At 47.9% G+C, this 142,070-nt stretch overlaps 5 protein-coding genes across 5 annotated transcripts; all 5 read left to right on the top strand.

Annotated features, from left to right (window-relative positions):
* Window positions 1–11,106: 11,106 nt before the first annotated feature.
* KRT78 (keratin 78) lies at window positions 11,107–18,660 on the top strand (the record flags this gene model as incomplete). Its single annotated transcript, XM_081309120.1, has 9 exons — window positions 11,107–11,472; window positions 11,840–12,054; window positions 13,127–13,187; window positions 13,610–13,705; window positions 14,504–14,668; window positions 15,009–15,134; window positions 17,538–17,758; window positions 18,257–18,291; window positions 18,374–18,660. 9 exons carry the CDS (start codon window positions 11,107–11,109, stop codon window positions 18,658–18,660), a joined length of 1,572 nt encoding a protein of 523 aa, XP_081165246.1.
* Window positions 18,661–23,810: 5,150 nt separating this feature from the next.
* On the top strand, window positions 23,811–45,826 carry LOC308658231 (uncharacterized protein; the record flags this gene model as incomplete). Its single annotated transcript, XM_081310828.1, is given in 20 exon segments — window positions 23,811–24,287; window positions 26,726–26,946; window positions 28,513–28,573; window positions 28,698–28,793; window positions 31,016–31,180; window positions 31,358–31,483; window positions 32,124–32,344; window positions 32,938–32,972; window positions 33,241–33,439; window positions 39,619–39,677; window positions 39,680–39,847; window positions 39,850–40,322; window positions 41,831–42,045; window positions 42,895–42,955; window positions 43,341–43,436; window positions 43,984–44,148; window positions 44,390–44,515; window positions 44,919–45,139; window positions 45,505–45,539; window positions 45,639–45,826. Coding segments are annotated over 20 exon segments (3,408 nt in total).
* Window positions 45,827–57,471: 11,645 nt separating this feature from the next.
* LOC308657410 (keratin, type II cytoskeletal 3-like) lies at window positions 57,472–63,220 on the top strand (the record flags this gene model as incomplete). Its single annotated transcript, XM_081309098.1, has 9 exons — window positions 57,472–58,125; window positions 59,233–59,453; window positions 59,919–59,979; window positions 60,309–60,404; window positions 60,701–60,865; window positions 61,261–61,386; window positions 61,678–61,898; window positions 62,274–62,308; window positions 62,777–63,220. The coding sequence occupies 9 exons, from the start codon at window positions 57,472–57,474 to the stop codon at window positions 63,133–63,135; spliced, it is 1,938 nt and encodes a 645-aa protein (XP_081165224.1). The 3' UTR covers window positions 63,136–63,220.
* Window positions 63,221–111,661: 48,441 nt separating this feature from the next.
* On the top strand, window positions 111,662–124,073 carry KRT77 (keratin 77; the record flags this gene model as incomplete). Its single annotated transcript, XM_081309096.1, has 9 exons — window positions 111,662–112,285; window positions 116,445–116,659; window positions 117,857–117,917; window positions 118,421–118,516; window positions 119,466–119,630; window positions 121,014–121,139; window positions 121,253–121,473; window positions 121,901–121,935; window positions 122,449–124,073. The coding sequence occupies 9 exons, from the start codon at window positions 111,662–111,664 to the stop codon at window positions 122,844–122,846; spliced, it is 1,941 nt and encodes a 646-aa protein (XP_081165222.1). The 3' UTR covers window positions 122,847–124,073.
* Window positions 124,074–132,535: 8,462 nt separating this feature from the next.
* On the top strand, window positions 132,536–138,203 carry LOC308657409 (keratin, type II cytoskeletal 1-like). Its single transcript, XM_081309097.1, has 9 exons — window positions 132,536–133,272; window positions 134,215–134,429; window positions 134,745–134,805; window positions 135,217–135,312; window positions 135,485–135,649; window positions 135,781–135,906; window positions 136,424–136,644; window positions 137,234–137,268; window positions 137,360–138,203. Exons 1-9 carry the CDS (start codon window positions 132,685–132,687, stop codon window positions 137,743–137,745), a joined length of 1,893 nt encoding a protein of 630 aa, XP_081165223.1. The 5' UTR covers window positions 132,536–132,684; the 3' UTR covers window positions 137,746–138,203.
* Window positions 138,204–142,070: the final 3,867 nt, after the last annotated feature.

Here is a 142,070-nt window from a genome sequence, read left to right as displayed (position 1 = left end):
ACCCCTAGTTTCCATCCCCAGGACTACAAAATACATACATACATAAATAAATAAATAAATAAATAAATAAAATTTATATGAGGAGTTTGTATTACTTATAAAAAGAAAAGGGAGTGCCATAAGTCTTAGGATCTTTTTGCTCCTCTACATATTCAGAGTGACAGGCCTAGGCTTTAAGAAGTCAGGCAGTGGGAGGGATCTGCTTGTTCTTTCCCCTCTGCTCCCCCACCAACATCTTTCTGCCCCAATTCCCTGTCCCCTCCCCAGCCACAAACCTCAGTTGGCTCAGCTCCCTAGGGTGGCTTTCATGCCACCCTAGCAGGCAAAGCCATTGGAACAATGGAGCGGGCTGACTCAGGAGCCGGGGGTGCTGGCAGCATAGTACCCTCCCCACCTGCCGGGTCTGGCCAGCAAGCAGATGCTCCAAGTTCACGAGCAACTGGGTTGATGTTGCACCAGGAAGGATTAAGGTTAGGTCCAAGAGCTTCCTGACAGCTCAGGAGGCTGTGGCAGGCCAGCATGTCACCGAGCCAGCTTCCTTCCTGAGGAGGCATGTACCTCTCATTCTTCCCTAGAGGGGATTGTTCACTGATCTGAAGCACCCAGCATGGTGCCTGGCAGTAGGAAGTGCCCAGTCAGTAGGAATGTGTGGATGATGGCTTTATGAGCCTTATGACCACAACAGGGGTATTGTGGTCCCCTCCTGTGTATCTCTAGTCTCAGGTTTGTCCTAGGATGCAATGAGTCCTGGCTTAGCAAGTGCAAGTCCCAGTCTTTCTTTTTCTTTTATTTATTGATTTAGTATCAGGGATTGGGCCCAGGGGTCCTTAACCTCTGAGCCACATCCCCAGCCTTTTTTTGTATTTTATTTAAAGATAGGGTCTCTCTGAGTTGTTTAGGGCCTCACTAAGTTGCTGAGGCTGGCTTTGATCTCATGATCCTCCTGCCTCAGCCTCCCAAGCCTCTGGGATTACAGGCGTGCACCACTGCACCTGGCTCAGTCCCATTCTTTCTGTGTGACCTGGGCAGATTGCTTTTCCCTCTCTGGGCCTCAGTTTCTTCTGCAGTGAAACAAGGGTGTTGGACGAGCTGATGTGTTGGGTCTCATTGCTCCTTTTAAACATTTTTTTTTTCCCTTGCCATGCACAGGGTCAAAACGGTGGCCTTGCGTGCCATAGGCAAGTGCTGCACCGCTGAGCCACACTCCCAGCCCCTGGTCTCTCTGCTCTGTCATTCTGCAGCTGGCGAGTGTCATGGCCATGTGGGATGTTTTGCTGTCGGCTGGCTCTCTGGCCATGTGTGGGTCTTTGGTTATGAGTCATTTTGCTCTTCTGACCTAGAGTCTACATTCCTAAAGGCAGGAGTGGAATCTGAGCTGGTTCTGTGTCACCACAACATACACAGGCCTGGCCACAGCAGGCCCTGGGTCAGACCTGCCCACCTGGCCTGAGCACAGCATGCTGCTGTCTGCTGTCCCCAGCCCAGCAGGCCTTACCCTCCTGGGACTCAGGAGGAAGACTGCCTGGGGGAGGAGCAGGGGTCTCCTTCTGGGGCGGAGGTGCGCTGCGGGGTGGAGCACACATCGTGGGATGTGTTAGATTCTGTAAAGGCGAGTTTCCTAATTTTCAGAATAGATTGGAAGAGATTCCCGAGTCTCCCCTTTGCCCTTTCCAACCTTCTTCTCATTACCTTTCTGCTGGAGGAGCTCCCTGGACAAATCTCTAGTCTCTCCTGCAGGCCTGACAGCTGATGCTGCTCCTCTGTCTGCTCTTATTCTCTTGGACAAATTTGTGTGTGTTGGGGTGTGGGGACTACGGCCCCTGTCAGAGCCTCTTAAAGCTTTTTTTGGACTCATGGTCCCTAGTAATAAACTCATTTTCTGCCACAGTTCTACATGACTTACACACACTCCCAAATCTCCTAGTGCAACGTGACTCTTCCAGCCTGCAAGACAGTCTCATGTGCCAGTCCAGATCCATTCAATGGATTTCTCAATCCATTAGTGGGTTGGAACTTGTAGTTTTGAAAATATTGTTCTTTTTTCAGACTGAAGTTCCTTGGGGACAGGGCAGGATCTCTCCCCAACCCCTATGCTCAGGGCAGGGCTCTCCAGGTGGCTAGTGGGGAAAAGCTGGTGAGGTGGTAGCAGGGCCTGGAGCCAATATGTCCACCCCTCTCCCCATCTCCAGTCCAGGAGTCCCTATGGGAGCCTCAGCCATCCATTCCCAGACTGTAAGAATGCTAGGAACTTTCCCCTACAAGTTGCCTTTCCACCTGGGGACTGTTGGGAGGCCATCCTTAGTAACGTGTCTCATAATATTTGTCGTATCAGGGCTGGTTGCTAGCAGCAGGGCACCCGACTGGCTGAACCTGATTGGGTCACAGTGGCCGTGGCTGCGTGCTAAGCCCTGGATAGGCAAGTCAGGACTCTCAGCTCAAGTTGTCTGGTCTGAATACTTCCCTCTTCCCTCTCAGGGGTCCCCAAGCTCTGTCCAGGAACATGTCTGATGGTCCCTGACTCCCATTCAAAAATGGCCTCCACCTTCTTCAACCCCAGCCCCTGGTGTGCTGGAGCCAGCTCTGTCGAGAACTAAGAAGAGGAGCTAATTTAAATTCTATTTAAAGAAAAATCTCTAGTCCATTATAGTGCCTGTATGTGGAATGACAAGATGACATTATTCCTACCCATCTCTTCCCAACTCAAGACATCACCTGGTAGCTTGAACCATCGTGGTGGGACCATTGAAAATGGCAAAAACTGGCTCTGTCCCCTTCCCCACAGAGAGCCAGCTGTGTTAGGACAGTACACCACTGCCCCAGCCCTAGCAGAGAGGAGCAGGGTCTTCTCTCCCAACCTCCAGCACTGGGGTGCTTTTTGTTACATAAGGAAACACATACACATCCATGCTGCATCAAAGCATTTCAGAGGATGTGATGGGGTTCCCTAGAGGACACCGGATGGTATGTATTTAGAGAGCCTGGGTTCACAGCCTCACTTGGCCTTTTTGCCTCTTTGAGATATTGGACAATTGTTTTTGTTTCTTCGTCTGTAGAGTGTATAAAAATCACTCCTGCTTCTCAGATTGTGGTGAGGAGGAAAGGGGATAAAGGATCCGCAAAGGCCCAGCTCACTGTGTGGCATTCAGGGAGGGTCTCTGGAAGAAATTTTTAAAAGTGTTTTGTAAACCGGGTGTGATGACACATGCCTGTAATCCCAGCGACTCTGGAGGCCAAGGCAGAAGAATCACAGGTCAGTCTCAGCAACTTAGCAAAGCCCTACCAACTTAGGGAGACCCTGTCTCAAAATAAATGGTCAGGGTAGTGTAGCTCAGTGGTAAAAGCCCTGGGTTTAATCCTCAGCATCAACAAACAAATATAAAAGAAAAGTGATTTTTTTTTTTGGTATCAAGGAACCCAGGGGTGCTTAGCCACTGAGCCATATTTCTACTCCCTTTTAATGTTTTATTTAGAGACAGGGTCTCACTGAGTTGCTTAGGACCTCACTGAGTTGCTTAAGGCCTCGCTAAGTTGCTGAGGCTGGTTTTGAACTCATGATCCTCCTGCCTCAGCCTCCTGAGCTGTTGGGATTACAGGTGTGCGCCACTGTGCCCAGCTCCTTGTGGGTTTTGGGGCATTTTTACCTGGGCAGGGAGAGGCTATGTAGGCAGCATTGGGGCTCACCTGTAGGGTCCCCCTTTCCTGTTACTCCCCAGGTGACTGCCACCTCCCTTCAGTGCCAGTTCAGTGAGGAGAGCAGGGGCTGCCCAATAGGCAGAAGGGGACCTGGGTCAGAGAATGTCAGCGTGTATGCTCCCTGGTTTAGGGCAGACTCTGGAATCCGCTTCCTCCTTGCTTTCGCCTGGTGGGTCCGAGATGTATAAGAAGTGGAGAAATAGCACATCCTCCTTGTCTTTGCTGGCTGTGGGGAAAGCCTTCTAGGGCACGTGTAGCAGAGCTGTCCACCTTGGTCTGTGTCCCAGAGGGGCCGCTTGAGCCGTGGGAGGAGAGCAGGGTGCACTTAGGTGGCAGGAACATAACACATTTTGTATTTTAATGGTTCTATTTTATTTGAATGTGAATTAGAAAATTAGAATTACTACACAGAGCCCACGATTTCTAGGACGTTATTGCTTAGAGTCAGGATAGAAGAAGAACTGATTTAAATTCTATGTAAAGAAAAATCTCTAGTCATTACAGTGCCTGTGGAGTGACGGGATGGCACGGAGGGAGGCGTGTGCTGATGCTTGGGATAATCAGAATATTCTGTGCTGGACTTTGCCATGTATTTCTCAGCTGAAAACAACAAGAACAACAACACAGTGTCTGGGTTGGGGGAGTCCCTGGGCCGTCCATGTGGGGAGGCCAGGCTGTCCAAGCCGAGGGTAGAGTATTGGAGCCTCTTCTGTTCAGTCCTCCTCCATCACCATGACTGACACCGACCCCTTCGTTGCCCTGGGAAAGCCAGGGGACCAGAATGAGTGTGGGTGGCCCAGCCTCTCCTTGGCCTGGGCTGGGCTCCAGGTCCACTTCCCAGCCTCTTCCCTGCTCTCTTTATGCCCGGAAAGCCTCTAGGCCCCCAGGAGATGACTTTCATCGTTTTTGAACATGCCAAGAATAAGAGCACCTGCTGCTGGTGCTTCAGGAAGACCCCCGGGCTCCCCCGTGTCTACTATGGGCCTCCAACACTTTCTTCCATTTACCTGCACCGGTTTTCATGTGGGTTCCCCACACCCTCTCACCAGACTGCAAGTTTTTGCATGGCAGAAATTTTTATTAATCTGAATTTACCTGGGCTAGCTTGGTACCTGGTACTTGGTAGGTGCTTAATAAACATTGAGTGAATGCATGAATGTTTAGGGATGAGTTTCAGTTTTGAATCTGCTGTGTGACTTTACATAAGTTGTTCCACTAGTCTGGGCTTTAGTTGGCTAAGTTGTCCCTACCCCCCCTTTTAAAAAATTTGTTCTTTTTAGATATACATGACAGTAGAATGTATTTTAACATACTGTACATACATGGAGTAGAGCTTCCCATTCTTGTGGTTGGGCATGTTGTGGAATTACACTGGTCATGTATTCATAACGAATGTAAGAATGTTATGTCTTATTTATTCCACAGTCTTTCCTATTCCCATATCCTCTCCCTTCCCATCATTCCCCTTTGTCTAATCCAATGAACTTCTATTTTTCCCTCCCCAATCCCTTATTGTGAGTTATCCTCTGCATATCAGAGAGAACTTTTGTCCTTTGGTTTTGGGGGACTGACTTATTTCACTTAGCATGATAGTCTCCAGTTCCATCCATTTACCTGCAAATGCCATAATTTCATTCTTCTTTAAGGCTGAGTAATATTCCATTGTATATCTGTTGAAGGGCATGTAGGTTGGTTCCATAGCTTGGAACACATGTGAATTGAGCTGCTATAAACATTGATGTGGCCGTGTCACTACAGTATGCTGATTTTAAGTCCTTCTAGTTCTCCTCTTTAACACTCACATTCCTGGGTCTCTGAGAAGAGCACAGTGTGGTGTTTAAGGGCAAAGACTGTGGAACCTAACAACTTGTGTCCAAATCCTGGCTCTGCTGTTTAATTGCTGGTTGGCTTTGGGCAATTATTTGCTGTTTCTGTGAGCCTCCCCTTCTGTTAGATGATGATGATAATAGTACCGTCTTCATAGAGTTGTTAAGGTTAAATGCCTAATATTTGTAAAGTTGGCATGTGAATTTAGCCTTAAAGAAGAATGATGTTATAGTATTTGCTGGTAAATGGATGGAGCTGGAGAATATCATGCTAAGTGAAATAAGCCAATCCCAGAGAACCAAAGCCCATGCAGGTGCTAATTCACAATGGTTGGGGGTGGGACGCTAGGCAAGAGTAGAGTTACTTTAGATTAGGTAAAGGGAAAGGAAGGGAGAGTGGAATGAAAGACATTATTGCCTTATGTACATGTATGACGGCATGACCAATTGATTCTACAACATATACAATCAGAAAAATGAGAAGATATGCCCCATTTATGTATGGTATATCAAAGTGCATAAATGCATTCTACTGTCATGCATAACTATTTAAAAAAATTAAAAAATTGCTCACTGACATTATTATTATCTTGATAGTTACTATAGGCCTGACAAAGGCTCTCTAGGATTCGATGAGGCATCAACCTATTACAGGCAAGACGAGAAAATGAGATCTGAATTAATGCACAACTGGGTGGATTCCCAACTAGAAGGAGGGTTTCTCAGGGTGCGCCACAGGGCTCTTCCCTCACTTTTCCCCAAGATTACACTATGGGCTCAAAGTGAAGAGAGGAATCTTCCACCATCATGCCCACAGGCCTTGGCTAGGGCAGCTCCTCTTGGGAGCTGTGTGTTCCTTCCATGGGCCTGGATATTCTTTCGGTTGGGATCCATCATGTATCTCCTGTACCCCTCAGCTCAGTGTGCAGCCAATAATAGATGCTCAGTAATACACATGTGTACACACGTATACACTCATAACCATATTTCTCAAACGTATAAACACTTCCCAGCTTAGGTGGACAGGTGGGGTTAGAGGAGGGATGACTGATGCTTCAGAGATGAGAACTGAGATTTACAAAGATCTGCAGGGGCTGGAAGATGGCAAGGAATCAGCAAAGTGAGACCCAATAGAGATTTGTTCATTCAACAAGTTTTTATTGAGCACCTACTGGACACAAGGCAATTAGAGAATACAGAAGTGAGCCAAAGAGACAAAGTCCTTGCTCTCAAGGAGTTCACAGTCTAGAGCAGGGAGACTGATCAACAAAATGAATCCTAAAATTCAGGGCATCTTAGGAAGGGAGAGGTGTTAAGTAGAAAGAAATAAAGCCAGGAAGGGCCTAAGAAGTGGCAGAGGAGAGATGGCCTTAGTTGAGGGCAGTCAGAGATGAGGGAGGCGAGGGAGCAGCCTGGGTGGGTAGCTGGGAGGAGCTATCATAGCAAGAACAAAGGCCCTGAGGCAGAGTGTTCCTGGAATATTCAAGAATAAATGAGGGAGTGAACTAGGTTAGGCCTTCTTCATGCTCTGCACTTTTCTCTCCTTATCATAATTACAATTGAAGACTTGCCTAATTACCTATTTCATATGTTTCCTCATCAGGCTCCCAGGTTTCTTGGTGCAGGGGCTGAGCCTGGGTCTCCGCTAAATTCCTAATTTTCCACGCAGCACCCTTCACATAGTAGGTGCCAAACTATATTTGATTGACTCAGATATACAAATGGTATTTGGGCAAAAAAGAAAAAAATCCCATGTACAAACAAGAACAGGTTGAGAACAATTAGGCAGAAAGAGGTCAGGGAGTTGTAGCTGTGGCCAGGGCCTGTCCTGGAGCAGGGAGCAGCTGGGGGTGGGGGGGCTGTAGAGCAGGGGTGTGGTGGGGGATGGTGAACTGAGAGAAGGGAAGACAGCAAAGGGAGAACCTCAGCTCTGTTGGTTTTACCATGATTTTGCAGCTTGAGCCATTTGTCATTTCACTGCCGCACGGTTTGGGTTGTCCTGCTCCTTTGTGTGCTAGAAGGAATCACCCAGCCAGCGAGGGGTGCAGTTCAATCTCCAGACTGTTGGGTCTTTCTCTCCTTCACTGCAGGATCTTTTTAAAAAATTTGTTCTTTTTAGACATACATGACAGTAGAGTGTGTTTTGACATATCATACATACACAAGTATAACTCATTCTAATTAGGATCCCATTCTTGTGGTTGTATGTGATGTGGAGTTTCACTGTTTGTGTATTCATCTATGTACATAGGAGAGTTATGTCTAATTCATTCTACTGCCTTTCCAATTCCCATCCTCCTCCCTTCTCTTCATTCCCTTTTGTTTAATACAGTAAATCTCTATCCTTCTCTTTCCCACCCTCTCTTATTATGGGTTAGCATCCATAGATCAGAGAGAACATTTGGACTTTTTTTTTTGGCTGGGGGGATTGGCTTATTTCACTTAGCATGATAGTCTCACATTTACCAACAAATGCCATAATTCCATTCTTCTTTATGGCCTGAGTAATATTCCATTATGTATATGTACCTCATTTTCTTTTTCTATTCTTCTACTGGAGGACACCAGTTTGGTTCCATAGTTTGGCTGTTGTGAATTGAGCTGCTATAAACATTGATGTGGCTGTGTCCCTGTAGTATGATGATTTTAAGTCCTTTGGTTATATACCAAAGAGTGGGATAACTGGGTCAAATGGTGGTTCCATTCCAAGTTTCCTGAGGGGTCTCTATAGTGGTTGCAACTACATGATCTTTTAAACTAATTTTTACACAGGGGAGGTGTCTGGTATGATAGCATTTGCAAATCTGGGGATTCAAGAGGGTCTCTTGGTATGATTGTCAATGGTTCAGAATTCATCTCTTGAAACAAATCTTACTGACGCCTAGTGTGTTTCAGACCCTGAGTGGGACAGAGTGGTAGACTGGACTCTGTAGTTATGATCTAGTGTCCTGTGGTGTTCTCACAAAAGTTTGAAGGGTAGGTATGAGGAAGAGGGAGGAGGTTCACTGTGGGCTGCTCTGTGGGCCTGTGGTCTGAGCTGGGTGGGGGTGGTGGCCCCAGCCTGAGTCTCTGTGTAGTGGCCTTGAGCAAATGCCTTAGATCCCAGAGTGAGGGCTCAAGCAGATTTAGAGGTCATTTGTGCAATCTTGAAGTCTACCCAAGGACGCACAGTCTCCATACCTCGTTCCACACCTTCTGGGGCCTCAGAGTCCTTAAGTGTAAAAACATTGGCTCAGATGACAATGAAGCTCCCTTCCGGTTCGAATATCCAGTAATATTACAAATATGGGGAAGTTCCGTGGAGGTGGGTTTGGTCCCATGCCAAGTATGACTTCTGTCTTTCTCTCTGAACTCGGAGAAGACAGGGTGGTAGAGTTTAGTTCATGCAGTCCTTTTCCAAGCACATTGCAGACCCAGAGGGCAGGTCCCCAACTTGCCTCTGGAAAGCAGTCCCCAGGGGTAGGGTTCCGAGCTGGGTCCTCAGTAGAGTCCCAAGCCATTACTAGCTCTCCCTTTTTGACTCTGGGGCAGCTTCATGCAGTTTTCTCCCTGGGGGCGCTCACCACCCCCTGGATCCTTCCTGTCTCTGTTCTTCTTTACCTGATCCCTCATTCCTTGGATTGCTTTGCTCTCACCATCAAAGGCCCCGCCCCTTCTTCCCCTTCAGTGTCATCCAGGGGAGCTGGGGAAGGAGGAAGGGGCTTCAGACATATCCACAGTCCTTGGGCCTCAGGGTGGAGCATCTGCAGGATTGACTTCCTCATAGCATTTCTCTTGATTGTCCAGTGTGCTGAGTCTCTGTCTGTCCTGACTTTGAGTTGCATTATCAAAGGCCCTGGTATCCTAGCTTTAGAATGCACCAGGTTCTAGAACAGGGAGGAATAGCCCTCTTGCCATGTAAGGAAATTGTAGACATTCCTAAGAATCAGGGCCATCCAGTTATTTTGGCTGGCAGGGAGAAGCCTTAGTGCAGCGGCGGATTCCCTCCCCTGGGAATCCTGCCTGGGGTGGGAGGTGAAACCTGTGTGCTCCTCCACTGGCCAAACTCTCTGCTCTGAGACAGAGTCTGAGAAACTGATGTGACTCCATTTTTGAGAAACCAGCTTCTACCTCAAGGCCTGTCCTAAGGAAGGGGGCATGACCCTTGTCCTGGGAAAAACCCACAGAGCACTCCTGGGCACATTCCCACCCTGCTGAGTTGTTTGTCTACAAATAACAGGAGAGATCTGCGGCACCAGGTGTCCCTGACTCAGTTAGGCTAGGTGAGGACCCATAGCAACCCCCTAGCAACCACCAATCAGCATGAGACAGGGAAAATACCTGGAATGCCAGATGACCCCCAGTAGTTTATGGTGGTCAATAACATGTTGGAAAACCATGTAGTTTAGCACATACACCCCTCGTGGCTTAAACCAGTCAGTTCAAAGGAATCCGCCTCTTGTACTAACCAATCACCCCTACCCAACTTTTTCCAGCCAGCAAATGTGCTAATCAATATGAAGAGTTATTGTTTGATTTTTCTGTGGTATAAAATGATTTGCTGTGTGATGTTGTGATGCATAGATTATCCCCCCAAAACCTATAAAATCTCACTCCCTTGGGAAAGGTTGTAAGTCCAGACTCGAGCTTGTAATAAAGACTCTTGTGTGATTGCATTGGATTTGGCTCCTGGAGGTCTTTTGGGGTTCCATGAATCTGGCATTACAAGTTCATCCTGTGAGGAACCCACATCTGCTGTTTCTGCTCCTGGTCCTCCAAGAATAGCCTTCTAAATGCTCATTTTATTTTAGAGACGGGGTGCCTCTGATGTGTACCCTGGATGTGCAGAGCCAGCTTCAGGTGGATGGGCCTGGCACCATGCTTGTGGGAGGGACAGGGACACAGGCTGGGCTCAGAAGCACGGATCCAGGCCATCCTGGCTGGAGCTACCTGCTTAAGCAGGTGGTGCCTCATGGATGATTACTGGGTTGGGAAAGAGGAGGGACTGGGACACCCTGCTTTTCTGTCATTTCCAAATCCTGAAGTGTCTTTGAGCTCATGATGGCATCTCTACCTCTGTTCACCTCCTGGCTCCACCGTGCCTTCCTCCTAGGCCTCCTTAAGCTATAGCTTCCTTTTAGAAGCTGCATTCTCCTGTGGTGGCCTCCGCAGGGCACTCTCATGCCTCATCTGACCCCCTCTTCCTTCCTCTCCTTCCCCTTCTCTTCCAGGAAACCTTCCTTGAATGGCCTCTGTGCCTTTGCTTGGGGATGTCCCTCCCCATCCTCAGCACTGTGTTCCAGGTCCACAGCTGCTTCCTTGACTTTAGGGAAGGCCAGTCTGCCCATCTGCCCAGGGGCTCCCAGGGTAGGGCCTGGGTCTCCTTCTTCCTTGAGTTCTGCACGTGCGAAACATCTATTCTCCAGGTGTGTCAGAGTAGGTCAGCTGGAGCCAAGTGACAGACACAGTCAGGCAGAGAGCATCTTGCTCTCCAAGGCCCAGCCCAGGTACGGGAGGGGATAAAAGTCTCGTGCCAGGGCCCTGGGGCAGAAACACACACACCTTGACCATCTGTCTGTCTGTCTGCCTCTGTGCGACCGTCTCTGCCATGTCTCTTTCCCCGTGCAGGACCAAGAGGGGCTTCAGCGCTCACTCGGCCTGTTCTGCTCTCTCAGGGGGTCGCAGCAAGGGCAGCTTCAGCAGCAGGAGCCTCAGTTCCTTCGGCGGCTGCCGAGGGGCCTCTCGTGGGAGGGCCTGGGGGTCGAGGGGAAGGCAGGGGATGTGGTTTGGACAGGGGAGTGGGGGGCCTGGGCTTTCCCTGTGCCCTCCTGGGGGCATCCAAGAAGTGACCATCGACAAGAATCTGCTGACCCCACTGAGGATTGAGATCGACCCCCAGTTCCAGGTGGTGAGGACGCAGGAGACCCAAGAGATCAGGACCCTCAACAACCAGTTTGCTTCCTTCATTGACAAGGTGAGGGTCAACTTGAACTGTCTTCCCCCCTCCCTCAGAGGAGCTGCTCTTGATGGACTGAGAATGGGGAAATCTGTCCTTCTTCTACCACTTTTCTAGTCAATTCCACAGCAAGGAAGTCCCCCTGTGGCCTGGTTCTGCTGAGGCCCTGTTTTCCATGGCTGGGGTTCAGGGACAGGAAATAGCCGGCCTGCTGGGAAGACCCTTCCCTGTCCAATCATTTTGATGTGTCCAGGCTCTGATGAAAGGCCACCAGGCTTGGAAGGCAGACCCAGGGTGCTGACAGGAGGGCCTCTGAAGCTTTACTTTCCAGAGGTTGCCTGAGGAGTCCCACGGGAGCCTCAGGGACCCCATGCTTGGGTTGCAGGTGCGGTTCCTGGAGCAGCAGAACAAGGTCCTAGAGACCAAGTGGCACTTGCTGCAGCAGTTGGAGGTGAGTGACAGCCCTCGGGGCCTGGAGCCCGTCTTTGAGGACTACCTGGCACATCTCAGGAGGCAGCTGGAGCAGCTGCAGAGAGAACGAGGGGCTCTGGATGCCGAGCTGAAGGCCTGCCAGGACCAGGAGGAGGAGCATAAGGCCAAGTAGGTACTGACGTCGCCCCCTGGGGTCTGCGAGGAGAGGACCCGAGGGGTCTGTAGCCTGTGCCTAGAGGACATGACTGTCCTCCCTCTTCTGCTCTGCGTTCCCTTTTCCCTAACTCACAAGGGCCCCACCTGCCACAGGGAGTGGAGCCCCCACAGCCCCCGCCTCCACCCAGGTTTGGAGAGACTCAGAGGAAGGTCAGGGTGATCTGTTTCCAGTGGGTCCAGGCCCATTTCCTCCAGGTCCCAGCTGTGAGGGCCCATGGTTCTGGGATGGGAAGAGCTATTTAAACAATGCCTCAGTAGGTTTTTTTTTTTTTTTTTTAAGAAATTCCTGTTTAGCAGGCTGTGGGCTAAAGTGACTCAGATGTTCTCTGTCTCAGGGGTGGAAGGAAATCAATTTATTGGGATTATCCCCAGGCCCAGGGCATGATTCACAGTCGGGCTGTGGTTCTGGGCTCCCAGATAGGTCACCTGGTGGTGAGGAGCACCACCATTGACTGGCAGGAGGCATGGGTGGAGAGACTGTGACAAGGACTAGCTGTGTGGCCTAGGCAAGCCATATACCTCTCTCAGCCTCATTTTTCATATCCATGCACTGGAAAAAGGTTATTCACCTTTTTTACCTCCCAGAGCTATTGGGAGTGGGCTCTAAGGAGGAGGAAGAAGGGCCCTGGAAGGAGCCCAGGACTGGGCAAGGGGACCTGGATTCTAGATCTGCTATGGCAGGCTCATCATCAGTGGGACCCTGGCTAAGTCTTTTCTCCCTGATAAATCCAAACGGCCTACTGCAGATGATGGTGTGAATAGTAACTGAGAACAGGCACTTGAATGTGCCCCAGAAACTGTGAAGTAATGTGGCCTGTTGTCACAGGGACATGAGCTGGAAGAGTGGCACAGGGACATAGCTAGGATGTGACAGAGCCTCCTGGCAGGAAAGCAGAGAAGGGGTCTGGTCACTGGTTCTGCTTTGGACCATCTAAAGCAGGGGAGCCCTCCTCAGGGAGTGCATGCTGGGAGGCAGGGCCCTGGGCTCTGGCCTGGCACCTGACTGTCCTTCTCTACCTGGCAGGTATGAGGAGGAGGCCCGCAAGCATGCCACGGTGGAGAATGACTTCATGGTCCTCAAGAAGGTGAGGGGGGTGTCAAGAGCTCCACTCAGATCCTGAGCCCTACTGTGCATGGAGCCTGCTCCTACACTGGGAGGCAGAGGGTGGAAGTCCTGAGTGAGGACACCACCCACCCTACCTGCAGAACCCCCACTCCCTGGGAAAAGGGACTCCAAGACAAGATCCAATTGAAGCCCTAAGTGATGAGCTCTGGGTGTCAATGAAGGAGTGGGTGGGGAAGGAGTGGAGTCAATCAAGGAAGCTTCCAGAAGGCAGCATGGGCCAGAGTAGGGCAAAGAAGAGAGTGGGCCAGGATGGGGCTGGAGGAGGAAGCAAGAAGCATCTGGAAAGTGGGCTTTGGGCAGTGGGTGCCCAGAACTCTAAGCCAGTGTAAAGTTCACAAAGAGGAAGTAAGAGACGCGTGATTTCTCTCTTCCCATCTCCAGGATGTGGATGGGGTTTTCCTGAGCAAGATGGAGTTGGAAGGCCAGCTGGAAGTTCTGAGAGAATATGTCTGCTTCTTGAAGCGTCTGTATGAAGAGGTGAGGATCCGCCAAGGTCAGGAGGGAGCAATAAAGGGGACAGGGTGGGCAGGCTCTCTGTGGCCATGTGGGGAGTGACCAGGAGGAGAAGCCATTTAGGGTGGCTTAGATTTGTGGTTATTCAGTCATTTTACAATCAGTTATTGAAAACTTTTACTATGTGGATTGCTAGGTACCAGGGGTACATCAATCAATAACCAGACAAAACTCACAAAGCTTGTTTTCTTTTGGAAGACAGACGTAAGCACTGGGCTTGTAAATAATTGTGCAGTATGACAGAAGGTGACAAACACAATGGAGAATAGAGAAAGGAGGGTTGGGAATGTGGGGCAGGTGGTGATTTCAAATAGCTCTCATTAGGAGGTAAAGTTAGAGTGAAGGTTTGAAGGAGGTGAAGAAGTTCATGCAGGAGGGCTTCTGGGATTGTGGGCAAAGGTTTCAGCCCACAGCCTGGCGCGCTGGTGTCACGTGGCCCCTGCAAGGGGGGCATGTGCTGGAGACAAGTAGGAGCATGTGGGCAGGACAGTGATAAAGGGCAGAGGAGTTGACTTTGGGTCTTGAAGACCATTTCCTTTAATGGTCAAGCTTCAAGGGTTACTAGAGACCATCCATCCTATGGCCTTATTTTCAAGAGGGAAGAAAGACTGAGGCCCACAGAGGGCAGGACATATGCAAGGCCACTAAGATTGAGTGAGGATGGCCAGTTGACAAAATGTGGGAAGAAATTCAGGGGTCCTCCCCCACATGGGGTTCCAGGGGAGAGGGAACTGGTGGCCACTGAGTCAGTCCTCCCTGTAGGAGCTGGGCCAGCTGCAGATCCAGGCAAGTGACACATCTGTGGTGCTGTCCATGGACAACAATCGCTGCCTGGACTTCAATGACATCATTGCCGAGGTCCGCGCCCGCTACGAGGAGATCACCCAGAACAGCAAGGCTGAGGTTGAGACCCTGTATCAGACCAAGGTGCTGGGGCCAGGGGGATGGCATGATGCTGGAAATGGCTGGGTCTCCATGTCTGCTCCCTAGGGTGGTCACCCATCTTGGTTCCATTGGGGCAGTTCTGATAACCTCCTTGAAGGTCCAGGGTTGGGTGGGCAGGAGCATACCCTCTGCAGGGCAACTGTGGGAGACAAGCTTGGGTTTCCGTTGGTACAACTGCTATGTCCTGGTCTCAAGCAGTGAACCCACATCTGGAAGATGAGGATGTGAAGAGAATCTCCAAAGGCTGGGAGGTGGGGTTTCCTCAGTGTTGGGGTTAGGGGGCGGTCTGCTCAACCACTGGTGTCTCCCCTCTTCCCCTCAGTACCAGGAGCTTCAGGCATCGGCCCAGCTTCATGGGGACAGCATGAAGGAAACCAAGGTCCAGATGTCCCAGCTGCAGCAAGCAATCAAGAGGCTGCAGAGTCAGATCGCCAGTCTCAAGGAGCAGGTCAGGCTCCCAGGGCCTTGGCTCACTGCTTTGTGCCTCGGCTCTCCCCAGGTCCCAGGCTTTTCCTGGCTAGGCTCGTGTGGGTTGTGGGAAGGCTTGGTACCCGGATGGGGCTTTGGGTAATTGGGGTGGAGAGATCCCCACCTATCCTCTAGGATGAATTCCGCCTCCTCTGTGACTTCCAGGCTGTTTGTTGACTTTTTCAGGAAAGGGCCCCTGCATTCAAAAACCCCAGGGGGACTGTTACCACATCCAGGTGGATGTCTTGCTTTTGGCTTCTGAATCTCTTTTCCCATCTCTTCTTTTGACTTTTACTCCTCAAACCAAGCAGGGTCTTATGGTCAACCACTGAATTTCCTGGTCCCCTTTTGAGGAGAGTGAGAGCCCAGAGAAAGGCAAGATGGGTGATGGTCAGGTGGGGGCTGAGCCCTCCTTAGGCAGGTGCCTCACAAGCTTCTGAGGGGAGGAGGGCTGGGTACAGGGAAGGCTGCAGTGCCCTGCTCCTTGCAGAGAGCTCACTCTTAGTTGGGAAGGATTATGATTTAAAAAGTACTCAAGTCTTTGCACTTATATTCCCCAAACCCAAAGAATACATTTTGGGACCCACAGAGGGTGGTGAGCAGAAGCCAGAGGCAGGTGGATTCTCTAAGCAGGGCAGTTTGATGATCAAGTCACACTCCCAAGCAGGTTCCCCTGGGGCCGGTTCTAGGAGCATTGGCAGGCCACTTACTTCATCCCAAACATCCTCACAGCTGTGTTCTGGAATGAGATGAGGTTGAGAGGCAGAGGACAGGTCCTAGTGCTCAATATGTTGCTTCTGTGTTTTCCCAAAGGACTTGGACTTTTCCCAAAGCACTTGCTGTGGAATCCCCTGGGGTATCTTTATGACACAGATTCCTAGGCCCCCAGGCAGACCTGGGGAATCAGAATCTCCAAGCATGAGGTCCAGACACCTGCTTCTTAATCAAGTCCACCACTGATTCTGAAGCCTGAGGTCTTTCCAGGGCCAGCCCTGAGGAGTGTCTAGCAGGGGCCCAGGCCTGGAAATCATGGCTCCTTATGCAAAGGCATGAGCATTTCTTGAGAGTTCCCTCTTGGGGATCAAGTGCCCTTTTCCTTTTTCTATGCAAGCCTAATGGCCTGGGTGCTCTTGTGCCAGGTCCCAGGTGCTGGATGCCAGTTGCCCTAGGTTGGCACTGGGTCCCCACTTTGCTACCCTTCACCTTCCTGAGTCTCAGCTTCTTCAGGGATAGAGTGGAGATGACGTTCCCACGGTAGTCTCTGTTGGGGGTGGAATAGAGCCTTTAGGGAACCCCTTCCTTCTTAGTTGGATGGGAGGCTGGTGACTCAGGGAGCCTGTCCTTCCTTGGGTCCCCTACTAATTGGAAAACACATGCAGAGGCTGCGTCTCAGATGGAAACTCAGGGCAAAGGGTTTGACAGAACACTGTAACAGGGCTGTCCCCAGCCACTTATGAACCCTGGCTGCCCTCAAGATGAGATCTGAGGATAAGGGCCCATACAGGAAGGAAGCCCTTTAAATGGTTGGGGGGAAATAAATGGGAAGGATCTCTTGAGCTCAAGGGAGTAGTATTAGTTTCCTAGGCAGCTACACAAATTGTCACAAACTTGGCAGCTTAAAACAACATAAATTTATTTTTTTTGCAGTTCTGGGGCCTCTAAGTTTGAAATCATGGTGATTTATTAAGGTTCTTCTGGGGATGGAGAGGTACTTTCTAGCTTTTTGTGGCTCCAGGGATTCTTTAACTTTCCTTTTTTTTTAAACCAGGGATTGAACCCAGGGGTGCTTAACCATTGAGCCACATCTCTAGTCCCCACCCTTTTTTTTTCTTAATTTGAGACAGGGTCTCACTAACTGGCCTCTCTAGGTTGCTGAGGCTGGCCTTGTACTTGTGATTCTCCTGCCTCAGCCTCCCAAGTCACTGGGATTACAGGTGTGCACCACGGCGCCTGGCTACTTTCCATGTTTTATTGCTGCATAATTCTGATCTCTGTGTCTGTCTTAACATAGCCTCTCCTTTGTGTCTGTATTTATGTCCTCTCCTCTTCTGATAAGGACACCAGCCACTGTTTTAGTTATTACCCTAGATACAGTATGATATCATCATGAGATCCTAACTCATTATATCAGGAAAGACTATATTTCCAAATAGTCATATCCTGAGGTTCTGGGCGGGCAGGAAAAATTGGGGGACTCTATTGAACTCCCTGCAGGAACTAAGAAAGCATTGGAGGCTATACTGTTCCTTATGGGGAGGGGGGCAGTCATGGATAATTTTGAGCTCATGAGGCTGATGTCCCTCCAGCTCTATCCATAGTGGGTTCTTTGGGATGCTGTGTTGGACTTACAGCTACTATCTCTCTCATTTCTACTGCCTTCTAGAATGCCAACCTGCAATCAGCCATTGCTGACGCTGAGCACCGTGGGGAGCTGGCCTTGAAGGATGCTCAGGCCAAGCTGGACGAGCTGGAGGGTGCTCTGAGAACAGCCAAGCAGGACATGGCCCGGCTGCTGCGGGAGTACCAGGAACTCATGAGCACAAAACTGGCTCTGGACGTGGAGATCGCCACCTACCACAGGCTGCTGGAGGGCGAGGAGTACTGGTGGGGCAGCTTGAAGGGACCTGGGAATATGTGATAGGGTGGTGGAGGAGGATGGAATGCCAACAAAATGCTCTCCTTGCTAAAGGGAATTCTGAGGCCGGGTACAGTGTAGCATGCTTGTCATCCCAGCAACTTGGGAGGCTGAGGCAGGAGGATTGCAAGTTTGAGGCCAGCCTTGGCAATTTAGCAAGGTCCTAAACAACTTAGTGAGATCCTGTCTCAAAATAAAAAATAAAAAAGCCTGGGGATGTGGCTCAATGGTAAAGTGTCTGGGGGTTTAATCTCCAATATTAAAAAAAGGGGGATGGATTATGAAAGATTTCTTGACACTGTGAGTTGCTAAGAGCAACTGACTCTGCTGGGAGGGATTTTAAATTGGGGACTGGATTTTGTATGCTGGGAGGATAGGTGAGCTGCTCCTAGAGGCTTAACACCTGGGGATGCATTCTTTGCAGATTTTCTTAGCATTTCTTCCTTTTGTTTCCCCCCCACGCCCAGGATGTCAGGGGAATGCAGCAACCAGGTCACTATCTGTGAGTATCTGGGGACTTTGAGAGTGGTATTCCCATGGGGCACTGATGACCCTGCTTTTGACCCTGGTGCATTTCTTGGCAGCGACTGTGGGAAGCAGTGCCGTGGTGTCTGGAGGAGTTGGTGATGGCCAGGTGGGCACTTGTGGACTCAGAGGACCCGGAGGCGGGAGAGGCAGCTTTGGGTCTGGCTGTTCCAGCATTGTGACAGGAGGCTTCAGTACCAACTGGGGCTCTGGACAGGGACCTGCTTTGGGTTCCTGCTCTGTGTCCGGCTCTGGCTTTGGTTCTGGCTCTGGCTCCTGCTCTAGCCGCGGTACCATCCTGAAGAAAACGGTGGAGTCAAGTGTGAAGACGTCCATCACATACTGAGTGACACAGCTCCTCCCTCCTGAACCCATCAGTTCCCATCTCATCCCCCAGCTCTGCATGGTCAACTCCATGTTCACTGCCTGCAGCTCAAACCAGCCTACGCGGGTTTGAAGACAGTCAATAAAGTCCCACCCACCTGCTGTTCTGAGTGCTCAGCCTGGCTGGCCTTGCTCTGCATACTTATTTACATCTCATTTGCCTGCTGCCCATCCCAAGTCTCAGTGCCCTGTGCCTGGTCCTCCAGCCAGCTGACCATATTCTCTCCTTTCTCCATGGCCTTCAGGATGAGCGGGAAAATCTCCCAGCTGGGCTTGACTAGGCTACATCTCCATTCCAAAGCTTGTCTTTTAGCAGGAGAGGGGAGACCTGAGACCCACTCACCAGACACTGGAGGTTGGAACCAAGAGTGCTCTCTCTTGTCCTCTTTACCTACCTACTGAAGACCCCCTCTAGGCCTCTGTGAAATGGCACAGAATCCAGTTCTCCCTGGTGCATCTTCTTTTATCTCTCCCCTGATTTCTCATCTCCCTCTCTCCTTCCCCCCAATTTGACACAGGGCAAACAATATTTAAGGTGCTGCCATGGGACTGGGGCTACTCTGGCAAGCACTGGGTACTGTGTTTTTCCCTACTTCTGGATCTCCAGCATAATCCCTCCCACCTCCAACAGCCAGATCTTCATTCTCAGAGCCCTTGGCTTCAGGGTCAGAGGGCAGGCCTCCTGTGACTAATTCAGATCTCCTGTGCTGGGAAATGAGGACGTGTGGAAAGTCCTTCTGTGTCCCGTCTTTTTTTCCAGTCCCCTCCCAGTGATGCCCCCCACCCCCCCCAGGTCTAAGCAGGGTGGCAAGCCTGATTCTCTCATCTCTGATCTTAATTTGGCCTTTGCCCTCCCGGACAGGAATGCCCAGGCAGGTCAATAATTGAACACAGATGCTAAGTAATAGCTTCACATATGGGTTCAAGGGCATTTGGGGGAAGCTAGAGGGCAGAGATGAAGTTTCCCTGTGGCAATGTGCAGCTCCTCTGCTACTCTTTCCAGCCATTCATCCCTGCCCCGAACTTGCACACTTCACTCAAGATGACATTTCTTTGTCATTCTGGAAGTGAGGATGGGAGAGCTAAGTTGACTTGAATGATAGGATTGCTTATGGAGGTGTGGGTGGGGCTGCCAAGGGATGCCATGGGTCTTTTCATCAAAATGACCCAATATTTCTCCTCCAGGAAATCTTCCTGAATTCCCCTGCGGAACTCTTCCTGTCCCCAACACATTCAGGCTGCACCTGCTGCTATCCTGAGCTCTGTGTCTGTCTGGTTAGTTGGGGACTCAGCTTCTCTGTTGGCCTGGGACCTCTGGGAAGCTTCTTCTGCCCCTAGGAAGGGGATTTCAGCTTAGCTCCCGCCTGGGGCTCTGTTGGGGACCAGGGGCTGAAACTATGCCCCTGCCCTCTCTCTAGGCTCCCATCCCATCCTCAAGCCTGTCTGAACATGAAGCTGAAAACCTCCCCTGCTTTCCTCTTTTTCAGGAAGCTCTGCTGGAAGCTGGGAGTGTGGGAGGCAGGGCTGAGGCTAGGAGGGGCTGGGAGGACATTTCTCCACCTCCCCTGGCAGTCAGGTGGCTTCTGCCATTGCTCCTGCCCCTTGTTCCCTTTCAGACCAAGGTGGGAACCTGGCTCATCTGTCAACTTCATACCTGTGCCGTGGGGCATCACACCACTCCTCGCCCTGCATTAGGGGGAGGGAAGCCCTTTCTTTAGCTCCGTGGATCTCTCCATTAAAATGACCCAAGAAGAAGCTTTTCAGCTTCGTGTGAGGGAGGCATGAAGGGGTGAGACCATGACTCTGTAGCTGGATCTGGAGAACCAGGGGGTCGGAGGCAAGCACCATCTGGAAGCTGGGAAGCCTCTACCACCCCTAAATCAGGGTGCTCAACCACCCAGATTGTCTAGTACAGAGGGGACGTGCAGTACTGAACCTGGGACGGTCCTGGGAAAATCAAAAGGAGGTGGTTGCCCTGTGTGGAGCTGAAGGGACAAGAGAAGACAGATACAGAGTTGCAGGAACTGAGAGGGGATCTCTGGAAGCTGTAATCCCAGAGGGGAAGTAAGGAGGAAGAGGGGATAGTACCTGCTCTCTCTCTCTCACTCCTTCCGGTTTCCTCTCCCTTTGGTCAACTCCACTGGAGGGCAAAGAGCAGGGGAGCATCCCACAGCAGGAGAGGAGGGTAGAGAATAGCTCTGGGGTGGGAAGGAAGCGAATGGAGCATAACTAGTATAGAGAATAACCATGCTATCCCACAGGAAATGCTTAGGCCACTCTGGGTCATGTAGCAAGTGCTCAATAAATGCGGACTACAATGATTATTACTAGATTAGTAGAAAGTTCTACTTCTCCCTGGGGACTCGTCACCCCTGTGTCTTCCCTATTGCTCAGCACCCCCTGGCCCACACTAAGGGCTCAGTTGCTGTTAGCGGCTGTTTTGCTGCATTCCTTTGGCAGCAGCAATAGTAGCATGGAATCTGTTTTTGCCTCCTGATGGCTGGGAAGGACTTTGGGCAGTGATTGCCTTGGTCTCCGGACCTAGAGCACCTTGGAGGGGAGGAAGCTGCTCTTCCTTGGGCTTGTTAAATAATATTTGTGGGAGGCCATTGATTTGAAAGAGACCAGCCCAATATGGAGTTTAACTACCATATCTGACCTCTAGTTAATTGTGGGGTGGCGCTCTAACTGATGAACCATTTAAGCCGTAGCCAGTTAAGCTGTCTTTACAGTGCCCTTCCGTTTCCTGTAAGTGCTGTTGGCTCACGTCAGTGGTCGGAGTTCTCTGAAGCTGGTTTGGTTCTGAGGTCTGTCCAATTCACTGGTTGGGTTTTTTTGTTTGTTTGGTTTTACTTTGTTCTGTTTATGACTGCTCAAATAAATTCTACTAATCTTAAAAGTCTTGAGTTTTTCCTTTTAAGAGGGAGCAGAAGGAAGGTGTGGGTGAGGATGTCTGAAAGTAGAGTACGGGGAAGGCAGAGGGGCTGCCCACACCCCTGTCTGGTCTGGCCCATGCATGGCTCTGCTTGGGTGTGCGGGAGGCTGTCTCCTGAGCAGCTGTGTGCTCCGTGAGAGTGGGCCAGGGTGGCCTGTGCACCTGTCACTAGCTTCCAGCTCAAGACCTGGCACAGACGGCGTGCGTGGTACGGCTGTGAATGAGTTGCGTGAGTGAGTGTTTCTCTGGGTGGGGTGTATTTGGAGTGAATGTCAGTCGGTGTTTACGACTCCCACTCCCACCACCCCAGCCACATGGTGACTCAGAGGACTGACATCACTCCCTCTCCAGGGGGCTGGCAGCTGCATCCTGGAGGCTAGGCCTCCAGGATTCCCTCCCATGCTGTGCTGCGCAGGGAGAGATAAGGGAGGCTGAGAAAGTGATCCCAGCCTGGGGAAAGGAGTCAAAGGCCGGTGGGAAGAGATGGCTCAGTCTAGGGCTCACAGGCCATCATTTTCCCAAAGGATTCCTGTGGGCCGAGCTTATAAGCCAAAGAGATGAGGTCCAGAGAGGTTGAGAGTTGCCTGAGGACACAGAGCTAGTGGGCATTTGTCTTTAAGCTCTGCACCTGCAAATGTCTGACACCCTCACTCCAAGCAGGGAAGACGGTCTCTCAGGCATTAGGGACTAGTCTTGTGGGTGCCTTACCTCACTCCTCGTGGGAGCTGCACTGGACTTCTTCAAGCAATAGGGAGCTCGTACAGTCCTCCAGGGAGCTCCTTGGGGCCTGGAGGGCACTTTCTCTCCACCTACCTTCCCTTGGGGAATGGAGAATGCCTCTTCCATTGGGGTCCCATGCCTCTCTTTTGGGGTCTCGGGGAGCCAAGCTGGCTGAGCCTCCCAGCTGTAGCCCAGTGGAGTGTGAGGAGTGCCGCGGGGGTCTCCTCTTCTTCCTTTTTCATTGCTGAAAGCTGAAGGGGGCGAGGAGGGCCACCAAATCACCTCCTCAATCAGCCCACAGTCCTAACATTTGGAGTCTCCCTGGCTTTGCTTGGAGCTGGATTTGGTTTGAGTTGCCTGAGGTGGGTAGGGAGTAAGGGATTATGTGATTTTTAATCTTTTGCGGTGCTATGCAGATGTTTCTACCACTGAGCTACATCCTCAGCTGAAGGATGCCCTTGGCCCCTTCTGAGTCAAGAATTTGGGCTCTTGACGGGCAGGGAAAGGGGGGACTCATGGGGGTGCTGCATGGGCTTTTGGGGGCTTCTGTTGTTCTGGGATCTGTATTTCCACCCATGAAGGGAGGTGTCCCTCACCCACTTTCAGCTCCTTCCAAAGTGGCCGCACCCTTCTAGGGAGATTCCACCTGCAGAAGGTCAGGGGTCTCAGGTGATGGCAGAAGCTCCTTACCCACATCCAGCCCTCAGGAGAGTGTGCTGTGACCCCAGGCCCCAGGGAGATTCCTGAAGACCCCAGGGCTTTCTACCCCTCATCATGTGCCCATAGCCCATGGGTGGGCAGGGGCCTCTTTATGTCCTTGAATTCACTTTGCTCCACACAGTATCTCTACCCAACAGACATCTGCCAGTCGAAAGAGCAGACTGCCACCCTGTCACCTGTGCCCCCAACCCAGGACCTGCTAGGAGGCAACATGGAGGCTGCCCGTGGGCCAGGAGGTGGGACTGGAGCAGGCCTGGGCACTCTTCAGCAGCCAGTTGCCCAACGTTCCTTTCCTTCCACCTGCACAGCAGAGGGCCCTGGGGCCTTGGCTTACAACTGGGCCTTGGGAGGAAGCCCATAGAACACAGAGTCCCATTGACTGAGGCCACCAGGGCTGGGTGGGAGGAGAACCAGTCAGCCACTGGGTGTTGGGGGTGGCCGTGGGAGCCCTTATCATCCTGTTCAAAGTGAGGACTGCCTGAGGGGGAGAGTCTTGCTCAGCCCCAGCTCTGGAGCACAGGTGAGGGCTGGGAGGGGCCAGCCCCTCCTGCCTGCTGGGGGAGAGGGGACTCCCTCCAGGCCCATGGCCCCTCCCTCTCCTCCTGGGACAAGGGGGCAGGGGTTCGTGTGGAGCCCAGGAACCAGCCCAGCTGGGAGAAGATAAAAACGCCATTGGTGGCTCAGCAGCTCCGGCGCTGCCTCCTGCTCTCAGCCTGCTCTCCGCCGCTCTGCCAGCCATGAGATCCTCCCTGTCTCGGCAAACCTACTCAACCAAAGGAGGCTTCAGCTCCAACTCAGCCAGCGGAGGGGGCGGGTGTCGAACCCGCACCAGCTTCAGCTCGGTGACCATGTCCCGGAGCAGTGGTGGTGGTGGGGGGGCTCGCTGTGGCCCCAGCACCAGTGGCTTTGGCAGCCGGAGCCTCTATAACTTGGGAGGCAGCAAGAGCATCTCTGTCAGTGTGGCCGGAGGGGCCTCCTCGGGCCGGGCTCTGGGGGGCTTCGGCTTTGGCAGTGGGGCCTACATGGGCCTGGGGGCTGGCAGGCAGACCTTCGGGCCTGCTTGTCCTCCAGGGGGAATCCAGGAGGTTACTGTCAACCAGAGCCTGCTGACCCCCCTCAATGTGGAGATAGACCCAGAGATCCAGCGGGTGCGCACCCAGGAGCGTGAGCAGATCAAGACCCTCAACAACAAGTTCGCCTCCTTCATTGACAAGGTGGGGGGCATGGAGTGGACGCAGGGCCTCTAAGGGAGGGAGCAGGGGCAGACACTGGGGTGGGGCTGGGTGGGAGGATTTGGTTTCCTTGCGCCCGAGTCTGGTGCTGAGATGTGGATGGGGATGGTCCTCCGCCTCTTTCGGTAGAATCTTCATTCTACGCACAAGGCCTCCTGGCCAAGCCCAGTGATGGCGGGGGGGGGGGGGGGGGGAAGGAGCCTTTTTTATGGTCATCCTTTTTTTTAATATTTATTTTTTAGTTGTAGTTGGACCTTCATTGAATACCTTCATTTTATTTATTTATTTTTATGTGGTGCTGAGGATCAAACCCAGGGCCTCACATGTTCGAGGTGAGCGCTCTACCGCTGAGCCACAGTACCAGCCCTATGGTCATCCCTAATATAACCACATGGCAGTCTTGTCTCAGAATCAAAACTTGGATAGTCCTTGCTGCTCCTCTTAGTGTGGTGGCCCTTACTGTATTTTTGTCATTCTACAGCTGGGGAAACTGTGACTTGGGAGTTCAACAAGTTATCCAAAGCTGAGGTTGGCCCCCGTCTGTCCCTGCTCTCTCAGGCTTGGAGGAGGCCTAAGGGCAAGATGTGTTCAGAACACAGTTGGGGGGTCTCAGGGGAAGTCCTCCATTGCTTCTCCTTTTTCTGCTCCCTGCTGAAGTCAAGAAGCTCAGTTTGGGATGGACAATGAGGTGGGTGGTCACCAGGTTACCAAGACCTGAGGCTGTGGAGTTTGGACTGTTGCACACTGGGAGTGTCTGCATCCTTCTCTGGCCTCCAGGCTGACTAGGGTGACTCTTGTACTGTTTTCTGGCACTTCTTGTTACATCCTTCTGGCCTTGTCTTTCTTGGCCCTGAGCCTTGGAAGTGGGGTCACGTTGGGAAAGATGATTTGTATTTGGTCCAGTGATTTGTGCTTTCTCAAAGAACACTCACATCCCCATTTTCATGCAATACCCTCAGTTGTTCCCTGACTCTGGTACCATTTTTTTGATACTGGGGAATAAACCCAGAAGTACTTAGCCCCTGAGCTATATCCCCAGCCCTATTTTATATTTTATTTAGAGACAGGGTCTCATTGAGTTGCTTAGGGCCTTGCTAAGTTGCTGAGGCTGGCTTTGAACTTGCAATCCTCCTGCCTCAGCCTCCCGAGCTGCTGGGATTAAGAGGGCTGTGCCATTGTGTTGGGCTGGTACCATTTTTGAGATTAGAAAATTGAGATTTACAAAGGTTGAGGGATTTTCCCAGACTCATACAGGTACATGAAGGCAGAGGCAGAACTGGAGCCCATCGTCCTTGGCACCAAGAGGTTCACCTGCTACCTGGAGCTCTCTTGTGGTGTGACGGTGGCTCAGGCCCTGTGGAGGTGGAGAGACAGGACGGCAGATTCGGATGAAGCAAGACCTCCCGCCTACCTCCTTGTTCTCTCCCCTAGTGACTTTTGGTTCTTTTGTGGGACTGTCCCAGGGGTCAAATAGGCAAAACCTTTTCTTGGGCTTCCAGAATCATTGCCTGGTCACTGGAGGGTGAGAGATGTGTGTCTGGTGTTTCAGAGTCTGGCTGGGCAGAGCCGTCCCCTCTTCCTGGGGAGTGCTGTTAACCCACCCTCTGAGCCTCCTTCTAGGCCTGTAGAATTGGTCCCAGGCATAGATATTTAAAAAGCAAAAACAAAACAGCAAAAACCCCAAAACCAACCGATCAACCAAACAAATAAAAAACATAAAAATTGAGGAATTTGCAGAGAAGTTGCAAGAATAGCCCAACATGCCTCTACATAGGCTTTCAGATTTAGTAGTTTTCAACATTTGGCCATAATTTTTCTCTCTTGCTTGTGTGTATATTATTAGCATTTATTTATTTATATTTGTACTGGAGATTAAACCCAGGGGCACTTAATCACTGAGCCACATCCCCAGCCCTTTTTTATATTTTATGTAGAGACAGGGTCTCACCGAGTTGCTTAGGGCCTTGCTAAGTTACTGAGACTGGCTTTGAACTTGCAATCCTCCTTCTTCCCAAGCTGCTGGGATTACAGGAGTGCACCACTGTACCTAGCCTTATCAGCATTTTTGACAGTTGATTTTGGTGCAGAATTAGGATTCAGAATTCAGAATTGACCTGGTCTTTTTTACTCAGGACAAGCAAGAAAGGGAGAAGTGGTGTGACCAAGGCCAACCTATAAATGTCTGAGCCAGGGCTCTTGTGTTTGTTAATTCTTAAGAGTCCTTCTCATCAGGTGGGGCTGTCATGCCAGCAGAGATGCTCCCCTCAGCACTTGTCCCCTCAGGACTCTCTCCCCTCAGCAGGGTGCAGGTGCTTCTGCTCTGCCACTGTGATGCTGACTTGGGATGCAAGGGGGTGGTGGTCCCTGTCCTCAGTCCCTCCTGTGGCCAGAGGATGATACCCTTCTTTTCTGTGGCTTAGGTACGTTTCCTGGAGCAGCAGAATAAAGTGCTGGAGACCAAGTGGGCTTTGCTGCAGGAGCAAAGCCAGAACATGGGTGTCACCAGAAACAACCTGGAGCCCATCTTTGAGGCCTTCCTGAGCAGCCTGCGGAGGCAGCTGGATAGCAAGCAGGACGAGCGGGGGAGATTGGACTTGGAGCTGAGGAACGTGCAAGATCTCCTGGAGGACTTCAAGAACAAGTGAGGAGAACTGGGCAGGCTGGCCTAGGGCAAGGGGCAGTGTGGGAATCTCCTGGAGGGAGCCTCCCACTCCCAGGGTTCTAGAATCTACCTGTTTCCCTCGGATGCTCAGTTCTGGGACCTGCTGCTGCCTGGAGAATTGGTGACTTAGTTTGTGTATTGTTTGTAGTTAAAAATAATTTTTTTAAAGCATGGTGGCACATACCTGTAATTGCAGCAATTTGGGAGCCTGAGGCAGGAGGATTGCAAGTTCAAAGCCAGTCTCAGCACTTAGTGAGGCCCTATTCAACTTAGTGAGACCCTATCTCTCATTAAAACATAGAAAGGGCTGGGGATGGGGATCAGTGGTAAAGCGCCCCTGGGATCAATCCCCAGTACAAAAAAAAAAATCATTTCTATAAGGTAGGGAGAATAGTACATTGAACCTTCATGTTCCATTCAACTTTAATAATTATTGACTCATAGCCAATCTCAGTTCATCTCTCCCTCTACCCACTCCTCCTTCCTTATTGTCTTGAAGAAATTGCAGTCATCAAATCATTTTATTCACAAATGTTTTACTAGATCTATTTATATAGTTTGCCTGCCTAATGTAATAAAACATGAACATAATATTATAATCACAAAATAGTCATTCCTCAATATCATCAAACATCCAGTTTTGAATTTTTAATTGTTCCATGAATGTCATAAATTTAACAATACAGTTCATTGGAACTGAGCTCCAAATAAGGTTCACTTATTGAGGATGGTGGATATGTATATTTATAATTTGAAGTCACAAGTTTTTTTAAAATTATTTTTTAGTTGGACACAATACCTTTATTTAATTAATTTTTATGTGGTGCTGAGGATTGAACCCAGGGCCTTGCTTGTGCTAGGCGAGTGATCTACCACTGAGCCACAACCCCAGACCCTGAAGTCACAAGTTTTTCCATAACTTGACACTAGCAATTTCTCAACCTTAAAAGTCTCAACAGAAATGGATATGGAAGCATTGGTTGTTTGAAGTGACATCCAGTTGTTGAAAGTGAATGCAAAGGTAACCATTTTGGCACATCTTTGGTTGCTCCTATAAAGCCTCTGCAGGGGCTCTCTTCCAAAGACATGGCTGCTGTTGATTGTCATATTTATTGCATAAAGTTGTGTCCCTTTCCTCAGGAAAGGATTGGGAGAGAGAATGCTTAAACAAAGACAGTACCCCAAGTTTTTTCAATGATTAGTCACATTAAAGAATTGCTCCCAAGCTGGGCATGGTGATGCATGACAGGGTGAGATCCTGTCTCAAAATGTAATACAAAGGGCTGTGAGGTAGCTCAGTGGCAGAGCACTCTTGGGTTCAGGCTAAGGTGACAGGGTTGAACTTAACATGAAGTGACCAGAGAATTGTAGGCTCCTCAGATCAGCAGGGACCACAAGGCCTCTCCAGTATTGCAAAACAAAAACAACAAAAATTGCTCCCCAAAAGCATTCTTGGACAATGGGGGACCCATCAGGGCTTCCTTAAAGCCAGGAGGGTCCAATGCCTAAAAGGCAGAACTGGGCTGAGCCTTCCTTGTATAACAGGTACGAGGATGAAATCAACAAGCGCACCGCTTTGGAGAATGAGTTTGTGGTGCTCAAGAAGGTGAGCAGGGAGTGGGGAGCTGGGGAGGTGGTCCTTTGGCTGCCAGGGTGCTGGGTTGTCCCAGAGAGATGAGACCCCTGTCAATGGAGCATCTCCTTTGCTCTCTCCTATCCCCTCCCCCCAGGATGTGGATGCTGCGTATATGGGCCGAATGGATCTGCATGGCAAAGTGGACTCCTTGACCCAGGAGATTGACTTCCTCCAGGCTCTCTACGAAATGGTGAGGTGGCCAAAGGACAGGGAGGATTCCCTTACAGTGCTGGGGACTCCCCACGGAGATCAGAACTGAATTTACCAGCGCAACTTGTTAAAAGATGGGATGTTAATCCTTTAATTAGCACTCTTAGAGAATCCTCTTAGAGAATCCTCTCCACAACTTCCTAAAGTAGGTACTATTGTTGTCTCTGCTTCATAGTCAAGGACACAAAGAGTAACTTGTCCACTGTCACAGAGCTAGGATGAGGCAGCGTGAGGATTCAAACTTGACTTTGAACTCCAGAATCTGGCTCTCATCACACTGTTCAGTTGCCCTCTTCCTATCCAGTTTGTATTGGAGCAAAGGATGGAGGAGCAGAGATGGGCAGAGAGGAGGGAAAGGGTTCCAGGTTGTGGCAGGAGATGAGGTGGGGGCAGTGGGTAGATCAAAGGATCCAAGTGGGGTCCCAGGAGACAGGGGGCCTTGGAGACTAAGGTGATAGGGTTGAATTTAACACAAAGTGGCCAGAGAATCGTAGGCTCCTCAGATCATCAGGGACCACAAGGCTAATCCTGGGTCCAGTGTAAGAACCTTCCTATGACTTCCCTGACAGGGCTCAGGTAGCTTCCCCTAGAACTCCTAGTGCAGGGAGCTCACTGTTTTTGAGGGTAGGCATTGCCATTTGAGTGCTCTCTTAGAAACCTGACTTGAATCTTGTTCCCATTTCGTCTCTTGACTGGTCCTGACTCTGCCCTCTGGGCTACATGTATCCAGTTGTCCTCCATGTGACACTTGTCTTTCCCACAACAGTCTTTTAGTGGCCAGGATGATGAAGGAACAAAAAATCTGTGAGAAACTTCAGGAAACAGTTTTTTTTTTTTTTTTTTTGGGTGGATCGAACCCAGGGGCTCTCTACCATGCAGCTATGCACCCCCATCCCTAAAAAGAGAATAATAATAAAATAATAAAATAAAAGGATAATAAAATAGAAAACTATTTTGAGACAGCGTCTCCCTAAGTTGCCCAAGTTGGCTTTGAACTTGCAAACTTCCTGCTTCAGCCTCCTAAGCGGTGAGGATTACGGGTATCTGCTATGGTGCTTTCCAGGAAACAGGATTCTAAGTGATATAGTCAGAAAACAGAGGGTCGGGAGGGAGAACTGATGTCCATCCATGCAGCTTAATGCTGCCCCAGTCTGTGTATTCTTTATAGGAGCCATCTTATCCCTGGACAACCCTTGGATTTTTTCACATGAATGTTTTCAAGGGAGACTAGCATCTATTCTTCTCCAACTTTCTGTATTTAGGGAGTTGAATTTTTGGAACAGAATGCAGGAGTTAATCATTTTTTTTCTTTCCTGTGGTTTCATCCCATCATTTGAAGCCATGCGGGCATGGAGAATCTTGATTCCGCTCTCCACTGTACTAGTAATGCCCTGCTCGGGGTCCTCTGTAGACTGGGTAAACTTTTAGTTTAGTTATTTGATCTAGATTTTTTTTTCATGTGTGTGTTTCTGGGGATGGAATTCAGGCCCCCCATGATGCGAAACAAGCGCTCCACCACAGCTACCTGCTAACCCAATTTAGTTATTTGAAAACTCCAGTGTAGCCAGGCACAGTGTAACTCCAGGGACTTGGGAGGCTGAGGCAAGAGGATCACAAGTTCAAAGCCAGCCTCAGCAGTTTAATGAGGCCCTAAGCAACTTAAGGAGACCCTTAAGGAGACCCAACTTAAGGGAAGGGTAATGGGGTTTAGGGCAATTTGGTGGCAGCCCAGGAGGGACCAGGGGAGAGAGAGGCAGAGCCCCTGGGAGCCAATGTAGTCATGATCCAGTGACCAGGACACAGAGACCCTCAGCTCCCTATCATCTTCCCTCTCTGTCACCTTCCCTGCTTGCTTGTAAATGCGACGGACTCTAGAAATACAGGAAGGGCCCAAGAGTATCAGGAAAGTCTGGAGTGATCAGAGGAAGCCATCTGGGCCTCATCACCAGCGTTAGAGCTGAAAGTGCGTGTTCCCTTTCTCCTCTCTGATCTCTTGGTGGCCTGCAAATGTACAAAAATAAATGAAGGCTATAAAAATGGGAGCCCAGGTGACAAGCGGGGAGACCGAAGTCTCTTCCTGCAGTCATGGGTTCTTTGTAGGGGGGTTCCTGGGGAAGCCTAGGATGGCCCTCCTGATACCATGACTGTCCTTGTTCCCTGTTCCCCACCCCACCCTGGTAGTAGCTGTTTGTGTTCCTTCAGGAGCTGAGCCAAGTGCAGACCCACGTGTCTGACACCAATGTCGTCCTGTCCATGGACAACAACCGCAGCCTGGATCTGGACAGCATCATTGCCGAGGTCAAGGCCCAGTATGAGCTGATCGCCCAGAGGAGCCGGGCGGAGGCCGAGGCCTGGTACCAGACCAAGGTGAGAAGAACAGCTGGTCAGGGATTGGGCACAGACCTCCGATGGCCTGGGCCACTGGGACGTGGGAGCCCTAGGGACCAGATATACTCAGCCTCCACAGGCCTCCACTGGCAGGTGGCTCTGGGTTGGTCCTGGTGCTCACTCTCTGATGCTCACTGCTGCTTCTTTGGGCTCCAGTACGAGGAGCTGCAGGTGACGGCTGGGAAGCATGGGGACACCCTGCGGGACACCAAGAACGAGATTGCGGAGCTTACCCGCACTATCCAGAGGCTGCAGAGTGAGGTGGATGCAGCCAAGAAGCAGGTAGGCCTCTCTCTGGGCCTCGGGGTCAGGCCAGGTGTTGGCAGGGCTGGAGGGCCTTCTTCCATGGTCACCCTGAGGGGCAAGGGCGGCTCTTCTTCTGATAGATGGGACGACTCAGCTGCTGGATCATCAAGGTCAATGTGTTCCACTTACAGGATAGGAAACTGGGGCCCAGAGACTTGGGGAAGGGGCTTGTCCAAGGTCACACAGCATAGAGCAGGTTGGCTACTTCCTCTAAGGAGATTGACCCATCCCATCTCTTGGAGGAGGCAGAAGGTTCCAGAATCCAGGTCACAGAGGCTAACCCCATCTAGGGTATGGCTGAAAAGCACAAATTCTTCTCCAGATCAGAACAAAGACTTTGGCTAATAGTGAGATTGCATCATTTATTCTATCTCTTCTGAAGCACTGGTCTGAGCTGCAGCTGGAGGGATTGAAGTTAGACTTCAGTCAAGGCTTCCCAGTGCTGCCACATGATCCTGCTTTCTAATAATCCTTCTTTCAGAGGCATATTTCTCTTTCTGTTCTTTCCCCCTTGATTGGGGCAGGGACTTGGGGAAGGTGACTCCTGACTTGAGGGCAGAGAGATGAATGGGATGACCCTAGAGGGTGTTCCCAACACCTCTCACCCCTGGGGCAGTGTCAGCAGCTGCAGGCGGCCATCGCCGAAGCGGAGCAGCGTGGGGAGATGGCGCTCAAGGATGCGAAGAAGAAGCTCGGGGATCTGGACACGGCCCTGCACCAGGCTAAGGAGGACCTGGCCCGGCTGCTGCGTGACTACCAGGCCCTCATGAACGTCAAGCTGGCCCTGGACGTGGAGATTGCCACCTACCGCAAGCTGTTGGAGAGCGAGGAGAGCAGGTGGTGGCCCCTCTGCCCCACTGAGGGCTTCCTGTCCCTGTCCCCTGGGAGGAGGAAGCACCGGGAGGGGGTCCTGACTCACCTCGGGGACACTTCCCTCCCCTCATGGACTCCTTGCCTCTGCTGCTTATTTCCAGGGTGGCGCAAACTTGATCCTTAATCTTGGGGGTGGCTGCAGCCAGGGAGAAAGGAAGCCAGTATAAACTTTGAAAAAAACCAAAACCCCCGCAAAACCACATCTCCCTCAGCATGATGTGGAGAGGAAGTGGGCAGGACTGGGGCAGCTCTGTGAGGCCAGGGACTCTGTCTCCCCCGGAGCTGGGATGGAAACCATGGTCCTGGGTGGGGGAGGCAGGTGTGTGTGGGGGCGTGGCCAGAGGATTGGTTTAGGGCATGATGGTCCCAGAGGACTGGTTTAGGGCATGATGGGAGGACCACGGGTCCCAGTCCAGCTGCATGCACACACTTATGTCTCCTGGTCTTGTTACTGTCACCTGGTCTTGGCCCTGATACAGTCTAATGTAATCTAATGCGGGTTTTCTCCCTGGTTCCTGGGGTCACTGACCCCTCTCTTGGCCTTTCTGCTTCCCTAGGATGTCTGGAGAATGTCCCAGCGCTGTCAGCATTTGTGAGTATCTGCTGCTCCCTTCCTGCCCCACCCCTGGCCTGGCCCCAGAACACTCTGTCCATTCAACCTGAACCTGCCCTAAAGTGTGCTCTCCTTCAGAGCCTCCCGGAGAGCGAGCTCCCTGTGCTGGGCTCCCCTCCCCAGTTCCCATGGGAAATTTCCAAAGTTCCAGTCCTTCGATGATCTTCTGCGCCGCACCCCCCGCCCCTGCCCTGCCAGCCCTTTCCTGGCACTGCCTCTGGCCTAATCCAGACCCTTTGCCTTGCAGCTGTGACTGGCAACTCCACCACCATGGTTGGAGGCAGTGCGGCTGGCTTTGGGGGTGGCGTCTCCCTAGGTGGGAGTGGGGGTGGCTTCAAGGCTGGATTCAGCACGAACGTGGGCTACGGCAATGTCAAAGGCGGGGCTGGCTCCGGGGGCACCTCCATCCTGCGGAAGACCACCACGGTCAAGACGTCCAGCCGGAGGTACTAGCCTCTGAGATGTGCATGCCGGGGGCCCTGCAGTCCTCTTGCTGCCCCATCCCCATCCCTGCTACCCTCTCCAACCTTCTCAGGAACAGCCCTGGGGACCACAGACCTGTGTTTTTTCACACCACACTATTTGGGTACGATTTGTCTTGGGGGAAAGGCTCAAATCTACCCAGTTTTTCTCCTGGGAGGTGCCGTGGGTTGGGAGGTTAAGGTCCTCATCTTGAGCAGCATGGTCGAGTGATCTGATGGTGACCACTGAGAGGAGACTGGGTGTCCCAGGCCACCTCTGTCTCGCTCACCACCTCTGTCTTTCTGCTGGGAGTCCAGGGCTGGCGGGGGAGGAAGGGGGAAGTGAAGAGTGGTTCCCCAAGATCCTCCAACCTCCCCAGTCACCCACCCCCTCCTCCACCGCGTCCCCGGTCTGTGCCTGTGATATGTCTCAATAAACTTCAACTCCAGTCAGCGGTTGTGGCTGCAGTCTGTCCTGCCTGGGAAGTGAGTCATGTCAATCAATGAGCACCGGATGGTTGACCACCACACACTCACTATGTCCCCGTCACCTTGAGGGCCAAAGTATATTTGCTCTAGGCTGCTGCTCCCCCAGGGCCTGTGTGTAGCTGTGGGAGGACCCTGAGGCTCTGAGGGAGGATGGACGTTGCTGAAGGCCTGACCCACCTGCTGGGGGGCTGCCTGTCACTCAGCATGCCCCCTGGTGCTCATTCAGCCCTTCATTTCTCTGAGGGGCAGGCAGCGTGATTTGTTCAGTGCAGAGATCCTGGGCTTCAGAACTAGGCAGACTCAGGTTAAATTCCAGTTCTGCCACTTACTAGCTATGCAACATTGGGCAAGTCGATTAACCACTCTGAGCCTTAGTTGCCTCCTTTGTAAAATCAGGATTGTGAGGAAAGCATGAGTTAAGCATACTTCCCTTCCCCTTGACTTCTGGATTCCCACCTTCTTGGAGTGAGATGGTTTCTCTCTCAGCCCCCGTATTCAGTCGTCCATGCCAATGCACGTTCAATTGGATTTTATGGTTTACAAATACGTTATTTCACCCCAGAATTCAATGGGGGGTATGTGATCCCCTATTTTACAGGTGAGGCAACTGAGGCTCCCAGAATGAGCCCTCAAGCCCACTGCCACATCCTGGTCTTCTCACCGGGTCTGGGCACTGAGCTGGTCTAATGTGAAGGCAGCTGTTGGGGGTGGGTCCGAGGCACTGGGGCTGCCATTTCCAGCCTTCAGTCCTTCCTCCCCTGAACCCCCTCCGTTCTGCCCCTGCCTCTGCCTCTCACCAGATCTTATGACCCTCCCTCCTTTGGGACTCAGATCTGCGCCCCTCTTCAGCTCCAGAGCTCTCTGCCCCAGCGGGACCCCCTCCTCCATCTATGCTCCTGCAGTTCCTGCAGGCTGCCTGCTCAGCCCAGGCTTGGTGGGGGGGGGGCGCCCAGTCCTGCCACCAGCTCCTTCCTGTCCCGTGTGCAAGCTGCGCTGGGCCCTCCCTCCTGGAGAGCTCCCGGCTGTCGCTGGAGCTTAGACATGGGGTCCTCCTCAGAGGAGTCTGGGGAGCTGGTCAAGTTTCTGCAGGGCAAGGGGTGCCAGCAGAGGGGTTCTGGCCGGAACCCTCAGCATGGCTTAGAACACAAGGGCGAGCATGAAGATTCTGCTCCCCTCACCCGGGTGCTCCTGAGTTTGGGAGTTAGCCACAGTCGCAGGATGACCCATCTCTTCTCAGGGGTGCAGACCGCTCCCGATGTGCACGCTTTAGTGATAATAGCTAAAGTTTTCTGAGTGCCTACTGGGTGCTACTAAGCCTCAAACAGACTCAATCTTCCCAATAACCTCTGATAGATGCACTGTTATCATCCCCATTGGCAGATGAGAAAGAAAAGGCACAGAGTGGTTAAGTAATTTGTTGAGGATCACACAGCTAGTAAGTAGCAGAGCTGGCTATGGAATCCAAGCGATCTGGTTGCATAGTCCAAGCTCTTAACCACTGGTTGATGCCAGTTGTTCAGAAAAGGAAACGGAGAAGCAGCGGGTACTGGAGCTAGAGAAGGTGCTAAATATACTCTTGTCCAAACGTGTCATCTTGTAGGTGAGAAGATGGGCTGAGAGAGGGAAGAACTTGTCTAAAAGCCACCATAAACCAATAACAGAGTGAAAAAAAACTTTATTGAATTTAAAATTAGGGCTTAGAAATAGAACAATGGTCAGTTTTAATGAAACATGAAGTTAAATAAAATTCAGCGGTTACATTGCCACCCAGGAGCTCCGATCCACATCATATTACTCAGAAATCCTTGCTAAGATTTTCATACAGAGTTCCTGGGACCTGGGGACCCCAGGGGTGCTCTAGGGGGCCTGGAGGACAGCAGGCTGCAGGGAGCTTGGGTCCTTCCTCTGCTTTCCCTGTGTTACTTTGTTGCAAGAGTAATTTCGCTGCCAGAAGTTGGGGAGCCCTTGCTGGCACATGCCCAGGGAAGAGACCAAGAGGGCAGCTCTGCAGCCCTGGGGAAGAGGGCCCTGGGCCAGACCCCTCCCCTGATCTAAGTCCCTGCCCTCTTCTTGCCCTCGCGGCCTCCTCCTGAAATGCTGACGGCCCTTCTCTGCAGAATCTCTGATCCCCTTGTTGGCTGCTGCTCCCTGAGAGTGACTCAGAACGTCAAGGCTGGGTGGCGGAGCGGGGCACGGCACGGACCTGGCCAGGGAGGGCGGGAGCATTTTCTCACACCATGCACCGGGTTTGGGGCAACAGTGACAGAGGGCCTCAGGATCTGTAATCCCAGGGCTCACCCCGAAAGCCCTAGGCGGGCACACCCTCCCGCCCTGCTCCCGCCCCATGTCAAGATCAGGAACAGCTGCCAGAGGAAGGAGGGTCACCGAGGGCACCAGTAAAAGCTGTGTGGGGGACTGGGGTGTGGGGAGGGGGCCCAGCTCTCAGCTGTCACTGCCAGGGAGAACCTCACTCCATTGGCCACCTCTGGCTAGGTGGGAAGGAGACAGCAGTCCCGGAAGGAGAAACTCTTCTCTCTTCTTCTCTCACCATAGGGGGAAAATGCTCTTTTGGTTGAAAAGTTCTTCTTTACGTCTACCTTTAGTTTCTTAGGATATAGTTCAAGGATTTTGTGAACTTCTGGCAATTCTGATTTAATAAAAGGCCACAGGATATGATGCTAGACTAGGACTTTCTGATTGATTTGGGTTTATGATAAATTTAGATTTAATTAATTGGAGGACACAGGGTTAGCCCCTCAGGACAGTGTTGTCAAGTACCTGTAAGAACCGGGCCACATAAAACAAGCAACAAATCATGTGACAAGAGTAAGGACAGAAAGGAGCTGAGCCATGTCCGTGGAACACATAACCTATTGGCAAGATCCTATTGCTGTAATGGTGGACCTGTAGGGCAGAGTCACCATGTAATTCACTGCAGTCTAGAAGTGAAGATCACAAGCTCTGAAGTCAGACAAATGAATGGGACTGTTTCCCATCTCCATTACTTCCTAGCTGTGTGATCTCGACAAGTTACATAGCCTCTCTGAGCTTCAGTGGCTGGAGCTCTAAACTGGGCATAGCAACACCACTTTAGTAGGGTTGTTGTGAGGAATGAGCACTTAGTGTTCATATATAATGGCAGTTCTAAGGAAGTCCCTTCTACTTGAAAAGCACCATTTTTTTTTAAATTTTTTTATTGGTTGTTCACAACATTACAAAGCTCTTGACATATCATATTTCATACATTAGATTGAAGTGGGTTATGAACCCCCAATTTTACCCCAAATGCAGATTGCAGAATCACGTTGGTTACACACCATTTTTAAGATAAAAAAATCATCTTACTTTTTGTCCTAGGGATGGCATATGCTTCCAGTTACCTCCAGAAAGTCCTCAGTGGAGTTTGCAGTTTGGGGCCCCACAGGCACAAATAACATCCATCACTTTACGTCTGGTTCCCCTGGAAGTGTCCTCCAGTCTTGTTTGGTTTTTGTTTGGGCCCCTAGATGCAGCCCTAGGCTCGCTGTGCCTGCGTCTTCTCTCCCTAGTGCTGGGGTGCTACAAGACCCAGGGGACACGAGCCACTGGGCGCTTCATGTCTGGTGATGCAAACATCCACCAAGTTCATGAAAGTCTCCATCAAACCCTTGGGGGCAGCAGAGGGTAGAGTGGTTGGTGGAGGTGCAGAGATGGAGACGAGGTGGTGGGCACGGGGCTCCAGGCCCACACGTGGGGGACAGCCCACCTCCCCTTGGGGGCAGGGACCAGTTAATTAGACTCAGTTCCCTGATGGGGGACTCCCAGGGAGCAGAACTCCCTGCTCCCAGGGGAGACGGGTGGACATCCCCAGGGGATCCTCACTGGGAGGCCAGTGCCCTCCAGGCCCTTTGCTCCTGAGTAGCAGGCTCAGTCAGGTTTGCTCGGGTGCTCGCTTCTGGACTGGCTGGTTCACAAAATGCACAAAATGGACATACTCACTTCATACCAGGCAGGAAAGGATGGGTGAGAGGCCTGGAGCACAGAGCCTTTGAGACCAGTCTGATGTGGGTACAAGTCATGGCTCTACCACATGCTGTGCAAATCTGGGAGCTCTTTGGCCTCTCTGAGTGTCCAAGTCATCGAGTGTAACAGAGTCAGCGAGGCCAGCTGCAGAGAGCCTCCAAGGAGACCACTTGTCTAGTGTATGTGAAGCATCCCGCATCACACCTGGCACTAACTCGGTACTCAATAAATACTGGTTGAAAGAAAGAGCGAATGTCTAGTCTCTTCCCTTGAAGGAGACAGGCCTGTCTAGAAGGTACCCTGCTGCCAGTGGACTGGCCACTGTTCCAGCCTTCCCTTGTGGATGGTTTCGCGGGGCCTGGGCCTCCAGGACTCACAGCCCCAGCCCCTCTGCCAGTTCCATTTGCTTAGAGGCCTCCTGGACGGTGGCTGGGCAAGGGGAGAGGGACTGGGGTAGGGAGGAGGGAGAGAAGAGACGGCTGAACCCCGGGCAGCCTGGCCTTCCCTGCAGCCCTGGGGGTTCCTGACCACCTTCTCCCACCTCACGGCTCTGCCCTCCCTGTGTCGATGAGGGAGTCTTCACTTCTGCTGCCATTAGGCCAGGGCCAGCTCCAGCCTGTGGACTCACCTAGACATAGGTCACTGCTGCTCCTCAGATTTGGGGTCATTTCCCCCACGAGGGGCTGAGGGGCAGAGGGGGAACACAGGTGCATCTAACTTTTTTTCGTGAGCGTTAATGACAAAGCCTGGTCGGGAAGAGAATGAGTGTCTGCTAACCTAGGGGCCGGCACTGTGGGCAAATTGTCTCATTACCTGTGAGGCAGGTGTCCCGTTGGATAGATGAGAAGATGAGTTGGATGTGTTTAGGGGTTAAGTGACCTGCCTGAGGCTGCAGAACTAATTAGTGGCAACAGGGGGGGGGGCATCTGAACACAGATCTGTTGTACAATATAAGGGTTTGAAACTAGAATTTTACACATGAACAGGCGGGTTTCTGCAGAATGGTGTTCTGCAGAAGGTTCCTAGCACCAAAAATGTTATGAATTCCTGTCCTGAACACTGGGATCATTCCAGAATGTGCCCTGTTCTGGTGGAGCCCAGCAAAGCTCAGAGTGGCCAGCAAAGGGAGCAGCAGGTGCACACCATCCAGGGCACTGGAGCGCCACCCTGCTCCCACCACAGAAGCACAGGGGTCCCCAGGGCTGGAGGGGGAGGGCCCCAGGTCTACCTTTCCCTCTCTCCACTCGGTACCTGGCTCTGCTTGGATCTGAAGGGTGTCAGGGAAGGCTTTTCCTTTTGAATGTGACATGGGGCCAGACACATGTGGAAGAATAAAAATGACAATGGTGACAAGTGTCTGAACAGCTCCTCACAGCTTCCAAAGCACTTGGTTCATTTGCATTATTTCCAACTTTTAGGCTAAGCACCTGAGCCTCAGAGGGTGGCTTGCTCAAGGAGTGCTGAACTGGTGGGCGGCAGGCTGTGCTCCTGAGCCCAGGCTCCTGGGGTGGGACAGGATGCTTGGCCTGGAGCACTAAGCCTCCATGGTGCTGGGAGATGGAAGGCCGGTCGGTTGGGGGAGGCTGCAGGGCTGGGCCTGGGCAAGGCCTTGATCCAGGAGGCCTTAGGGCCCAGTTCAGGTTCTCCTAGAGGGGAATGGGATGGGATCCAAGGACCTGCGCCCTCCGAATGACTTTTGTAGGTGTGTTTAGTGACATGCTGAGCAGGTGTGAGAGGATGGGCCTGAGCCAAAGGCCACGCCCAGAGATGTTTTGGATTTTTCCCTTTATGCCCCTGCAACCAAGCCCTGCTGCTCCAGCCCATATAAGAGACGGAGGCTGAGGGCTGCAGCACACACGTCCTGGCCCCTCTCTCCTCTGTCTCATAGCTCCAAGCTTGTCCTGCTTCCTCAGCCATGATCGCCAAACAGCAGTGTGTCCGGGGCGGGTCCCGGGGCTTCAGCTGTGGCTCAGCCATTGTTGGTGGGGGCAAGAGGGTTGCCTTCAGCTCTGGCTCCGTGTCTGGAGGTGCAGGCCGCTGCTCCTCTGGGGGCTTCGGCAGCAGGAGCCTCTACAACCTTGGTGGCCACAAGAGCATCTCTCTCAGTGTGGCCGGGTCTCGCCAAGGTGCTGGGGGCTTTGGTGCTGGGGGCTTTGGTGCTGGGGGCTTTGGTGCTGGTGGCTTTGGAAGTGGATTTGGTTGGGGTGGTTCTGGCCTTGCTGCCTGCCCTGCTGGGGGGATTCAGGAGGTCACCATCAACCAGAGCTTGCTGACCCCACTCCACGTGGAGATAGACCCCGAGATCCAGAAAGTGCGCACTGAGGAGCGCGAGCAGATCAAGACCCTCAACAACAAGTTCGCTTCCTTCATCGACAAGGTGCGTGACTGATGTCCTGGACAGAGAGAGGCAGTGAGTGGAAGGAACCCTGAACTGGAGCTCCTTGTAGGCAAAGGGACAGCAACTGAGTTTTTCTGGGCCTCAGTTTTCAGCGATGAAGGAGAGACAGATGGTACTTTGAGTCTGTGGTAAGAGAGGGCAGACGAGCTGTGTGCTACCAGGCAAAACACTTGGCTTTTCTGATTCTAGTCACAAATGGGCTCATTATTTCCTAGCTTTTCTCTTAGGTTTTGGTTTTGGAAAAAAAAAAAAAACAGTTAATGTCAGTAGTTTAACGACTGGCACTCCTGTTCTGGGAGCTGAAGAAAACCAAGCTGGTTCTGCACATAACAACTTGCTGACTTCCATGGAAGATTCTAGGCCACAGCAGGATCTTGGGAGGTTATCTCGTTTCTTCTCACTGTAGGCTCGACTGTCTGTTTGAAGAGGAGCTGGGTCTCTCTTTTCTTTTTGTTGCCCAACTTCCTCTTCATGAGCATTTGGAGAGCCAAGTCCTTAAAGCTCAATCCCAGCCTAGTGTGGTAGGTTATGGTGATCGGGTCATCTCAGAGAGCTGAGTCACCTGAGATTGATGACCAGGTAGACAAGTGTAAACACCTTGGTCTCGGCTGTCCTGGGTCATGGCGTATCAAAGTCTTAGGCCTCTTAGATGTTTGGGCAAGAATGAATCTTCCTCGTGCAGGCTGAATGCGTGCATTTACTTCTCTTGCTAGTTTGAATAAACCCGCGGTAACTTAAGGAGGCTTCATTGTGACTCTAGGACACAGAGACATGAAAGCAAGAATAAGAGTTCTTTGGGGGCTTCTCCGTCTCATCTCCCCCTTTCGGCCCAGGTGGTGATCAATCTTCTTTACCTGTTTTCCTTTTATTCTGAAGCCCATAGGTGGAGAGGTCACACTCAGCTGCTTCTTTGGCCTATCAGGCTACATCTTTTCATAGAGAGGGAAAGTCCAGGGATGTCCCTGGCAGGATGGAGTCTAGCTGAGATTAGAACAGGAGTAGGATGTTGCTCACAGATAGCCATACTGTCACGCACAGGTTGTTCATGGGGACACACAGGTCTATTGATAAGAAGGCTTATTTTAAAAGTATTTAGTGAACTCTTTGCCTTGGGTCAGGGTCACTTGAATGCAAGAGCCTTTAGATCACGGTTGTATCCCCTCATTTTATTTAATTATTTCGTAGAAGCTCCCTGCTTCTCTGGTGGGTCATCTGGGGCCTTTCAATGCCGGTGCTTAGGAAACTGGCCCTGCTGCTCTGGCCATACATACTCTGTTCTCCACAGCCCTGGGCAGCAGGGATACCATGTTGACCCTAGTGAATGAGGGTCATTCACTAGGAGTTGCAATGTGATAGCTCTACTTGGGTGACTCTTGAGCTACATGGTTGCCTTGGATTAACTGGGTTGGCGTTGGCTTTGGTTGGCCCCCGTAGTCAAAGGTTCGATCCTTCTACCTCATCAGTGGTCTGGTACCCTCTTCAAACAGGTGCGGTTCTTAGAGCAACAGAATAAGGTCCTGGTGACCAAATGGAACCTCCTGCAGCAGCAGACGACCACCACATCCAGCAAAAACCTCGATCCCTTCTTTGAGACGTACATCAATGCCCTCAGGAAGCAGCTGGATACCTTGGTCAATGACAAAGGGCGCCTGCAGTCGGAGCTGAAGGTCATGCAGGACAGTGTGGAGGACTTCAAGACCAAGTATGTGGGGAGGAAGGAAGGGACCATCTGACGCATCTGCCTGGCCATGGCCCAGGCTCCTTGGGCTCCTCTCCAGTGGTTTAGAACCTCAGGATCTGAAGAGATCCCAACGGTCCAGGAAGGTCCTTTAGACAGTGCCCCTGCATCCACATGATTACATTTTCATAGGGTGAGATCTAGTTACCTCAAGTTGCCCCACAGTCAGAAGCAAAGAGATTGTAGAGACAGATGGAGCTGATTTGAATACTACTCCCTCACTTACTAGCTATGTGACTTTGGATAAGTTGCTTAACTTCTCTGCGCTTCAGTTTTCTTAAGCCTCAATGGGGATGATATCCTTTACTTTTTAAAATGGAGATACTATTCCTACCTTATGGGTTATAAGAATTCAATGAAATTAATTGAGAGAAAATATATGTAGCATAGCACTAGACATAAAATGAAGACCCACACCCTCTCTCTCAATTCCCTCACACTCAAAATAGAGGAACTGAAGTGCTGGCAACATTCTTGAGAATTTAATCTGCCAAAATGGCCCAAAGGACAGTTCCTTCCATGGAAACAGCATTGATTAGTTTCTTGCAGATGTTTCACCTCACATGTTAACTCTTGAAAATCGTCTTTGTAAAATTTGGTTTTTATGTCTCTGAACACACCAGGGCCTAGACCTGTTATCTCATACATAGTAGTTACTCAATAAATGTACATTGAGTGGATATTTGTGCACATGGGAAATGCAGCTAATTACCTGGATATTTCCAAATAGATGTTTGCAAACAAGCAGCAGAGATCCAAGAGACACTTACTCACTGTGGGCTTTTGTCTTTTCCTTCCTGTCCCCACCCCTAGATACGAAGATGAGATCAACAAACGCACAACGGCAGAGAATGACTTCGTGGTCCTCAAGAAGGTGGGGCATGAAAGATGGTGGGGAAGTGTTTTTTAGGGAACCCCTCCCCGTTGGTGATGGTCCTCATCTGGCCATGAACCCACGGCCCATCTCTGCTCATCTCCACCTCACTTGGTACTATCTACATCTGTGCAGCTGAAGGAAGCAGATAATGGAACCAAGTTTCCAGGAATGAAGCTTGGGAGGAAAGTCTGTGTAGACAATTAAGTTCCATGTCTTCAGGTAGCTTCAGGGACAGAATCGAGTGAATAATTGGTCCCTGGCCACCTCACCTGGCATTGTGTAGATTTTCCTAAATGCAACTGAAAACACTTGCAGGTGTTGATTAATACCTTGTCCCCATGATCATTCCTGCTCCTCCTCTCTCCTCCTGTTTCCCCTGCAGGATGTGGACGCTGCCTACATGACCAAGGTGGAGCTGGAGGCCAAGGTGGACGGCCTGAATGATGAGATCAACTTCCTGAGGGTCCTCTACGATGCGGTGAGGACTCCTTCCTCCCCCCATTCACGGAAAGCGACTCCTCCACCATCTCTGAGGCTGCTGGTTGGGATTCAGTGCTTAGAAGGGACTCTGGTCCTCTTCCTTCAGGGCAGAGGCTTCTCAGCAGGGTCATGGATGAAAGGGTTGGAGCCAAGTGAAGGATTCAAGTGAGAGCTTCTCAAAACCAGATGTTGTCTTAGAAGAAGAAATTATAGCTGAGATTGTGTGGGATGGAATTTATTACTGTCTACCATTTTTCTGGTGAAATGAATGCATTCCATTCCCTTCCATCTAACACATGGAACACCTGTTGCTTTGGACGTGGAGTGCCGTAGTTCCCAGTGAGCAGTAAAGATTAGAAGCATTGCTTTTCCTCTCCTGAGATGTCACCAAATATTTGATTTCTACTTAAAAATGTATCTTCTTTCCACTCCCTACACATTGGGAATGCCAACCCTACTTGCATTTGAACTTGCAACCCAGAGGCTTGCCTCAGAGCTCAGGGGGAGACCACCTGGGGTGCTGACTGGAGACATTTGCTTTGCAGGAGCTGTCCCAGATCCAGAGCCATGTCAGTGACACTTCTGTGGTCCTCTCCATGGACAACAACCGCATCCTGGACCTGGACAGCATCATTGCTGAGGTCCGCGCCCAGTATGAGGAGATCGCCCAGAAGAGCAAGGCTGAGGCCGAGGCCCTGTACCAGATCAAGGTGGGTGGTAGGATGTCTCAGGAGATGGGGGTGACTTTAGGACTCTGCTCTTAATGTCAGGTGCTCATCCACTTGATCCCAAGAGCATCTAGAGACGGGTAGATTCTCCCAGGCATCATTGATCCTGGTCTGCTTGGGAACACTTGACATTTTGGGCTATCCCTGTCACCTGTGGCTACTCTCACTGGACCCTACCCAAATACTCTTGACCCGTGATTCCCTATGTATCCTTGGGCATTAGGTCCAGCAGCTCCAGAACTCAGTTGATCAACATGGTGACAACCTGAAGAACACCAAGAACGAGATCTCAGAGCTCAACAGGATGATCCAGAGGCTGCGGGCAGAGATTGAGAACGTTAAGAAGCAGGTGGGTGTCACCTTCTCCTAGCTGAAGTGCAAGGTAGATGCCCTGGGGTGGATAAGCAGGTAAAGCATGAGGTCAGAAGACCCTGAGCCTATCTACATGGCATTTCTAGCTCATTATAGAAGCCACACCTGGATCTTCTGAGCAGTATCCTAGTTGACATGAGATGATGCCCCAGTACACAGGTTTTTTTTTTTTTTTGCCTGTCTATCTTATCAGTCTGATGGGGGCAGTGGTGGGCTCTCGCTGGAATGAATGAAATTCTTAAGGGTCAGGCAAGATGGGAAGAGGGACAATTGGAATCCTGACATCCTAACCCAAGGAAAACTGGCCCAAGAGAAGGGCCAGGTATAAAGATCTTGAAAACAGGGCACTGATGCTGCCTGTCCAATGTCCTTGTCCACAGTGCCAGACTCTGCAGGCGTCTGTGGCGGACGCAGAGCAGCGTGGGGAGCTGGCGCTCAAAGATGCCTACACCAAGCGCACAGAGCTGGAGACTGCCCTGCAGAAGGCCAAGGAGGAGCTGGCCCGGATGCTGCGCGAGTACCAGGAGCTCCTGAGCGTGAAGCTGGCCCTGGACATTGAAATTGCCACCTACCGAAAGCTGCTGGAGGGCGAGGAGTGCAGGTGAAGCAGGAAGGCAGGGTGGTGACGTGAGGAACAGAGAGGCAAGGAGCTGCTTGCTTCAATGTTGTGCTGGTGCATTAAGAACCAGGATGGAGGGGCTGCAGTTATGGCTCAGTGGTAGAGCACCTGCCTAGCATGTGTGAGGCACTGGGTTCGATTCTCAGCATCACAAATAAATAAATGAATAAAATAAAGGTCCATCAATATCTAAAAAAGTATTAAAAAAAAGAACCAGGATGGTGTAAATAATAGGTTCACACTTGGCCTTTAGAATCTTGTTCTTTTAGGACAGTTCATGAGACCTACTTATTGAACAAATTGTGGTTCTGGGCTCGCTGAGACTCACAGCTCTTTCTCCCCAACAGGATGTCTGGAGAATGCCAGAGTGCCGTGAGCATCTGTAAGTACCTCCTGTCCCTTCTTGTTATTTGTTCACCCAGATCTGGGTGGAGGGTTCTGGGCACTGTGGGAACAACTGTGTCCCTTGTCTTTCTTGCAGCCGTGGTTGGTGGTAGCTCCAGTATTGGAGGCATCAGTGGAGGATTCGGCGGAAGCTGCTCTGGAATTAGCCTGGGTAGTGGTTTTGGCTCCTGCTCTGGAGGTGGCTTTGGGTTTGGCGGTGGTGTCTGCGGTAGTTCCGGCAGCAAGATCATCTCTACCACCACCCTGGGCAAAAAACCCCGATAAGAGGAGACAAGGTCCTTGCTGGCAACCAAATGCCACCTGGCCCAGGCCTGCGGTCCCTGTGCTTCCTTTACTTCATCTCCACCTTCCCTTTCTGGTGTTCACCCTGATGCTGTCACCTCGACTCTCCTCTGGGATCTCTGCTCCAGGACCATCTTGTCTGGAATGTGGACTCTGCCCTCTTGGAGTTCGGTAGCTTCTTTTTGACTTGGGCCTGGTGACTCACCTCCAGTGGAGGGGGTCTCAGCTTTCACCTCCCATGGACAGAGGAGAAAATGACCAGGAGCTCCCTCTCCAGAATTGTCAGGGCCACACATTTCTTCCCAGCTCAACACTGTTGCCCACCCGATTCTGGATATCCAGCTACAAGAGAACCAAACTCACTCTCCATCACCCGGTAGCAACGGGCTCTGCAAGGTTAAGACAAGAGGTCCCATTCAACTCTTCTCATTCTTAACTATCTGCAGGTGAATCTTCAATAAAATGCTTTTGTCATTCAGTCTGAGCCATTGTGTTTGTTCCCTGGGGAGCAGTCTCTAGCATCTTGAACATCTATTAACTTGGGTGAAAGTGGACACTGGGGGGTCTGAAGGATCTGTTTATATGGATCAAAGTCATCCACTAGTTTTTCAGGTCTCTATTTGTAAGTTGCATAGATTACCGAGGCCAGAAGTGCAATGTCTGGAGCCTGTGGGCAGGTGTGCAGATTCAAGAGATAACCAACAATTATAGAGAGGAGGCCCATCAGAGGGCGGCCCAAGGCAGCACCTTCTCAATTCTGAGTCTGGAGTGAGCCTGGAGGGAAGGAGTCTAGGTCTGGAGGTGTGGGGTGTCTTGCAGGTGTGAGGAGAGGCGCCCCGGGTGGTGGCTTTGCTGAATGCAGAACAGAGGATGTGGAGCTTAGGAAGGGAATCTACACTCAGGGCTAGCAAGGCCTCTCTATTTTTACAAAACTCCATGCATGGAGCTCAAAGCCCTGGAACAACAGGGCTTTCAGGAACTGTTCTAAGAACCCAGGAGATCACTGTGGTTGGATGTGGGAGTACAAGCCTGCTGTTCTCCCAGAGCTTTCCTCTCTTCCCGGCCTCCCCAGGAGCTTGGGTCACTCTGGGGTCGCTATGGGAGAACATGGAACATGGAGTTGAGGCAGCTCTTCTGGAGCGGTAGAGGAGGCAGCTTCCTGGTTGGGGCAGCCCTGGAGATTCTGGCTGTTGCAATCCTGAGGTGGGGAGAAGATAGTTAGGGGGAGGATTTGGGTGCAGCTCTTGAGAACACTCTGTTTCTGTCCTGGACTAATTCCAACTTCCTGGAGCTGCACAATCTCCCCTTTTCCAGAGGACTGCAGTTCCTCCAAGTGCAGTCTGACCTAAATCCCTCCTGCTGCAGGCGCAGGCTATGCTTTCTTGGTCACCAGTTGGTGCTTCCCTTTTTGTCCATGGGGAGTTCATGCTGACTCCAATCCCTCCAGTGCAGTGCCCTTGGGGGCCCAACTATGCAGATGAGAGGGTGCATGAATTGCCCAGGCCAGTGCCTGCCCATGAGGTCTCCTAGGAAATCAGGTGCTGAGCAGCCAAAAGCAGCCAAGGGGTAATCTGAGGAGCTTGGGCAGGGGCTGTTTGCCAAGAGAAACCAGGAGGAACCGCTCCCTCCCTCGGCCTGACGGCTCCATTCTTCAAGAGCCCAAGAGCCCGGCCCTAATCTCTCCATTGTCTCCCAGCTCACTGCCCGGTGTGTCAGAACAGGAAGTGTTTGCAGCCCTTCCAGCCAGTCGGGCAGCTTTGACCGGGTCCCCACTGCGCCCCTTCCCTGGGAAAATGCCTCAGTGGCTTCTTTTTGAGTTTCTGGGGTGGGGAGGAGAGTTCAGGCCTGGAGGCAGGGTTGGGACTTCCCAAGGTCACCTGCTGGAGGCTGTGATGGGCCACAAGTCTTGTGCCTCTTGAGCAAGGGGAGTGTGGAAGTGGCCAGGCCTTGGGGCTCTGTGACAGGTGTCTTAGACCTCTGTTGGACATGAAAGAGGAAAAACAGTCACATCGGCCTCTATTTCCTGAGGGGTCCAGGGGAGTGGATCCTGGCTAGTACCCACGGGTTTGGAGCTGGTTGGTTAGTTGAAGGGGATCATTGGAGTTTTTGGGGAAATGCATTGCTGAGATCATAGGGGCACCTTCTCTCAGATCCTTTGAACTGGATTCTGGCTAGTTCTTTGTGTTCTGGGGAGACATAGGGTGCACCACCTGCTTTTTGGAAGCCCCATGGCTCCCTTCCTTTGAAATCTTTCCCTCTGGCTATACTGAAATTATTTTTCCCAACTAAAGGGCCCAACTATGGGTTGGTGCATCCTTTATTCTGCCCAGACCTGCACTCCCCAGGGTCTTGGCTTTGGGCCCTGGCTGTAGCCCCACCTTCTATGTGGCCTAGGTCCCTCTGGCTTCTAAGCAACTATTACACCTGCACAGGTCTCCCCATCACCAAGACCCTCTGTGCCGAGTTAAGCCCTCTCAGTTCTAGAAGATTCTTGCTAACACTTCCAAAATCTCCCTCCCTTGCTGCTGGTCAAATCAGAAGAACATAGCAAAGGAGAATTTATTTAGTGATGTCTCACTGTAGAATTTTGGGTTAGTTCACTATTGGGATTGAGGCTTTGGGTTCTAAGATGAGAGGACCTCAGAGTAAGGCACGGCTACTATCATGACTTGGATGGATGTTGGGGTTCAGTGCACCAGCTATGTTGGGAAACAAATGAGGGACCTGTGCCCTTTTGTGTCTCCTAAGGATATGGTAACAATGGGCCAGTCCAGGGACAAAGGGAAAGACCAGGCTGAGGGAAAGGAGCCATTTTAGCATCAATTCCTGTTTTTTTTTTTTCCAAATTGAACAGTTGTCCCTTTATCCCGTGGAGAGAAGGCTGGAGTGTAAAGTGTGGCCACGAGGAGTCCCGGTGGTGGGAGTCTCTGGACCAGGACGCATTGCCATTGCTTCCTGTGGTTTCCTGGTTGGATTAGGTCAAGGCAAGACAGTTGTTATGCATTTTTTTTTCTTTTTAAGTGTTACAGATTTGCTTCTCAAAAATGGAAGGAGAAGGTTGTTGAGAGGCTAGGTAAGCTAGGAAGAGGTTTTCTGGAGAAAGGGTTTTGATTTTCAGTTGCCAGTGACCCATCACTATTATTGACTCACCTGCCTATGGATTCTGTAAGGGCAGAGGCCATGGCTCTATTCATCTTGATATTCCAGGGCCACCGCGCTTGCCTTAGAGTAGCTGTTTAACGGATGTTGATTAAATGAATGAATAAATATCCACTGAGTGCCTGGTCTGTGCTGGGTGATAGGGACCCGCGTAGAATCAACAGCTATATCTGCTTTTGACGGGCTTTCAATACGGATGGTTATGACTAGATGTGAATGATTGGAAGCAGACAGGCAGATGAAGGCCACTGGGAGTTATAAACAAAGGCCTTGGCTGTCCAGACGAGGGTGGAATTACTTTTGGTCTTGGGTGAGGGCAGCACAGAGAAGCTCCAGGTAGGAGGTGGCATTTAAGCAGAACAGGTAGGGCCTGGGTGCTAGAGGTGGCAGAAAGTATTCTCCTGACAGACAGCAGGACTCTGATCTTCTCTAAGAGCAAGACCTTTCTTCCAGGAAGTCTTCCAGGACTTCCACCCGATGCCCTACTCCCTGACGCCTCCTTGGGTGGATTCTGATCTTGCTCCTTTCTCCCTGGCAGCATTTCCCCTGTGGCACTGGGCTGTCCACCTCCTGTGACTCTGCCTGTGAGCCTCATGGGGACAGCCTGACAAGGTTTGCAAGCACCTCTTTTGTGTCTGGCTCTGTGCAAACCTGTGGGGATAGAAATCACACTGAGGCTGGGTCCTCCCTTGAGGAAAGCTTAGCGTTACGTGAATATGGCACCTGAGTGTGGGATGCGCTGGGAAGCAAACACATGAGATACGGATTTTCCGTGCTTTCAGGAGACTATTAAGAGCAATGGTAGATGTAAGCAGAGGGGAGAAGCACTTACTTTGGCCAGGGATTCAAGGAAGGCTCCCTGGAGGAGGTGGCACCTGAGATGAATGTCAAAGTTCTAGTGGTCGCTGGGGTGAAAGGGGCATAGACCCAGAGTTGGGAGGAAGGGCCCCGGGTCCAGGGTTCTCTAGGCAGCAAGAATATCAGAGTAGAGGCTCTTGGAGTGTGGTTCAGGGAAGTACATATATAAACCAAAAGTAACTTGGCATCAGTCAAGGTTAAGGGCCGGGAGTGGTGGGAGAGGAGGCTGGAGAGGTAGGTCGAAGCTGGGCAGTGGAAGACCATGATTTGGCCCATTGTCTAATCTGTGTGGGGCTTGGTCCTCGTGTTCTAAGACCAGACAAGTGCAAGACAAGGCATGTCTGAGAGATAAAGCTCAGCAGGAGAGGAGAAGGGAACTCTGTGCTACCTGCTTTTGGGGTGGGGCCTCCGGGCCCATGTTATGTTTTGGACTCATGTCTGGGGCCTGCCACAGGGCACCTCACTCCCCTTCCATGCAGTAGAAATGCTGAGCCTTGCACTTGCTCCACCTCCTTCTTCATTCCTGTGTACTATGAAGATGTTTCTGGGACTAAGACATTTATTGTCATTCCTTTGTCTCTTGGCAGAATTGTCTCTTATCCTCCAAAAGAATATTCATCTCTTTGGTATTCACTTATTTCTAAATCTTTCTGGATGATGATGATGATGATTTTTTTGGTTCTGGGGATTGAACTTTAGGGTGCTTAACAACTGAGCTACATCACCAGCCCCTTTTTAATTTTGAGACAGGGTCTCACTAAGTTGCTGAGGCTGGCCTCGAACTTGTGATCCTCCTGCCTCAGCCTCCCAAGCTGCTGGGATTACAGGTGTGTACTACTCACTTGGCTCTCCTTAGATTATTTGCAGTGTCCATTCTCACCCTATTTACTACCATGCTCACACACTCCACTTTACATCCAACTGGATTCCCTCAAATTCTTCAATGGAAAGAGATCCATACTTTGCAAATAATTCCATGGAGAAATAAATTTAAATTTCCTCTTAACTCCCTCTTTCCCAGGTTAAATGATCACTTAATGATCTTTCTACCTCCGCTTTTCTCTTTTGCGTCAAGTAACCTATTGAATAATTTCCCAAGGCCTTTTGGGGACTCCTAGCAAAGACAAGGCTGTGATGGCTGCTATTCACTAGCCTCTGGTTTGAGGAGTCACGTAGGACAAACGTGATTCAACACAAATATAAGCAGACGGCTTTTGTCATGCAGAGGAATCTCACATAAATCCAGGCTTATTCAGGGCAAAGACTTTTCTCAGTTTGATTGCCAGGCTAAGCTTCTCCTTAATGGCTTTGTGGTTGTTGCTCCTTCACTTATTCCTACAGCAGGAGGTGGAAGTGAGTTATTTAAAACCAGGAGGCAAGGAAGGAAGGCCGACAGGTCTTACCTGGTTCCCCCTTAGCCCCTGAAGTCTGCTTTCTACACAGCAGCCAGATGGATGCTTTATTTTATTTTATTGGTACCAGGGATTGAACTCAGGGCCATATCCCCAGCCCTTTTTAATATTTTATTTAGAGACAGGGCTCACTGAGTTGCTGGGATTACAGGCATGTGCCACTGTGCCTGGCCATATGGAGCCTTTAAAAGTAATCACAGTGGCTTGGGAGGCTGAGGCAGGAGGATCATGAGTTCAAAGACAGCCTCAGCAACAGTGAGATGCTTAGCAACTCAGTGAGACCCTGTCTCTGAATAAAATACAAAAAAGGGCGGGGCATGTGGCTCAGTAGTTAAGTGCCCCTGAGTTCAATCCCAGGTACAAAAAAAAAAAAAAAAAAAAAAAAGTAAGCTCATGTTTCACCTTTGCTTAAACCCCGCTCTCAAATAACGATGGGTCTAATGAGGCCCTGTGGGATCTGTTTTGCAGCCATAAGGAACTCATTTCATAAACTGCTTGTCCTCCGTCCTTGGCTTCAGCCACACCAGCCCCTGATGGTTCCTTGGTACGCCCCACGCTCCTGCCTCACGGCCTTTGCCCTTGGGCTATCTAGCCTGTTTCTTAATGTGTTCAGTATTTGCTTAGTTCCCCCAGAGCATTCTATGAAATGGCCCTGGTCAGGCTTCCCATCCCTTTCCTGCTGAATTTCCTTTTTTTTTTTTTTTATTGGTTGTTCACAACATTACAAAGCTCTTGACATATCATATTTCATACATTAGATTGAAGTGGGTTATGAACCCCCAATTTTACCCCAAATGCAGATTGCAGAATCACGTCGGTCCTGCTGAATTTCTTTCATAGCATCTTCTACTGCCTGCCTATCCTGTGTGTATTTCTCTATTGTCTGCCCCCTACTGGTATGTGAGCTTGACCTAGCAGGTTCTGTTCTGTCTGTCCACTGTTTTCTTGGTTCCTGCATTAGTGTTTGACAATCAGTCAGTGCTCAGTAAGTATTCATTGCATGAAGAGAAAGAGGTAGGAGAGACCAGGCATGATGCTTTGCATCTGTGAAAGAAAGACATGAAGTAAAATATTTTTACAAAATGGGGTTCCTGGGTTGTCGCAGGAGCAATTAGTTCATTGCATTAACCTGCAATTTCCCCAGAGCAATAGAGAGGCCCTCTTCTCATATTAGGATAGAAGCACAGTTTAAGTGAGACAAAATACCAAATACAAAATATTAGCTAATATTTTCCGAGTGCTAACTGTGTATAGGTGCCATTCTTAGTGTTTACTTACGTTATTTACTACAAATCTCACAAGAGCTAGGGAAGATGAATCTGCTATTCATTCCATTTTATAGGGGAGGAAGTTTAGGCTTGGAGAAACATGAGGCACAGTCAGGAAGAAGTCGAGCCAGAATTCAAACCCAGGACAGCCTGACTCCAAAGCCCCTATCTTAGCTCCAGACAGGATTGAGATGAGCCCAAAGTTAGAAAAGGTAATAGGATCTTAACTTGCAGTGGAAGAAGCACTCTGTCTTGGTCACAGATAGAAAGGGGCTTCATACCAGTTTTTGGTGTACATTTGGCTGTTTTTGAGTGTTATGCCTTAGGTAGGCACTGTAATTTTGAAAGGCCCCGTGGTTCAGCCATGTAATCCCTGCTACTCAGGAGGTCTAGTCAGGAGGATTGCAAGTTTGAGGCCAGCCTGAACGACTTAGTGAGACCGTCTCAAAAAATTAAAAAGGCTGGGGTTCAGCTCAGTAATAGAACACTCCTGAGTTCAAATCCCAGGACTGCAAAAACAAAATAAAAACCCCAAACCAAACAAATACAACCAAAAATTCCCTCAAAATCAAAAACAAAGAGGTGAACCCAAGTGGGAGCTGGTTCAGGGGAGCCTCCTGGGAACCATGCACACTGAGGACGAGGTAAAACAGTGGGTGCATCTAGCCTGGGACATTCCAGGAAGGCAGGAGTATTTTCTGCTACTGTAAGGGCCATCATGGAGAAACAGGGACGTTTGTGTGCATTACTGTGAAGGCCAAGCAAGAGCAAATGCATCTTAGTTCAGTTTACATTCATTGAAGTCTGCCCAGGGCCCAAGGCTGATGGACACAAAGGCAAGGAGGACAGGTGGTGACAACATGCAGAGGGTTATGGTCCAGTGAGGAATTTCAATTGGGGACAGAGTCCTTTCTAGGGAGTATATGCACTGTAAAGCAGGGACATAGGCTGATTGTCAGGGGACTGGGACCTGAAGTTGAAAGGCTCTGGTTAAGTGGTTATTGTGTTGTTGCAAGGGTTCTGAGGATCCTCATGAATGCATTTACATGTCAGTAGATTGAAGAATAGTGTGCCTTTTCATATATAGGTATTGTCATTTCCAAATGTATGTGATTATAAAATGCAATTTTATTTACAACTATTGCTGAATTCATAGTAAAAGTGGATATTATCAAAGGACGTTGAAAACAGAAGTTCTGACAATGCAATGTGTGTGTGTGTGTGTGTGTGTGTGTGTGTGTGTGTGTGTGTGTTAAAAGGCAACTTCAGACCTAGGGACATATAGGTCCCCCCTGAGTAGATGGGCAGATGAGGCCCCTCTGACCCCGATTTCACTGAGCCCATGGAGGAGTCAGGCTCCCGCTGGATGGAGCAGAAAGCACTAAAGCTACATTGGTGAAGACCTTGCTGGGATCAGGGTGGCATCTTGCTGGTCTGGACAAGTCAGGGGATTTGATGAATTGGCTTCCACAAGGATCTTAACGAGTGGGAGAGGCCAGGTGGGTGCTGGTCTCTAGGAGGAGTGGATGGGCAGCCTCCTGGCTGCAGCACCCTGCGAGTATTGGATTTCAAACATTGCAACCCAGTGACTCACTCTTCTCCAGAAAGTGCTTAGGATACGTAGTTAACCAAATTCAGGTTTGGGTGTGTGTGTGGGGGGGTACGTGTAAACCAACTCTGTTTTCTCCAAGTATGTATCAGGTGCCCAAGTGCAGAGGACCAGTCCAACCACCAAGAGTCTCCACTCACACATGGCCTCCTCCCCTTCCTTTACTTCCTTCTCTCATAATTCTGATCAGAATTGACATTCCAGTCCTGCTAATGTACTCCCTGGTCTTTATTATTTTTTTTTTAAATTTTTTTTAAAAGAGAGGAGGGGGGAGAGAGAGAGAGAGAGAGAGAGAGAGAGAGAGAGAGAGAGAGAGAGAGAGAGAGAATTTTTAATATTTAATTTTAGTTCTCGGTGGACACAACATCTTTGTTGGTATGTGGTGCTGAGGATCGAACCCGGGCCGCACGCATGCCAGGCAAGCGCGCTACCGCCTGAGCCACATCCCCAGCCCCCTGGTCTTTATTTTTATTCCTTGTCCCCCACCCCCAGACCAGGTCATATCTTTTCTGCTTTTTTGACTCCTAGAATAAGTATAGATCACGTCCTTCTTGTCACGCTTTCCGTCTGCTGGGGATGTCCCAGACCTGGGACTAGCTCTTGACAATGGTGGTTGTGACCTTGCTTCTCAAAGATTCTTCTTCAAGTTTATTCCATTTAAAGAAAAAGCAAGCATGATTCAGAATCAGTGGACTCTGGCAAAGGCTGGGATCTCCCCTAGGGGGACACTGAGGTCCCCTGACTCACCATAGGTTTAAGAATTCCTGAAGTTCCTCTGCTCTGGACTTCATGGATAAGCTGAAGCATGTGGAAGCTCATTTTTAATTGACATAAAGACAGGGTTTCCACTCCCCCATATATGTAATATGTGTTTGTATGTGTGTGTGTGTGTGTGTGTATGTGTGTGTATATATATGTAAAAGTATGTATACATACATATTTTTTTTGTAGCAAAAAAATACATATGTATTTTTTTGTAGCAAATTACTTCATCATAGTGCAAATAAATTTCAGCAGTGATGTAATAAAATAACACACTTAGCAGCATTATACACTACTCAACTCTCTTAAATATTAAAAAAATGACCTAATTTGTGTGATACATTTTTGTGAAATATTGTCAGAATTCCTATGTTCCATGGAGATCCATCCAGAAAGGTGGAGATGATTGATCACCTTTGATGGTTTTTTTAATGATGCTAAAGCACAGTGGACCAGCCTTGGTCATGGTTAGTCATGGGGAGAGTCTGGTTCAGCCCTGGGTTTGGTTCATCCCTCAAACTCTGTTTCCTCTGAGGTAGCAAGATGGGGAGGAGGGCTGTGTGTGGCCACCTCTGGGCCTGGGCTCATTTCACATTTCATTAAGACCTGAGCGCAGTTGTGGGAGATCAGGGAAAGAAGTTGAGATGTTGGAGAGAAGATCCTAGGGATGCCCAACTTTGGCTTGATTCTCTGATTGATTCTTGATCATTAGATTCTTATTCTGTGATTCTATATTCTTTGTGCTGTGGAGGAGATGATGCTCATTTTGCATGGGTACATTCCCAAATCTGAACACCATGTCTGAAAAGTCTATCTGGATTCCTCATGTCGAGATGATCTCAATAAGCTTGGGCCACCTCATATAATGGCAGTTGAACCAGCTTTTAACCAGTTGTATCTGTTTGTAATCCAGTTTAAGAGTTTCATTAATCAATTGATTCATTAATAATTTGTTTCATTCATTCATTCCATCAATCAAGCTTTATAAGCATCAATTATTGGCAAAGCCTTGTGTTAAGAACCAAAGGATTCAGTACATGTCCAAGACTGGAAACTTCTGGAAAGTTCATGGTTTTGTCCTAGGAAAGGGGATGGGATGTTGCATAGCCTGAGGGTAACATGCAGGGAAGGGAAGGACAAAAGGGCAGAACCAGAACACTGGGGAAATACTCACTTGGGTCACCCTTCCCACAACCCTACCCCATGAACCCTGACATCCCTGTCTTTTCCTCCTTTCTCCCAGTTCTGAGACTGCTCCTGCCAAGAGCACACAGGCCACACCCTTGCCAGAGCTTCATACGCAGGAGACACAATGAAAAAATACCTGTCCTGGAGAGATAAGCAGCTAACTTGGCAAGCTCAGAGCTGCGCAGGCCGCCTCTTCTCTTGGACAAACCAAGCCAGTGCCTAAGCCTTGGAAAAAACACCAGGTTGGCAGTTCTCAGGCTTTTGGAGTCAGACTTGTTCAGTACTGCTGCTGGCCTAGCCACAACTAACCTCCTGAGGCTGGTAGGGGACTCTCAGGAGCATGCCTGCTACCAGAGAGTGGTCCCCAGGAGCCCTGTGTATCTGGCTCCTGACCAGGCATCTTGCACTGTGCATGGTGCCTGGTGCACCTTAGTGGATCTGTGAGAATTGGTTGAATATTTTGTTGAGTTGGTCTTTGAGTTTCCTGTTCCCTGGAACCTGGACTAAAGCCAGAGGAATGCCAAAATGTAGGAAGCAAGAAAGGAAGCCTTAGAGGAGCCCCATAGTTTCTCTAGGAAGTTTTCAAAGCAAACAAATATCTGTCATGTTGGGTTTTGCCAGTGTCTGATCAATGTGCATTCAGGCGAGCTTCACATTTTCTCTTAGAAGATAATCATAAGCCCAAAAGCTACTGAACTGAAACCTAGAATAGAGGGAGATTGGTGATCATCCTGGTCTTTGTCTCTAGCAAGGGAGGAAGAGAGGTCATTACTTTGTTCTTGAGTCTAGCACTGAGCTTGACCGTGACCACTTAGTAACCATGTGCTGACTGTGGAGTGAATCGTATCACCCCTTCTGTGGAGACACTTTCCCAGAGTTTGGTGGACCTCACTGTCTCCATCACTCAGGGATCCAGAACCTTCCCTACTCCTTCCACTTCACTTTTCCAGAGCTGAGCCTGAATCTGGTAGCACCCAGGGGTGGCTGCTGGGTAGAGAGACCTGAGCTAAGCCCCTGATGCAGGTCAGCGTGCCTCCTGGGTCCTGTCAGACAAAGCTAGGAGGTGGCCATGCCCAAGCACAGGGCACCGCCAGGCACCACCCCCTGCTAGGTAAGCCTGCCACCTTAGCACTTTTACCATTTCAGCTTGTTCTCAAGGTGTGTTTGGTAGCCTGGAACAAACTTGCTGCCCTAGGGCAAACCCAGCCCATGAATATTTGGGATTAATTATCCCTCCTTCATTGGAGCCCAGCAACCTCCTCAAATGTATATAAAGGGATTTATTCTGCCCAGGTCTCCAGTCCCTCTCCCTCCTCTGACTCAGTGTCCCTGCTTACCTCTCACGCTTTTCTGTTCACCAACCTCCTCGCCATGAGCAGACAAGCTGGCAAGAAATCCATCAGCAGCGGGAGCCAGGGCTTCTCCGGCCGCTCGGCCGTGGTGACCGGCAGCAGCAGGATGAGCGGTGTGACCCGCTCTAGGGCAGCCGGTGGTGGGGCCTCTGGGTTACGGGGCATAGCAGGTGGCTTTGGCAGTCGCAGCCTCTACAACCTAGGTGGCAACAAGAGTATCTCCTTCAGTGTGGCAGCTGGGGGCTCAAGGGCTGGTGGCTTTGGTGGAGGACGTAGCATCTATGTCAGTGGCTTAGGAGGTGGTTACGGAGGTGGCTTTGGGAGTGGGTATGGAGGTAGCTTTGGCGGTGGCTTTGGTGGTGGCAGAGGAATGGGAGGTGGGCTTGGGGGAGCTGGTGGGCTTGGGGGAGCTGGTGGGCTTGGGGGAGCTGGTGGCTTTGGTGGTCTTGGAGGTTTGGGTGGTCTTGGAGGTTTGGGTGGGCCTGGTGGCTTTGGTGGGCCTGGTGGCTTTGGCCCTGGAAGCTTCCCTGGAGGAATTCAGGAAGTAACCATTAACCAGAGCCTCCTGCAGCCCCTCAATGTGGAGATTGACCCCCAGATTGGGCAAGTGAAGGCCCAGGAGCGTGAGCAGATCAAGACTCTCAACAACAAGTTCGCCTCCTTCATTGACAAGGTGACAAAGCTATGATGGATCCTCATTGTTAGGCTAAGGACTTTGAATTTGACATTTAGAGTCATTAGTGTGTGTGTCCTGGACAGGCCAGGCTGGACACGAGGGACTCAGGCAGAATTCTGGGTGGGGGGGGGGCGTCTGGGAAGATACTCAGGGCTGATGAATTTGTCCTTAGAGTCAAGCAGGAGTGTGTGTGTGTGTGTGGGGGGGGGGGGGCGGGGTTGGAAAGACAGTGGTCCCGTATGTGGACCCAAACCCTCCATATCCTGCTTGTGTGACCCTATGCCCCAGTCTCCTTCCCTTTGCCTTACCTAGGCCTAGGCTGACAGAGCTGGCAGCTCAAACCAAGAGCCATGGCCACTTGCGAGTAAGAGTTTGACCCAGAATGGAGGACTTTGCAAATAGGAGCTGTCCTCTGAGACTTTTAATGAGGCCCTTTTCCCTACGTGTGGTGCCTTGCAAAGAGACAGATGCCTCCGAGATGAGATGAATGAGGCTTAAGTGGAACCCTAAAGACCAAGGGGCTTTGAGAAGTTGGTGATTTCCTCTGTGCCCCTACTCAACCTTCTCAGGAAAAGGAAGGTGTTCCATGACCTTCTTCAGATCAGGACAGCTCACATGGGGCTGTCTTCCCTCCAGTCTCAAGAGAGGTGCTGACTATGACATGTCAATCAGTGTTGGTTCCCAGTGGTTCATAGCCTTTGAAGAACTGTTATCATCTGTAGTCTTATGTGGAAATGGTGCTGCTGGGTACATTTTTGTGAAGAGTGCTGCATTTTGGGTAATTGGGATAGAGTTTTGAAGTCCCCAGAAACACCAAGCATCTTTCCCATTCTTCATTGAGGCAGGGATATTTCCAGTTTCCCTGCACATCTCTCCTCTCTTGGTAACTTTCCAAGCCATGCTGCAAACTTAGTGCCTGGATTGATCCCCCATCTGACTACATTCTCTGCAGCTGTAGCAGGAGCTGGAGCTCTTCACGTGCTTTCTAGGCCTTTGTGCTGGTGGACCAGGAGATATAGACACCCAGACCTACCTGAGCTAATTAAGGGCCTCTACTCCTCCGCTGCACGTTTTGTCTGATGTTGCTTCCCCCATGTGCTGCAGGTGCGGTTCCTGGAGCAACAGAACAAGGTCCTGGAGACCAAGTGGGAGCTGCTCCAGCAGCAGGGCACCAATTCCATCACAGGAACCAACAACCTTGAGCCCCTTTTTGAGAACCACATCAACTATCTGCGGAACTACCTGGACAGCATCCTCGGGGAGAGAGGCCGCCTGGACTCGGAGTTGAGGAACATGCAGGACCTGGTGGAGGACTTCAAGAAGAAGTGAGTGGCAGGGCAGGAGTGGGAAGATGCCATGGGTCACCCTTCTCAGAGTCATGGCACTGTCTGCATTCCTTGTGACTGCTGTGTTGTGGTGTCACCTAACCTCTTTCCCTCTTCTTGCCTTCATGGTGGATAGTTGGGTTTATTGGGTTCCCTCTCACTCTCCTTCTCCAAGCATAGTCCTTTACAAATGAACTTGGGGCAAGAGGGATGAGATTACAGTCAAAACTTTTCCTCATGAGCCAGGTCAGGGAAGATCTATTCTTTAGGTTTGCTTGGGATTGAGGAGTTTCCTGGGGACAGTTTGCCTGGGAAATTGGAATGGCTGGTCCCCCTAACTATTAGGGAGATAGGAGGATGTGTTCATCTAAGAGGTTGGGATAGCGACAGAGGGGTGGAAGAGATTTCAGAGAACAGTTGTATTGATGATTAATAACCAAATTCATCTATTTCTTACTTTCACAGATATGAGGATGAAATCAATAAACGTACAGCTGCTGAGAATGAATTTGTGACCTTGAAGAAGGTATGTGTGAGGTTTCTGGGTCTCGTAGCTGCAGATTTCCAGCTGGCTTCGGGGATCTCCTTACTCTGCTGCCAGGGGGCTTCCAAGTTCAGGCCATTGGAGCAATAAACAGAAGTCACATGCACATTAGTTGGAAAGATCCTTGAAAGAGTCAGTTCACTGGCTTTAGTTTTTGATGGAATTTAACTCTGAACTAGGAATCACCTCTTGGTTGTGGTGCCCCATCTTGGACAAGGACCATCCCAAGCAATGGTTCCCCTGGCTCTCTTGCTGTAGTTTGCAGCTTGTTCTTTGGAGGAATAAGGCCTTTATGCTCCTGTCTCTCTCAGGATGTGGACGCTGCCTACATGAACAAGGTGGAGCTTCAGGCCAAGGTGGATGCCCTGATGGATGAGATCAACTTCCTGAGGACCCTCTATGATGCAGTGAGAATGTTTCCTACTAAGAGAGGGAGGGGGATATGTTTTCAGATTTGGGACTGTGGCATTTTGGTATATATTTTGAAAACTATTGGCGATGAACCTAGAGATGAGGCCCTTTGGAAGGGGTTTGGCAGTATGGTCTGTACACATTGAGTTCTCTGTAGGGCTGGGGCAGGGTGGGCTAGATATACCTTTAAAACTAAGAGTCAGTGAGTGGGACTGTTGATCAGGACTCTCTGGGGCTCTGTGTTCTTGTTGCAGAGACCCAGAAAGTTAATAGTTTCCTTTTGTGTTGGCAGGAACTGTCTCAGATGCAGAGTCATGTCAGTGACACGTCTGTCATCCTCTCCATGGACAACAACCGCAACCTGGACCTGGACAGCATCATTGCTGAGGTCAAGGCCCAGTATGAGGATATTGCCCAGAGGAGCAAGGCTGAGGCTGAGGCCCTGTACCAGACCAAGGTGAGTGTGAGGCATTTCTCAGAGGACTCACTGGAGATGTCAGGGAGGCTGTGGCCTATGGGACTCCTAGATGGTGAGTTCCTAAGGTTACTGGGGGCACCCTTCTTGGTTCTACATCCTTCAGTGATTGTTCAGTTGCAGAAGCCTTGTTCCCTGGGCGGGGGTGGGGGGGAGATATTTGCACTGTCCCCTGCCAGGCCACAGGGGATTGATTCTCGATTGCTCAGTGACTACAGGCTGGAAGAATTTTCTACCATAACAAATCAGTTGTCCTCTTCCCTGCTGAAACCCAATTCAATGCCATTTTAAGAAATGCTTACTAAGCATCTCAAGGTTTGGTAGGGGGTGTTGGGTATAGAAACAAGTCAGGCAAAGTCTTCCCTTTTGCTTTCTAGTTGGGAGAGCTGCAGAGCACAGCTGGCAGGCATGGAGATGACCTGAAAAGCACCAAGAGTGAGATCATGGAGCTCAACAGGATGATCCAGAGACTTCGGGCAGAGATTGAGAACATCAAGAAGCAGGTGGGGTGGTCCTGAATGCTGGCTCCTGGGCTGCCTAGTGAGTGAAGGGGGTAAGGAAGTCCTTTCTTAACTAGGAATGGACTTCTGGAGGTCATCCTAGTTAGCATCTGCCTCCAGGGAGTTCAAAGAGCAAACTAGTCTAGATGATTGGTGACTCTGTGGATGGAGACAAAATGGAGATGCTAGGGTGGGGTGATGCTCCCCGACTTTAGAATGGGTAATTCATTCTAAGATGCAGAAGGCCTTGGGCCCTTTAATTGGGCTCATCTCATTTAACTTCCCCTTTCCTAGAATGCCAATCTGCAGACGTCCATCGCAGAAGCTGAGCAGCGTGGGGAGATGGCTCTCAAGGATGCCAATGCCAAACTCCAAGACTTGCAGGCTGCCTTACAGCAGGCTAAGGATGACCTGGCCCGGCTGCTGAGGGACTACCAGGAGCTGATGAATGTCAAGCTGGCCCTGGATGTGGAGATTGCCACCTACCGCAAGCTCCTGGAGGGCGAGGAGTGCAGGTGAGCCTCCAGTCCCATTTCCCTGACCCAAGTCACATGCTGAGGGCCATGTAAGTGACCAGGTGAAGGGAGATGGTGGCCTGATGGAAAGAGAGAAGCCCACCTGACACAGCAGGGCCCAAGAAGCGCCTTCCTTAGATCTTGCAGAGAGCTATTTGCCTTTACCAGCCCACTCCGTCCACAGGAAGCCAATGCATGTATGCAGACAGTGTGTGCAGGTCTCCTTGTTATGGCCCACTGAAGGGTGGATGGAACTTACCAACCTGCCAGGCTTCTGAGTTCAGTTCTAGTTGCTATTCCTCTCCTTGGTCTAAGAACTTGCTGGAGACAGCTTAGTGACAGAGCTGCCTTTCTCTTGCTTTCTTGTTTAAACAGGATGTCTGGAGAGTGCCAGAGTGCTGTCAGCATCTGTAAGTAGCTAAAGGAACCCTGACAATCAGAGTTGATTCTCAAATATCTGAACTAATACAGGAAAGTAGTGATCAATTAAGAAAACATTCCTATATAAGTTGGAGGAATATTCTGGGAATGGAGAGGCTAGTGGATTGGCTTTTGAAATTGTTCTGGGTTCAGGGCACTTTTAATTGGTATAGATGGTCAGTAAGAAGGATCCAATAAGAAGCCCATTACTGGGGGAAAAATTCAGACACTGGACCCAAGGGGGTCATCAAGGGTTGACCATATGTAAAAGGAACCCTTGGCTACTTCACAATGACAACATTACTGGAGTGCCTAACTGGTGACATTAGAATGGCTCACAGTGATCATCAGATACACCGATCACTCCTGATCTCCCTGAGCCTGGTGGCTCATTAATTAATTATAACACGGTGCTGTGGGCACGGGGCCACTGACTGCTGTCCTCTCCTCCCCGACAGCTGTGGTCAACAGCAGCAGCGCAACGTCGGCCTCAGCAGGTGGTTATGGAGGCGGTTATGGCGGTGGCCTTGGTGTAGGAGGTGGTGCAGGCAGTGGCTTTAGCCTGGGAGGTGGCAGTGGACTCGGAGGTGGCAGTGGACTCGGCGGTGGCATCAGCATTGGACTCGGCGGCGGCAGCGGATTTGGTGTTGGCAGTGGACTTGGTGGCGGCAGCAGTTTCAGCAGTGGCAGTGGCTTTGGCTCCAGCTCTGGAGGTCGCGGTGGCGTCAGTGGCGGAGGTTTCAGCTCAGGCAGTACCCGCGGGAGCAGCATCAAGTCCTCCCAAATCTCCCAGTCCTCCCAGCGCTACATCCGATAAAGAGCGCTCACGGGCACCCGCACTGCAGCAAGCCCAGTGTCTCGCTCCCCACCTGTTTTTTTCTTTCCTTCCCAGTGTCAGTGATACCCCCAGTGCCTTGCCCCTGCCTCCAAGGAGCAGCTTCTTGGGCTGGAAGGCGAGCACTCTTGCTCTTCCATTCACATCCCTGGCCAAGTCGCCTCTCTCTGGCTCCAGCCTGCGCCTGTGATTATCCAGCTGTGGCCTCAGCTGCCACCTTCCGCTGCCCTTGGTGTTCCCTCTCTGGTTGGGAGGGTCACCATGGTTCTGATGTATATAACATGCAGCACCCTCTGCTCATCTGTTCTGTCACCAATAAAGTGCATTGTGTCTCACCCCAGGCCTCTGAGAATTCCTTCACATCCTTCTTCCCACTGGACCTACCCTTCTGGTCACCTCCCTGGGCTCTCTGCCTTCCACCTCTCCCATGTGGACTCTGTGGTCAACAGAGCAGCTGGAGCACTCCCTGCTCTAAAACAAGACAGTTTGTCCCCACCATCGGCTGAATGAGACTGGAATGGGCACCAGCTGGTTGTTCATTTATTCCTTGAGCCTTGTGGGGAGGGGCCGAGGGGATTCACAGCTCCTGGGGGGAGGCTGGGCCATGTGAGCAGCTATCTCCTCTTACCTCCTCTCATTTGGAGGAAGTAGGAAGGCCTTGGGGACAGAGGGTTTTTCCTCTGGTCCCCATTCCAGCTGACATCCAGAAAATGTTTCTGCCATCAAGGTGCCTTGGGACAGTGTGTACTACAGGATTCCTCAAGAGCAGCCTGTCTCAAAGTCTGATCCAGAGCACCAGTCCATTGAAACACTCTGAAATTAAAGGTCCCATGCCCATTAGAGTTTCTTTCTTTGAAGCACAAATCAGAGGTTTTGAGCAGTCCCATAGCAAAACAGGATCCATGATCCTGTTCCTTAACCCAGCATTTTCCATAGAGAACCCACTGGGAAAGAATTGCTGATAGCCTGCAGAAAACACCTTGTGCCAGAGCCAAAAAAGCTCTGTTGTTCTGGCCCTGCCCTGCCCCAGGCAGCCCTGGTGGAGTGTTAGCTGGCCATTGGAAGATTGTCCAGAAGATCATTGCTGGAAGAGACTCAGGAGCAAGGAGCCCAAGGCCTCAATTTGCATCTTTCAGATGAAGGGGTTGGGGGCTCACCAAAGGTCTTATAGCAGGTGAGGACATGAGCTACAAATGGACCCAAGTGTCCTGGTCTAGGCTCCTCCACTTCTCCAGTCTCTGAGGCTGCCTTCTGGTCACGGCCTGCTGCCTGGGCACCAGTGAGCACGTAGGCTATCTTTGGAAACGTTCATCCAGACCAGGCCAGGGAAGCAGTATTTCCATCCTAGGTCAAAGCCCACTTGCCACAGTATCCACTTGCCACAGGTCTCACATTCAGACAGTGTCCTCTGTCCTCTGCTGCTTCTCCCTGGACTCCAACCTATGCCCACTGGCCTTGTTCATCCTGTGGGGTTTGCAGGAGACCCTACTACCTAGGAAGTCCTTTAGTGGTGGGGATCCATGAAGCTTCTTAAAGGAGACCTTGGCTCAGGAGGAGTGGGTGGTGGAGAGGTTTATGTCTTAGAGGCATCAGGGGAGTGGCTGGGATAGCTGACCTTGGCACCAGGACCTAAGACTGAGGAAGCTGTTAATTCCATGTTTGGCTGATATTCTGAGTCCAGCCCTGACAATTTCTAGTGCAATCTTGAGCTGATTCCCAGTGCCCCTTCTTTTCCCTTCACCTCGTCACTTACACAGTTTCTTTGTGCAATTCCGTGTTGACTTTCCAAGTGCTCTTCAGTTGCTGGGCTGGGATTTGCTTTCTTTTCTTTTTTTTAAAAAAATATTCTTTAGTTGTTAATGGGCCTTTATTTCATTTATTTATATGTGGTGCTGAGAATCGAACCCAGTGCCTCACACATGCTAGGCAAGCACTCTACCACTGAGCCAAACCCTAGCCCCTGCTTTCTTGTACTTGACTAGATTTTTCATTCTTTGAGTAGGAATTGGTGGGTGTCATCTGTCCATCCTTTTCCTGTCCTCCAAGGCATGTTTTTATCACAAGGAGAAAGAACAGTGATTGTTGGATACCACCTACTTGATGCCTGGGGTTTGGGGCCACTGTTCCATGGTGAAGAATCTCTTCTCTCCTATGGTTTGATCCTCACCCTCTTCCCTGGGCATGGAGTGGCGTTATCATCATATGATATCACAGAGGACCAATTTTTATCCTTGACTCTCTGCATCTGCCGACTTCTCCCTGACTCCCCACTGGAAGGAGTGCTTAAAAGAGCAAGCTCCTGTTCTAAGAAGTCATCACTCACTGGCTCACATGCTCCTTGACATTGAGGAGAACAAGGTATATTTGCAGATTTCAGGCTATTTCCTTCTATCTTCTGGGATGCAGGCTGCAGGCCAGAGCAGGTGTTGCTGTGATAGATCATTTTCCAGAAGAATATGGAAATAGTTTAACACTTGATTATGGGTAATCCAGACCTGACTGCTGGTGATGAAAGTTTGCACTCAAACTTTTGGGTAATTTGGAGGTTAATCTCTACATGACTCCTCTCTGTTTTGCCTAGGGTTGATTGGAGATTTTTGTCAGCTAATCATCAGAAATCTCATCTTCTGGGACTTGGGCCACCTCTTCTTTGCCTTCTTAGCACTTCAGCCCAAGTGTATTCTCTTTGCTGACAAAGGCCAGACACACAAACACCTCGCAATACTCTTGGGATGACTGCGAAAAACTCAATTATGAAAATACTCTTTCCCATATTTTGTCTGACTTTTTTATCTGCATCCCTTATAAGCCCTTTTGGTAGACAAAGTACAGAACACATGACAGCAAGCTAATGACTACCAACCCTTCAGCCCAGGTGAAGGCTGGAGGTAAAGCAGGTCTCCTAGGAAACCACCAATGGAGGTTTTCCAGATACCCTTGGAATCCATGGTGACATGAGAGTTGACATGAGAATGTTGACAGCTCCATAAACCCCCTGAGAACAAGGGGGCGGGAAAAGATGGCTCTAGGTGGCCATAAAGCTGTGGTTCTCAATGGAGACGATTCTGCCTCCAGGGAACACATGGCAATGTCTGGTGACATTTTTTGGTTGTCACACTGGAGGGGGGCTGCTGGCATCTAGAGGGCAGAAGCCTGAATGATACTGAACATCCTACAGTGTGCAGGTCAACAAATAAATAGCCATCTAGAGACGTCAGTAGTGCTACTGTTGAAAACCTGAACCCAAGCAAGAGGGTTTTACGTCACCCTCTCCCTGGGCGAGGGTCGCTAACTGGAGTGACATTGTTATAGTGGAATTGATAGAGACCCTTCTGGATTCGAGAGAAGTTTCTCTCTCTCTCTCTCTCTCTCTCTCTCTCTCTCTCTCTCTCTCTCCTTCCCTCCCTCCCTCTTTTTCTCTTTCTTTCTTTCTCCTTATCTTTCTGTTGATACTAGAGAGTGAACTCAGGGGTGCTCTACTGTGAGACAGCGCCAGTCCTTTTTATTTTTTATGTTGAGATAGGGTCTGCTAAGTTGTCCATACTGGTCTTGAACTTGAGATCCTCCTTGTCTTAACCTTTTGAGTTGCTAGAATTATAGGCATATGTCATCACTTCTGGGGAGAAGTTTGTTTTAAGATAAAATGACTTTTATTTTGGACCAAAGCCATAGGAAACAAGCCAGGTAAACAGTGTGGCTTTATTTAGGGATTTTCAATCCTGTGCTGTGACCTGTGAAGGGCTTGCAGTTCTGGTATAAACCTGCACCTTTGTCACTCTGTTCCCTTTTCTGGGAATGCTCACTCCCCCTTTGGCCACTCATGTATCGTTGGTAGTCACTTGGGCGCTGCCTTGTGAAATCTCCCAGATCCCATATGGTGCTGGTTGCCTGTCTGTGCTCCCACAGGATTTTCTTATACCTTTCTGTCATGTGCCATGTTCTATTAAAATGACAAGTCTCAGTGTCTGCTCTCCACACCAGAATAGAAGTTGCTTGAAGGGGCTCCTTACTCATCTTTATGCTCCTTCACGAGTAGCCCAGGGCCTGGAACTGTGGACCTCACTGTGCTCCTGAGATTTTGAAGAGAGGAGGGCAGACTCCTGGATGCAATTGGTGCCTGTTGTATTTAACAAAAACAACAAGATTAAAAAACTAACTTCTGTTCCTGGTGTAAGTCATACACTGGGCATCTTGCATGTCATCTCAGTTAATCCTTACAGCTGCCATGGGAGGCAGGTAGTAATTACCCCTCATTTTTTCAGTTGAGGACACTGGGGCTGAGAGAGGCAGAGTGACATGCTTGAGTGGAAGTGGCAGATCTGGGTCTCAAATCCAAAGCCCACGAGCTTAATCACTGTGCTATGCTGCCAAGTGGGGCCAGATCTTCCTGGCCTCTGGGTGCTCCTCTTTGGTATGCTCTGCAGCTCTGGCAAGTGGCGCTAACAACTTTCTGGGGTATGGAGGAGCCACCAACCAAACCTAAGTTTCCTGTGTCCACAGGAGAGGTTTCCACAGGGAAGGCCCTAAGCAGGTGGGCAGGTCCACTTTCAACTCCTGAGAATTTTCCATCTCCAGCTGGAGAAGCCAGAGAGATTGAAGTGGGGAGATGACTCAACAACCAAGGGCGTTTCTCTTTGATGCTAGAGAGGCATTCGTAAGGTTTCAAACATTTTCATCTGCACTAGTTGATGTTTCAAGGCAGATCTAACCACCACATTCTCTGGGTGGGTTCTTTAAATGTCCAAGTGGACTTCTTGTTCTGGGGCGATGTCTTTTGACTTGCTGATATCCACACAGAAATAAAAAGGTCCCATGAATTTATGACAACCTTTGGAGTTGGGTAATCTGATTAAAATCTTGACTCAGTGAGCTGATTGACTTGGACAAGTTAATTAACCTCATGTCCTCATCTGTAAAATATGAATGAAAATTCTGACCTTGAAGAATTTTTATGACAAATAGAAAGGATACCTGTATACTGAAGACGGGCACTTAAGCAATGTTATTTTTACATTATTTTCACAGGTGAAAAGAGAAAGGATTTGAAGAGGGAAAATTCTTTTCTTTTTTAAAAAATAATTTTAGCTGTAGACAGACACAGATTTGTTTTATTTATTTATCTTTATGTGGTGCTGAGGATTGAACCCAGCGCCTCATGTGTGCTATACAAGTGCTTGGAGCCACCACCCCAGCCCCGGGAAAATTGTTTTCACTAAAATATTATCCTCAAACTTTTGTGACGTATGCAGTACTCAACAAATATTTATTACTTGCTGGATTGCATTACCCATGAGCCCCTACAGCAGGAAACTGGCTTGGCTAGGCAGGGAGGCATGTTGCTCCCAATGCAAATACCATGATCCCTTGCAACTTATTGCAAAAATTATCAGATTTCAATATTGCATTGACCTAGACTGGGCTACCCTGCAGAACTCCTTCCTCCTCTTTGGCTTCAAACTGACACTTCCCAAGAAGGCTTTGTACATTGACATTTCCATCACAAGGGCAAGTGCCGGACACATGTCCTGTGTAAGAGCATTCTCTCTCTCTCTCTCTCTCTCTCTCTCTCTCTCTCTCTCTCTCTTTCTTTCTTTTCCAGTGCTCAAGATTGAACCCAGGGCCTTGTGCATGTAGGCAAGTGCTCCACCACTGAGCTATCCCTCAGACATTCGTAAAGGTTTTCTAACATTACTTCTGAAAGCCCCCACTGCGAGTCCTAAGAGGAGGTTATGCTAACTCCAATTTGCTGAATGGAAACTTTAGGCCCAGATGGCATGCAGCTGGAGAGTAGCAAGGAGGAGGACTCTGCCCACCTCCAAGATCTCCATGTTTTCCACTCCATTAAGTGACAAGGGAAAAGAGGGAGGAGATGCAGTTATGTGAGTTCCAGAAAATCCAGCATGGCTTCTGGAAAGTCCCAGCAAGATATGTGACTTTCCAGATATGGTGAGAAATACACAGGGACAGGGGAACCTGTCCATTTTATAGCGTTCCAGGGACCTTCTTCCTGTTTCTTCAACCTCAGGCCTCAGTCTGCTCTCAGCTTCCTGCTCTTACTTGAGCTGTTTCCTCTGCAGGGATGAGCAGCTCTTCTTACCATGAGGCTGGTCTACGTGCCGTTCTCACCCACCCTTAAAGGGTAGCTGGACTAGTGTTTCCCCAAGTGTATTCAACAGCATGGCACTAGGGGTTAAGATAGAAAGATGTGCTGGGCTTGGTGGCGCACATCTGTAATCCCAGCAGCTTGGGAGGCTGAGGCAGGAGGATGACGAGTTCAAAGCCAACCTCAGCAAAAGTGAGGCACTAAGAACTCAGTGAGACCCTGTCTCTAAACAAAATACAAAATAGGGCTGGGAATCTGATCAATCCCTGGAACCTCCCCCCACTCCTCCCCACCAATAAAGATAGAAAAACACATTGTTAAGTTTGAGAAGCTCTGGAAGTTCTCCTCTACTATCTCCTACAGTGAATAAAGATAATATTGCCAATGACAGATTTATTCAACTGCTGAGAAAACAGTAGCAACTTGCTAGGTAAGGTGATGCTTTGGCAGGCTCAGGGGACATGAATGAGGGGAACTGAACCCAGACACACACATTTTAGTGGTGTTTCCATCACCTCTCTTTTTCACATTCTTCCCATACATGCCAGGGTGGTAGCAATGAGGCACACTTCGGAGGCTGCCAGTGGCTGCCTTGGCACTGGAGCCCAGGAAGGGGGAAGGAATTGGAGACATCGAGTCCATGGGCTCTCACGTGGGGCTTCAGCTGAGCCTGACTCAGTTTTCTTCCCAGAGAGGTCATTTGATGTGCTTTGAAAGGAATTCCAAAGAATACGAGTAAAGACCTCACCAGGAAGGACTGACATCCTAATTAATGGGTGGGAGTAAATGTTTCTAAGAAAAACCTGGCACAGAATCTTCCTTGTGCATTGACTATGGATGATAATGTTGATTTAAAAATCCAAACATTTGTTGCTGGACACTGCGTGTTTACCTTGCAGAGCAACCGTGAAGAAGGTGGATGTCTCCTTTTACTCATAAGGAAAGAGAGTAGAAGTCAAGTACCTTGTCCAAGGTTATCATGTGGTGAGAAGTGGATGTGGGATTTGAGACCAGGTCTTCTCAATTCCATGACAGGCTTCCTGTTAGACCACAGTTACCTTACCCTTATGTGGCATTTAAAATAATTTCAAAGGACTTTCACTTATACTGCATTCTGCAAAGTTCATGACAAACCAGTGAGATAGAAAAGGGTTGACGGATTGGAACACAGGCTTAATGTGCTAAATCATGGCCAAGGTTACCCAGCCTGAGTCCAACCTACTATTCCAGTTGCCTTTCTTTCCCTCCACTCATGCTCAGTTTCTTTTCCTACTATCCTTAGGGTTACAAAGTCATCTTGAGAGCAGCCAGGGCCCAGCATAACTTATTTCTTCCATGTCCCCAGACAGAGTACCACCAGTAGCTAATCTCACGTATTTACTGTGTCAAGTTCTTTACTAGCATTTTATTTTTATATTTATTTAACTTGTTTAATGTTCACTACAATCAGGAAGTACCTATTATTATTAGCCCCATTTTACAGTTGATAAAACTGGACACATAAAAGTTAAGAAAACTTGTCGAAGGTCAAAGAGCCGGTAAGTGGTGAGCAGGGTCCAACCAGGTGGACAGGTCACAGGCAAGCTGCAGACCAGAGAACTGAGAATAAGCTCCTGAGCACTTGAAACTCCTTGACTTCATTCCTTCACAGTTCTCAGTTCTTCAATCCTCTGCTTAGCCTGGCTTGTCCGGGAACTATCACAGAGGGACCGATCCTAGCTACTACCTTGACTGGAATTCTGAAGATAGACAGCCATCTGTTGTGTGGGGAGTCTAGAATCGGAGGCTCCCTCCTACTCTTGTCATGCTGTGTGAAATCTCACATCGACTCAGCAAGTGGAGTTTGCTTTTGCCATGTGTGGTGGGGCTGGGCATAGAGGGCGTGGCATGGGGATGGGGGATGGCTGAGCTCCCAGAAGTCAGAAGAACTGTGTGCGAGTTCTTCCATCAAGGGTCCTCCATCTCCCACTCCCTGTCCCAGAGGGAACATCTATGGCCTAGACAAGGGCTTTCCAACTTCCTGGATCCTAAGGATTATCCAGAGGGTTTGTTAAGAAATACAGACCTGGGCTGGGGTTGTAGTGCACTGGTGGAGTGCTTGCCTAGCACAAGTGAGGCATCACATAAAAATAAATAAATAAAGGTATTGTGTCCATCTACAACTAAAAAGTATATATATATATTAAAAATTATATATATAAATTATATGTATAAATTTTACATAAGTATACATACATATATGTGTGTGTGTGTGTGTGTGTGTGTGTGTGTGTGTGTGTATAGTGCAAATAAAGAGCTTGGTGGAGGGGTCTGTATTTCTTTATATATATAGAATAGAAAAATACATATATATATATATACACACACACATATATATATACACACACATATAATACATAATACAAGGGCTGGGGATGTGGCTCAAGCGGTAGCACGCTCGCCTGGCATGTATGTGGCCTGGGTTCGATCCTCAGCACCACATACAAACAAAGATGTTGTGTCCGCCAATAACTAAAAAATAAATATTAAAAAATTCTCTCTCTCTCTTAAAAAACATTGTCTCTCATTTTAAAAAAAGTACATAATACATGCATATGAAAATAAGCCACATAAAAAATAAATTAATTAAGTAAAGGTATTGTGTCCATCTTCAACTAAAAATTTTATACATATATAAATTAAAAAATTATATATAAGTTATATATAAATTGTATGTATATAAGTTGTATATATATATTATATATATATAAATTATATATATATATATAAATTATATATATATATATATACACACCTACATATGTATATATATAAAGTTTGAAAATAAAGAGCTTGGTGAAGGGGTCTGTATTTCTTTATATATATATATATATATAAATGTATGTATATAAGTGTGTGTGTATATATATATATATATATATGTATATAAATATATGCATGTATGTATATGTGTATATATAAAGAAATACAGACCCCTTCACCAAGCTTTTTATTTGCAGATTTTCATTCATGAGATTGGGCCAGGAAGTGGGCCTAGATTTTCTTTTCTTTTTTTGGGGTGGGGGTACTAGGGATTGAACCCAGGGGCACTTTACCACTGAGCTTCATCCATCCTCAGCCCTTTTTTACTTTTTTATTTTGAGACAGGGTCTCGCTAAGGTGCTTAGAGCCTTGCTAAGTTGCTGAGGCTGGCTTTAAACTTGCAATTCTGCCTCAATTGCCCAGGCTGGCCTTGAACAAGGCAATCCTCCTGTTTCAGCCTCTGGAGTCACTGGGATTACAGGCGTGCACCACCATTCCTGGCGGGGCCTAGATATTTATGTTCTTAGCCAAGAGTCCTTATCAGTGGACACGTCCTTGGTGTGCTTGCTCTAAGGTAGGAGCTGGACAGTGAGAACAGGTGGGATTCCATCCCTTTCCTTGAGGACCTAGAAGGGCGGTGACCAGTGAGTGGGACTATGATAGGAATCGTACAGGGTGTGTTGGGAGAACAGAAAGGGTTCCTGACCCAGACCAGGAGGTAGAGTGGGGAGGAGATCATACCTTTCAGATCTGAGTTGGGACCTTAACACGACACACTCTGTCACTCAGAGACAAGTGGGGGTCCTTGAACTGACTCTTCCAGTCATCTGAAGCGTCCCCACATTATGTCCCCTCTCGTTGCCAGATCTAAAAATCACACGCAGGACTTGGTCTTCCCTGCACATGCCCCCTCCTCTTTCTATGCCTCACGCTAGTTTGGTCCATGTCATAAGCCTCCCATTCCCCAGGGGCTGGACATGTTGGCTCCTCTTTAGTTTCTTTCTCGTAAGAAGCAGCTCTAAGCTCCAACTCCAGGCCTGCTTAGGTGGATGCCCTTGGTTGAGTAGTGACAGAGTGGAGCCCATGGAGTCAGTGTGCCTCTCACCCTCTGCCTCACTTAAGGCCCTCTCTGAAGAGTTGGCACAGGTAACATGCCACCGGAGAGAATGCCCAAAGGCAAAAACAGCTCAGCTATTACCAGAGCTCGTGGGCCCTCTGGCATCACAAGGAGGGACCAGCCCACCTAGAGGAGGACTCAGCTCCTTGGTCCTTATCCTTGTGGCCCCTAACTCCTGGGGTCAAAGGCCAGTTAATCCTGCTGGATTTGGCACTGCTTGGATTCCCTGAAGAAATCCCAGGAAGGGCGGACAAAGGTCTCCATCTTTTGTCAACAGAGGCAAGTTTGGGTGATTAAGCTAAGAAAGCAAAGCCATTTTAGTCCGGGGATTATATCTGAGGTGTGTTGGGAACTAAGAAGTAGCTTGTTTCCTGCAAGGCAAACCAAACCCAGGACGACTCTCAGCTAAGCTCTTGCTTCTCCTTCTGACGGGCCAAATGGCTTGGAGTATAAAAGCCAGTGTCCCCTGTGCTCAGCCTCTGTGTTCACACCTTAGCTCTTGATAAGTGATCTCTAGCTCATGTCTAAGCTCCTCGCCATGAGCAGACAAGTCGGCAAGAATCCTTCAGCAGTGGGAGCCAGGGCTTCTCCGGCCACTCGGCCGTGGTGACCGGCAGCAGCAGGATGAGCGGTGTGGCTCGCAGCAGGGGAGCCGGTGGTGGGGCCTCTGGGTTCCGGGGCGCAGCAGGTGGCTTTGGCAGTCGTAGCCTCTACAACCTAAGTGGCAACAAGAGCATCTCTTTCAGTGTGGCAGCTGGGGACTCAAGGGCTGGTGGCTTTGGTGGAGGATATAGCATCTGTGCCAGTGGCTTGGGTGGTGGCTATAGAGGTAGATTTGGGGGTGGATATGGGGGAGGTTTGGTAGAGCAATGGGAGGTGAGTTTGGGGGAGCTGGTAATTTTGGGGCAGCTGGAGGTTTTGGGTCTTGGTGGCTTTGGCCCTGGAAGCTTCTCTGGAGGAATCCAGGAAGTAAATGTTAACCAGAGCTTCCTGCAGCCCCTCAATGTGGAGACTGACCCCCATATTGAGGAAGGGAAGGCCCAGGAGCGTGAGCAGATCAAGACTCTCAACAACAAGTTTGTCTCCTTCATTGACCAGGTGAGGCAAAGCCCAGAGTGGAGGGTTTGGGCTGCTTGGGGGTCAGTGTGGGAAGATGCCAGGGATCTGCCAGATTTGGAGCAAGGCCAAGAGCCAGGTACCTTGGCCTTGCTCCTTCCAGGACAGGGAGTAGGCCTCTTTTGCTCTTTTGGCCATTTTTCTAGATGTGAAACAGGGGAAAGAATTCCTGGTCCTAATTCCCTGTAGGAATAAGTTGAGCAGGAATGAGGACAGGCTCCTAACATGCTCTTAGTTTTTTGAAGAATGAGATTTGAGCTACCAAATCAGGACAGTTTACTTTCAATTCCTTTTGAAAAGCAATTGCTTAATATTCGCAACCAGCTGATAACGAAATTTGCATGGATATGGATTTTGGGGCTGCCTTTCCGTGAGGAGTATTGGCAATTGGTCCGCTTTCCATGACATACTGTGCTCAACTCTCCAGAGAAGGACAGCTGTGTGAAACTTCTAAGGAAAAGTGAGACTTCATCAACCACATTTTCTCTAGAGTGGTCAAAGAAGCTTACAACTACAGACAATTAAAGTAAGTTTATTCATGCTGATCTTTAGCTGTGTTTTGAAGGATCCCAGTAGACCCAGGGCAGTTCTGGGTTTGGCTCTTAGTATCCAGTTTTTTTTTTTTTTTTTTTTTGCAACTTAAGGTCTGTGAGCTTCAGTTTCCTTATCCACAGAATGGGGATTATAACGTCTCATTTATAGGTGGTTGTGAGGGTTAATGAGACATGTGAAAATAGCAGGCACAGTGTAGGTGTCAACAAATTCTAGCTCTCTCATTTCTTTTTTTTTTAAAGAGATTCATTCTTAAGTTTTAGGTGGACACTATATCTTACATTTATGTGGTGCTGAGGATTGAACCCAGTGCCTCATGCATGCTAGGTGAGCACTCTACCACTGAGCCCCAGCCCCAGCCCCTAGCTCTCCCATTTCTAATCCTCATCCTTCCCAAATTCCAAAGCACAAAGGCAATTATGGATTCAAGAACTGGGTCCACTCACGAGGATGAGATGGGAGGATCGCAAGTTTGAGAACAGCCTCAGCAATTTAATGAGGTCCTAAGCAATTTAGTGAGACCCTGTCTCAAAATAAAAAAATAAAAAGGGCTGAGGATGTGGCTCAGTGGTAAAGCACCCCTGGGTTAAATCCCCAGGACTAAAACCAAAACAAGCAAAAAACAAACGAAACGAAATGAAACCAACCAATCAAACAAAAAAACTGGGTCCATTCTCCACATTTCCACCCTTGTTTTTTTCTTTTGGCGTTGCTGGGGATTGAATCCAGGGCCTCAGGCATAGAAGGCAAGCATTCTACCACTGAACCGCATTCCCAGGCCCTCCATTTCTACCATTTGGAGTGGTGGCCCCGCTTGTTCAACTCAAGGGGCTCTTTGCCTTTTCCTCTGGTGCAGGTGAGGGTCCTGGAACAGCAAAACAAGGTCCTGGAGAGCAAGTGGGAATTGCTCCAGCAACAGAGCATAATCTCTGGCTTGGGCCCCCAGAGTCTGACACCTGTCTTTGAATCCTATATCAGCTTCCTGCGAAAGCAGTTGGATTTGTTTCCGGGGGAGAGGGGAGCCTGGAGGGAGACCTGAAGAACATGCAGCATCTGGTGGAAGACTTTAAAAAGAAGTAAGGGCCCCAGTGGCGGAGTTTCTCCTTTTTGGGCTTAGCAGGGGCGTGTGCTCCTAATTTGGCATTTCAGCTGTTCCTGACTGCACCTTCAGTCAATGCTCTTGGATGGGTATATCCAGTGAAGCATGACCAAGCAAAACAGGGTGACAGGGTGGGGACTGACACTCCTATGTGCCTGATTATTATATATTTTTCATTCTCTAGCAGGTCCCCTTCTATACCAGCTCAGATGGACAAAAAAGTCTTCCCAGAATTTAGGGCATTTTAGTACACTTTACTGTACATAGGAATCACCTTGGAAGTTTGCCCAAAATGTCCTAGTTCTTTGTCTTGAGTTCTAGTTCTTGATCATCTGAATCTGTAAGTGTGGGACAGGCCCAGGGGTCTGAGTACTCCCTTGTTCCTGGGAATTCTACACGGATGGTCTCCGGCTGCCTTCTGTAAAGCACTCTTTCAATGTGTCTTATCCAATTTCAATGTATCCTATCCCGCTTCTGCAGTGTCAGTCGCCTCCTGCATGTTCCAAGTTGTAGTTCACGCCCTCTGGTCTGTGAGTTTCACATCCTGAGGTCTGTGGGCAGTCAACTGAGCCTCTCAAGGGGGAGAGCTCCAGACATCCCCAGGGGTCAGGACCCACAGGGATGAGTGCAGCTGTTCTGGGGAGGCTCTGTTCCAACTATACCACACAAGTTCATGGCCACTCATTGTTTGCAGGTTCTATGCTGGGATCTGGGGATCCAGTGGCACTCACATCTAAATTTCTCAGAAACCTCTTTGCTCCTATTATGGTTCCTGTTCTTTAGTCTTCTCAAAATCCATCCTCATGGTGGGAAATTTTAGTCCTTAACAGGCAAGAGTCCACGGCCCTGGGGTATTCAGAAGACATGGATTTATTCGTATCCTAAATTCCTACAAGAAGCTACTTAATTAAGGAAAATAGAAACAGAGCAAACAGAGGCAGAAACACCTGGTGGGGAGAAACATCTCTATGGGCTCCCTGTGTATATACTGTGGCTCTGTGAAGTTGATCAACAAACTCAGGCAAGTGACTGGGCTCCTTGATGTCTTCCCTAACTGCCCACGCCTCAGCTTATCCCTGGAGTTGGAGAGGGTGAGGCAACACCTTGCACTCTGAGAGGTCTTCAGGCAGGAGTTTCAGGACTCAGTGAAAAATGATAGTGCAGGATCCTTGTTAAAAAATGATTAAGAATTTCAAGATGGCACCAGCAGGGCATTAAAGCCAGCGTGACGAGCTTCTGAATCCCAGGTCTTGTATAACTGCACAGGTTGCATGTGCGTGAAGCAGGTTCTGTCGCTGGAGGAGGAGATTCTGCATGAGTGTGTGAGACACTTATTTCTTTTTTTCACTTCTGAAACGTCACTGTCCAAATGACATTCAAAAATGCATTCTGCTGTCTTAGATACCTAATTAAAATAAATATATTAAAAAAAAAAGAAGGTAGGCAAGTGGGAGGACCAGATTCAGGCTTCCTGCTTCCCCCTCTGTTGTGGGCGGGGCTTACATTTTTCATTACATTTTTAGAAATATTTGATTAAGGAAGCTGCTCTGAGTACATTGCTGGTGGGGAGGACAATTTCATATCCACTGTGACTAATGAGCTGGTTAGTAATGTAAACTAAAAGTGCATGTGTACCCTGAGGGATATTAATAACCACAATCAACTATAGCTTAATTAAGCTAGTCATTATAAAGATGAAGTAGTTAAAATATCCATTTTTATTCAGGAGACTGGGTTTTTGGCACACCATATAACCCAAATCACACACATGCTAGGTAAATATGATTTTTTTATCCTAAAACTAGATGGTTACTCTAATCAGCTAATATAGTTTGTATTTTGTTACAACATTAGGTTTGACTGGTCAAAGCAATTGAAAGGAAAAAAACGACTTTGATTTTCTTTCTTTTAAAAGGGAAGCTGAGAAGTCATACTTGGAACGAGGAAGAGAGCCGAGGGCTTGGAAAGCGTGGAGGGTGGGAGGGGACCGGGTCAGTCCTCAGGTTTCTGAATCTTTCTTTCAGGACATGGATGCAGCTTACATGAACCAGAAGGAGCTAACGTGGGCTGCCTGACAGAGGAAGTCAACTTCCCGAGGACCCTCTGTGAAACGGTGATTCCTTTGTTTGCTAAGCTCCAGAGACAGCCTGTTGTCATCTTCCCTGTGATAACTCTGGGGGATGGCTCAGGGGCAGGACACACTACCAAAACCTGCCACAGGGCTCAGAACTCAGCTCTGTTTCAACCAGGAAATGTTAACTTAGCTGTTCCCGCCTGCACGGACCTGCCCATGGTCGTGGTCTAAGGCCTCTCTCCATCTCAGCCCTTTTTACTCTACACCTTCCCTCTGGCTCTGGTCCAGTATCGCAGCCAGATTCTTCATAACACCCCTCCTTACTGTGATCCCACGCAGACCCATCCAGCAAGGTTTGCTGGCTGATGCTTTCAGGCTGACAACCTGACTATATTTACATATTGTCTTTTTGTTTTAGCCTTGTTGTCTGGCATCCTTTATTATAGTCCGACCTGAAATATAAGCTTATTTTTCTAGCTGTCCCACCCGCTATCTCCATCTTTGGGGTATCTCTGTTGGTAGAGGACTCCCAGCATCCTCTGGGGTGAGGGTTCATTCATGTTCCCTACAGGAGCTGTCCCAGATGCACAGCCATGTCAGTGACATGTCTGTGGTCCTCTCCACGGACAAGAACTGCAAATTGGACCTGGACAGCCTCATTGTTGAGGTCTGCACCCAGTACAAGATTGCCCAGAGGAACAAGGCTGAGGCTGAGGCCCTGTACCAGACTGTGGCAGACCATCTTGCACGTGACTGAGTTTCCTCCCTGGCTGGGTGTGAGTTTCCTGGAGTTGGTTTAAAGATAACTGTGTGTCTGTGTCTTTAATTTAAACTCTCTGAGGATTTTCCTGCGTGACCTAACCGTTCCTGTCTGCGTTGGCCGCAGACTAAACCAGACCAAGGTGGGAACCCTCACCCATTCCCAAACTCTAGTTTTAGGTCCCTATGACTGTCATCAAGAGTATGACAAGATGTTGTAAGGCTTACATTATCACTTTCTCCTCTGTCACCTTGGGGAGCTGCAGAGCACAGCTAGCTGGCATGGGAATTACCTAAAGGGCACCAAGAGTGAGATCATGGAGCTCAACAGGATGATCCAGAGGCTGCAGGCAGACATTGAGGACATCAAGAAGTAGCGGGTGGGGGTGGGGGTCCAGGTTCAAAGATGTGATCCTGGAGGTTTTTGGAGCTTTGGGGAGAAAAGGAAGTACCATCTGGACTCCTTTGCCACACACTCTCATGGTGTCTTATGGCATAGTCTCTGGGAGCCTTTCTTCTCCCAGATGTTCCTCCTGGAGGCTGGACTTCTTGTACTGCCCCCTAAAGAGAAATGGTTGCCCATTTTTGTTTGCTCAGGAAATCTTCCACTGCAATATTGTCTTTAAATACTAAGTTCTCACAGGCTCTGCCTTCTGTGGAGCTACTTATAATATTCCTTACATAACCTCAATGGCATCTTTGTATTCAGAATAAAGTGATTAAGCAAGGGAGGTTTTAACAGTCCTGAAAAAAAAAGTCAGTAACTAATCAGACCATAACTACCTTTGCCAGCCTAGGAAAGCAAATCAGTGTTCTATTTCTCCATGAGTCATGAGTTGATTTCAATGGGCCAAGAATGAATTAACCAATTGTAAAACTGACTTGTTTTCAAAGCATGCTCCTTGGGATTTCTAAGGCAGGGGAAGGAGGAATGCTGGATGAGGGAAAGTAAACAATCAGGTATTTGTTTCCTGGTCACTATGCTAATTCATCTTCTACCTCCTCTTGCCCCAGAATGCCAAAGGCATTCATTGCAGAAGCTGAGGAGCATGGGGAATTGGCCCTCAGGGATGCTAATGCCAAGCTCCAAGACTTGCAGGCTGTCCTACAGAAGGCCAAGGATGACCTGGTCCAGCTGCAGCATGACTACCAGGAGCTGATAAATGTCAAGCTGGCCCTGGACATGGAGATTGCCACCTTCTGCAAGCTGCTAGAGGGTGAGGAGTGCAGGTGAGTATTCTCCAGATAGGACTTTAGAATAACCTTTAGTGAAAGGAAAGGGGACAAGATTAGGTGAGAACAATTCAGACAATGGGCAAGGAGTCTCCTGAACAAGAGTGAAGAATGGAAGTCTCATTCTATTTCATCAGTCATTATCATCTAATTCTCCAATGTATCATGGACAACAGTATTGAAGTACATACTTCTATTGATCTTCACTGTGTGCAAAGTGTGGGGGAAAGTGCTCTGGGATTATGACAAAGGTTATAGACCAGGGCTGTCCACTGGTACTTTCTAGAATATAAAAATATTCTGTACCTGTACTATCCACTTGGAGATTTCGAATGTGACCAGCACAACTAAGGAACTGAATTTTACATCTAATTTTAATTAATTTAAGCAGCTTCATGTGATTAATGGCTACCATATTGGACAGTTCAGTATGGATAGTCCTGCAACCCCATCTCTGAAGCTGAGTCTACATGGGGGAGAGATTGATACATATAGATTCTTGACATATAACATATATTGGCAGGTAAATCTTAGTGGATATCACCTGTGAGGGTTGGGTTGGGAATACAGGGATATTTCTGCTGACCCTCTGCCTATATTCAGAGCCTCAGTCTTCAGGAAGCTCCCAGTCTGTTGGAGGAAGTAGGACCAAAGTATGAGGAAGTAGGACCAAAGTATGGGAAGTCTCTATGGGAAGGAGCGAGAGTAAAGATGAATTAAGTGTACTAAGAGATGAATGAGGAGGGAGTAGTTGATACCAGAAGCACACAGTGGCAAGGTGCACAAGCACATCCATGTCTGCTCAGATATGTGACAGGTCTGCTCCATGAATAAGAACAAGCTCTTGAACAGGAGCAGTGTGGGTGGGACATTATCAAATTTATCATGCATTGGGTGATGGCCCCTCTCATATTTTCTCTGCTCTGAACAACTGTCAGTTCTACACTGCCCTTCCCCATCATCTCACTAGGGCTCCATGGGGAAGACTTCTGGGAAGAGGAAAATTGAAAATGGTCTTAGCAGGGGTGAGAGATGAGGACTAATCAAGTGGTGGAACTAATCAAGTGAGGGTTGGTAGTTTGCTGGGAATAAATCTTTGGGGCTAAGGGAAAGAGGGTGGGAAGATGAAAAGATAGAATATGGTTGTTGGGGATACTGCAAGTCTCAGCCCTCTTTTCTGGGGAGATAAGGTCATGGAAACAGACTGGGAATAATCTTTCCTCTCCTAGGAGCTTGATCCCTAGTGGGACACATGGGAAGAGGGCTCCCAAGGATATGAGCCCCAAGTTGTTTGGCTATTGACTTTTTGCTCAAATAAATCATTTCTTCTCCCTTTTCAGGATGACTGGAGAGTGTCAGAATACTGTAAGCATTTGTAAGTACCGCATTCAAAAATATCCTTCCTGGGTTGTAAAATGGGCATCTGGAAACATTCTCATGGACTGATCTTTAGGCAAGAGGGCCTGACTCACCCACAGAGGCACCTTGGGAAGCCAGGGTCTTGGCCATGACCATACACTATGCTCCTTATGTAAGCTGGCAGCATCTCAGGCCAAAGTTCAAACCTTGTGGTTGTAGGGTGTCCCCTAGGTTGTAGAACAAGAGATTTCTGTGGGTACTGGTTCCTGTTCATGGACAAGGGGACCAGAGAGCCAGACTCACTATTGTTTGCAAACAGAGGACTGAGAGAAGCCGAACATCTTCTTCAAAGTCACACAGCTAAGCAGGGGTGGGTCTGAAATAGCTGGGTCTCCAGCTTCCCAGGCCTTTCTTCTGAATTGAGAGTCTGTTCTCCCTTAGTGGTGGTCAACAATGTCACCAGCACAAGCAGCACTCTGGAAGTGTCCATGGAGGCTTCAGTGAGTTCAGTGGCTGCTGCAGCAGTGGTTCCAGGGAGAGCAGCTGTGGAGGGGTCAGCAGTGCCTGTGGCCGTGGGGGCAGGAGCAACAGCAGGGTCTACCAGAGTGGTAGCAGTGGAGTGGACTGGCTGTGGAGACAGCAGTTCCATGGGGCAGAGTGGAATGGGCTTCAGCTCTGAAAGCACCAAGATCTCTGCAGGCCATGGCTACACCTCTACAGTTGGGGCAGTACCAGTGTCCCATTCTCCTGGCCATCCAGCTCCAGCCAGCAATTCTCCAAGTCTCCATCCCTGCTTGCTGCCCTCCCAGCCTGCAAATCACTTCCCACACTTTGCCTGGGGTCAACAGGTACATATGACTCAACCACACTTTCCCTCAAGTCCCCTGGAGAAGGGGCTTTTCCATCTCCATCTCCATCTCTATCTCCATCTCCACTCCATCTCCATCTCTATCTTCATCTCCATCTCCACCTCCAAGTCCTCTTCTAGGCCAGAAGATCTAGTTATAGTTTGGGATGATGCTGTCTCTGGAAGATTCCCTGACTTGGCACAGCAACAATTGAAGCCTGAGCAACACCTGAGCCTGTCCGGGCCATCTAGCCTGGCCTACTCCCACTCCACCACTTTCCTCTCTCATGAGGAGTTGGTGGTCTGACTGAGGTCAGTGGCTGCTGCAGCAGTGGGTGCATGTCAGTGGTGCATGTCAGCACCACCTGAGAAGGACAGGGCAGTGGGGTCAGAGCTTGAGCTAGAAGGTCAACATCTTCAGACTGTGGGTTCTCAGGGAGCCCTCTCCATGTCTAGTCATCACATCCTGACTCAACTCTATCCCCTTAGTACCTTGAGCCATGGATCCTTTGGTGATGATTATGTTGTACTTCCTCTTCTCAATAAATTGTGTTGAATTTCACATTCTGTTGTTTGCCTTTCACTCAAGGAATATAGAGCAGACCAAGAATCAAAAGTGGAGGGAAATCAGGCATGAGGGTGCTCTTCCAGAAATTTGGTAATGGGAATAAAAGACACCCAATAACCTTGGCTTCTCCTATATCCACTAGGTTGGGTTCTTGTGACAGGTCCAGCTGAGAGTATGGATGTTGTTGAAGTGAGATCCTTCCCCTTCCTAGGGAGGTCATTTCATCCATCTTCTAGCTGTTGGATAGGCTCCATAATCCAATATTGGAAGTAGAGGTTTCTGTATAAAGAGAATGGATTCCACTGGAATTTCAACTCCTTTGCTCCTCTTCACTTCAGCACCCAAAACAAATTCTCCATCTGCAACTATAGGTCCTAGGAACTGAAGGAACCTAACACTCTCTTTTCCCTACACAGTTTCTGAGACCAAAGAATGAACAAATGAAGAGTCATATTGTCTTCATGGCCAACTAATATTAGAGAATGTGATAAGTCACACACCTTTGGACAATGGGTTTCCTGTTACAGGACTTTAGGATTTGGCCAGATTTCTCACATGGGCTGAGGAAGCACAGGGCCACCAAGGACTTCTCTATGGGATCAGATACCTCATGGTAAATAGGATAGCAAAACCTAAGCTTGCTATGGACAGCCAGACCCTAACGGATACAGGAGTATAGCTCTGCACTCTCACTCATCAGGTAAGAGAGAGGGTGGAACTGTTACAGTAGCTCACTCCTGATGGATGTAAAATTAGAAATGGGGAAGATGCTTGACTGCCTTTCTACCCAAACTTCCCAGCTGTTCTCAGAAAGCTAAACCCAACCCAGGATTAATGGAGCAGCCACAAAGAGAAACCCAGGAAATCAAGAACTTCAGAGTGATGACATTTAAAGTTTGTGTTTCTTTCCTTATCCCCATATCCAATCCCATCTGCATGCTTTTGAGCATGGTAAACTATTGGTTTGTAAGTCACTTTAGATTATGGATTATCCCCAGAAGTCATATTAGGGCTAGACTAATGAGAGGGCTTCTGTACATCTGTCTGATGTCTAGGGAGCCTGACCTTCCTATTCCTAAGCCTGCAATGGACCTTATCTCACCCCATCTGATATAAAAGTCAAGATCTCAAGATGTGGAGAAGGAGACATTTTAGAGTTTCTACACATCAGCATCCAATAAGGCCTTGCTCATCTTTTCAAGGCTTACAAGCAAGAAGCAGTTCCTTTTTTACCTTTGCCACTTATCTTTGGCACAGGTTTGGTACTTTGGGAGTATGGGCAGGCAGTTCTAGATTTCAACTCTCATTACTCCTTTAGAGATATTGCAAGAAACATCACCAACCTCCAGGAAAACCTGCTTGGAGCTCTGCTCCATGTGCTGCCTAACTCAACAGAAAGGGATACACTGTCCTGCCTCAACCCAACTTTCATGAGATGAGAGCAAGAGGGTTTGGGGACAGTTACTTGTCTCTTTATCCATTTGCTCCATATGTCAAGACCTCAGTCCTGGGTGTTATCTTAGGGCCCTGCAGAAGGGATGGGGAAACCAGTGACATTTTGGTGATCAATTAAAAGAATAAATAGAGAGTTTATAAGAGAGGAAGACTCTATTCCTGCTGACCTCAGAGAAAGATGGGATAGGTCATACTTCAAGGCGGGACAAAGGTGAACTGTTGACTTTTTTGTGAACCGTTGTGGGGAGGGATGGTGAAAGGGGCTAACAAGGAAGGTTGTAAAAGACTGGAAACTACTTGGAACTTTGAGAAGGATCAATCAAGAACAACATGTTGGAGAGGAAGCCTGGGACAGGCCTAGGAAGAAAGAGTCTGGAAAAGGGCCAATTCCCAGAACTCCTGGATCAGCATCATACACCATGTTCTGGACACAGTGGGGATGAACCTACATCCAGTGGAGTAGTATCACAGAAACTTCCAGGCTGAGGGCATTGTGTCTGAGGCCAGGCTAGGGGTTGGGGAGGATGGAATACAGTCTGTGCGAGACTGGTAATCCTGAGCTTTCTCAGCCTTGCAGAATCCATTCTCCATTTAAAGACAGAACTGGGAGCAGAGCATGGTAACACATGCCTCTAATCCCAGTGGCTCAGGAGGATGAGGTAGGAGGCTCAAGAGTTCAAAGCCAGTCTCAGCAACTAAACGAGGTCCTAAGCAACTCAAAATATAAAAAGTGTGGCCCAGTGGTCAAGTGCCCCTGGGTTCAATTTTGGGTACCAAAACAAACACAACAACAACAACAACAAAACAGAACAGAACAGAGAAAGCTCTTTATTTTTGAAGGCAGCCAAGATAGGTAGAATAAGTATTTTACTGGTGGAATGGCCAGAGGGGTGACAAATTCCTTCCAAATTGACACTTGAAATCCTCCCAGCTCTCTCTTCAGAGTTAAACAACCCATCTTCTAATACCAATAGCTTCTTTATTTTTCCATACTGTGTCCTTTATTATCTTCTACTTTTCTCTCTTTCTTTTAAAAAATATTTCCCTGGATTATAAAAGCAGCATGTACTTAAAGCAAAAATGAATAAAATTTAGCAAAATAAAAAGATTTTTCCTATAATTCTATCACCCCATGATGTTTTCCTACATTCATTCATGTGTATTCACATACAGAGATATGTACATGTGCATATACATTAAAGAGTAACATCTCACAAAATATACCGCTTTCTGCTATTTTTGTGGTGCTGGGAACTGAATCTAGAGCCTCACACACATACTAGGCAAGTGCTCTACCTCTGACTTGCACCACCAACCCCCAACTTGATTTTTTTGGGTGCCTAATTTACTGTGCTATTACTATTATTCACTTAGTCATTCAGCACTAGACTGAGTGCCTATAATTCTCCAGACACTGCACCAGGCCCAAGGATGGAGATAAAAGCACATGTAGTTTTTGCCCTCGTAGAATTTACAGGGAGCATGAAAGAAATTTACCAAATTACATATTTCCATATTAATATACATGGAAACCATCATTTCTCCAGTACAGAAAATTATTCTTAAAAGTTATAAAAACAAAAACAAAAGTGCATATTGGGAATTAAACTATGGTATTTTTCCTTCTTTCTGAAAATGGGACTTAAATGTTCTACCAAGTATTTTACTAAACTAAAGCCTGACAGGTGATCATTAAAGCTCTTTGCTACCTCCTCCTCTCAAATTGAGCTAGTGCAGTGGAATAGCTTTCCTTTTTTGGTAGGAGAGTTTTGATAGAAAGAAGGATAGAGTTGGAACTGCAGAGTTTGAAGGAACACTTTCTTAGCAAACTCACCCCAACCCAACTGAAGCCCTAACAAATTGATTTATAAAATGCTCACCAACTCTAGCAGTCAGAGAAATGCAAATCAAAACCACCCTAAGATACCATCTCACTCCAGTAAGATTGGCAGCCATTATGAAGTCAAACAACAATAACTGCTGGCGAGGATGTGGGGAAAAGGGTACACTTGCACATTGCTGGTGGGACTGCAAATTGGTGCGGCCAATATGGAAAGCAGTATAGAGATTCCTGGGAAAGCTGGGAATGGAACCACCATTTGACCCAGCTATCGCCCTTCTCGGTCTATTCCTTGAGGACCTTAAAAGAGCATACTATAGGGATATTGCCACATCAATGATCATAGCAGCACAATTCACAATAGCTAGACTCTGGAATCAACCTATATGCCCTTCAATAGATGAATGGATAAAAAAATGTGGCATTTATACACAATGGAGTATTATGCAGCACTAAAAAACGACAAAATCATGGATTTTGCAGGGAAATGGATTGCATTAGAGCAGATTATGCTAAGTGAAGCTAGCCAATCCTTAAAAAACAAATGCCAAATGTCTTCTTTGATATAAAGAGAGCAACTAAGAACAGAACAGGGAGGAAGAGCATGAGGAAAAGATTAACATTAAACAGAGACGAGTGGGGGGGAGAGAAAGGGAGAGAGAAGGGAAACTGTATGGAAATGGAAGGAGACCCTCATTGTTACACAAAATTACATATAAGAGTTTGTGAGGGGAAAGGGAAAAAAAACAAGGGAGAGAATTGAATAACAGCAGATGGGGTAGAGAGGGAAGATGAGAGGGAAGGGGAGGGGGGATAGTAGGGGATAGGAAAGGTAGCAGAATACAACAGACACTAATATGGTATTATGTAAAAATGTGGATGTGTAACTGATGTGATTCTGCAACTTGTATTTGGGGTAAAAATGGGAGTTCATAACCCACTTGAATCAAATGTATGAACGATGATATGTCATGAGCTTTATAATGTTTTGAACAACCAATAAAAAAAAAGTCTTAGCAAACTTGCAAACAGACTTAACATACTATAAAAAAGTCTAATCTTTTTCTGCATCTATTGAAATAATTATATGATTTTTGTTTTTAAGTCTATTAATATGATGAATTACATTTATTGATTTCCATATGTTGAACCAACCCGGCATCCCTGGGATGAACTCCACTAGATCATGGTGCACTATATTTTAAATACGTTTTTGTATGCAAGTTGCCAGAATTTTATTGAGAATTTTTGCATCTATGTTCATCAGGGATATTAGTCTGAAGTTTTCTTTCCTTGATGAGTCATTGTCTGGTTTTGGTATCAGGGTGATATTCGCCTCGTAGAATGAGTTTGGAAGGGTTCCGTCCTTTTCTATTTCATGGAATACTTTGAAGAATATTGGTGTTAATTCTCCTTTGAAAGTCTTGTAGAACTTGGCTAAGAATCCATCTGGTCCTGAGCTTTTCTTGGTTGGGAGGCTTTTGACGGCATTTTCTATTTCATTACTTGAAATTGTTCTGTTTAAATTGTGTATGATCTCCTCATTCAGTCTGAGTAGGTCATATGTCTCTAGAAATTTGTTGATGTCTTCGATATTTTCTATTTTATTGGATTATAAATTTTCAAAATAGTTTTTAATTATCCTCTATATTTCAGACATGTACGCTGTGACATTTCCTTATTCATCTTGTATTTTAGTAATTTGAGTTTTCTTTTTCATTAGCATAGTTTATTTATTTTATTTATTTTTTCAAATAACCAACTTTTTGTTTTGTCAATTTTTTCAATTGTTTCAATTTCATTGATTTCAGCTATGATTTTAATTATTTCCTGTCTTCTACTGCTTTTGGTGTTGATTTGTTCTTCTTTTTCAAGAGCTTTGAGATGTAGTGTTAGGTCATTTATTTGTAGGCTTTTTATTCTTTTAATGAATGCACTCAATGCAATAAACTTTCCTCTTAGTACTGCCTTCATAGTGTCCCAGAGATTTTGATATGTCGTATCAGTGTTCTCATTTACCTCTAAGAATTTTTTTAAATTTCATCCTTGATTTCTTCTATCCATTCGTCATTCAATAGTGTATTATTTAGTCTCCATTAGTTACAGTAGTTTTTTTTTTTATCATTGATTTCTAATTTCATTCCATTGTGGTAGTCAAAAACACCATACAGGCGAGCCATTGGGGTTGAAGGATGGTGACTCTTACCAAGTGACTGCTTGTACAAAGCCTGCCTATGTATTCAGGTTGGGGGGCTTTGTGATGGTATTATTTGCACAAGTTGTTGGCATAGGAACATGTAGGTTGAGGAAAGGGGTCTTCCAAGCAGAATTCTTGACACAGTCTTGCCCCAGAACAGTCTAACTCAAAAGCACCCCACAGAGATGTCTACTTTGGCAGGAGTCATAGGTTTACAGAACACAAGAAGGTGTTTTAGGAGAAGCAGAGGTCGCTGGAAGGTCAGGTGTGTCTTCCTAATCTGTCAGTACTTAACATAAGTGAAGAACTGCAGCAGAGTCAACCTTTCCAAGATGTACTCTCCTGTCCACACAAAAAAGAAGCCCCTTCCAGCCTTCTGGACCTGTGAAGTCCAGAAAGTTCCCATCAGTGCCATATCCCCCTACAATTGATTAACAAATATATGAAAAAGTGTGCAACATCCTAGCAATTAGAGAAATGCAAATCAAAACTACTCCAAGATTTCATCTTACTCCAGTCAAAATGGCAATCATCAAGAATATAGGCAACAGTAAATGTTGGCAAGAACGTGGGGAAAAAGGTACACTCATACATTGTTGGTGGGACTGCAAATTGGTGCAACTACTATGGAAAACAGTATGGAGATTCCTCAGAAAACTTAGAATGTAACCACCATTTGACCCAGTTATCCCACTCCTTGATTTATACCTAAAGGACTTAAAATCAGCATACTATAGTAATGCAGCCACGTCAATGTTTATAGCAGCTCAATTCACAATAGCTAAACTATGGAACCATCCTAGATGTCCTTCAATAGATGAATGGATTAAGAAAATGTGATATATATATATATATATATATATATATTTTTTTTTTCCCCCCCAATGGAATATTACTCAGCTTTAAAGAAGAATGAAATATGGCTTTTCCCAGTAAATGGATGGAGTTGGAGAATATTATGCTAAGCGAAATAATTCCAAAAAACCAAAGACTGAATGTTTTCTCTAACATGTGGATGCTAATTCACAATAAGGTGGGGGGTACTAGAGAAGAATAGTGTTACCTTAGATTAGGTAGAGGGAAGTGAAGGGAGGGGAGGGGAGGGAATGTGGGGATAGGAAGGATAGTAGAAAAAAACAGACATTATCACTTTATGTATATATGTGGCTGCATGACCAATATGATTCTACAACATATATACTCAGAAAAATGAGAAATTATATCCCATCTATGTATGATATATCAAAATGCATAAACACATTCTATTGTCATATAAAACTAATTAAAATAAATAAAAAATACATGTGTAGAGTTTTATATTAATCTCTATTAAATCTTAGTTTTGGCTCAAGCTCCAAAATTTTTTTGGATACCGATCCTGCTATCTAACTAACTTGTTATTTTTATTGGGTTCTTGTCATTTACACATTTGATCTATATATGCAAAGATGTTTTCACCTGAGTGTCTTAAAAAGAAAAATGTGATTTAGCACAAAAATGCTTATTTATAATGAGGAAGAAAAGTGTCACAATTAGCTTTGAGGAAGTGGCTTTTTAAAAACTTTCTTATTAGGAAAATATCAAACATAAAAATGAAGTTATCACCACAGACAACTCTGAAATCCAGAGAATCATTAGGAACTATGTTGAAAAAAATCATTCAGTAAATTGGAAAATCTAGAAGATATTGACAAATTTCTAGACACCTATGACCTAACCAAATTGAGCCAAGAAGATATAGAAAACCAAAACAGACCAATATCAAGCAATAAACTTGAAGTAGCAATTAAAAGCTTTACAACAAAGAACAGGACCAGATGGATTCTCAGCTGCATTTGATCAGACCTTTGAAAAAGAACTGTTGCCAAAATTGGCATCCTGGAGTTATTCCATGAAATAGAAAAGGAGGGAACACTCCCAAATTGATTCTGTGAAGTCAATATCATTAAAGAGAAAGCGAGGAACAAGACAGGTAAGTGAGAAATGAAAGACGAGACCAGGCAGAGATACATCCAGGCAGAGATCTGCCATATATACAGCTCTGACAAATAAAGGCCTTCTCTCTATAGGAGAGACAGCCAACATAGGCTTGGGTTCTGGGACTTTTATGGGGGAGGCTCAGTAATCAGAGCCGGGCGGGTCCTAATGTGGGTGGTTAAGGGTTGGGTTGGTATGAGGGAGTGGTGAGCCTTTCTCAGAAATGCCCTTGGGTGGGAAAGCGAAACTTTTCCTTAAAATGGGGGATGTCACTTAAGATGGCCATTCAGAGGCTAAGCAAGGACCTTGTAATCATCCCAACACCAGACCAGACAAAGACACGTCAAGGAAAGAAAACTACAAGTCAATGCTGAAGAATACAGATGTAAAAGTCCTTAATAAAATATTAGCAAGCCATATTCAAGAACACATTAAGAAGATTGTATGTTTCATTTCAGGGATGCAAGTTTGCTTCAACACACACAAGTTAATAAATGTAATTCACTTCATAAATAGAATTAAGGACAAGAGTCACATGATCATCCCAAAAGATGCAGAAAAAACCCTTTGACAAAAGTTATCACCCATTCATGTTAAAAACACTGAAGAAACTGCAGGTAGAAGGAACTTATCTCAATATCATTTTATTTATTGATTGATTTGTGTATGGTGAAACAAACCCAAAGTCAACATCATACTAAATGGAGAAAAACTGAAAGTTTTTTTCTCTAAAATTAGGAACAAGACAAGAATGTTCACTCTCACCCCTCATACTCAATATAGTTCTTGAAACTCTAGTCACAGCAACTAGGCAAGAAAAAAAAATTAAAGGGATACAAAAAAGAAAAGAAGAAGTCAAATAATCTTTGTTGCCAATGACATGATCCTGTAGTAGAAGACTCAAAAAACTCCATCACAAGAGTCAGACAGCTTTTAAACAAATTTACTGAAGTAGCAGGATATAAGATCAACCTAAGCTGGGTGTGGTGGTGAACTCCTTAATTCCAGCAGCTCTGGAGGCTGAGACAGGAGGATCCTGAGTTCAAAGCCAGCCTCAGCAATGGCAAGGGGCTAAGCAACTAACTCAGTGAGACTCTGTCTCTAAATAAAATACAAAATAGGGCTGAGGATGTGGCTCCATGGTCAAGTACCCCTGAGTTCAATCCCTGATACAAAAAAAATCAACATAAAAGTCAATAGCTTTCATATAGTCCAAATAAAGAATTTTCTGAGAAAGAAAGCAGGAAAACCATTCTGTTCACAATAACCTAAAAACTAACCAACCAACCCAACAAAAAACTTGGGAATAAATCTAGCCAAGGAGGTGAAAGATCTCTACCATGAAAACTAGAGAATACTGAAGAAAGAAATTGAAGAAGATCTTAGAAGATGGAAAGATCTCCTATATTCTTGGATGGGCAGTTTTGTCTTTTTTGAGAATTTCACATAAGTGAAATAGGCAACTTTTTGAGATTGACTTCCTTCACTCAGCATAATGCTGTTTAGATTCTTTCAAACTGTGTATATTGTTTGGATCTTTAGGAGGACTTATCCTCAACAATCAGAAGGTGATCATCAACTAGAGCTTCCTGAAGCCCTAGAATATGGGGATTGACCATCAGTTTGTGGAGGTGAGAGGTCAAGATCCTCAATGACAGTTTTGCTTCCTTTTGACAAGGTGAGCACCGTTGTGGGGAGGGGCTGTATTCCTGATGCCCCTGGGACTGGGTACTTGGAGGCTGGGGTTCTGGTGGCAGGTTGGCTCATGAGCAGGATTTGGGCAGGTCACTACCTCTTCTCCAAGGTGGACCACAGATGGGGTCCCTGGAACAGCAGGAGAAGGTGCTGGAGACCCACTGGTGCCTCCTGCAGCAGCAGATGTCCACCTCCAAGGCCAGTGCCAAGGATATGCAGCTTTTCTTTGAGTTCTACATTCACTGCCTCCAGGACCACAAGCACAGTCTGCTGCTGGAGCTGGTAGGATGGTTGGGGAGTTGTATGTGATGTGGGTGCAGATCATCTGGTCTCTGTGGGCCACAGACAAGGAGCTGGGAGGACTTCAGGTGATAGATAATAGGATCAAGCATTTAGGTGAGCATTAAGAGCTTTAAATATATAGCTGTTATTACCATCATCATCATGAATATCAGTAGGGCCAGAGCTAGCCCACAGAATGCCTTTGAACTAATTGGAAAAAGTGTCCCTTTGGGCAGGTGCAGCAATGTCAGCCACATCCTGGCAAGGAGAGTGTGGGCTGGCTTTCACCCCACTGATTTCCTTGGCCCAAAGTGAAGCCCCTGATCATACTGCTACCATCCTCCTCTTCCTTCTCATCATCCATTGGGCAAGTTGATAAGCAGAGCAAATCCAGCAGGGTGAGCAGCAGGCTTTCCTGTTTATGTTTTGCAAGAACCACTTGAAGTTGATCCAAAGGGCTTTCCTTCCAAGCATCTTCTTGATGGGAAACTCTTTTGAACATGTCAAAGCTTGTCCCCCAGGATCAGATCTTCTGTTTTCCTTTTGAGCTCCCTGTGACTTTCCAGGATTTCTTCTTCCTTTTCCCTCCCATCTGGGGGGAACTGGAGACCACAGCTGGTAGGCATAATGACACTGGAGGAGCACCAAGAAGAACATGGTGGAGCTCCACAGGATGGTCCAGAGGCTGCAGGTGGAGATGGCACCAGGAAGCAGGTGTCCCTCAGCAAAGGAGCAGTGGAGGCTGAGCTTTGGCTGTGGGGTGTGCTCTGTGTTTCTGGGATTGGCCACACTCTGCAGAATGCTCCTTCCAATATCAAGCTTGCTTTCTGATAGTTTCTGGAAAAGTTAGAGTGACAGTAAAGGGGAGGTAAGGCCCTGGTCCTATTATTTCTTTGCCCTTCATTCATGCAAATATATGAAGGTTCAGAGCATACCTTATCCTCTACTTGAGATGAACCCAGGTCTCTGGGTGACACCCTGGATGGCCTAGGAGATCTGGCCATTCTCTTGATGCTCAGCTGTCTGGAATTGCTCATCAGTCACCAAACATCTTTTCAGTTCTCATACTGTGGCAACTGGAATGTCCTTTCTCATCCTCCTAGCAATCTCTCAAACTCCTACCCTTACTTCAAAAATGGACCAAATGTTTCTTCCTCTATAAAGCTTTTCCTCCTACCAAGCCCCCACCCTTCCCTGCTCAGTCTCTCCTGGAATCCACGGTGCCCTGCACTTTCCCTCATCACATCATAGCCTCATGGTATTTTAAAAGTCTATCTTTCTGTCTCCCTTACTCAAGGGTGAGGGCACTGGGCTCAGGGGCCCTGCCATGTTCACTTCTGTCTCTCAGATGCCCAGCTGTGAAGGACAGATATTTGGGAAGAAGTGAATTTTTGATTCAGACATTGACAGAAGGCTTCTTGGACCTCACCACTTATTACTACTTGCCTCAGATCCTGAGTCCCCAGAGTTTTGAGGGACTTTTGAGGCCACTTCCTCAAAGTTACTTTCCAGAGGGCTGCTCTTCTCCATCCTCAGTGTTTGGGAAATCCTGGGAAGGGACAATCAGATAGGGACCTATGCTCCTCTGCCATATACACAGGTGATCCAGAGGTCTAGCACACTTCCCTTTCCCTTCTCTTGCCCTAGAACAACAACCTGCTAGATAATCTTAACTGATGCTGGGAAGCAGGGTGAACTGGCCCTCAGGGATGCCCAATAAAATGAAGGCATTGCCAAGTTTCCTACCTTCCCACTTCTTGGAACTGGAGGAAAAGAAAAATGCACTCGCTGCTGTTCTGTATGTTGGATTATGTCACAGCTGAGCTCACCTACTCACCAGCTATGATAGCCACCTCATCTTCTAACACTTCTGAAGGTCAAGCTGCCTTCCCAGGGCCCCTCTCAGCCCTGAACACTTTCTCCATACTGCTCCCATCCCATCTCTCTCTCCTCACCATCTTCCAATACCTCATGGGGCACAGAGGGGACTCTCCACCTCCTTGCAGCTGTAGCTCACAACATTGGCACCATTAGTTCTGAAGTTGCTGGCTACAATAGCAAAGGCAGCGGCACCAGCATCTCCAGCCATGGTGCCCAGAGTGTGGTCGGGGATCAGGGTAGCTGGGGGCCAGAGCATCCAGTCTGCTAGCAGACACATCCCTGTGGTCCAGAGCTCCAGAGCCAATAGCACTTCTGCTTCTTCTGCCAGGATCATTCAGACCACCACCAGCAGCAGCCAGTGCTCCTATGCCAAATTCTGAGCTGACGCCTCTGCCTCTCCCCAACAGATGGCCAGGTCCACCCCAGAGTCCACCTGCTTAGCTGTCTGCAACCATGCTTCCTCATTTCCCAGGCTCCAGGCCACAGGCCCAGGGCAGAGTTGGGCTATTTGCTTCCGTGTGGGTGCTGGGCCTCTAGCATATGGTCCACCATGGGATCTCAGCCCCTCTGCTCCTAGCCCTGCCCTTAGCTAGGTTTGAAAAACTTGCCCTCACTGCCTTCCTCTGCAAGGTCTCTATTTCTTTTTTAACAAATTGTTGCATTTTTCATTGTGGGTTTTTTTTTTTTTTGATGAATGTTATTGAATGCCACCTTGCAGTGTTTGTGGGGCAAAGGATAGAAGGGGAGAGAAAGAAGCTGTCCTCAGAGAGCAACCTGTTGAAGGCAGGGGATGCTTTAAGGCATAATCAGGTGGAGAAAATTCCCTCTCTAACAGGGATGCCTTTCTTGGATTGCCTGTCCACTGGGTCCACTCCTCCTCATCCCTCAATGCTCCATTTACGATTGCCTCCATATCCTTTCTTCCTTTCATGCCCATGGTTCTGATCCAGTTGTCTGTCAAGAGTTGTGTATATGCCAGTTGCTTCCTCTGACAGCACTGAGGTCTCCTCCAGAATGTACTGGTCCACCATTATGTCTGTTGGTGCCTGACAAATGGTTGCTGAGTGGATGAGCGACTGTTTGGAAGGAGGACTGAACAGATATCCATCAATGTAGTACCTCTGGGAAGGAATGAAGTCTTAGGGGGAAGTGAGAGCCAGACACCTGTCTGGATTTTCTGAACAGTGTGCTAGAGGAGCTCTCATGCCTGACCCTGACTCCCTGCTCTAATTTTCTAATTTGTCTCTTGGCAGAAAAGAGCCAATAATAGATGGGGACAGAATCAACCTTCTAACTGCATCAGTCTTCAAACCTAGTTCATGCTTAATTCGTTTGTCATTTTCACTTGGGGTCTCAGGTTGTACGAAATGATTTTGTCTATGAGTCACAAGAGGGTGTGTGTCTATGTGTGGCACGTTTGCCCATTTGCCCGTCAGGTTAAATAAAGTGAAAGGGCTTTAAAAATTAAAGGTACTCCACAGATGTCAGTTACTATTAAGTGCTGGCATATCAGTCATTGAGGCTTTGAGTTTTTAATTTTTGCATAAGGCTGGCTGAATTCTAGGGGTGAAACTTATGTGCTAGTTATGGGTCCTGCCCTCTCAGGGCTTCCACATTGGTTAAAGGGAAGTGAGATGTTTTCATTTGATTTATGGGCACAATAGGGGCAATGGATGACCCAGGAGCCAGAGAACAGGAGTGTTCAAGGGCCTGGCTGGTCATATAAGGTATCATGGTGGGACTGGGCCCTTTTATGGATCCTGAATGACGTGTTGGTTTAGGGTGGAAGGGAAAGAGAGAAAGAGTTTTAAGTCACAAGACCCTCGTGATCCACAGGATGGCAGGCCAGCCAGCCAGAGGAGGCCAGCACAGTGCCCAGCACAGAATATGCCTTGGAAGTGGTGGCTGAGGAGTGGGTGAGGGATGAGGGGAGGGAGGACAAGCCTTCACTGGAGCCTCGTTAGAGTCAAGGAGGCAGCGACATCACTAGTTGTGAACTGTTTACTGTCACTGTGGTCCATGGCTGCACACTGTGGCCCTCTCCTGTCCCATCATCACCCTTCAGACCCTGGATCCTGATCAGGCAGGAGTGGGGTGCTCCCTCAAACCATCCCCTTTCATGGGGAAACAACACAAAGTGGTCTTGGAGGACTGTGCATATGAGTGTGCAGTCCATTTACACATCAGTTAGTTATTCAGTCAGGCAGAGTCCCACAGGCTGAGGCTGGGCAGGGGCACACACAGGTCGCCCTGTGGGAGCCCACACAGCGAGCCTTTTCCAGAGACCAAGTGCTGCATGTCTTGCTTCCTAGCATGGGCTCCAGGTTGGGCAGAACTGAATTGGAGGCCTGGCTCTGGCGCTCACTGGCTGTGGGCTCTTGGAGACATTATTTAATTCCTGAGCCTTAGTTTTCCTCACCTGTAAAATGGAGCTACAAACCCTTCCCTGTAGGGTTGCTATGAGGTTTGAATGGGAGGAGATCTATAATTGTTAATTGTAGACTCTGCCAGCTGGCCAGTATTCCATGACTGGACTTTGTTGAGGTTACAATCCCTCAGTTAACACAGCATCCACTATCTAGTTGATAAAGCCCTTTAACATACTCAACTCCTCTGACCCTCCCAACTAGTCTACTCAGCAGGCAAAGCAGAGTATGGAGTGGCTGCATTTTATGAGTGGCTAAAAGCACCCTGGAGGGATCTGGAGCTAGAACTCAGGCTTCCCGCTCTGTCCAGGGTGCTCTCCGGGCCCTGCTCTCCTGGCCTGCTGGGTGGCTGGGTCTGGGTGCTTGAAAGAGGCTGACTCACTCCTCAGGGCCTTCTCTTTTGGAGCTGAGCCCAGCTCAAAGCCTCAGCTGCCTGCCCCAAGATCTTTCCAGAGCTTTAGATACCATGAAACTGGCCCTCCTCAGTGAGACTGTTCAGAGCTCTCCTAGTCTTAAAGTTCCTTGGGGAGCAATGCTACCTCCAACTGCAGACCACAGGCCAGGGCAGTCTCCCCAGGGAACGAGAGCTTAGTCCTTGCCCCTCCTCTGCCCCTCCCTTGTCTGCCACAGCCCCATCCCCAGGTTCTCCTTGGACCATCCTGCAACAGCAGGGCTCTTTGCCAGCTGCACTCACTGTGCCCAGCCCAGCCCCGTGTGAGTGGCTGTGCCATGTGCTGGCAGGCCCTGTCCTTAGCCCTGAGCTTCCACATCTAAGTGTCCTGTTTCCCTGATAAGCTAGGGCTGTCCTGAGGCAGGAGTGATTGTTTCTCTGACTCCCAATTCCCCAGAGAGGGTGAGGCTTCCTCAGAGCAGAGGGGCCCTGATCTTGTGCCAGCTTGGGAGGCATAGCCATGGCCCTGGGGGGAGGCACAGGGCCTGTGTCTCTCCAGCACCTTCACCCCAGGGAAAGGCCCAGCTGGGCTAATTCAGGGCTGGCTGCTCCTGGGCAGCAGCACACTCTGGTTCTCTCCTGAGAGGCAGTGGAGGAGACAGCGGGCTCTTATAGCCTGCAGGGCGGGGATGAGCCGTGGGATTTGCCACTGCCAAGGAAGGGTTTTGGGGTGGGCCCTCACTAAAGCCTCAAACATCCACTCCAATCTCTTTGGAGTTTGTTCTTCATATTTAAAATGCAAACTGACTTAGTGCATTTAGAAAGGGCGGGGTCATGGGCAGCTGTCGAAAGTGGAAACCAGTTAGTTGTTCTGTAGTTCAATAGCAAGCATCTGAAAAGCCATAACTGGGGACAGAAAGACAGTATGGGACATCTCATTTGCTCATTTGCTCTTGGGTCCCAGAACCACACTTGGAACCCAAGGCACTATTTGGATTTTGGAGTCAGTATCAGCTGCACATGTGAACAGAGAGCAGCTTTATGTGTCGTGAGTCCCCATCCCTTTTCCAAGCCTGACTACCCTCAGCATCAGGGATGCCAGCCTGGACAGTGACCCAGATGGCACTGGGCCAGGAGTTCCACTTCTAAGAAGCAGAGTCCTTTCTTCAAGAGATGGGTTTGGAGCGGTGAGATGGCAAGGGCCATGAGACACCTCCCCCTGGTGTCCCCTTCTCTCACATCCACAATTCCTTTGAGCCCTGAGGCTTTAATAGATCTAGGATGAACTCCCTGCTCAAGTCTGCAGCTGTATATTGTGGAGGAGGAGGCTGGGGTCCAGAAAGAAGATTCAGCTGGTGGCCAGTGGGGATGGGATCTAGTTTCCTCTCAGTCATGCCCCTTATTTGGATTCTGCTGCCATGACTTGATTTCTTAGATTATGAGAAGCTTTGGGCAAGAATCTGAGCCCTGATGAATGGGGTAGGATGAGGGTTTTGAAGGTGGCCAGGAGGACAGTGTCCAGAGGTGACTTAAGGTTTCCTAAGGAAAAGATCGGACAGGGAAGTATAATGAGAGGGTGTGTCTGTCTGTCTGTGTCAGTGTGAATTTACGCTTTGTGTGTTTTGCTTCTCTTTCTCTCCCTTGTCTAGTGGTCTGAAGACACTGAGTTCATTCCGAGGGAGGACCTGGCCCTCCCCCAGTTAGCTCACCGGAAGGGGAGAGGTGCTGAACCTCCAGGAATGAGGGTGGATCAAGGGAAGGCGATGAGATAGTAAGGGAAGGACACTGGGGAGCCTGTGGGGGGACTAATAGTTTCAATCTGAAGAGAAGGAAGGGAAGGGACATTTATCATGGGTGACTGCCTCTAAAATACTTACTTCCTGAAGAGCACCTGGGGTTTGTGGTCAGGAGTGGAGTCATTGAGGCTGGTCTTTGCTGCAGAAGGAAGTGGGGGCATGTAACAAGGTGACTGACATTCACACCACATGTGACACACAACTTTTCTCATACAGGCCCCTGTCCATGGCCATGGGAATAAACCATTAGTATTCCTAAGTACTACTGGTGAGGAACCTGGGCGTCCCAGGTGAAGTCTCTCCCATGAGTTGAGGGAGGGACTTGGAAATCCTGGATCCATTTTCCTTACCTGAGCTTGGAAGAGGAAAGGCTGGTAGCCTCTGTGGCCAATGGTCTGGTCCTCTGCCCCACCTGGATTGGCTCTCCTTCTCCCCACCCACATGCATCCTCCCTGTCCATCAAGCTCTTCTTGATCTTTTTTTTTAAATATTCTTTAGTTATAGGTGGATGCAATATCTTTATTATTTTTTTTTAATGTGGTGCTGATCGAACCCAGTGCCTCATGCATGGTAGGCAAACACTCTACCTCTGAGCCACAACTCCAGCCCCTCTTCTTGCTCTTTATTCCTCAGCCTCTGCTCATTCTCAGCCTCTGGCTCCTCCCCCAAGTTGACTTGGAATCTTCCTCCAAGATCCCTCAGGCTCAGTTGATTAATATTTATTTGACCTGGTTATATGTTTGCCCTCAAACTTGGGTGCACGAACGTTTTGTAGCAAATGAAATTTGAGATATCTTTAGTTAGTGGTGAAGTCCAAAAGCAGGGCTCAGAGGCCAGGGTTTGGCAGAGGGGCATCTGAGACCCTGTTCTCAGGAAAGATCAACCTGAGAGCCATTTCTCTATGGTCTTCTCTATTTCCTCCCTTAATGCAGTGTTCCCAGGACTAGAAACATCTTTCTGGGGTTGCTGCTGTTTTAGGATGCTGGAATCCCCTGTTATTTGATGATAGATGAATGGATGATATAGTGAGCCTATGTGTCAGGAAACCTCTGTTTTCATGTTGTTTTGTTACTACCTTGTGTGACCTTGATTATCTCGGCTTCAGTTTCCTTATTTGCAAACTAGGTCTCTACCCACCTGTATTACACCAACATCTCTTCACAACATGTTAGCATCAAACTATTGTCGCATTAAAATGCAGACATGCTGGAGGGGCAGGGAAGCTGATGGGACTTTATTTCTGGGGACATCATGAACTGTCATGACTGTGGTTGGCACGAGACAGCTCTCTGGATGCTTTCTTCTTCTTGGGCTGCAGGTGCCCTTCCAGGAGCAGCAGAAGGAGGCCCCATAGACCAGGTGGTGCCTCCCACAGGAGCAGGACTCTGTTCCAACACCGACAACCATCACCTTGACTCTTTTCTTGGAGAACTACATCAGCAACCTGAAGGCCACCCTGATAGGCTGCTCAGGAGGAGAACAGGCAGGATAGGGTGAGGGCCCTGAAGTAGCTAGTAGAGGATTTCCAGGAGAAGTGCATGCTACCCAGTTTCCTGGGCTGGGCAGGGCAGATGACAGTGACCTGGCCTAGGGTCCAGGACACCTGGTTTTAGTTTAACTCTGTTCCAACTGGTTTGGGGCTTGTGGGAGCTTAACCCACCTTCACTGAGTTTTCAGTATCCAAGTCTTTAAAATGCTGGCTTATAGCTTATTTGGGGAAGAAACTGTTTTGAGAATTTGATGAAATAGTATATAAATAATTGGGGGACGGGTTTCTAAGATACCCTGAACTCATTCATGAACTTTTCAGAGCCAGAGAAGCCCTTTCACCTCTTTGCTCTCCTTGGATTGGATAATTTCCAGTGTCCCTCCAATTTCTGCAAGTCTAAGAAATTTAATTTTCTCTGTCCATAGACTTTTAAATGAGAAGAAATCCACCAGCAGGAGTTTGAGTGTCCACCTGCCCATCTCAACAGTAGTTCTGTTCTCTCCCTGGGCAATTTGAACTTCTGCCCTGAACTTCCATTTTCTGTGATAGACATGACCATGGCCTTCTGGGAAAGTTCCAATGCCTATCCCTCCACGAGTCCTGAGCAACCAACCCTCTGCTGAGCTGGTGGCTCCCTGTCCTCCTGATGTGGGTCTGCTTGGGAGTGGCCATGTCAGCCTGGCTCAGCAGAAGCTGTCCCAGCTGCAGCCAGAAACCAACAACACATCTGTGGTCCTCTCCACGGACAACAACCATTTTCTGACCTGGACAGCATCATTACTGAGGTCAAGGCCCAGGAGAAGAGAATCACCCAGAGGAGCAGGGCTGAGGCTGAGGCCCTGTATCAGACCAAGGTAGGTGACATTATCACATGGCTTTGGAAAATCTTGCCTTCCCCATCAACCTACCTGGATGGTCCAGTCCATCTAGGAGGTCAAAACTTCAGTGGTGCCAAGATTGAGAAATCCTTAACCTAGATCTTTCTTGCAACTTTCCACCAATCAGGCCCTGCCAAGATATGTACTTCTGATTTGATGGCACTGAGGTGTTGAAGCTGTGCCTGCAACAGACAAGGGGAGTGGGCAGAGAGACCGAACTCTGCAGGCCCAGTGGATTCTGCACACCTTCTTCCTCCCCCCAAATCTGAACAGGCCTAGCTGGCCCATCTGCTTCTGACTCTTCTCCTACATTTCTGCCCACAGAAGTATAACCTTCCTACTTCCAGTCTCTGAAGTCTTTGTGCAAGTCCCAGCACTCTCACTCCATGGTGGGATGAGCGTCATGCCTCTCAGGCAATCTGTGTCTCAGTTTTCCATTTTGGATGGTTAAAATAATGGCCTTATCAGAAAGTTATAACAATTAATGTGAGGAAAGCAGAGGCCTAGAGCAAAGTGACTGCTCAGCAGACAGTAGCTACTGTGCTAGAAGACAGGTCGCTTGCTGCAGGGGAGAGAGGGCTGGGCGCCTCCCATTGGGCCACTTTGCATAAGTCTGTGCTTTGGTTTTCCCACTTGTGGCATGAGGGGATAATTTAGGTGACCTAGAAGCCCCCTGCTGGGTTTCTGAAGCTGACTTTTCTGGTCATAGTTGGGAGCAATAGAAACCATGGCCGGCGGGTCATGCACACTGAGATTTAATGGCACAGTTCTGGGTGAGGCCGAAGGAAGGTTGTCACATGGATTCAGCTCTGGCCTCCCTGGAGAGTGTAGGCTGGTGTGGACTAGAAATACTGAGTCCAAACACAGTTAGAGAGGTTGGAGAAAGAAGTCGATTGCGTGGAGTCTGAATTGAGAGGTGTCCCTACCTAGCCACATATTTTATTGTCTTAGGAGAGCCCCAACCAGCTCTCTCCCTACCTTTCTAGGAAAGGGTTCCCTGGTCCCCACTTCCTGATGGTGCTTGGATCTCCTATGACCAGTACTTGTCCCTTTTTGCCTCCAAGAAAGGAATTCTCTGTTCTTCATGTATCTTTAATAAAATGCACATGTTTCAGACATGGAGAGTTTTCATTCTGGATTCCATTGGCATTGTGTCTATCTCTGAGGCTAGTGGGTTACCCACAGTCCTTTTCACTCACAGAACCCAGGCCTGAGCCTGCAGGGGAACCCTGGGGAGGAAGTACTGAGAGTTCCAAGGTTGGGGGTGGGTAGAGCCTCTACCCACTGGGCACTTTGAATGACATATACATCCATTTCTCTAATTGATGGCATTTAAGATTCATGAAAATCGCACCACTTTTGCAAAAATGTGCGTTAGATTTCTTTGCTTTCCAAGTAATTGTAAACATGTCTGAAATTGTCAAGTAATTACAGCTAAATTTTAATATAATGATAACACCTTGTAGTCAAATAATAATAATAAATAGCTATTTTTAATAAAATAGCTTGTCATCAAATATTTTCCAAACATTTATAAAAACTCAAATGTTTTATAGTGAAAAAGGAGGTATGCAGGGGGTATTTGTTAGCATGTTTGATATGATGTGGGGTGGAATCTTCAAACACTAAGGTAGAATAACATATGAAGAACTTCAAGTGACCTGGTAACAGCCCCCCACCCTGCCCTGTCTGTGGACAGTATCCAGGCACATCCAGAAGAGCCATGTGATGGGGACATGTTCTGAGAAATGCATCTTTAGGTGGTTTTGTCATAGTGTGAACATCACAGAGTGTACTTACACAAACCTACATGGTGTAGCCTACCACACACACAGGCTATTCATTATACATACAGCATATTATGTATCTGATGGCTTCCAGGGACACAATGAACTAAACAAAATGAGATTTAATCAAGCACGAGAGAGAGTGATGCAGTGAGACACAGTGAACAGGGGATGTGGGGGACTGTGCCTCCGTAGCACGGCATGCTGTTTTATAGTAAATTTCTTTTTATAATTAGAAGGAAGTCACTCTAAAATAATGATAAAAGTAGAGTAGATACATACACCAGTAGTTGTTTGTTATCATTGTCAAGTACTACACACTACATAATTGCAGTACTATACTTTTATATGACGGGCAGCACAGTAGGTTTGTTTACCACAGTATGACCAAAAATACATGAGTAATATATTGCACTACAACATTAGGATGGCTTCGACATCACTAGGAGATAGGAGCTTTTCAGCCCCATTATAACCTATGGGACCAACATCATCATTGACTGAAACATTTTTACGCAGCAAGTGATGACTTGGATAGAATGAAGATTCAGTGAAGGACTAGGGAGACTGCTGGCAGATGTGGGGCAAATAAGCAGCAGAAACCATCAGCAAGGATAAGGTCGGTTGAGGTGGTGCACGCCTGTAATCCCAACTACTTGGGAGGCTGAGGCAGGAGGCACAAGTTTAAGGCCAACCTAAGCAACTTAGCGAGACCCTGTCTCAAAATAAAAGATAAAAAAGAGGACTGGGGATTTGGCTGAGTGGTTAAACGCTCCTGGGTTCAATCCCTGGTGTGTGTGTGTGTGTGTGTGTGTGTGTGTGTGAGAGAGAGAGAGAGAGAGAGAGAGAGAGAGAGAGAGAGAGAGAGAGACACCATGGACAAAATGGCAAAGGAGTACATATATGAGTACCTTCCTTACAAAGTCTTGTTCTCACTAGTATAAAGGACTGACAAAGGATGTCAGATAAACAGAAAGAGAGGACACACCTTATGGTGATCACAGAAACACTTCATTGAGTAAACATAGCTGCCAGAGAGGCATAGACTTCCCAGGCTAGAAAACCACAACACATAGCTGTGGCTTCAACAGAGAATGTTCTAGCTCTACGGTGAAAGGCTTACCTGTAGTCATCTTATACAGAGAGAGGGAGGGGTGTATGTGGAGCTGTCCCCCTGTGACCTGCACTCAGAGGAGTTATGGCCTTACCCCTCATAAACAAACTCACCAAACAGCGTTCCCTATTCTCCACACCCTTCACCAATACTCATCTCTTATCTTTTTGATAGTAGCCATCCCAACAGGGGTGAGGTTCATTTACATTTCTCTGATGGTTAGCAGTGTTGAGATCCTTGGACACTGTTGGTTTGAATGTAAATAAATGGGTACAGCACAGTTATTATGGAAAACAATATAGAAGTTCCCTAAAAACTTAAAGATAGAACTATCATATGATCTAGCTATCTCATTTCTGGTTATGAATCCAAGGAAATGAAATAAGTATCTTGAGTACACTGCAGAATTATCCATAGTGGTCTAGATATGGAATCAACCTAAAGTATACATTGACAAATGAGTGGATAAAGGAAATGTGGTATATAATATACAATAGAATATTCATGAGTTACACAAAAGAAGAAAATCCTACAAGTTGTGACAATATGGATGGGCCTGGAGGCTTTTATGCTCGCTGAAATAAACCCAACAGAGAAAGACAAATAGTGTAGGAGGTGGATCTAAAAAAAAGTTGAACTCATAGAAACAAAGCTGGTTGTGGGAGAAATGGAGATGTTAGTCTAAGGGCACAAACAAGTTTCCTAAATAATAAGCAAGAAGAAGAAAAGCAAGGCCACTCCCAGCTATATACCCTGACTGCAGCTTGGAGACAGGGGCATTTGCAGTTAATGAAAGTCTTTTGACTTGTTCCAAACTTATCAGAACACTGCCCTGTTTACTTACATAGATGATTCAAGAAAAGCATTTTGGCATCTTTTGTATGGTTTACATGTGTCACAGGGCTGTGTATTCATAATGATGCTGTAACTTGTTAAGAGAAACCAGATGGAAAATGGTTCCATTGATAGAAATTTGCTTTGTGTGGCAACAGAGCAATTGCTGAAATAGATGCTCTCTTGTTATTTGCCTGGTCTTGTGCTAAGAACTTCTGCTGAGTTAACTTAACTCATCTGGTCTTCATGGCCCTGTGAGGTAGGCAGTACCAGGACCTGAACTTTACAAATCAGAAAACAAGCATAGAGAGATGAATTAACTTTTGGAGTTTCATATAGTTAATAAGGGGTAGAGCCAGGATTTACACTCCAGCAGTCAAATTCTAAAACCTTCCTAAATTGCCCCATAGAGCAGAAAGTGATAGAGTTCAGTGACAAGTTCTCAGGCTTTGGAATCAGGTGGCCCAGGTGTGATCTGAACCCAGTGAGTGGGCTGCTGGGCCATCCCCATCTCCACCCCAAAATTATCAGTAAAATGTGGTTGTGCAGATCAAGTGATGCCATCTGTTTAACTCTTGGTACATTATAAAGCACAATCCTGGGTCATTTCCATTGATCACCATTTTGGGGAACCTTTCTATTCTTTAAATGGAGGAAATAATGATAAATTGTTAATTCTTCATGTCTGTATAGCACTCCATTCTCTCCCTCCATTGGCAAGGTGAGGCATGAACTGAGAATTCTGGTCCCTATTTCACCATCAACTAGCCCTGTAACCTTGAGTCTGTCCTCTTGATCCATCAGATGGAAGTGTCCTCTGCCCAGACAACCCCATTCCTCTGTGGAGACCTCAGTATTTTTCTTGGAATTCAACCTGAGTCTTACCCGCAGCCCTATTTTCCTTTGTGTCCCCACCTGCTCAGCTGCTTCCTTTGCCTTGGGACATGAGATGTTTGCCAGCTTTATAAAAGGGTGTATAACGAGTCATGACTTTCACATGTTGGATGGAAGGGCCTTAAAATGTCTGGAACAATATTATCTCTGGATCTTCACCATGGGAATTTGCTCTGATTGCTTGTGAGGGCTTCTAGACAATGTCCAGGCCCAAGAGCACCTATTACATTTGCTGGGAAGGAAAGAGAGGCCCAATCCTCAGCTTCCAGGCTGATCCTGGGGTGTTAGTCAAAGGAATATTAAAGGTGAGGTCCTGGCTTCTTTGTGGGTCCTGAGGAGAAACTTGAGGCTTAGGTTGGTGCCCCCTACACCCACTCTAACTAAGAAATCAAGAGGACCTCCAGGGATGTTCCTGTTTGCAGGGCCTGTTGGGGACTGGAGGTGGAGCTCCATCTGCCCCTTTCTGTAGGGGCAGAGGCTGCCTGGGGCTTTCTCAGAGCCTTCCTATTCTTTTGGGGTTGGGAGAGAGGATACCCAACTTCAATCCTAGCTGCACCATCAACCTTTCCTGTAATTTTGACTAAGCCCCATTCTTTGTACCTATTTCCTCCTTGTAAAATAAAGACACAGGGCTGGTGAGATCATCACGAGTTCATCCCCATGCAGGGAGAAGAGTGGTCTGAGTGTGGGAAGCCATGGCTAAGAACTTCTATTTGGTCCAGAAAGCTGTTCTCCCCATCTGTGTCATATCACTGTCTTTCTTCTGCTGACCACAGGTCAAAAAGCTCTAATTTCTAGGTGAATAAAGGCCCCATTACTTTCCCCTTTACCCCTCCCTCCAAGGTGGGGCCAAGGAGTGAGATTCTTTCTTCCTCCCTTTCTCCACCCCCACGCCTCTATCACACCCCTGTGATACTCACCTCCATCCAGACCCTGGGAGATGCAGCGTGAGGTGGGGAATGGGGCTGTGGGGGCTGCCTCTGCTGGCCACACCAACAGTTCCTTTCAAACTCTGCCTCCAGCGCTGCTAAGCCTGCGATTGGGTGGCTGATAATGGCTTGGGCCTCACCCTCTTGGCAGTCCTGGGTTTCAGTGTCTGGGAGGCAGGTGGGGCCAGTTGAAGCCCTCAACTGACTTTTCACTTTCCTTTTAAGGAGAGTGCTAGCTGGTGGCGGTGAGTGGAGAAGGGGAGGAGAGGAAGCCGCACATTTCTCTCCAAGGACCCCCTCCTCTAGGCAGTCTGGTGGGTTCTGGAGGAGGAATACCTGGGTTCATGTCATCCCACCGCTTTCTTCTGTGTGTTCTTGGACAAGTTGCTTTATCTCTCTGGTCTCCTTTTCCTGTCTGTAGAATGAGGACAATTGAAATACCTTCCTTATGGTGTTGATATTTAGATTTATTGAAACCACTCACAGCCCACTAAAAGCACTCAAGAAAAGTTTGGCTAGGATGATGATGATGATGATGATGATGATGATGATGATGATGATGATGATGATTTTGACCTTGGACCCAATGGAATCTCAAAAGGTCATTTTGTTTGTCTTGTTTCCTCCAGGCTAGTAGTCTCCAAATTTGTCTGCCCACTTGGGACCTTTGAAAAATTCCAAAGTCCAGACCAGTAATTCCCAGTGCCTGGATGTGGGGGCGGGCAGGAGTGGTGTTGGGCTCTCCTGCTGATCGCACTGTGCAGCCAGTTTGAAACCACTGCTCTGTGTTGTAGCACCAGTTGAGGGGTTCACCTCAGGGACAGTGCTTTGGCCCAGCAACTTTCCTCACCCTCTAATGATGTTCTAATGATGACCTGAGGTTAAATATCTCCTTCAGGACAAGCAAAACTTCCTGCTTCATTTTAAATCATTTTTTTCCTTGTTAGAGGGAATAGGGGATAGCTGCCATCTACCAAATCCTTGGCTAGTTGTATTATCTGGGCATCCTTCCTCCCCATCCTTCCAGGGAGGGACAGTGGCCCATTAGGGGCCATCCAGCCAACAGGAGGTAGACTGAGGTGTTGGTATTGGAGGTTGACATCTGGTCACAGCTAGAGATCAAAAGGAGCTTTCTACACTCTGCTGTCTGGGGCTTCCTCTTTTACTTTATCCAGTTTAACATGGCCTCCTCTAGTCAGCATGAAGACAAATACACACTTGGGTGAGTCTTGAAAAAAATTCCTCTCCAAGGCTTTGCTGGTACCTTCCATGAGTCACAAACTCAGCTCCAATTTTCCCCACCTTCTCCTTCAAGGCAGGAGGTCTATAGCCGCTCCATCCCCTCCTCATGGTGTCCATTTCTTCTTCTAGGCCTTGGTTGGTCTCTCCCTAGTCCCAAACCCCTGCCCCAGCACACGTGGCCTGATGCATGCAGCACATCCTTCGAGGCTGGCTTGGGCCAGGACCTTGTTTCTGTGAAGTCTTCTCCAGGTACTTTTCTCTCTAAAAACGCACAGCACTTATAGTTCTCAATGCTGTAACCATTGCCACGAAACAACACCAACCACGCTAGCATCCACGTTCCCCAATTATGGTCAAGGGCTGTAAACATCAAATGAGCAGGGTTCAAACAGCTCAGTAAGGGTTGCTACATATGCTGCCCAAGCTCTTGATTTTCCCAGATGTCCACTCATTGGTCTTCATTTTAACCTAGGTGGGTGAGTCTCTGCTATTGGTTGACTTTGCCCAGCAATCGGATAGGCACTTTTGGGGGAGGAAAGGGGCTTCTGGTTCATGTGCTTTGGACCTAACATCAAGGAGTTTCCTACTTATTTAGAAAGAATAGAGAAGAGGTTAATTATGGGCATTCTTTACAGGTGGGCTTAGAAGTGAGTGTTGGGGGAAGGCCTTGCTGCACATGGGAAGGGGGCACAGGCTCTAGAGTCTGCAAGGAAGGCTCTTGAAGAGGCCCCACTTGGGGCCTCTTCTCCCCATCCACCTGACTCAGATTCCTCACCCTCAGGCAACTTTCCCATGGTAGTCCATCCCCTACCTCCACTGAGCTTTCCTTCTCTGGCTCTCTTTACCATTGTGCCTGGCTTCACTTTTCACCATGAGTTGCACAGGTGTTAGGGTTAAGAATAGGGTGTATAGACCAAAGATGTCTAGAACTAGGGAAGCCAGCCATTGTGATTTGCCCAAGATTGTCCTGGTTTAAACACTGAAAATCTTGGTGAAGTCAGATAATTGTCATGCTACCAGGATCTGTGAGCAGCCGTGTTGATGTTTGCTGAGTGTATTCTAGTTCTCTTTGCCTTTTCCTACATGTTTTTCAGCATCAAATCCCTGAGAAATAGACACTGTGAGTATCTGAAGCTCTAGAGTTGGTGGCTTGCTTGATATTACACAGCCAGGAAGAAGCAGGTCTGGGAGCTGATTTTGGGCTCACTCTCTCTTTTAGCCTATAGTGTCTCCTGGAGATGACCCATTAAATGGTTAACAAACACAGGCAGCAAGAGGCAATGACAAGAAGGCCTGGAAATCTCCCTGCCCTAGGCAGCTTCTCCTTGCTGCTGTTCTAGCCAACTCTTGTTCTTTCCTACCACCTGCCCTTTCTCACCTCTGTTGGGATTTCTACTACAACTTTTGGGGGCACCTGTGATTTTTAGCTCCAATTTTTGCAAAAAAATTTATGTATTTAGTGCCGAACACAAAGGAAAAGGACATTTAAAATCCCGGGAGAAAACCTCCTACAATCTTTAGTAGATCAATTCACTTTCTATGTTACTTTTCAAAACAAAATTTATTTGTTTTAATTGGTTATACATCACCGCAGAATGCATTTTGATAATCATATATAATGGAGTATAATTGATCATTCTTCTGTTTGTACATGATGTAGAATCCCACCAGTTGTATAGTTATATATGTACATAGGGTAATAATATCTGACCTGAAGAGGCCCCAAGTGAGCTCCTTCCCCGGCACCTTCGTGAGCCTTCCCTGCAGACTCCAGAGCCTGTGCCCCCTCTCCACGTGCAGCAAGGCCTTCCTCCACTGCTCACTTCCAAGCCCACCTGTAAAGAATGCCCATAATTAACCTCTTCTCTATTCTTTCTAAATAAATATCCTACTATCCTTCCTACCCCATATCCCTCCCCTCCCTTCACTCCATTCTACCTAAAGTAACCTTATTCTTCCCTGGCGCTGCCTCCATCCTCCACATAGTGAATTAGCATCCGCATATAAGAGAAAACATTCGTCCCTTGGTTTTTGGGATTGGCTTATTTTGCTCAGCACGATATTCTCCAGCTCCATCTATCTACAGGCAAATGACATAATCTCATTCTTCTTTAAGGCTGAGAAAGATTCCATCATATATATGCATATAAATACATATATGTGTGTGTATATATATATATTATATATTTATATCTCACATTTTTTTCCATTCATCTGTTGATGGGCACTATGGTTGGTTCCATAGTTTAGTTATTGTGAGTTAAGCTGCTATATACATTGATGTGGTTACAACACTATAATATGTTGATTTAAGTTCTTTGGGTATAAACCGAGGAGTGGGATAGCTGGGTCATATGGTGGTTCCATTCCAAGTTTTCTGAGGAATCTCCATTCTGCTTTCCATAATGGTTGCATCAATTTGTATTCTCACCAGCAATGTATGAGTGTACCTTTTCCCCCACATCCTCACCAACATTTATTGTTGTTTGTATTCTTGATAGCTGCCATTCTATATTGCATTATAAGCGTGCCTTCTTTGGACTCTTCCTTTTTATGAGCTCATAGCACAGACCCTATTGTATATTCTGCACCTTTCATTTAACGTTGTGTCCATAAATGTTTTCCAGTTCTGTCATGAAGTCTCCAGGATTATGACTTTAAATAATTGTATCCAGGTGGGCAAACCATCACTTAGCCATTTTGTGGAGATTGGGCCTCTAGGGTTTTTTTCTCCCTTCAAGTTGAAAAAATGTATTATTACATTTCATATGAGAACCACCAGATATTTTTCCCCAGAAGGCAACACACATTTTTGTTGGCTGCCAATGATGCTCATGAAGTAAGGTTACCCCAGGCATGTTATCTGGTACACGAGGAGGAGCTCAGGCCATTGCTGGTCCATGGACTCTTTATTACTAGTTCCTGATAAGTACAGAATTTTAGAGTAACAATTTAAGGAGTTTCTACTGTAACTTTTGTCAATAGGACAATTTTTAATTGCTGAATCTAAAAATGAAAAAAAATTAAAAATAGGGCTTATGTTCTGTGCATCTCTGGCTTTTAAATCACCAAAGAATAATTAATTTTATGCTATTTTATAAAAATATTGTCTATAACAAAAAAATTGTCTATAACAGAATAGGAATGATAAAACAGAAAAAGAGACATTTTGTTTCCTGGTCTAGAAGACAATATTAGGTATTGGTAAATGCTTAACAAAAAACTTTGTTGTTGTAAAATAAAGATACAAAAGAAAAACCTGTTGCCCACCAGGATAGTGCTGTGACTTCAGGAGTACCCACCTAATCCCAACTGTGGTCCCAAGGTCACTAGACACCCCCTAGCTTTGCCCCAGATCTCCCAGGCACACCCTCAAACAAACAAGTCAATAGTGGAGTTTCTTAGGAAGAGATCAACTAATGATTTGGGGGAAATTGTGCAGGAGTTTCCAGCAACTAGATCCTCAGAGATTATTGCTGTCCCATCTCCTAGTGGTAAGAGATAAATGATAAATGATCAAGTTGGAGAAGTTTGTCTGCAATGTAATTTCAGCAACATATAGGTGTGAGGTTTGAAACAGATGTTCTGGCAGGCAAACTACACATTAATACTCCCCTCCCAAGATTCTGAAGGTGCCCAGCCCAGCAGATGTGTATATATAGGGACTGAGCCAGATCTCTTCCAAAGGAGTGGCAGCTCCTTCTCTCTTGATCTCTGCCTCCTTCCAGCTGCACTCTCGCTCCTGTCTGTGCCTCTGGTTGCTCCAGCAACCATGAGTCGCCAATTCAGTTCTCAGTCTGCATTTAGTTCAAGGAGCAGGCGGGCCCATAGTGCCAGGTCCTCCTCGGGCTTTGGTGGTGGTGGGAGTCGGACCGTGGGGTCTGTGAGTCAGGCCTGGGGCAGAGGTGGCGGTGGAGGCTATGGGAGCCATGGAAGGGGCTTTGGCTCGAGGAGCCTCTACAATCTGGGTGGCAGTAAAAGCATCTCCTTTAGCATGGTGGGGAGGAGTGCCAGTGGTTTCTGCCAGGGTCGGGGATCAGGAGGAGGATTTGGAGGGGGCAGAAGCTTTGGGGGTGGTGGCTTTGGAAGTGGTGGCTATGGAGGTGGTGGCTTTGGAGGTGGTGGCTTTGGAGGTGGTGGCTTTGGGGGTGGCAGATTTGGAGGTGGTGGCTATGGAGGAGGTGGTTTTGGGAGTGCTGGGTTTGGGGCTAGCAATTTTGGGCTTGGGGGCTTTGGTCCTTCTTATCCACCAGGGAGCATCCAAGAGGTGACCATTAACCAGAGCCTTCTAGAGCCACTTCACCTAGAGGTGGACCCTGAAATTCAGAGGATCAAGACCCAGGAGCGGGAGCAAATCAAGATTCTCAACAACAGATTTGCCTCCTTCATTGATAAGGTGAGTACCTTAGAGATAGGCAGAACCTTTGGTCACTGACCAAGTGACCTCTCACCAAGTGTGCACTTTTCAGTTGGATGATAATAATCAGTGATCACTTCTGTGTGTTTGTCCTAGGATAGGAAAGCATTCACCTCATTTAGGCTTCAACCTGTTTTCTTGGAGGGATTTATATCTACTTTCCCTTTTGGCAGGAAAACAGATAAAGGATGTGAAATACCTGATAGATATTCAGTGCAGTGATCTCATTCTTATTATTCACTTCTTATCCATCCATCCACACATCCTTCCCTCCTGCCCTCCTTCAGTTCATCTACCCACCCACCAACACATATGCTCTCATTCATTCATCCATCCACCCACCCTTCATACACATCCACCCATCTATTCATCTTTCCACCACCCATCTACTACATTGATTTATACACCACACTCATCCATCCATCTATCTTCCCATTAATATCTACACATAGCCTTCCCTCTTAGCTGCCTTTCTTCCATCCGTCCACTCACACATATTCATCCATTCATCTATCCACTCACCCATACATATTTATCCATCAATCCTTGTACCCACCCATCTATACACCCCCAAACTCATCCTCCCATAACCATCCATCCATCCATCCATCCATCCATCATCCACACATATCTATCATCCATCTTCCCATCACTGCACTTATTTATATACTTCCCACTTATTTATCCATCCATTCATCCTCCTACCCATCCAATAGTATACCCATCTACCCACCCATTGAACCCACAAATACTAAGCATCTACTATATGTCATACACTGTACCAGGTGCTATAGGGGTGAACAGGACACAAGTTCTGCTCTCAAGGAGACCCACATCTAAAGGGGAGAGTTGCAACAGTGTGTAGGGAGTATGTAACAGGGGTAGTACTCTCTGGCCATGATATCTCAAAAAGAGTGCCATGAGCTCCCTCCAAATCCTCCTGCTGCTTCCCATGAGCTCCGCCTGTGGATTCTTGGAGGGTTTCTTTGGAGCCCCAGGTCTGACCTGAATCTTGAAGGTGGGGGAAGAGCCCAGCGGGCTTTCAGGGCAAAGGGAATTTTTAAGCAGAAGGACCAGGAGGCATAAAGATACAATACCTTCAGGGAACTTCAAATAGTTAAAAATCCTGGAGAAAAATGCATAATAGAAGGGAGAGGGAAGAAGAGAAGGGGAAACTGCTGAGACAGGCAGGAATAGCAGGCTGGCAAGGTATGGTAAGGCCTAGGCTGATGTGCTGGCCGCTGGTTATCCCTGGGAGCTGATGTCAATAACATACCATGTAGCATCCTTGAGTTCTTCCTTGTAGCTTATCTAGGACCAAGAAAGGGCCAGATGGAGCCATGGAAGACTCTCTCTTTAGTTCCCTGATTAAAACTCAGACTAGGTCTGGTTCAGGCCCATGTCATCAGGCAGAGGCGGGTGGAATATCTATGGCAAAGAGCTTCCTCTAGCATTTCCTTTTGTCTAGAGGTAGCGGCACAGTGGCCACTGCCTGATATCTGGGCAAACACAGGGGACAGGACAGAACATGTGAGCACAGGAGGAGGGTGGGTAGGGTGTTGAGGCTTACAGACAAACAGGAGTTCCACAGAGCCAGGTGCTTCTGACTCCTTCTGATCACCCTGAATGGGAAATTTGGGTGAATGTAATCGCACCCCAGGAACAGAAAGGGCCGGGAGTGTTTGGTTGGAGCAAGGATGTGAAGCCGAAGGAGATAACAGTAGGAGGTCAAGGTTATACTAATGGAGGAGAAGGAGGAAGAGCATTGTGGTCGGTGAAATGACCACAGGCTTCTGACAACTGATCTCCTGAGACTCTCATTGGGTTATGGTTCCTGTCATTGACAGAGTGTCTGTCCAGTTTTATGGCATGGGCTTTGGGCAAAAGCCAAGGTATCAGAGGCTTTGGCTTCCAGGCTTTCCCAAGGGCGTGGCCTGTGATGACCATGAAGAGAGGCTCCTCAGCCAGGCGGACCTTAGTCTGGATGGGGACAGAAGCTTTCTAAGTGGTCTTCCTGCATTTCCCCTTAGCTCTGTGCAGCCTGCTCTCAAGACCAGAGCAGAGTGGGCTGGGGATGTGGCTCAAGCGGTAGCGTGCTGGCCTGGCATGCGTGCGGCCCGAGTTCGATCCTCAGCACCACATACAAACAAAGATGTTGTGTCCGCCGAAAACTAAAAAAAAAAAAAAAAAAAAAAAAAAAAAAAAGCAGAGCACAGCACTCATCCATTTAAAAGACATTTCTTATCTCTTTTGGAATAAAAGCCCAATCCCATAAGGACCTATATGATCTAGCTTTGTTCCTGCAACAAGATTCTTTCTTTGGGTCTCCACAATGCCATGCTACCCAATGCAGGGCTGTGAATGAATGTAGAATTGACTGGGAGCAAAACATGGAGTAAAAATAGATAGTGGCAAGAATGTCTCATCAGGCATTAATGAGCAAAGCTGATAAACCTGTTGCCCAATCTCTGACTTTGATAAAGCTAGCAAAAATGAGCCGTGGGAAATAATGCTCTATTTACATTTTCCAATGTGGGGTCAGAATCCAAAGGGAGTTAACAAGGACTAACCCTTAGATGGACAGTGTCTCAGGGGCTGGGAGATTCTAGATACTCCCCTTAGGGCCACATTGTAAGGGACTGTTGGCAGGGTTCTGCTCTGACCATACAAAATAGAGGGGGTTGCCCTTTCCAAAGCTCTTGGAGAACGGAGCTGGATTACAGAGTGTGTGTGTGTGTGTTTGAGTGTGTGCGTGCGCACATAAGCATGTACATGAGCAAAGCAGAGGCAGCACCACCATCTCCATCTATGCGTGGGAGGGGAGGCTCCCTCTGTTGGCAACTAGAAGAGGGAAGGTGAGTGTAGGTCAGTAAGGTGTGAAGGGCAATTCATGTGCTAGGTCTGCACAGCCGCCACCTCTCTGGCCCCTGTATACCATCTTTGTATCCAGTTTTGAGGAAGGAATGAAGATACGGGGTAATATCTACTCTATTTCCTGGGAAAAGCAACTTGGGTATTTCCTAGCACCTGCCAACCCAAAGTTCTTATTTCAGGGAACTTGAATACATTATACAATTTAGAAAATGAGAATATTTATTTTTAAATTTCACTCTGGGGTCTATAAACATTTAAATATGGTAAATTTACTGAAAACCTTGTTGGCAGGCAGCAGGGGTGGTGGTAGCTCTAGGGGCACTCAGATAAGCTTTCTCAGAAATTAATTAAATTAATTAATAAATTATTTTGAATAGTGGGCATGAACCTAGAGATGCTCTACCATTGAGCAACATCCCTAACCCTTTTTATTTTCTATTCAGAGACAGGGTATCACTAAGTTGCTGAAGGTCTTGCTAATAAGTTGCTGAGGTTGGCCTTGAACTTTAGGTCTTCCTGCCTCAGACTCCTGAGTGGTTGGGATTACAGATGTGCATCACTACACCTGGCTTCAGGAATTAGTTTTAATATTCCAAGCCCAGTTTTTCCTTTTCTCTTCTCACTTCTTCCTGTCCTCAATTGCATGACCCATGTCAGCCACAAGGGAAAGGAGCCTTGGATTTGTTAGAGTTTCAGATGTTTCAAAACAATATTTCCTTATGTTGGCATGGATAAATTGAATGATGTCAGTGGTTATACCTAAATGAACATGGTACTCAGTTGGAGGCAATGCACCTTCAGACCAGAGTGATCTCAGTGTTGATTTTGATCTTTTTTCTTTTTTGGTACCAAGAGATTGAACCTAGGGGTGCTTAACCACTGAGCCACATCCCTAGTCCTTTTTCATTTTTATTTAGAGACAGGGTCTCGCTGAGTTGCTTAGGGCCTTGCTAAGTTGTTCAGACTGCCTTTGAATTTGTGATCCACCTGCCTCAGCAACCTTAACCATTGGGATTTATAGGCAGGCACCACAGCACTTGGCTCAGTGTTAGTTTTAGACAAATTGACCTTATAAACATTGGCCACCATCAAAAACTACATTGTCTTCTGTGTGTCCTTGTCCCAGATGGGGGAAACTCTCTGACCTCTGGAGGGGCCATCTGATTCTTTGAGGTCTGCACATGCATGGGGCTGCTGATTCCCCTTCCTGTGGGAGAGCTGCTCTGACCCATGGCCAGAGGTGGACTGGGGTCTTTGTTTTTAGGTGCGATTCCTCGAGCAGCAGAACCAGGTGCTACAAACAAAATGGGAGCTACTGCAGCAGGTGAACACCTCAACGCGGAGTAACAACCTGGAGCCTGTCTTGGAGAGCTATATTAGTGAGCTGAGGAGGCAGGTGGATTTTCTCAATTCGGAGCAGATGCGCAAGAACACGGAGATCAGGGGCATTCAGGATGTCGTGGAGGACTACAAGAACAAGTGAGGCTTAAGGCGGGGCAAAGGGGTCTGGGAGGATTGTATCAGGAAACTGATTCATAGGGGCAAGATATTTTGCTTTAGTGTCTATGTGGGAGAGGTAGGACTGGGCCCATCAGGTGCAGTCATTCAGGCTCTGCATTGCACAACTGCAGGGGGTGCCATTTTGCATATGGCAGCCCTGGTAAGATGGTACTTGTCAATTGTATTGAGTGGGTTGGAGGAGCATAGCTTTATGGTTGTTGGAGCTAAATAAGCTCTGACACTTATTAGCTGCTTACAAATCAATCTGTCTTCAGTTCTCATATTAGTAAGTGGGGATAGTAAGTACCTTGCTGAATTATTGTGATGGGTTGGTCTGTGGTTCTCAGACTTCAGTGTGCATCAGCTTGCTGCAATCAGATTGCTGAGTCCTCCCGAAGAGCTTCTGATTCTGTAGGTCTGGGGTGGGGTCAGCTCTTATGCATTTCTAACATATTTTTTTTTATTGATGTTGATGTGGTTTGGGGATCACACTTTGAGAATCATTAGTTTAAATGAAATTGGGCTTAATCAGTTCTTAGTATTATACTTGCACATACTAGGCTACTCAATATATTAATAGCAATGGTGGGGAGGGGGCAGGAGCTGTTAAATTTCAGATCAGCTGCTCTGAGCAACTGTGTAGGTGACTAAGTGGCCTTTCCCTCTCTCTTTTTCCCCATGTGGGGTGTTTCTCTTAACATCACTTTGACATTCTTCCTGTATAAAGCCAGTGTGGAGTCAAATGTATGTGAATCAACAAGGGAAAAAATAAAACTCACCCTGGGGGTGCTGGAGGCAGAATTATAGATAATTTTTTTTCTCTTACAAATTTAGTAAAAGTGATTCTTAACTGGAAAAAAATGATTGAGTTTCACACTTTGCAAAGGTAAAACATCAGAATAAAAATGGGTATTTTGGGGGGAATTCTGTGTGGCTCTGGGTTTTCCTTGTTGGGTCCTTGTCCCTTCTGTTGGCTTGGAGAACCAGGAGGTGGCTCCAGCCACTTATCAGTGAGAGCACCAGGCCCTGGCAGGAGACAACTGTGTTGTAATCAGAACTCTCAAATCCAGGACAGTAGAGGTCTGGGGAAGTCTGAACTTTCTGCTGCTGGGGGGGAAACATCAGGGAGCCAAGGTCAGCTGCTGCAGCCCCTCTGTGCTCTTTGCTGCCCCATAGGTATGAGGAAGAAATCAACAAGAGGACCAGCACTGAGAATGACTTTGTGGTTCTGAAGAAGGTGAGGGGAAGGGAAGTCCCTGGGGGACTGTAAATGCAGAAGACTGGGTGGGATGAAAAATCCCTGAGGGATGCTCTGTGACTTGCAAGATGACCTCTGGGGCCAGCTTGGTGTGCATTGCCCAAATGCATAGCCCTTATACTGAAGGGAAAATTGGAAATTGACACTAATATGACTCTTTGGGAACCCTCTGGTTCTTGCCTCTCCAGGCTTCTGAAAATGAAATTGATTAATTAACAGCTTTTGAGTGTCAGTCATATGTGGCCTTGGGACTTGGGGAGGTTCAAGGGTGCCGTGTGTGATTGACCAAGGTGTGGAGGTTGATATCTATCTCCTTCTGACTGAGAAAGCCATGGTTTGTAGGCCTCTTATTTGAGTGAGGTGATGACATTTTTAGACAAGGAAAAACCCAGAGAGGATTTGTCACTTTCCTGGGTGGAAAGACAGGTGTGGTAGATAATACCTGGTGGTGGATAAGCAAACCATCTTTGCTTGTTGTTTAGGATGTGGACGCTGCTTTCATGGGCAAAGTGGATCTGCAGTCCAAAGCAGACACTCTGATTGGGGAGATCAATTTCCTGAAATATTTATTTGACACAGTAAGTTCAGTCCTTATAGGAAACCCTGTTCTTATCTCCCATCTCATAAGGGGAATGTGCTGAAAGAGGGGAGGCCTGAAATCCAGTAGTACCCACCAGGGGTTTATCTTCCCACTCACTCAACTCTGTGGGCCTGGAGTCAGCTGTTTCCTCACCCTCCAGTCCTCCGTGTTCCTGGGTGGGGGCAGTGGAGATGGAGGCAGTGAGATCCTAAGGTTGGAGAAAAAAAAGTTGTCTCTGCTTCATGTCTTCCAATCTGTCTGGGAAATGAGGTTGACACCAAGACATATAGGAGCAAAACCAGCCAGAAATTGTCATGCATTCTGGGACATCAATAGGGCTGTTAGAGAACTCTGTGGGAGATGACTATGGATTTTAAAGGGAGCAAGGACAAACTGCAGGGGTGTGGGATAGTACACTTGCACACCCCTAGTCGTCCTGTCACCCATGTCTACCTTGGGGACACATGCTCTGGGCCAGATGCTGATAGGAGCTCTACTTATCTTCTGGGTGTCTCTATTCTATAGAACAGAAAACTGAGCCACTTTCTCAGTAACCCAGCTAGTCAAATGGCTCCATAACGGCAGTCCTTTCTATTTCCTTTGAAAGCACATGAGCTAATATGCTTGTCAGAGGGTGCAGTTCAAGATGGCGGCCAAGCAAGAGTAAGGTTGGGATGGAGGGCACAGGTGAGGCCTGATGGGAAGGTGGGGCCATGAGGGCTCTAAGTTCAGAAACCTGCCTCCCCCCTGGAGGGTAAGCCTGGGTCCCATTACTGTATTTGAAGCAATTAAGACTCTCCCCATTCCCTCTTTTTGCATACAACAATTGAAAGAACTTTCCTCTGAGGCTCCCTCCTGGTCCAGGCTTCTGGCCTCCCCAGGGAACCTTGAGAGAAACTGAGACTCTAGGAGAGTGGAAGGGGTCAATGGTACTCCATGTCTCACAGGAGCTGTCCCAGATGCAGACCCACATCAGTGACACCAATGTCATCCTGTCCATGGACAATAACCGCTCCCTAGACCTGGACAGCATCATTGATGCGGTGCGGGCTCAGTATGAGCTGATTGCACAGAGGAGCAAGGATGAGGCCGAGGCACTGTACCAGACCAAGGTGAGCTCTTCCCCCAGCTTACACCCCTGAAATAGGCAGATGCTGCCCAGAGCTGTAGTTCTTCTTCTTATTTTAAAGTTGTTATAGAAACTTTAGAAATTATGGTAAGGATCACCCATATCTCACCACCACTATGATGTGTTCAGATGTTTTCTGTGAGTTCTTTGTAGCTAACGTATAGGGAGAACTCATAGGGGTCAGGCACCACACAAATGCTTTATATATACTATTTTATTTAATCCTTGCAATAACCCCATGAGGTAAGGATTTCATTATCCCAATTTTACAGATAAGTATGAGATTCCTACATATAGCAAGTGACATCAGAACCTAATTCAAGAGCACTATCTATAAACCTTTGCTCTTAATCATTAGAATACTTGTTATTTTAATCTTTTTCATAATGGTACCTGTTAAAACAGGGTTTGATTCCTTTCAGTTTTACTTATCAATTATGAATGCCTTTCTGTTCCACTACATAGTCTACATTTTTAACAGCATGGTATTTCATTATGAGATGATTCCTTCACTTATTAAATAAATAAATTCACAATTTAGTCTTTGGTTACATCTTTGGTTACTTCTTTACTATAAATCAACCTTGGCCTTTGTGGATGATAAAGATTCTGTGTTGAAGAGACAAAGGTTGAAAGCCCAGTCACTAAATTCTGAACAACTGGCATTTGATGATTTGCTGTGTGTTATTGTCTGTGGCCAACTCCAATCCCAGCTGATGTCTGTCCCACTGACCTGCAGACAGGAATTCTGGGATGGAATAGATTTTTTGGCATCAAACAGGAGAGGCAGAGTCAGCAGTGAAACATCAGAATACAGATTCGCTTGAGTTAACTCTCCCCCTACCATGTCCTGTGGGTTGAGTTCTATTGGGGGCAATGGAGACACAGAAACAGAGACAGGAAAATGTGAATGAATGTGGAAGATGCTGAGGGCTTCTGAGGATGGGCGGCCCTGCCTGCTAGGGAAATCACTCTGGAAAAGGATATGAAGGAATATGGTGGAGTATAAAAAGTGAGGGCAAGAACCAGTGTGAAGGCTTAGGCCTGTGAAAAAGGGCATCAGGAAGCAACTTTGACTGGAATACAAACCTGCCCAGAGTGGGAATGAAGGGCCTTTAGTACAGAGGTGTGTGTGTGTGTGTGTGTGTGTGTATGGGTATGTGTGTGTGTGCGCACGTGCGTATATGCATATTTGGGGCTCAGGTGAGAGATTCAGTGTGGATATGTATGTGTACATGTGTAGAACCACAGCTCCAGATGGGCTTATTCTGGAACTTCCCAGGGGAGAGCAGCCTAGACCCATCCCTTCTTGGAGGAGTTTGAGGTAAGTAGCAGGTGCTGACCATGATGTCACCTTTGACCTTAGTACCAGGAGCTCCAGATCACAGCAGGGAGACATGGAGATGACCTGAAGAATAGCAAGATGGAGATTGTTGAGCTCAACCGCACCATCCAGAGGCTGCAGGCAGAGATTGGCAATGTCAAGAAACAGGTAGGACAAGTGCTCAGGGTGGGTTGACCAGTCCTCTTGCTTTCCATAATGTTCTGCTAGATCAGCTTCCCCAAACTCAACACTATGTGTTTCTCCAACTGTCTCTGGCATAGATTGAACAGACGCACTCATCCATTTCGGATGCAGAGGAGAGAGGAGAGCGAGCTCTCCAAGATGCCAAGCAGAAGCTGCAGGACATGGATGAGGCCCTGCAGCAGTCCAGGGAGGAGCTGGCCCGGCTGCTGCGTGACTACCAGGCACTGCTGGGAGCCAAGCTGTCCCTGGATGTTGAGATTGCCACCTACCGCAAGCTGCTGGAGGGAGAGGAGAGCAGGTGGGTGTAGCAGTCATGTTTCTCAGCCAAAATGAGGATGTAGTCATGGACTGTGTGCTTCCAGGATGGAGAGAAGATAATCTTCCCAGATTTCTTGGGAAGATTGGTGGTCCAGTGTAAGCAGAAATATTGGAGTTAGAAACAGAAGATGTGTGAATTGGCAGGGTATAGGAAAAGTCATTGTGACCATCCCCCGCCTCCAAGTACAGTGTCTCCATATCCCAGCTCACACCAATGCCACCAGGTGGACAACCCCAATGCTAAAAGATTTCATGAAAATGCTGAAAATGTCCTCTGGCCTCACTGTCTTCCTGGCCTCTGCCCATGAACACAGTTTCCTGAGGCTTGGGGACATCTCTGCTTCTATTATCTTCAGGTTGCCTTCACTGATGTCCTGATGCTTCATGAGTGTATTTTGGTTTTACAGGATGTCAGGAGAGCTGCAGAGCCATGTGAGCATCTGTAAGTACCAGAGTCCAGGGATAGAGGCTGGTTGGCACTGGGCAGAGGATGGGCTTGGTAGGGTTGCCAGGGACCAGCAGGGATTGGCATTGGGCTCTTTTGCTTCTAATCTAGAAGAAAGAATACCAAAGTATACTAATGTCACCACAAAGCCTAGAAGAATTTGTTGCAATGGTTATGATTTATTTATTTATTTATTTTTAGGTCTGTGTATCTTAAACTTTTGTGATACCTAATCTCAGCAGTGACTAGAACTCTTTAGGGCATATATTCAATAAATAAGGAGAATGTGTTACTTAAAGGAGCGCTGACATCCTTGTAGTATGAAGAGCGATTTTTAAATGGAAATACTTTTGATGTCCAAAGCGTATATTTGCAAGTCGGGGGTTATCTATTTGCAAGTCGGTGCCACCAAAGATCAAGGATGTAGGAGCCCTTAGGTTGAAGGGGTAGTGCAGTTAAGTCCCCCTGCCAGGTCCTTCTGAACCATTTACGCGGTCCTCTCCTCAACAGCGGTGCAGAGTAGCCAGGTATCCATGGGCGGTGGCTACAGTGGCGGAGGCGGAGGCTACAGCGGCGGCGGAGGAGGCTACAGCGGCGGAGGCTACAGTGGTGGAGGTGGAGGCTACAGCGGCGGCGGCGGCGGCGGCTACAGTGGCGGCGGCTACAGTGGTGGAGGCGGCGGCTACAGTAGCGGTGGCGGCGGCGGCAGCAGCAGCAGCTCCCGCGGGGGCGGGGGAAGTTACGGAGGAGGGCGCGCCAGAGGTGGCAGTGGAGGCGGCTATAGGAGTGGCGGCGGCGGGAGCTATGGAGGAAGCAGTAAAAGCAGCAGCAAATACGGTGGCGGCTCCTCGCGCGTGCAGATCATCCAAACCTCCACCAACACCTCCCGCAAGCGAATCGTGGAGTAGGGGCAGAGCAGCGCTTCTCAGGGCTCACACACAGGATGCGCCCCCTGGCTCTTTTCCTGTCGCCTCCCCGCTCTGCCCTTCCTGACTCCCTCTCACTTAGCTTTTCCTGATGGGTCTCAGCAGTTTTGCTAATAAATTCGACTCTAGGCGAGGAAGCTGGGTGGATAAGCACAAATAGCAGCTCTCTCTTTGGAGGGCACTGGCTTGTGGTCAAAGGCAGTTACACTCTTCATTTGGGATCCCCTCGTCTGACCCTGCTCCTTACCTTGGGGACACTAAGGCACATAGTTGATGGACAGGAAAGTCGCAGAGCTTCTGCAAGGTGGATGATTGAAAGTATGTCAGGTTTACCAAGCATCTCAACCCCAGGCTTCCTTTCTTGTACCTTGGCAGCTGCATGATCCACAGTCCATCCCTCAGGTTGCTCACAAAATGATCCTTATGGGCAAGTAGCAGATTTCCAGGCTAGCTGCTTGGTAAGAGGAAACTACCAGGGGTCAATTCCTGATTCTTTGTAACCTCATACTTTGATCTTGATGATTGATGTACTGACTATCTGAGATGCCTGTAGGTCATGCCTGTCCTGATTCTGAATCTCTGTGTTGAGAAGTATTATCCCTCTGGTTTACAGCCCCATGTGGGAGTTGTCAAACCCCCTGTTTTTGTCTAAAGGGAGGATTGTTCTTAGCAGTGAACGGAAGTATGACGGACAGATGGTCGAGTTCTGTTTCTGTCCTGCCCTCCAGACAGCTCCATCTTTGGAAGATTGCCCCTTCCAGCACTCTGCTCCATTATGGGTCTGCAGAGAGTTGCCCAGTGGGCTGGGTGTCTGCAGCCCTGTTCTGATCCACCCAGGGTGCCCAGGGCTTAAAGCCTGAGGACTGTGAGGATCTGACTTGGGAGGGTTCCAGTCCTGAGCCAGTCTGGAAGCTGCCTGTTTTTGTCCCAGGCGGTTAATGCCCTTTTCCAGACCTCACAAGTCCCTTTTCACTTCTGTTCTCTTTGAGCACTTTGTGAGACTTTGACTTCTACTTTAGGGTCTTATAAAAGGTGCTTGAGACGTGCTGGAGGGGTCTGGCAGGGGAAAATGTCAGCCAACATGTGGCTTGAGAGGGGAAGTGTGGCTTTGCTTCTAGGATCTGGAGTCCCCTTCACTTGCAAGTGGCCTGGAGTCCCCTTCACTGGCTTCCTGAGTCTCGACACAACCTCCATATCCATGATTCTGTTGGGGCATCTGAGGGGCTCTGTGGGGGGTCCCTTGGGAAGTACCTTTGACTTCATCATTTCCTGGTTAAAAGGTGTACCTTGAAGGGCTTGGCATTTCCAGTCTTTCTACAATAAATTTTTCTGTGATCTCAAAATGTCACTTGGTCTGGAAATGAGTTATTTTTTTTTCTTGTTTTTGAAATTATTCATAATTGGGAAATTAAGGTTTATCATTTTTATTGTACAAGTAATACATAATCTTGAAGAGCCTTGCAGAATAATCTTATTAATCTTTAAAGTGGCCCATCATTCAAAAGCCAATTACATGTTTGTTCAACAGGCATTTATTAAGTTCCTACTGTAGGCAGGCAGTGACCTGGGCACTGGGAAGGCAGTGTTGGATGAACACATCTCTGAATCTTAAAGTGCTCATAACTCAGATGAAATCTTATGGGGGAGAGGGAGGCTTTGATATGGGAGAAACCAGCGTGTATGCCTCTATGGACCACCTAGCCTGAGGGTGGAAGCAAGGCCTTCTGAGGACACAGGTAGACCCACCAGAAAGGAGCAGTGGGCCAGCAGTAGGTGCCAGTGCTGGGGAAGGGAGTTTGGTCCCAACAGACTTCTAGAAGACTGGAAAGTAGAAGAGTAGGGGCAGGTGTTGACAGGGGTCTAGTATGCCCAGAGACTCGAAGGTAAGAGAGTGGATGTTGTTAAAAGGGACAGCAGGATGGGAGAAACCAAGCAGGGAGGCAAGGGGCTGAGGTCCAGTTACCGAGTGGGGGTCAAGGGCAGGAACATTTTGTTGATGCCTTGAGAGAAGCAAAGTTGCAGAAATTTAAAAATGGAGCAGGTTAAGCCATCGCCTTATCCTGTATGGCATTTCAGAGTCCAAGTAAAGGACTCACATAATAGTTATGACTTGCCTTCTTGTTCCCCGAAGGAATAAAGATGGAATTTGGATATGGGGTTCATTCGAACACAACCGTAACCCATACTGAAAAGACATTGCATTCCCAGGCACACCCGACAGTCACTCTGAGAAATTTCTTCCCGTCTCACCTGTCTTGGCAGCAGGCCTATTGGGGAAAGGCTGAGAAGAGAGCAGGTGGGGCAGAAGGACTGCCCAAAGGGAAGAAGAGGAGGGTGGACAGCGCAAAGTCCTATTTTTAAAGTAAAAAATGAGCGCACAAGGACTAGGCAGGGAAGATGTGGACAGACAGCTGTGGACATAAAAATGATTGACAGTGTTCAGCTGACAGTGAGAACACATGAGTCAATGGGGTGTGGTGGTTGCTGGAGAAAGCCATGGGAACTAGGAAGGCAACAGCCAGGAAGAGGAATTGTTCTGTATTTGGACCCTCTGAGGGCTCTGAATGCTGAGGACAGTGATAAATAGGAGCCTATTGAGAACAGAGTGACCAGGACCACGGTGGTGGTGAATCAGAAGCCTGGCTACATGAGGGATGATGGGAGGACCTGGGCAGTAGTCGCTGGGAGTAATGGAACAGCTAATTGCAAAGATTTGAAGAGCTTCCATAGGAAAGGGGGGTAAGTCCCAGCTGATGACCCAGATGCACATGTGAGATCTATAGCAGATTTGGCTGTATGTCAGAAGCACCTTGCTATTGATCCTGAGATGGGCGAGGCCACTTGGAGAGTTATCAAGTTTCAAGCAGAGGCTGGCTAGCTATCTAGCAGGAGGTTGAGGGAGGGAGTGGAACGTGGGTGGGGATGTGTGTATGGAGGAATCCCATATCTTTGCCACCCTAAGAGTCCATGTGGTAGAGCCTGAGAAAAAAAGAATTCTACTCTATGGGAAAAATAGGGTCCGATGCCAGGGAAGGAGAAAGTCATGGTCCCAGACAATATTCTAAAATGAATCCAAGTCTTCTGGCACCACCAGACCTACTTCAGGGTGTGGCCTGATTATCCCTGGAATCACACATGTATGTATGATGCTCGAAAGGAATCCAGGTCAGCTCTGGGAAAAAGCATAAGGGCAAGGCCAGGCCAAGGTCATCTTCCCCATCCTTCTCCTGGGTAGGAATTGGGGTTGTTCCAGAAAATGTGGCTTTGACTTTTCAGAAGTCTTGACTATCTGAATCAGACAGGATGAGGGAGGGATGGAGGGAACAATGTGACCCAATCCTAGGAATGTTGGAACCTAGATGCCACAGGGCAGGGAATTAATAGCCAGAGGGAAGAAGAGTCAGTCAAAAAAAAAAAAAAAAAAAAAAAAAAAAAGGAACCAGGGTCCAGGGGAGAAGTCTGTTGATGTTCAGGGAAAGAGGGAGTTACTCTAGGGACCTGAGAAACGGGAGCTAGCACCAAAAGACACTGGAGGAGGTTTCTTGGTATAGACAGGGAGAGTGTCCCACAAGAGCAAATGCCACTCACCTGCAAGTCACCCCAGAGAAAACAGGAAATTCTATGAACCATGCACAAAACACCTCACATTATCTCATCTAGTTCTCACTGTGTCTGGGAGAGGGCTGGGGAGACCACCTGTGGGTGGGCCATCCAGGTATGGAACACTCCCTCCCTGCCCTGATCAGACTTTCCCACAGCAGATACCCATGGGAAGAGCAAAGCTGGCCCGTCTATTCATCAGATGGAGGCCATCAGGAGGGAGCGACACTCAGGTGGTGAGATCCCAGGGGAAGTCTGCCAACCACTCCTCCCTTTGGGAGGCTGTGGCAGGGCGGAGCACTCTGGAAATCTAAATTTAATTCCACCAGTGGCTCAGTTACAGAGATTTTTATCTCAGGGCATTGCAAACAGGAAGAGCAACCATTGGCTCAATAGAATTCTAACTCCTTCTGACCTTGGACAAGATGTGTGTTTCTGGGCTGGGAAAGCTCTTGGTCTGAGGAAGAGTGTCTTGAGAATGCCGCCTTGCCCTCATTACCCTGCCCAGAATGTGTCTTCACAACAATGAGTTCGGTGCTCCACCAGTCCCGCTTCAAGTCCAGTGTAACTCTCACGGTTTTGTTGGACTTGCTGCCCTGATTTTATCAGCTTTCCAATCAGGGGGTGGTCTTCTAGTTGATCAACACCCTCTTGCAGGGTTGGGCTGGGAACTGGGAGTGCTGTGAGGTTCTCCAGCATGGACAATCGGTTCCAAATGGCCCAGTCCCAAGCCTGGAAGGACTTCTGGGGGGCTCTTTGTGTTCAGCTCAGCTTCCGCTCCTGTTCCAGGGTGGTCATCCCTTGGAGTAGGTCCTCACCCTGCATAACGCACATTCCAGAGGGAAAGCAGGGTCTCTCACATCTAGCCCTAGATTTCTTCGGCGTCTGGTGTGCTTAGCGTCACTTCTATGCAGTGGATCCCTAGCTTCCCTATGACAGGTTGGACTTTATGGGCCCTCAGACTTTCTCTTACAAAATAACCTAATTTCAAAAACTTAAACTTCTTTTCCTAGCCCTTTCACTATTTCCAGTGAAACAGGGGCTTGTTCCAAAGTTTTCTTGATTCTATCAGTCTCTGGGTCCTTCCAAATGCAAGAGTGAGAAAGAATTCTCTCTCTTCTCTTTATCATTTACTCCTTGTAGTTTCCTTGGAAGGTAGATATAGTCCCAGCTTTACAAAGGAGAAAATTTATGCTCAGAGAGGGTTGATGATCTCCCTAGGGTCACACAGCTAGGGACATGCAGTCAAGAGTGGGACCCAGGTCTAACTGACCCCACAGCACAGAGTAGACACTGTCCACTGACTCTCTCCTGCACAAGCGTCTTTGGCTTCCTGCTGCTGGGCTGCTCTGCTCCCACACTGCCCATGGGTGGCTCCTGGGGGCCGCCTTTGCTGTCTCTCTTCAATAGGGCCGCCCCTCTTCCCCTTGCATCTCTCTGTCCTGCATAAAAAGCCTTGGCCCCTCCTCTGCCGCCTGTCAGCTTTCAACATCTCACCCCGCCTCCCCATTGTCTGTGACTCCCCTGTACTCCTCCCAGGCTTTAGTTTTCCCCACTCCTCTGAAATTCCCTTCTCCCACGTCCCTGATGGAGTCCCGCAGGGCTGGGTGGCTTGTCATCGCATGTCTCTTAATTCTTTTCTCAGTCCCATCCCTCAAAAAGCTCTCAAAACATCACCACACCTGCCCCTGCCTGTGCCCCACAGCTTGCATGTGGCAACCTCTCAGCCATCAGTTCTGGGTGCGTGCGAGTCCCTGGGCAGGTGTTTGGTACTCTGTCATCTCGCACAGCCGGGGAGTCCCTCAAGGGCTGATGACAGAGAGGCTGAGAGGGTACCCAAAGTCATGGAGAACTTAGTTTTGCTTCCAAAAGGCTTACAGAGGAAGTGTGTGTGTGTGTGTGTGTGTGTGTGTGTGTGTACGCGTGCGCGAATGAACACACACGTGCAAATGAGTCAATCTATACATCAATGCACATTTGATCTGGCAGCAACTGTGCTTTGGAAAAGAAACCAACAGGCCCACAGCCTAGTGTTAATCCAAGAAAATCCCGGAGGAGAGAGCTGGGCTTGTCTACCTACTGCCCTGTGGAGCAGGGGAGAAATATATTTTCTCTCAAGGCCTAGTGGACTGAACACAGTCAGGTTCGAATACTCAGGAATTGAGATCTTTGGGGTCCTAGCACTTGAAGGGGTTTGAAGCAAGCTGCCAGTGCAAGTGGAAGGCCTTCTGGAGAGGAATAGAAGCAAGCTGGCAAAAGGAGAGGAAAAGGGAGGAAAAAAGAAGAGGGCTGATCAGTCTGGGCCAAGCTTGGTAGAGGAAGGGTCATGGCGTGAGGCCAGGTGACAGGTGGGCAGGGAGAGATGTAGGTGTTGTGGGTGAGAAAGGCCAGCCAACCGCAGGAGGCATGTGCTCTGGAGTTGGACAAGTGTGGCTTTGTCAGTGCCAGCTGTGTGACCCTGGGAGTGGATTTTGACCTTTGTGAACCTGAGTTGTCTTTTCTTTAAAATGGGGCTACTACTAATCAGCTTGAGAACGTTTTTGTGATATTTTTTGGGGGGGAGTCCTGGGGATTGAACTCAGGGGCACTTGACCACTTAGCCACATCCCCAGCCCTATTTTGTATTTTATTTTATTTAGCACCTTGCCATTGCTGAGACTGGCTTTGAACTCTAGAGCCTTAGCCTCCTGAGATGCTGGGATTACAGGTGTGCACCACCGTGCCTGGCTTCTTTTTAAATACACCATATCTTATTTTATTTATTCATTTTTATGTGGTGCTGAGGATTGAACCCAGTGCCTCACATGTAGTAGGTAAGTGCTTCTACCACTGAGCTACAACCTCAGCCCCCTTTCTGTGATATTTAAGTGAGATGTAGCTGCTAACATGTACTTGGGGCCTGCAGGTGTTAGTCCCTCTTTCCTCTCTCATTTTGTCTTTATTTTATAAATGCAGAGTATATAACAAGCCAGAAGTATGGATGTGTGGTTAATACCTTCATCCTACACATGATGCCCTCTGCCCTCATGGTACTGGGAATGAAACCCAGGGCCTTGCACATGCTAGGCAAGTGCTCTACCACTGAGATACAGCCCCAGATCTTTTAAAACTTCATTTCTGTCTTAAGACAAGGTCTTGCTAAGTTGCTGAGATAGTCATTTGAACTTGTGATTCTCCTGCCTCAGCCTCCAGAGTAGCTGGGATTACAGGCATGTGTCACTATGCCCGGTCTGGATGTGATTTTTTTAATATCCCCATATGCCTACTGCAGTCCTGAGGATGAATAGAAAAAGAAGATGAACTTGATGAGCTCCAGCCTTACAGTTCCAGCCCTACTGGGTTGCCTTGAAAGGGAGCAGTGGAAAGAGAATAGGAGTTTGATTCAGAAATGGGAATTGATTGTGACCTGGACAAATTTTGTTTACTTCTCTGGGCCTGCATTCTTGATTCTGTGCTAGGCAGGTTATGTGCTGCATTCTTTGAGCATCAGTGGATGGGAATTTTCTGTGATTCTCTGCACTCATTTATAGGAAACAGTTTCACTTCTCTGTCTTTGTGCCTCTTCTCCAGGGTAGGAGAAATCTCACTAGAAAGCCTCAGGTCTAGTCCCAGATGTGTCTTTTCCTAACTGTAGTGGCTAGAGTAAGTCACAGTCTCCCAGGGCCTCCGTTTTCTGTTTTATCTAATGGATTGGAAAGAGCTTGACTGCCTTGTTCTCAGGACTCTTGGGCAGGTACTTGGTGGGGTGAACTGTGCAAATGTAAACTGATGGTGACTTTTATGCCTTCCTATTCCTTCTAGTTCCTGCTTTTCTGCCTTCTCAGATGTCTGCAGCTCTGTTTGTCATCTGCCTATTGCTTGACCATTACTTTTTTCTCTCTGGGTCAGTTTCTTAGTTTGAAAGCGCAGATCACTACAAGGATCTGCTTTGGGCTGGTGCGTGCACACATGCAAACATGTATGCATACACACATGCATGCTCCTCCAAAATGCTAGAAGGAATAGATTGTGCAGAATGATATGTCTCATAGGGAGTATGCTGAATTAAAATAATTTTGATTGCCTGTCAGAAAATGATTAGGCAACAGTGATTGCCATGCCAGGACCATCCCAGACCCTATTGTTCCCAAGACCTGGATTACTCATTCCCTAAAGAGATGCTTGGTTTAGCAGCCTAAGGATGTTAGTGCTAGTACAGAGTCTTTGACAACAGTGTCATGGAGATGGGAGGGAGAGAGAGAGAGCAGATGAGAGGTGGAGGTACTTTTTGGAGGAGGGTGTGGAGCAAACACCATGGGAAAGGACGGACAGGGTCAGAGGTGGGAAGGGGGTGCAGAAGGCTGACATTGAATTTTGGATCAGAGCCACAGGTCAATGGGGCCAGATGTTCTTCCCAGACTTCTTGCAGATTTTGCATTCCACAGTGGAGTCTTGCCATCCATGTCTATGATTTGCCACTGACAAGAGTTGCTAGCAGTCAGGTGAAGTTAGATCAGGCTTCTCTCCACTGTCTTCCATTGCTTATATGCAAGAGTGGGGAGCCTGCCTGACTTCTAGGAAGTCTACAAATGACAGTCTGTGTGGGGTTCTGGACTTTCCAGATCTTGCCACTGTTGTCCACCAACATTGATCAAGTGCTGCTCTCCAGGAAGGGCCCTGAGATTTCCCTGCCTATTGCAATACATGCGGAATCCTCTTGTACCTGGACAAAATCTAAGATTACCTGAACTCTGCATCTCCAATCTCTCCTTCTCAGAGTGAATTAAAGAAATATTTTGCAAGTACTTGCATGTGCCAGGAGTAAAGGACTCAAAGTGATAAAATAAGCTTTTTTGCCCTCAAAGCCCTCAGCAGTGGGACAGCTTTCCATGCAATCTGCCTTTAACACAGCAGGCAGAACTTAAAGTCAATTGCTGTGCTGTTGTCTAACACATGGGTTAGGATTAGCACACTACATATAGTTCGGCATCCTTGACTCAAATCCTAGCTGTGCTACTTACCATCTGTGGAGACTTGGGGAGGCTCATCAATCTTTGTGCCTCAGTTTCCTCATTTAAAAATGGATAGAATAATAGTATTTTCTCAAAGTAATTGTGATAGTTAATACACATAAAATATATAAAAAGTACCTGACACAGGTCAGTTTTTGATACATGATAGCTGTTATTGCCATCATCATTACTATCATTGCCTCCGGAAACCATGGCAACTTTTCAGATTAGGTTTTCTAGACTCCCATATTAGCCTCCTTTCCAAATCTATATTCACTCTTTTTCATGGGCCAATGAAAGGATGGGACCCCCGTGGGGCTCCACACCTCCCCGTCCTTCACTTTACCAAATGGACCAAATATCTATTCATCTCACTGCTCTGTGTGCTTTTTTCAACTGACATCTGCAAACCACCCAGGGGCACCTGTTTTCTGTTGCTGGTGTCTCTGTCATGCCTCTGATGTCTGTCTCCTGGCCTGGTCTACCTTTGAAGAAAAGAAACAACTGGGAAATTTAGAAAAGACTACCTCTCCCCTCTTGTTCTCCCAGACCTCCTACCTACCCATCCTGTTTGATGATAGCATCTTTCCCTTTAAGCAACCAGTGTGGTGCATTTGTGAAAGCTTACATTAAAAACTTCTACATTTTTTTTTAGTTACTGAAGCCCTTACTCTGTGTTAGGGGATGCAATTTGGTGAGCTTTGGGGTTTGGAGGACAGATCTCAGAAATGGGTCCTTCAGAGTTCCTTCAGAGATCCAAGCATGGGCAATTGCACCTGCTACTCGTGGTGTCAGAGTGGGCTTGGTAGATCAAAAGGGCAAGCTGAGAATGGAACTTACATACCTTTGTGACAGGGGTTATGAAATCCTTCTAAGAAACATCAGGTAGCAGATGTGGGGTCCTATTTTCCCAAAGTCACAAATGCTTGAGGAGAGATCTCGTCTGATAAAATGATTACCACATGAGCCAATCTTGCCTGCACAGCACTTTCGAGAGCCCATCCTGGGAGCTAGGTGTGTAGTGTTTATCGTATTGTTGAGGCTCGTAAAAATCTTGTATGGCTGCAGGCAAGCCAAACCCTTCTGAGGCGCTGCATCTCCGCTGACTCTGGAGGACCAAGCCCAATTTCCTCCCTGTATATAAGGGGAAGTCTCTGGGCTTGGGGTAGAGGAGTGCTCAGCTCCTTCCTTCCTTCTTCTTCTTTGCTCCTACTTTTCTCTAAGCCACCATGAGCAGGCAGTGTAGCTCCAGGTCGGTGTGCCGGGGCGGAAGGGGCTTTAGCTCTGGCTCCGCAGGCATGGTCAGCCTCCATCGCAGGTCCACCAGCAGCTCTGTCCGCCGCAGTGGAGGAGGTGGCGGGAGAATTTCAGGAGGATTCTGTGGTGGAGGTGCTGGAGGTGCCGGTGGTGGCTTTGGCAGTCGGAGTCTTGTTAATCTTGGTGGCAGCAAGAGCATCTCCATAAGTGTGGCTGGAGGAGGTGGACGTAGTGGGTTTGGCGGTGGTGGTTTTGGCGGTGGTGGTTTTGGCGGTGGTGGTTTTGGTGGTGGTGGCTTTGGTGGTGGCGGCTTTGGAGGTGGAGGCTTTGGTGGTTTTGGCAGTGGAGGAGGTTTTGGAGGTGGTGGATTTGGGATTGGTGGATATGGGGGTGGCTTTGGGCCTGTCTGCCCCCCTGGTGGCATCCAAGAAGTCACCATCAACCAGAGCCTTCTGCAACCCCTCAATGTGGAGATTGACCCTGAGATCCAAAAAGTCAAGTCTCGAGAAAGGGAACAGATCAAGACACTCAACAACCAATTTGCCTCCTTCATTGACAAGGTGAGTTCATCTGCTCAGTGCATTGGGAGAGCTGCTCCTAGGTCATGTGAGGTTGGAGCAGCCCAGAACATGTGGGCTCAACTTCATGTTTCTGTGTTTGGATGACTGAAGGGATATTTTGTGGAATGGGCTTCTAGGAGATATGTTAGAATTATACTCAGAAATGATGCCAATGACATCTTTCTCTTGAACATTTACCTTAAATGTTTTTGTTTAGCTCTTGAGCTGGATTGGGATCTGTTGAATGAAGATAATAGAAATGGGGCTTATGGAACTTTCTAGGGCACAATGAGAACCATGGAAGTGTCTTCCTAGCCATAAAAAAGAGAACTGAGTGTGGACAGAGTGCTTTTTGATGTAGCAGAAAGGGTGGAGTGAGTCAGTGTAGAACATTTTTGGCTGTCAGAAGAGAGCTCCACCCTCTGAGAATTTCACATTGGTACTAGACCAGTGGAGTATTTTAAAATTCTTTTATTTCCCATCATCAGTTCTGGATAAACATGTAAACCTTCTCCACTTTTCTTCTTAACCATCAATACTGTCAATCCAAGGGATCCACAAAAAATTTCAAATCCCAAGTTTGAATTTTCTCAGCATAATTTTGAACTGTGTATATGCCCAGGTCATACAAACCAATTCTTATGGTCATCTATTGGAAAAAATTTGGCAAAGCTCTTGAATATCATGTATCTATTCCAAAGAATCATTGCAATATTTTTAATGGGCTTTGCTACAGGTATTGTATAGCTACTTCCTTCTAATCCTTCTCTGAATTAAAATGAGTTGGGTTTTGTTATGAAGATGATGCTAAATTGATCATCATCTTCTTGTTTCTCCCTTTGTCATGGCCAGGAAATAGGATTGAAGTTCTTTCCCAAATGAGGCACTGGGACCCCATGGGACCCCATTTCTGCACTAGGGGTAATGGGTCTTGTTTTTTAGGTGAGGTTCCTGGAGCAGCAGAACCAGGTGCTACAAACAAAATGGGAGCTGCTGCAGCAGGTGGACACCACCACAAGAACCCACAGTTTAGAGCCCTACTTCGAGAACTACATTTCCAACCTCCGAAGGAGAGTGGACCAACTGAAGGGGGACCAATCTCGGATGGATTCGGAACTGAAGAACATGCAAGATCTGGTGGAGGATTACCGGAACAAGTAAGGAAGCCTGGCTGGGCACTTGGCTCTTGCTCTACAAGAGTTCCAGAAAGTGAGAAGCTGAGAATATGATGCATTTGTAGTTATTGTCTTTCCTTAGGTTAGAGGCAAATCAGCATGGTGTTTTCAGAAATTTTCATCTTCTCAGAAGGTGGAAATAGTTTAGTGGTTTTACTGCTCAGAAGAAAGGGGTGGCCAGGATATCCTGATTCTCAATAGTAAACTTATGAACAGGCAAGGCCACTTTTAGTCTAGAATGCTGGACTTTGGGTCTCACTCCCTTTGAATCTCCTAATCACTTCTGCTTCCTTGTAGATATGAGGATGAGATCAACAAGAGGACAAATGCAGAGAATGAATTTGTGACCATCAAGAAGGTGAGCAATTCCTGTGGATGGAACATACCTCTGAAATACATAATAGAATAGGGTCTCCACTCATAAGCAGCAAGAAGCCATGATGTAGAGAACCACATAGCGGGTCTGCTGAATATCTGGAAGAGAGTTGTTTTTTCACATAATATGGACAGGCATTAACTTGAGTACTTAATTCCTCCATATTTCTCAGCATCTCATGTGGTACTGGGGAGGTGAGTTCTTAGCAAGTCAGGCAATCTCCCTTGATAGTGATGCCAAGCAGCAGAGCAACCCAGAAACCGTGACCTCTCTGGGCTAAAGAGGTGTGGGGTAGTCCCAAAGCTTCATTCCTGCTTGGGAAGCCCCTCATAGTTGGAGAGAGGGATCCATCCTGGAAAGAGTATGGCTTCATGATGTCCTTTGTTCCTCTAGGATGTAGATGGTGCTTACATGACTAAGGTGGACCTTCAGGCCAAAGTTGACAACTTGCAGCAAGAAATTGAATTCCTCACCACACTCTTCCAAGCAGTAAGTCCTCTGATTTCAACCAAGGCTATTTAATTGAAGATAGAACCTTTAAACCAGAACCCACCTGTTTCCAAAAGAATAGAAATGCATCTTCCATCTCCAGAACCTCCCTCTGTATAAGAGGTTTTTTGTTTCAGTACTGTAGGAGTCACTGAACTATTATGTCCTGCAGGAGTTGTCTCAGATGCAGACTCACATCAGTGAAACCAATGTCATCCTGTCCATGGACAACAACCGCAGCCTGGACCTGGACAGCATCATTGCTGAGGTCAAGGCCCAGTATGAGGACATTGCCCAGAGGAGCAAGGCTGAGGCCGAGGCCCTGTACCAGACCAAGGTGAGTGTCCGAATGACTAGCCAGTTCCCTTGCAATGTCTTGACTTCTTGTCCTGTGCTTTCTCCCATTTTTGTGTGTGCAAGCATTCCTGGCTCTACCCACATCTCACTGACATGATCCATCATCTTTAGTATGAAGAGCTGCAGGTCACTGCTGGCAAACATGGTGACAGTGTGAAAAACTCAAAGATGGAGATTTCTGAGCTGAATCGGGTGATCCAAAGACTCAGATCTGAAATTGACAGTGTCAAGAAGCAGGTACTTGTTTCTTTCTTCTAGGGATCAGCTGTGTGGAATGAGGGTGTACCTCAGGCTGTGGGGGAAGTTTCCCAGCTTTGAGTCTGACAATCCAGAAGAAGGCTACATTGTCTCCAGTACCTTCAGTGACTATTCTGGTTTCCAGAACTTAGCTGTCAGCAGGATTTTTTTTTTTAAAAGGGAAATTTGTGAAAATGATCTAGGAGAGGATGTGATGGGTGACCTAGCTTATGACCCCAAGTGGGACTTAGGAGCCAAGGAGTGGGAGGAGAGGCAGCAGGAGGTTTTAGGGCAGGCTGGGAGAAGAATGGCAGGTCTGTGAAGGCTGGAGGAGCTTTGAGTCAAGGCCAAGATCGTTCAAGGAAGTCAGCCTGGTGATGTGCTATCCAGTGGTGGCTTAATGTCCAGTGGTTCTACAGGACTCACCTCATGGGGTGGGGGATGGACTTGCCATGGGAGGGTCAAAGCAGGGTTGGGTGTTCTGAGCGGGTTTAATGCACTGGCTTCTCTTTTGCAGATCTCCCACCTGCAGCAGTCCATCAGTGATGCTGAGCAGCGTGGTGAGAATGCCCTCAAAGATGCCCAGAACAAACTGAATGAGCTGGAGGATGCCCTTCAGCAGGCCAAGGAGGACCTGGCCCGGCTGCTGCGTGACTACCAGGAGCTGATGAACACCAAGCTGGCCCTGGACATGGAGATTGCCACCTACAGGACCCTCCTGGAAGGAGAGGAAAGCAGGTGAGGAAGGGACCCTGGCAGTTGGTCACTTCTTATGGGCTTCCTTCCTGCAAGCTGATGGTTGCTGAAGATGCAGCCATTGGACGATGGCCTGACCTGGGTGTGGGGAAGTGAAGGCATGGGCAGGAGTAAGGACTTGGGGTTCACTTTGGGAGCCAGAGTCTCTATTTCTTTTCCTTTGTATTTTTCCTTCCTTTCTCTTTTCTTTCCTTTTATGACATTTCTATATTTGCAATGTTCTTCATTTGGGTGGGCTCAGCTATCACCTGTCACAAAGTCAATCCTTTCACAGGTGGCCCTCACTGGCTGCAAGATTCTTATCTACTGTATATGGGGATTTCTCCCTGCCTGTTTGTACTTTTGCTTAGAAAAACAGCAGAGGTTTGGGAGGCCAGTGGAGCTGGAGTAGGTTTAGATCAGGTGGGTTGGAGGATCCTCAGCGAGGCAGAGTCTCTGAGATGGCAAGAGTTTGATCACTTCCATGGGCTTCCTTCCTTGAGAGCTGACTGAAGCTTGCGAGGAAGCACGAGGAAGGGCTTTGTGAAGCTGCAGTGTCCTGAGAGATTTGCTTATTTATTTTCTCCTACAGGATGTCTGGAGAGTGTGCCCCCAACGTGAGTGTGTGTAAGTACAAGCCGATTTCTCAGGGGCATGTGCAGGGTCTGCTGGGTTGGAAAGGGAGTGGGATTAGAGATAACCAAGTGTCTTTTTGCAGCTGTGAGCACCAGCCACACCAGCATCAGTGGAAGTAGTAGCCGAGGAGGTGGTGGCTATGGATCCGGAGGAGGCGGCTATGGCTCCGGAGGTGGCGGCTATGGCTCCGGAGGTGGCGGTAGCTACGGCTCCGGAGGTGGCAGCTATGGTTCCGGAGGTGGCGGCGGAGGCGGCAGCTACGGCTCTGGAGGCAGCAGTGGAGGCCACAAAGGTGGCTCAGGAATGGGTGGCGGAAGCTCTGGCGGCCGGGTTTCCGGTGGTGGTAGCTCTGGAGGCAGCTACAGCTCCTCTGGAGGCCGGGGATCCAGCTCTGGGGGTGTCAAGAGCTCTGGTGGCAGTTCTAGTGTGAAGTTTGTATCCACCAGTTATTCCCGAGGGTCCAGATAAAGAGGTGCTCTCTATTCCATTAGCTCTTCCCTCTCCATCCCTACCAAATGTGCTTGACAAGACCAAGGTCAATTGCCCAAGCCTTATTGGAGAAAAGAGCTATGGTTAGCTACACCATCTCATCCTATTTCCCTTGCTCTTTCTTTTCTGCTTTGCTTCCAAAAGAAGTCATTAGATCAATGACAGTCTCAGTCCCCTGGCTAAAACCCTGCTTTGTGCATTGCCTGAGAATAGCTCAGCAATTACCACTACACACATGACATTTCAAATAGCCTCAGTGATCCAGCCAGACGAGGACTAATTAGACCCAGGGCTTCTTTGCCGTGCACAGAGAGCATGTTCTGGACAGCTCCTTAATAGCCTGTCTCTTGCAGCAAACTCTGTGCTGCTTTGGTTTTGTATATAAGGTGTATGCAAGATGTTTGTCTTTTATGGAGAGGTCTTAAACTCCCCATTTCCTTGTTTTGCTGCAATAAACTGCATTTGAAATTCTCCATCGGCCTCTATCTCCTTTGTTTATGCACTACCCCTGGATGGATGTTTTGTGGGAGTGAAAGAAGACACTAGAGTCACATGGCGCGTGGAGGAGTCAAGACACTTGAACATGAGCAAGATGGGGGGTGGGTAGGGCAACATTCAACTATGTGAAATCATAAAGAGAGTCATGCTCTCTCCCAGAGGATGGAAATGTTTGGGAGAAATGAAGTTTCTGGGGTGGCAGGTTTTCTTGATCTGAGAAAGCTTTCTTAAAGAAGGGACACAAGCAAACAGGTTGGGAAGGAGTCTGACATTGGGAAAAAGGGAGAGTATTGCGTTGAAAAGTCATTGTTTAGGCGGCACAGCCAGTGATGAGGTGGGGACCAATAAGCTGCTGTAGCCAAAATGCAGACTTTGCTGTAGGGGTGCTCAAGAACCCAGAGTGGTAATAGAAAGGTGGATATGCCATTTCTCTCCCTTTTCTGGCCACCACCCAAAGCTCTGCTTAGTCTAAGAGGTGCCCTTGTCAATACGCAGACCGGACCTGTGATGTAGTACAAAGGGTTTGCAGAGTGGCCAGAAGCACAGACGGCTGAAGTCAGATGTGCTTGAGTTTGAATCTGACCACCACCATTTACTAATTATATGAAACTGTGCAAGTTACAGGCCTCTCTGCACTTCATTTTCAATCTCTTCAAAATGGGGATAAGAACATCTTCCTCATGGGGTCTACTGTGGGGGATTGGTAAGATGACTGAACATGTCTGAGCACAAAGGAATCACACAGTAAGTGCTGACTCTAGTGACAACATTGGTGATGGTGACCACAAGCTGGCTGTCATTTCACAGCTCATCAGACTCCAGATAGCTTGATAGGTGCTTGTTCAAAGGAACAAGTGAGCATCCTCTCCCCAATGGTTCCCACCAGCTCCTAGGCCACGAAAAAGCCAAAGTCTCTGAGGACCAATTTTCTTAGCTTTTAATTAAGAAAAGTTCCTGGCTCCAGGGTCAGTAAAGGCTGAGAGGAATAAGGAGACTGTAGATGGACAGTGTTAAATAAATACAACTGGGGCAAGCTCCATCCTTCCTTCCTAGTCACCCCTCCTGTAGGTCTGCTGGTTCTTCTTGCTTTTGTTGTATCCTGAGGAGCACAGGGTACCTTGACTGCTCCGTGACCAGCCAACTGCATGTCTTCCCTGCAGGCTTATACCCATCCTGGGCCTTGAACATTCCCTGGCATTGCTAAACTTGTTTAATTCATTGCTTAAAAACACTGAGAAGCTAATCCTTTTGCGAAACACATAGAAACTAGCCTCTGCCCTGAACCAAATTCCTTAAACCATTGTAGGCAACTCCATAACTTGACTTGCTGACATTCCGAGGCAGATAACCTTGTCTTGCTGCCCACCATGAGGACTCTGCAGCTCCCATGTTATGTAAATTCCACTAATGAATACTTTGGACTGATCATCCTAGTATTTTAGGACTTCTCCCGTTGCGATACTAGCTGTCCTCATCTTGGCATGCATGATTGGGGCTTCCCTGCTGCCATTTTAGGGGTGACTCCAGCTATGGACTGGAGTGAGAATTTGGATTGATGTGAGAATTTGGAAAGCATTATGAAGGAGCAGAAAAAACAGGAACTTTGATTTAGAGAATCTGGGTTTAATCCACTCTAATATTTAAAGGGCAGGCATTTAGAAAACTAATTCACAGCTTATAGGATATGTGGATCCTTGGATGAGCTGCATGACCATTCTGAGCCTCAGTTGTCACTTAGGTGAAATGGAGAGGAGAGTATTTGCTTGTAGACATCAAGAGGATGAAATACATACAGTGTGAAATGCTTTGCGAATTGGGACTGTGTTGTGTAGAAGTAGTTAAATGGCATTAAAATAAGTAACGAAGAAGCACAAGAAGGTGGCTGGCTGGCTGTTCAGCACCTTCAAGGAAGGCTGTACCTTGATGTGTCACTGGCCCCATGACAGCCTTGTAGGGACATGAAATTGATTTTGTTAGTACATCCAAAGGTGACTGTGTTCTTGAGAACTGATTTATGCAAATTAAACATATTTGAGATGGGTGTGTCAACCAGAATGTTCAGGCTCATGAGGGAACTTATATTTTCAGTGACAAAAATAACAGAGCCATTCTGTCTTGTTATCAAGTTACACGGGAAATGAAATTACTTACAAAAGGTGGCTTGGTGCTTGTGGATTTGAACAGCGGGAGTTCGGTGGCCTTGAGGGAGATGATTCTGTCTTCATGAAAGAGCTGGCCTCTGGGGCCAATGCATGCAGAACCACTGTTCCGGGGATACTGTTGAATCATATATTCTTATACTCTGGTCCATGCTTTCTAGATTCTCTCTTAGGTTACAACTTTATTTGTCACATTTCAGTATTGGGGATACTCCTGTCTTTCTTGTTTGGACTTGAGTTTCCTTGATAAGGTCAGACATTAGCTAGAGAAATGACCATTTACAGTGAAGTTGGTCAAGGTTTGTAAAGTTGCAAGGATTACATGAAAACTCTGTGTAAGTCAACGTATGATAGAGAATTAAAGTGAGTGAGATCAAGTACCGCAATGCTTCCATAGTAGAAAGAAAATAAAGGGAGAAAACATTCGGTCTTTGGTTTTGTGGGATTGGCTTATTTTGCTTAGCATGATATTCTTCAACTCCAACCATTTACAGCAAATGCTATAATTTTACTATGCTTTAAAGCTGAGTAATAATCCATTGAGTATATATACCACATTTTTAAAATATTTATTTTTTAGTTATAGTTGGACACAATACTTTTATTTCATTTATTTATTTTTATGTGGTGCTGAGGATTGAACCCAGGGCCTCGTGTGTGCAAGGTGAGCACTCTACTGCTGAGCCACAACCCCAGCCCAACCACATTTTCTTTATCTGTTCATCTATTGAGGGACACCTAGGTTGGTTTCATAGTCTAGCTATTGGGAATTGAAACAAATAACCCAAACAATAAATGGGCTAAGGAACTGAACAGATACCTCACAGAAGAAGAAATATAATTAATCAACAAATATATGAAAAAATGTTCAACACTTCTAGCAATTAGAGAAGTGCAAAGCAAAACTACTCTAAGATTTCATCTCCTGTCAGAATGGCAATCTTCAAGAATACAGTCAACAACAAATGTTGTTGGTGAGGATGTGGGGGGAAAAGGTACACTTATACATTGCTGGTGGGACTGCAAATTGGTGCAACAACCATGGAAATCAGTATGGAGATTCCTCAGAAAACTGAGAATGGAACCACCATTTGACCAGGCTATCCCACTCCTTGGTTTATACCCAAAGGACTTAAATCAGCATACTATAGTGATGCAGTCACATTAATGTTTATAGCAGCTCAATTCACAATAGGCAGGAGGCACTAGGGAAGAATAGCAATACCTTAGATTAGGTACAGGGAAGTGATGTGAGGGGAGGGGAGGTGGGGATAGGAAAGATAGTAAAATGAAACAGACATTATTACTGTATGTATATATGTGACTACATGACCAATATGATTCTGCAACACTCAGAAAAATGAGAAATTATAGCCCATCTATATATGATATATGAAAGTGCATAAATGCATTCTACTGTCATGCATAATTAAGACAAATAAAATTTTAAAAAATACATACATTAAAAAAGAAAGACAATAAAGGAAAAATCTGGATTTATTACTGTTTAACAACCATTTCCTGCACAAATACTAGGTACAGGGTATCTTTTCTACAGCCTAGTTATTCCAGGGCAATGGAATAGATTTCAGATAGGCCAAAGAAATTGCTCCAAGACGGCATGGAGATGCTTATTGGGGAAAACTT

This window comes from Spermophilus citellus (genome assembly GCF_964194105.1).
Source record: "Spermophilus citellus genome assembly, chromosome: 10".
Taxonomy (NCBI): Eukaryota; Metazoa; Chordata; class Mammalia; order Rodentia; family Sciuridae; genus Spermophilus; species Spermophilus citellus.
This window is presented reverse-complemented; position numbering and strand designations above follow the sequence as displayed.

What these genes read in the sequence shown, in the direction of transcription:
- LOC308657409 (XM_081309097.1), top strand. Translation starts at nt 132,685, where the DNA reads ATGAGCAGGCAGTGTAGCTCCAGGTCGGTGTGCCGGGGCGGAAGGGGC. An exon ending in TTGCCTCCTTCATTGACAAG is followed by an intron (nt 133,273 to 134,214) that starts GTGAGTTCATCT and finishes CTTGTTTTTTAG; the next exon opens with GTGAGGTTCCTGGAGCAGCA. An exon ending in CTGGAAGGAGAGGAAAGCAG is followed by an intron (nt 136,645 to 137,233) that starts GTGAGGAAGGGA and finishes TTTCTCCTACAG; the next exon opens with GATGTCTGGAGAGTGTGCCC.